This window comes from Notothenia rossii, assembly GCF_949606895.1.
Source record: "Notothenia rossii genome assembly, chromosome: 7".
NCBI lineage: Eukaryota > Metazoa > Chordata > Actinopteri > Perciformes > Nototheniidae > Notothenia > Notothenia rossii.
In genome coordinates, this window is record NC_136905.1 from 34,957,311 (window position 1) to 35,101,489 (window position 144,179).

At 41.7% G+C, this 144,179-nt stretch overlaps 1 protein-coding gene and 2 long non-coding RNA genes across 7 annotated transcripts; 2 read left to right on the forward strand and 1 right to left on the reverse strand.

Moving 5' to 3' along the window:
* Nucleotides 1–42,627: 42,627 nt before the first annotated feature.
* Nucleotides 42,628–44,683, forward strand: LOC307013346 (uncharacterized protein). Of its 2 annotated transcripts, XM_079640711.1 has the most exons (5): nt 42,628–43,102; nt 43,227–43,401; nt 43,532–43,682; nt 44,185–44,374; nt 44,552–44,683. In XM_079640711.1, exons 1-4 carry the CDS (start codon nt 42,948–42,950, stop codon nt 44,370–44,372), a joined length of 669 nt encoding a protein of 222 aa, XP_079496837.1. In that variant the 5' UTR covers nt 42,628–42,947; the 3' UTR covers nt 44,373–44,374; nt 44,552–44,683. The 2 variants fall into 2 exon arrangements, with proteins under 2 accessions (XP_079496837.1, XP_079496836.1); XM_079640710.1 differs by lacking the exon at nt 44,552–44,683 and having other exon boundaries at nt 44,185–44,520.
* LOC307013347 lies at nt 43,748–85,782 on the reverse strand. 4 transcript variants are annotated; one of them, XR_013800950.1, is made up of 6 exons: nt 47,052–47,278; nt 46,641–46,872; nt 45,585–46,461; nt 45,247–45,428; nt 44,531–44,745; nt 43,748–44,258 (listed from the first exon to the last, which is right to left on the reverse strand). It is a non-coding gene; the product is annotated as an uncharacterized lncRNA (long non-coding RNA). The 4 variants fall into 4 exon arrangements; XR_013800951.1 differs by having other exon boundaries at nt 45,602–46,461; nt 47,052–47,277; XR_013800948.1 differs by lacking the exon at nt 47,052–47,278 and adding an exon at nt 85,711–85,782 and having other exon boundaries at nt 45,247–46,461.
* Nucleotides 85,783–121,377: 35,595 nt separating this feature from the next.
* On the forward strand, nt 121,378–122,379 carry LOC307013143. Its single transcript, XR_013800870.1, has 2 exons — nt 121,378–121,542; nt 122,074–122,379. It is a non-coding gene; the product is annotated as an uncharacterized lncRNA (long non-coding RNA).
* The last annotated feature ends 21,800 nt before the right edge of the window (nt 122,380–144,179 follow it).

The following is a 144,179-nucleotide window of genomic DNA, read 5'->3' on the forward strand; positions in this document are numbered from 1 at the left end:
TAAAAATTATTATGAATACAAATAAAATAAAAGAAGCCTCCCGTGAGTTACTACAAGCTATAAAGTAGATTTTAAAAACGTTTTATAGAATAAAAAGCTCACTGCAGTACGTTTAGAAATGTGTGTGTGCACTACGACAAAGGAGCCTCATTGACTTTACATTGGGGCTGTTTGCGTGGTGCCGACACGCAAATATAAAAGATTCCGTGACTCCACCACGCAATGCTGTGTTAATGAGTCGCGGAGGAGTCACGCATTCTGGTGAGATCAGGTTGAACGAAACCATGGCAGACTATTCAAAACTGGACTCGAACGACCCCCAAGAACTACACATGCTGGCTATTGTGTTTCGCAACATGTTCTACTATGGCACGTCTCTACTGGGAATTGTAGTTTTAAAATATGTTTTTGTTGTTCCCAAAATTAGAAGTTGACAGTATTAAACTGTGTACAACCCTGGAGGTTTAGGCTGTAGGAAACAAATTGGTGTGTACACATTTAAAACATTATAATAATTACTAAATGGGTGAAAATCGCTTTTAACCATAATGGGCAGCATTAACATGACAGCTCATTGTTACTTTGTAATTCTCCACTTCAATTCAGAGGTTAACCTGGTATTTTTACTCCACTACATTTATTTTAGTTACTTTGCAGATTCTGATTTATGATGTGAAATATAAACAACCCTTAAAGCAGACTTTAGTTACACCTAATTCAGGGAAAGGGGATTGTCAAGTGCCAACAATCAGGAGAGATATTTAGTTGTTGGTGCTTGAGAAGACTAAACATTTATCTGCAGATCTTTATAAAGTATATTCATTACTCGTTATTCTCTACTAATAGTTAATTAAAGACTGTATAATGGCTATTTTGCACATCCCTTTCAAGATTTCAAGGTTTTCAAAGGTTTATTGACATATCATATACAAAACTATGGTGTATGCAATGAATGAAAATCTTGGGTCAGAGGTTCCTCAACAGTGCATTACAAGACATCTATCAATGTGTGTGTGCACCTCCACCATTAAACTGTCATATTCTGCACATTTCTTATACTATCTACATACATAAGAGTATAATTCATATGTATAATATCAGTTAAAATAAGTGCTTCAACATAGTTAACATTTCAGGAAAGCAATATATTAGACATTAAGTACTTTGTCAGGCTTAATATACTGTATCTATCTGTAGATAGATACCTCCAAAGCTTTTTTCTTATTTAAAAGAAGACCTTAACCTAAAGTATTCTTTAATGTGTTAATAAAGGTTAATTAGATTGTCTGTTTTGCACATCCTCATATTAATATCTTTGTACATCAGACACTAAACTGTTTTATTGTAGAGATCACTTACAGTATCTTCTTGATTTTTTATATTCTATATTTCTTTCATTGACCTTCTACTTTCCCCCATGAAAGTATGTACTCTTAATATTTTTTTCATCAAATAACATTATTCAACAAAAATACCATTATTCAACAAAAATAATTCAATAACGTGCTTTAACCACTAGGCGGTGCACACAAAGTACACACAGCATACTAATAATAACTTTGTATTATTGGTGTAAGACACTATACACTATGTATATGTATGTGTATTTTATTCATGTTTTTACATAATTTTACAGGATATTGCTATTCTATTTCTCATGTTTTACTTCTAACATTAATATCTGATTTGTAAAACATCACAGACAGAAAGGTATATCCGTCATTTAATGGTAAGCTATTTCAATTGTGATTCCATAGATGTGTCTCCCATCACCCAAAACCCCTGACTATTCTTTCAACTCAGTATTTACATTCTTATATTCAAAGAAAATCAGCAATATCTTTAAAAACTACAAGTCCTTTTCTATCAGCTGTGCACCGTTATGTTGTAAATATAACATACATCTACCAATTGGATCAAATATAAAAATCAGCCGAATTAAGGTTGATACTGCAAGGAGACGTATTGTGTGAAAAGAAATGGAAGATGTTGTTTAATTGCTGATATATTTATGATCCAAGTCACATTTTCAGTTTTGGCGGCAGTTCTTCCTGTTCTCATCAGGGCTCTATAAATAGAACTACGGCAGATATGTAATATGTAATGCAGCCGAACCGTGTATTACAATGCCGTTATGTGATGACTTCCAAAGAGAAAAGCAAGCACACACGGAATAAAGTATTATTTTCTTTTTTTAAATGTTTTTCGGATTTCATATTGCATTAACACCATATCCCAACATGCATTGTTGGGATATACACAAACCCACTGAACTGATAGCTTCTAGCTGAGCTATCAGTTCAGTGGGTTTGTGTTGTGTTTCGCGATGATGCTCGAAATGTCCCTTATAGGCCTACGTCTGTTTCCGGTGACTTTATTTTGAAATTCAGTTCCTGAGAAATGGCTAAAAAGCGTTATGATTTCTGATAATCCCAACCCACTCTCTTCAGTCTGCGTACAAATGACACGACTTTACACATTGGAAATGCGTGCAATAGATACGCAGAAGTCCGATTTTGCGTGCATATGATACGCTAACCATTCCCATTGAGATCTGATGCCGAGTTTTGCGTGCATATGATACGCCACGTTTTGTCCGTCGGGTCTTGGTAGACCGGAAGCTGTGTGGTTCATAAAAACATGTTCTTGGTTCTTACTCAATATCAAGCCACAATTATTGTTTTTATTTTAAATTGTATGATGTCGGACTTTTTTTGCCGTCTGTGAGTAAAATAAAAGGGGCTCGGAGCCTCAGAATAATGAAATCTGGATTATTTTTAAATATCTTTTTTCTTCTAATTTGTTATTCTTTTCTGAATAACACACTGTTATTTACTCAACAATAACACACAATTATCCTTGTTTTTATTTATTAGTTTAATTCTATAATCTTGGGCTTTTTAGCCCTAAATAAAGTCACCGGAAACAGACGTAGACGGTAAAGTGATTACCCAAGATCCTCAGCTTGAAGTTTGGGATGTTTTAGCCGCAATGCACGTTGGGATATCCGAAAAAAAATCTGAGTTTAGGATGGCCGAAGACATTACACTACCCATAATCCCCAGCTATCGTTTGGGACTTTAGGCGATAGGAAACAAATTAGTGTGTACACATTTAAAACATGTAATTACTAAATGGGTGAAAATCTTTTTTATCCATAATAGAGAACCACAGTGACGCGTCCTAAAACCCGGAAGTAAGTTAGCATTTTTAGCACTTCCGGTTCCTTCCTCAAAAAGCAATGCATTTTCTCCATAGGGTTTTGGAAAATAGCTCGAAATAAGGTCTGTGGTTGACACAAATTTAAGAGATAAATCACGTTTTGTTCTACGACATTAAATACATCAGCAGTGACCCAACTGTTGATTTTGAAGAGTTTACATGTCTGAAAAACGATGGTTGTTACCGAGTGGCTGAATAGGACTACAGAATTTGTTGAGGCCGTTGTACGTCAGTCCAGTAATATCTTAATACAGTAATATCTTATCTTAATTAATTAAGAAATGTAACTATTATAATTAGTGTAGCAGCTGACACCTATTTTCAAAATGGATTAATCTACCATTTATTTCTTTAGTTCAATTTTGATTTATAAAAATGTCAAAATAGTGAAAAAGTTCACAAGACTTATCAAAGTGCAAGGTTAAATCTTTAGATGTTTTGTTTTAGCCTATGTACTGTATGTCTCAATGCTCTTATATGTGACGGTGTGACTTCCATGAAACTAATATTTTATATCTTCCCAACAGACGAGCTGACAGGAAACCTAACACTCTAACAACCACAACATTGCAAAGGCGAGTAAATGTAAATTAAAAACGATTCACAATTTCTTTATTTCTTCTTCTTTCTTGCAGTGCCTTGCACTTGGTGTCAGTAAGGATGTTCCTCACGCAAGCTGAATGTTTCTCCTTCCTTACTGACACAGAAGCCCTTGATTTGCAATGCTTCACTAATTGTCATTTCCCTGGCTCCGTAGGGACACTTTACCTCCAGCACAGCGGAAGACCCTACCAGACCATCTGGAGATGCCCCCAACAATCCTGATAGGGAGAGCCACAAACCTGAGTCATGGACCTGCATCTGGGTTGCAGTGGTGAATGCCCTGACGCCCTCACATTCATTCATAGTCCCCCACTGTACAGACAAAACACCATCAAGGGCATATTGTTGCCCTAGCACCCTGGCAATAAAGGAAGCAGTCACACACTTTGACCTCAGGACAGCTCCAAAGTTGCGGGGTGCAACAACTAATTGACTTAATCGATTACAATCGATGACTAAATTAGTTGCCAACTAATTCAGTCGTCGATTCGTTGGTGACGTCATCACGTGTGTTTTACGCGCCGTTAAGCTCCAACGTTATCGGTCTTTTTATCGGCAGCCTACTGGAGACATTTAAAAAATATATGTCATCTATATTATTGCTACATAAACATTATATCACAGTCTTAGTGTCGCCGACTTGTTTCTAATATGCAAAAAGACAAACAAAAATGCGTCTATGATGTATTTTCGACCTTTCCAATCCAGACGAGATCTCTCTCTCTCCGGTCTGTGTGCGAGGGGGCGGGGCAGTTTACACACACACGGTTGCTACATGCATGCAACACACGGCGGGGATGGTGGAGAGAAGCGCTCCAAGGTGTGGTTAAATGTTACCCGTTCTTGAGGTGGACAATGCTCGTTGCCAATAGTGTTTAGCATGTAAGGGCGGTAACACGAGCAATTTGTCTAAACATTTAGCAAAAGTGCACCACATTCAGACGGAGAAATTGAAGTATTATTTGAATTATTTGAAGTATTAAAGTAACGTATTATGGCAGAGAGTTTGATACAGCGTATTTCTGGTATATTCATTTTAATGTCACCTTATATATTCATGTGTGTTAAATTTGAAGGGACAAAGTACATTTTTACTCTTAAATATAGAGGTTTTTTCATATATTCCTGAAAACGATGTTCCATTTTTCGTAATAATAGATTAGCGCAATAGTCTTTTCTTCCACTTTTATGTGTAATCAAAAGGATGGTTTTTTTTGGCTATTTGTGGGTAGGTATAATACAAATGACCTGTGACTTCTGCCTTGCAGTTCCCAGACATATGTAGAGGCCCTGAGTCTCTGGCTTCCCCTGTTAATTGCAAAAAACATTATTGATTAACCCAAAGGGAGATTTGCCTAAGATATAATGCAGTTAAAGTCTTGTTAAATTAATGATTCATTTCCTGTAGACCCCAAAAGAGGCCTTGAGAATTGGGTCACACAGTAAACGAGACAAAGGTCCTTTTGAGCTTATCAATAAATGTGTTCATTCCAGAAGGCTGACTTTTAGGTGAGAAGAAGGTCAGAGATGGGAAACAGTTGGTCTCTGTTAGTTAACAGTTGGTCTCTGTTAGTTAACTAAATCCCATGACCGTCATGGTACGATGACGTTTGGATATTTACAAATATGGCTTTCATAGAGAAAAACATGTGACTGTTGTGTGATAAGCTAAATGATAAGATGTGTGTTCATTTCTGTTAAAGAGTCCTCTGTCTGTAAAATTCTACTAATCCAAAGCATGACCGTGGGATCTGCCTGAGGGCGCACACACACACACACACACACACACACACACACACACACACACACACACACACACACACACACACACACACACACACACACACACACACTGTAAAGAGCAATCAATGGAACCAACAACTGCTGACTCATTGTGAAACCGACCAATGGAACACTGCCAACTCACTGGCTAGCTCGCTCACAAGTGAACTCGCCAATAACAAATAGCTAGGGAGGAGCGAGCGATAAAACTCCTCCCCACCTGTGTATAAATGTTGTTTATTTTTGATGTTCGGGGCTCTTGTTTTGACTGGCCATTCCTGAGAAGTGTCTCACGCGGTGGTAGAACCTGAGCCCGGAGTACTCTGCATTTTGAAGCTGCTGTTGCAGTGCTTCGTGATTAGGTGATTAGGTGTTGTATATTTTACCATTAAAAGAAAATATTATTGTTTAACCCTTATCCTGGTGTTTTGAGTTTTCCTTCTTTTAAAACAAACTCATATAGGAACGGCGCGGAGCAGAGGTTCTGCTCCAACAAAATGCACCGGGTTCGACTGTCTTTATAGTAGCTCTCTATCCCCATCCGCGAATAACTTTTCCACGTCAGCAACACACGCAGTTAACAAAATTATAAAAACATGGGTTAATGATTAGAGGTAACTGAGTTATTTATTTTGTTAAAGTTTAAGCTATTCTGTTTACAATTCTGTTATTATATGATTTAATACGATTTGTTAAAAATATTGTTGTTTCTTTTGATGTGAAATATGATTTATTTAATTTAAATAAAAAGCAATGTTAATTTTGTTCACAATTTGTTTAGTTAATTTAATAATATATATATTTTTGAATCAAGTATTCATCTTTATTGTCTTCATTGTTAGTTTCCACATGCCTAAAACAACCTCAAGCTAAATCTAAAAGTTGATGGCTAAATAAGAGCGTTTGAGAAATTGTGCAAGGCATAATACTCCGAATAGTCGATTAATCGTTTCATTAATCGATAGACTAATCGATTATCAAATTAGTCGTTTGTTGCAGCCCTAGCTGGCAGTCAACCTTCCTTTCCTGAACAAATGCCAGTTTGGGTTGGTTTGCTGACCAGTGTAGCCACCTGAATTGCTCACTGTTGCTCCTCAGACAATGCCATGCTTGCCACAATTGCCTCAGGTCCCTGATGCCCAACAGATTTGATAATTTCAGGAACAGTAAGTGTTTCCAAGCTGTAGTGTTCCTCTTCTGGCTCGGTGGAGAGAAGCCAAGAAATTCCTGAGAACCTGCCCCCGAGTCTGTCCCTCAGCCAGTCACGATCTTCGGAGGTTTGCTCTCTTGTCAGCGGGTTAAATTAGTTATTGGTTGGAGTAAATAGCTCCTCCACTGAATGCGTACGTGTATCTGCCTTTGGCTTCTCCCACTGACAGGGGGTGTCAGTGCAGCTGAAATTGTGGATGGCAAAGATGGATAATGCAGCCCTATGACTGCATTTCCTTTCTCCACATGGGCATTCACATTTTGTGGAGATAATTCCCTCTTCTCCTGTATACCTGTGGTGGTGGGAGTGTTTTATTATTTAAAATATATTTACATTTGTAATACCTTCCCAATCCTCCCTTTAATTGTTCATAGCCTACTGTATGTTTATTTTATGGATATTTCTGTGTTTTCTGTTGTGTAATATTTGTAATAAAGATTTCATGTGACACATAAAATGGATTTGTTGATGGGAATGTCACTAATGTGAATAAATTAACTCTAGGTTAACGGTACTCTTGCTATCACTACTGAAGTATTATTTGAGTTATTTGAAGTATTAAAGTAACGTGTTATGGCAGGAAAGTTCAATCTGGTATATTCATTTTAATGTCAACTTATATAGAATATGTGTCAAACTTGTGATTTCTGCATTGAGTGACTTCTGCCTAGCAGATACCAAGAAGAGGCCCCTAGGGTCTCTCTGTTAATTATCAATAGTCCTTGCAATTAACAGGGGAAGTCCCAGATACATTTTCAGATAATGTAGTTAAAGTCTTGTAGAATTAATGTTTATCTCCTACACATCCTGCAGGCCTTGAGACTTGGGTCACCCAGCAGTAACCAAGATAAACGTCCTTTTGAGCTTATCAATAAAATGTATTAATTCCTAGTAAGCTGACTTTGGGGTGAAGGGAAGTTCAGGGAAGCCATTAAGCCACAAGAACAATTGAACTTCTGTTAATCAACCAAAACTCATGACTTTCAGGGGACAGGACATTCGGACCTATAACAAGGGTCACTTCATAGAGAATATGTGTGTGTATTCCTTACTGTATAATCATTTATCAACTATTCCTGTATTGGTGTTTTATTTTGATTCCTCTGCTTTTATTCTTTCATATGTGGGTACTGGAGGGCAACAAACATTGTGGAGAAATTAGCTTAAACATGTTTTATTACTCTATTTGAAATGGAAGCAGCTTTTATGACAGGGACGAGAGAGCTGGGGGAGGGGACATTCTTACTGAGATTTGCAGGATGTCAAATAATCAGGGAAATCTACTTGTTTTAAATATATGTGTGTGGTTGATTACTTTGTATTAATAATAACAGTATGTGTAAAGGAAGCTGGAAATATGCAATGTGAAACCTTTTATTTGAAATAAAGATTCTGCAGGGAATATTCTTAAAGAACAATAGCTCTAGTGTCTGGAAGAGTTGCAGGCTAAATGAGTGTGCGGTACTTTTTAACTGCTTAAGATCAGAGCTGATGTTTTCCTCTTGTTATTATTGTTTGAGGTTAAGGTAACTCACATGTGTTATTTGTATAATCCAACTATAACAAACTATATCTTAAAACTATCTTTATAAAATGCCAAAAGTATGTGAAACTTGCAAGGAGGGGTTTGTTATCTCGAATGTAAGGGTCGCCTCTGGCTCGCGCTGATTGGCTGTCTTTTCTAAGTGGAGGACCCCTCGGGGGGGGGGGGGGGGGGGGCAGCCGCATAGCTCCTCCTGGGGTTTTGGATATAAGCCTATGTTTTCTTTAGACCAGTCTCTTCTTTTCTTCAAACTGACCAGATCCGTGAGATTGGAGGAAGAGCAGGAAGTACTTCCTTTGTATTTGTATTTGTATTTGTATTTGTATTTGTATTGTTACTTTTTATCATTAAAACAAGATTATTGTTTAACTTGCATTCTGGTATTTCTTAATCCCTTCCTTTTTACGAATTTACCCAGCTTACCAAACGACACGCGGAGACGAGGTTGGTTTTAAACATCCTCCAATCTCCAACAAATGGTGACCCGACGTGTCTGAGTGGGGTGTTTTCGGGGAGGAGACCACCAGCAGCAAGCGGACGGAATAGTCCAGGGCTAAACATCTCGGCCTCTTCTGACAACTAAAAACAGAGCTCTGTACAATACCAGGTGAGCAGATACCAGTTTAATTAGAAATCTGTGATTTGACCATATTCCAAATGTTAGGGTTGTCAGACAAAGTTTACAGTGTTTTTATAGTAACAGTACAGATACATATTTTAGATAGGTAGGAAAGTTATATAACATAAAAGTGAATCAACGAGGTATGTAAGACGAAGGTGAAAGGCCCCGTACTTTTTTCAGAAAGGAGACGGCTGAAGACTCGTTGGGGGAGGTCCAGTGACCGTTTTCAGACGGCATCCAGGGGACGAATCAGAATAACAATTCTTAGGTTCATAGGAATCGAAGTTGAGTTATAAGTACATCCAAAGGAGAGAAACGCAACCTTCAAAAACCAATTTTGAAGTGACCGGATCTCATTAATCCTTTGTTCTGTGGGGTTGAATCTATAAAGCCAAACGTCACGATAAAGAGTTCTGTAAGCCTGGGTTACGACTCCATGTCAGCGTCACATCGTTGAAAGACGGTGTTGAAGCGCGCTGAGAGGCTTGCTAAACTTGTTGGAATAAACATCGGACAATAAAAGCTGAATAGACTGTACGGGGACATTTTTTTTTCTGTGAATATTTACTAGTAACAAAGAGAGAAAACCAGATAAAGAAGCAAAGTTTAAGCCTGCTGCTTCCAAAATCATTTCTCCCCTCAGTGAGGTGGAGCTCATTCCTGGTCGGGTGCCGCCATCTGGTGGCCAACAGGGTGTGGCACAGAAAAAACAGACTAGCGGTTCAAGTATTGCTTAATAGTAGAGTTTGTTGGCTCCACCTGCTGGACGTATTTTGTAGTATTTCTTGCAATATTGCGTTACATTTGGAGGACGCTTTAATCCAAAACAACTCACAATAACTGCGTTTCACCAGGGACATACAATCAAAGAAGACAGGATCATTAAACTATAATCAGGTTTTATAAGTACCAAAACATTTCAAGTGCTACTCAACTGGCTTTCAATAAGCCAGTCCGCTGTTCCTATATAGGTGCTTTATTGGTACTTTTCTGTTATTAAATTTATCACTCAAGGTGGAGTTCGAATACATGTGTTTATACACTCAAACTATTTACACGTCTAGACAAAGGCAGGGCAGTTAAATAGATACAATATCTACATTAGGAGTGACGACGAGCATTGTCCAGTATATCACAAATGACTAGTGAACACATATTAACCTAGTCAGATAAATACACGCGAAGTCAATATGGAAGGGCAGTTCAAAAAAAGTGATTTAGACGTCGCAATTCCCGGAAGTTTCCAAGAACAATGGGGACAGATTGAGGGATTGATTCTAAGTGGGACAAAACAGGGGGACAAGAAGAAGGCTTGTTCCGACCTTAGGTTCCTCCATGATAAAATGATAAAAGAAGATAGAGTGGGAGGGGATGACACTCTAGGAAATTTAGGCTCAGCTCTGAATCAGTATGAGCGACAGCTGGTAAAGAAACTGGGTAACCTAAACGAGCAGAAGCCCGGATTTTTTGCCCGTCAGACCCTAAAGGAAGAGAAAGAGGCGGTTGATAAATTGAGGAGGATTTGCCACAACGCAGCACTTGTCAGGAAGGGGATGATTGTGGTTCTCCCCCCAGTCAACAATCCCCCAGTCATGGTAGCAGCCCAAACACAGGGGGGGGGGGGAGTTTCCACGCTCTAGTGACGTTGGCACTCTCCTGTTCCCCCAGGACATTAGGGAAACGTGCGTGCTGACACCACTACCCACAGATGACGACATACATCAATATGTTGCAGAACGTATCAGATTTTATAGGGATATGACTCAAAAGGACACCTCTGCCTCAGACAGGAGGAGACGAAATCTCAGCAGTGCTGTAAATGACGTGTGCACTGCAAGAACGGCTAGTTCAGGAGAGGGATCTCAGACAGGAAATGTAGGGGATCAGTATGTCTCAATTCATTCCCCCCTGATTTATCCGGATTTATTCAGTGTATCTACACAACCGCCTCCTTACTCTTCCCCTGTCCCGAACGCACCCCCCAGGTATAGTCTACAGATGCCACTGAACCCGGTGGGCTCTGGGTCAGCCCAAGAAAAAGCAAGTGTAAGGGGGGGTAACTTTAAAATAGTGGGTAATGTTTCGCTAACTCCTTTAAGGAAGACCTCCATTAAAAAGGGCAACAGCAGCCCCACACCGGAAGAATTGATCGCCATTGTAGAACAATGTGACGAGAGGGAGAGACAGGAGAAAGCACGGGCCGACGATTACAGACAGCAACTGGAAGAGAGAGCAAATGATGAGAAAAGCAGAGATGATGGTAGTAAGGACAGTCAGGATAGTAAGGGGAACTATCACCAGGAAGCGGAAGAATTACTGAGACGGGAGAAGGAAGAAATAGAACGAGAAAGTCAGACCAGAATGAATAGAGGGCAAAATGGCGGAAGCCAACAACAAACAGGGGAATGGTACAGATGGAGCGATTCATTTCGGACAGTTTGAAACGCGAGGGCCGTGATTGGTACGTGATCTGCCCTCGCTCAAGGGAAAACCTCCAGCTTGACTTGAGACCGCCCCCGTGATAGATAAATGTATTTATAATGAAGCCAGCTGCAATGGATCATTGATCCACCAGGAGGTGCAGTGGGGTTCCACACTGGAGCTCATGTGAAATAAAGTCAGATACAGTACGCTGGATGTACAGCGGAACTTTGTTAAGATCCATATGTCGTGGATATCATACTCTGTGCTAAATAAGAGACATGTAATCATTTACAAAACATCAACATGTTGTTATTTAACAAAATAATTTTGTTATTCGAAAAAAACGAACGGGAGGAAATGCAGCCCGGCTCTCGATTTTTAATCCTAATTTAATCATCATCTTCACCACGATCATTTATGTTTATGTTCGCCGAATTGACATGAAATCACTGACACGTATGAATATACTGTATTCAACTTCATTAAAACGTTATTAACGTGCCTAAACTCAGTAATTCACCAAAAATATGTATATTTTAATGGAGTTTCGTCGGTCGATCAGGATCCCAAAGTGTAGCGGAGGGATCCTCATCTGGATGAAGGGTGTTATTTTCCCCATAAAGAACAAGTCGCTGCAAATTATCCCGCTTATTACACGGCCACATTCTCAACAAAGTAACAACATGACTCCCAATATTAATTGAAATGCTTTTATGGATTTAGAAAATGTTTTTATTGATTTAAAAAATAGTTGTATGTATTGATTTAAATTCACATGCATCCGTTAAGAAAAATAGTCCGTTGTTACAGTTTTTTAAACAGTCTGAATGAAACGGCAGCTCTCAGCTGTGTATTTACACAACTAATGGCCCATCAACCACAGCTCTCTCCCCCCCTCCCCCCTTGATCTTTCTTCTCCAGCAGCTAAATTAACGGTAGGTTACTCTGAGTGACAAGTTTACAGTTAGACACAACACTGTCATTGCAAGTGACCCTCAGTTAGTTTACTTTTATGTTCAACTGCTAAATTCTTTACTGATAAAAAAAAGGGCTTCTACTGTACCTAATTACCTTAACACTAGAACCGCCAGAGGTTTTTGTATAGGCCTACCTAAACCCGTCAAATCCCACTATTAGAATGCAATTTTTAACAACATAGGGTGCTACATAACACACTTTCAGGAAAAGTCAGGGACTGGGAGACTTTAATATTTTATTGAAAAAAAGTTACATTGCACACACACAACAACACATCACACAAATTGACCCGATTGGCGGTTCTAGTATTAAATAAACTCACTAATTTATGAAACCAGTTCAATACGCATTATTCTTATTCTTATCATTCTTTATGAGCGCAGAAATAGTCTTAAAATCAGATCTGTTTTTTAAATGAAATCTGACGGCAGGCAGTTAGCTCTGATCACCTATGACAAATGCGCCGCACCTAATCGCTGGCCATTCAGCCACAGACACTGTTCGAAATGGGGGGGAGCTAGGAGGAGCTTGGCTCCCCCGAAGAGGGAGGGAGCTCCCCTGAAGGCTGACTTTGAGATAAATAGGGGGAGTGAATATGTCTGGGTGTTGCCATCTGTATGTGGCGGCGCTGCATTCTTACTTACGTTGCTATGATTATGGCGGTGATGCCGGCGCGGTATTTGAAATGTTCATATTGATATTTTTTTAACTCTGGCTGTGTAATAAAAAAATATGGCAAAACGAAAACAGCCAAGCGTCACAGCTTTTGGATTCACAAGCAAAGAAGCGAAGGAGTCTAAAAATGACAACGTGAACGGAAAACAACTTTTAGTTGGCCGGCTGTAAGCGGCGTTAGGGTCGAGTTTGACAGCTCCACACCGAGGGAGAGTCCTGCCGATGCGGAGCCTGAAGAGGCTTCAACAACGGCCACATCCGCCGGCATAGTGACACCGTCTGTATTAGTAGAAGAGTGTTTTTATAGCAATTGATCGCATCCGCGCTGCTGCGCCAGTCAACAGAGCGTGCGTGTGACATATTTAGTAGCAGGATGTGCTCTGAAAAATAGGGCTCCCCGAAAGCAAATGGGTAATTCGAAAACTGACAGAGCTCCCGCTATACAAATCAAACTGTAGAAGGTGTGAAAGCACCTATTGTTTTAAATAATGGTCGGAATGTGACCTGTGAGCCTTCTGAATTACCGTGGGACAGCACATTCTAAACTAAAATGTTCAATCAATAAAGTAACATCTTATCTTATCTTAATAATATCTTCATATTAATAATAATAATAAATCATACAGTATGTGTCCGAAAGGGAGCAGGAGGAAGCAAACACAAAAATATACTGCATATTAAAGCAAATGATTGTAAAGGTTAAAGTATGAGCATAACAAATAAAGAAGTGTAATGTAAACATTTACATTATAATTATGATTATTTAATATATAAAGACTATATATTATTGAATTACAAGATTAGATATACTTTAGTTGATCTAAAATATTGATGTGTTAAAATGCTCTTCAAAACACAACTGAAAGTCCATGAAACTTGTCTTTCTGTATTTGTGAATGAAGCGCCATCTCCTGGTTAAAACCTGAAATTGAAAATCTGGCAACGCCCTCTTGGAAAATAGTGGGAGGGCTTAACATTCCTCTATACTGGTCTTTGGCTGGTGGTAGGCAGGAAGCTGTAAGCTGGAGTCCGAAATTCAGTGCTCCATCTGTATAGTGACAGTTCTCCCAATAATGAGGGCGGTTTGTGTGACGTGCCGTTCCAAGAGCGGCAGGCACAAACAGGCCGTTTCTCCACCAGAAGGGGAGGGGCATCGGGGGATGATAGTGGTGAGTGTTCCTCTGGAGCAAAACAGGGAGATGTCAACGGCAGGATGTGCAAGAGCAAGGTTAAGCACATAAATATGACAGGAACAATCACTGAACTGACTGCTACACAGGTTCTTGCACTTCCCCGTATGAGTTTGAGATCCCGACACAACTCAGAAAACCCCACACCTCTTGCCTTTATGGCTCCAGTATTACAAGCTCCTTTGGTGGCACTCCCCAATGGGAATACCGCTTACCACCCTTTCTCACTAGGAGATGTGCATGCACTGGTTGACAAAATGCCGCTACCTACTGAGGGAGGGAGACATTGGATGAGAAAGTTTGCTGATATGTCAGTAGGACAAACAATCTGCCTTGGAGATTTCAGGAGGATATTAGCACAACAGACTTCCAGCCATGACGTAAAGAAAGTTGAGGAAAGATCAGGAACAGTAAGAATGAACGATAACCAGCCTATCTCTTCCAACAACATACACAGCTTGCTGAGCTTGGCAATGAGAGAACATTTCCTACAGACGGGAGGAGGTTACGGCTCACTGTCTTTCACGTTCACACCTGGAGAGGCCGCAGCAACCATGTTGCTAAGGTCACGCCAACAATACATAGTAGCTATTGACTGTAGTCCAGAAAATAGTGACCAACATATGCAGATGTTCCGTAAAGCAATATTAGCAGCAGTACCTTCCGAGATTAAAGATCTTATGAAGGACAACCCAGAAGTGGATCTACTAAACACGCAGACATGGGAGCGTCATCTGGGCCATCATTTAGGCAAATTTAACAAACAACTCACAAAGAATAAAACTGAGGAAGAAGAGTTGAGAGTGCAACTACTCCGTACTCAGCTAGAAATAACCCGTAAAACAATTCAAAATGAGAAGAAAAGTGCCAAACAGCTGATTGTTCATCCTGTGGCGCCAGCAGAGCAGGCACCGGGGCCGCAAAACCCAAAAGGGGGTTTTCCCAACCAAGGTCCATTCTATAACCAGCCCCAATACGGCTACAATAATGGTTTTCAGCAACGGAGGGGCGGGTTCAGAGGCACGGCTAAAGGTTTGGGAGGGGTTGGAACAGCTCCTGGAGGGATCCAATATCAGCAGAACGGGTGCTACATCTGTGGACAGACCACCCACTGGTACAGGCGATGCCCAAAGAGAGGGCGGGGACAGAGAGGGCAGGGACAAGGGAACAGAGCGGACATACAGTATGTCCAGAAACCCCATGAGGCAGCCCCACAGGCCCAACACCAAGACCAGGGTCACGTTGCACCAAATGTGATGGCTAATCCCTATGGCCAGTTTGTCCAGTACGAACAAGACTGTTACCCACCACAATGAGGTCGCCCAGGGAACCCTGAATGTACGAGCCTGGCGGACCCTTACATGGACATGACTGTAAAAAACGCGAAATTACCATTCCTTGTTGATTCAGGAGCTAGATATTCAACTATCAACTCCCCCGTTTTCAACACATCCAAGTCCAGTAATACAGTCTCAGTCATAGGGTTTTCGGGAGAAATAGAGCAGGTGCCGCTCACTACGCCATTAACCACCAGAATAGCGGGCCGGCTATTTCTTCATCAGTACATTCTGGCACCCCAAAGTCCGGCTAACCTCATGGGGCGGGATGTTCTTATCAAAGCTAACGCCTCCATCCTCTGTTCCCCCGACGGACTAATAATATCATTCCCAAATGGCACTCGCCTCAATTGTTCACTATCAACCATAAAGTCAGCTTCTCAAATGATGTTGGCCCAATCCACTGCAGCAGAAGCAACTCAGCAGGCCACTATATACTGGGGGTTGCTGGACCGGCCCCAAGACAAGACACCAGGACTATTTTCCATTTTTCAACAATGGAAGCCGTGGATTAACCTCCTCAGGCCTTATGGTTCCCCTCCAGATCCTCCCCATCTGACGCTGAATTATGATAGAATGGACGACCAAAGTTATGCATATGCGTATGACGCAGAGGTGGCTATGTCCATTTGGGACGTAGCCACAACCAATTTATTTGTGGGACAAGCAGGGGTGGCTGCATCTGTTGAACTCACTGATGAACAACTCTATTGGTACCGTATGTCAGCTGAAGCCACACCACACATTTCATTAGCTATCGGGAAGGGCTATGAAGCTAGGGAACTTGGTCCTATGGTAAAGACACTGTTAGAAGTCGAGGATTGGGAACCAACACAAATAGCAGCACTCACATACTCTCCCTCACACAAGGCTTATGCTCTGAAGATCTGCACACAAGAATGCATCTTCATGGAGAGACACGAAGTGGAGAGACATCACGGTAGAGAAAAAACTGACCATTCATTTACTGAAGACATGTTGCGTGACCTCCCACCTGACCTGTGGGCATCTGACTCTCATGACGTAGGTTTCTGCTCAAAGGCTGCACCAATAACATTTGAGGTGAGCAGCACTATGCCTGTAAATTTATCACAGTACCCTGTTAAACCACAGGCCAAAGGGGGTATCAGCAAGGCAGTTGAGGGTCTTTAGAGAGCAGGGGTGTTGGAACCCTCACAAAGCGAGTGGAACACTCCAATACTCCCGGTATCAAAACCTAGCGGGGAGTACAGAATGGCTCATGATTTAAGGACCATTAATGCTATTACAACTACAGCTCTGGTACCAGTTCCTAACCCATACACGGCTATTTGTAATATCACACCTGAACATACCTGGTTCACCTGTATTGACCTGGCCAACGCTTTCTTCTGCATACCTCTGGCGGAGGAAATGAGGCCTATTTTTTCATATACAAATGGGAGGGGAAAAACTACAGTACACAAGACTGCCCCAAGGCTTCAGTCTGTCTCCAGGGATATTTAACCAAATACTCAGGGAACAGCTAGATGGCGTTTCATTGCCAGAGGGGGTGGTATTGATCCAGTATGTAGATGACCTTCTCATTGCAGCACCCTCCGCAGCCTCTCGTTTAGAGGCCACCAGGAACCTACTGGTTCGCCTCCATGCAACAGGGTTCAAGGTCTCCAAGAAAAAGCTACAATGCACCCGTAAAGAGGTGACATTTTTGGGCAGAGTTATCTCTCCAGCAGGTACAGGCATGTCAGTAACACATCAGGAGGTTATATTGCATCACCCAAAACCCAGGACAGTCAAAGACATGTTATCTTTTCTGGGTCTCACAGGCTACAGCAGACACTACATCCCAGAGTATAACCCAAGAACAGCTGTACTGAGAACACTGATCAATGAGAAAGGCATGCGCAATCTCACTGCCACACTGGCCTGGACACAAGCTGCAGAAGCTGCGTTCATTTCTCTCAAACAATCCATGTCTCAGGTCACCTCTCTCGCCTCTGCATCCTATGCATTGCCATTTTTCCTTGATGTTTCTGAAAATGAGAACACAGTAAATGGTGTTCTATTTCAGAAAAAGGGGGGATGTAGGTCAATACTGATGTACATTAGTATTACACTGGACAGAGTGGAGAACAGGGAACCTCCATGTACAAGACATGCAGCAGGTACAGCACGTATCTTAAACAAAATTTCACACATTGTGATTAGACACCCTTTGACAGTACTGACAACACATAGCATTGTCTCTTTTGTGAACTCAAGTGCATTCACAATGACCTCCACAAGACAGACCAGGTTAGAGAAAACTCTGACGCAAGCACACATCACCTACACACATGAAGGAGTTAACAGCGCAGACACCATTGGCAGCGGAGAACCCCATAGGTGTGAGGAAAGAATCATCCAGGATGTGAAGCTAAGAATAGATCTCAGAGACGAGCCTATGCCACATGCAGAAAACCTGTTCACAGAAGGCTGTTGTTTTAGACACCCCACCAAAGGGCTCCAGGCGGCCTACGCAGTCGTTAGTCAAACAGCTGAGGGAGAGTTTGAGGAAAGATCAACAGGAGAAGTAACAGGGAAAGTCTCAGCACAGTTGGCAGAAGTAATGGGAGTCATTGCAGCATTAGAGCTATCAAAGGGAGAAGATGTAAACATCTATACAGATTCAGCATATGTTCATGGTGTTATACATGTGGAAATGCGCCAATGGATGCGAGCAGGATTTGTAACATCCACCAATACGCCCATCAAACACGAAAAACAGATCAAAAGGCTTGCAGAAGCAGTAATGTTACCCAACAAACTAGCTTTACTTAAATTTAAAGGTCACAGCACGGTAGACGACTATTTGGCTTGGGGTAACAATGCAGCAGACAAGGCAGCCAAAGCCAAAGCAGGGTATATGCCCCAGTTTCAAATGCTGGTCTCAAAATCTGCTGACTTACTGCCCGCAGTAACAGACGGTACTCTTAAAGAAGCTCAAGCAACAGGGTCTCCTCAAGACAAGACAGTATGGTTAGACAGAGGAGCTACCAACAAAGACGGGATATGGTACTCCCCAGATGGGAGACCAGTGATACCCCCCGGGTGGGTAAGATCAATGCTTAAAGAAGCACACGGCCCAACACATTGCGGCAAAACTCAAATGGGAAGACACCTGAGTCACTGGTGGCACCCCTTCCTACCCGACATGATAGCTAATTACCTAGAGGAATGTGTAATTTGCTTTACCCATAACATCAGAGCCACTGTAAAACCACACCAGGGAAAGTTCCCTTTACCTAAAATGGCAGGAGAAGAAATCATAATTGACTACACTGACATGATTGACAAAGTAAGAGGGTTGAGATACTTACTAGTTGTAGTCGATGCATACACAGGTTGGCCAGAAGCTATGCCATGCAGGAGAGAGGATGCAGACTCAGTGATCAAGTTCTTAGTCACTCATTACATTCCACTACATGGGTTTCCTAGGAAAGTGAGGTCAGACAATGGCAGCCATTTCAAGAACCACGACCTACGCACAGTAGAACAGTCTTTAGGACTAAGACAAAGTTTTGGAGCTGTCTATCACCCCCAATCTCAGGGAAGGGTAGAAAGGATGAACCAGAACATCAAACAGAAACTCAGCAAAGCATGTGAGGAGACAGGCATGAAATGGTTAGAGGCCTTGCCTCTGGCTCTCATGTCAATTAGGAGCTCTATAAACAAAGGGACAGGCTTCTCCCCATTTGAGCTGACACATGGCCATCAGTTTCCTGGCCCAGGAGCCTTGAGTGTAGGAAAGGAAGTAGAGGTCCTGAGTCTGAAACCTTATTTCCAGCAGCTTAAGGGATTGGTGTCAGGATTTTCCACACAGGTTGCTGATGCCAAAGGGGGACCCGAAAAACACGAGGCCAACACAGCGGAGTTCGTCTGGCTGAAGGTCATCCGGCCCAAGTGGCTCAACCCCAGGTTCACCGGCCCCTACAGAGTGACCCAGCGGACATCCCATGCTGTCCGCCTAGAAGGAAAGGGGGACATCTGGTACCACTGGAGCCAGTGTGCAGCGGGGAAATCACCTGGAAGGACCCTCAACGACATCCGGACGGACCTGGCGATCATCAACGCGGACATCCCTACAGCAGACGACTTGGAAGCAGGCATCAGCGGACTGGAGGAGAAGGACCTCGCGGACATCCCTACAGCAGACGACTTGGAAGCAGGCATCAGCGGACTGGAGGAGAAGGACAACGAGGACATCCCTACAACAGACGGCCCAGAAGTCGCTGTCAGCAGGCCGGAGCACGAAGACACAGGACTTCACGGGAAGACAGAGGAACCTACTCCCCTCTGATCAGGTTGCTATAAGCTACACATAGCACCTCATTTACTAACCCATTTTTTGAGGGAAGTGGTATCTTAACCCACAGTTTAAAGTTCTTTTAATAACCCATTTTTTGAGGGAAGTGGTATCTTAATCCACAGGTTAAAGTAATTTATTTACCTATAAGAAGACCCCATTTATAAACCCAAATTTAGGGAGTTGTTTCCTCAAAAACCCATATTTAAGGGATTTGGGAATTTTCTTTCTTTTTATCTCATGTAGTACTGACAACAGGGACCAAAACATTTCAGAGAAGAATAGAAAATGTCTGAAGGAGCCCTGAATTTCCTGATAACCTGTTGGTCGCTACTAGTGTTAGGAGTAATAATCTACTTGTTCGCCCTACTGTATGTACATTGTAACATTTAAAATCATGGTTGAGTGACCCAGTGGTCCACAGCATTTTTAATAACTTGGGTTTTAACAACAGACGTTAGCATAGACGTATACTGACACTAGAAGGGTTGGAGCTAACAGTATAACTATGTATGGTAACTGGAAATGTTTAGCAGGATTAGCCCTGGTTTCTACTGTGATTGTGGCCATTATTTTAATCTTATGTGATTCCATTGACCACCCAGACTCCACTCCCCCGCCAAAGGAATCCGTAACTAGAGTCAAACGGGGCCATTATGAGACAGTAGTTACCCCAATGTCTCCTAGACAAACCTTCACTCTCCATGCAGGTAGTGATGGAATAATACAACTCGACCTGTGTAAAATTGCCCCCTGCAGAAGCCTCGACAGGACCTATTCCTACCTAGCCAAATATGTCTGCTTAGCCCCTGCGGTATGTAACAGAATCACCACAGATACGGTAAAAGGTGCTCCTTACATTTACAGAGGCAGTACATACAAGACCAAAGGCGACCCTTATGTGTCCGTCACATACACATACGGGTGCACCTGCGAGTCCTGGTCCGGTGTCCTAGCAAATTCGGGTCCTGATGACTGGGGATACACGCCACCTTACCGATCGGCGGAAATTGTTAGATCCCTCAAACATAGAATGAAAGTGATTAGGAGAAACCCAAACGTCCCGTGCCTTGTCAGGTTTTGTAATCCAGTACGCATAACGCTAAAAAATGTAGTGCTCTCCGACGCTGGACTTTATGTCCTCGCGGTACATGCAGGGGGGGGTTTGCCACAAGGCCTCTTCGAAATTAAAGTTAAACCAAAGGTAGAACGAAACCTTCCTCATGCAGCATCTAATATTAAATACCTGTCTAAAATCACATGTACGGATAAATGCACGGGGGATTATAGCCAACTTCAACCTCTAGACGTCATTCAAATGGCCACAGGATACACAGATGACAATCTATGGTTAAAATGGGTTGCCCGAACAGCCCAAGAACAAATGGCAGGGGATTGCCTAGCCTGTGCTACGGCCTGCCCGCAATTAGTCACTGACCCTGCGCCCCTGTTTCCCACAGATACCTGGGGGTACAACTGTATGTTACAACTGACTAGGATGGCCAGCCCTCCTAACTGTGCCACCCTAGCCAAACTTTTCCCTCCAATTGATAATGACACTAGGACAGGCCCATTTACGCCTGACAAAGGCGCCGGTGGGTACACATGTTTTTCCATGGTTCAAAAGTCCCCACGTTTTGACCTAGGAAATGTCTCTACGGATTGGTGTAACCTCACCATGTCTAGCACTAATATAGGACATTGGGCCAGAGCTGGGCTCTACTATTATTGTGGGGGCCACCGCCTGTTCACCCGTATTCCCGAACTATCTGTAGGATTGTGTGCTATGGTGCGCCTCCAGGCACCCCTAATGTTATTAGGCAAAAAACTGGGGCCCACGGACCCTAAAGCCACCCTTAACACCAACCTAATCACTTGACGTAGGAGACACGCGCTGTCCAAACGCCACGCCCCGGGCTCCTTCGATTTGTCTGTCGACTCTCCCACCTACATCGATTCCACCGGAATCCCACGAGGGGTCCCTAACGAATACAAACTAGCTGGTCAAATAGCTGCAGGGTTTGAAAGTTTGCCAATTATCTCTGCCTTCTTCCCTGTGACCCCTATCAAAAATGTAGAAAGGATCAACTATGTACATTACAACATACTCCGATTGGACAATCTCACTAAGGACGCGGTAGAAGGCCTGGCTGAACAATTGGGTCCAACGTCCCTTATGGCGGTGCAGAATAGGATGGCGTTGGATATGCTTCTTGCAGAGAAGGGTGGAGTTTGTGCAATGTTTGGGGAGATGTGCTGCACATTTATTCCCAACAACACGGCTCCGGACGGTTCCGTCACAAGGGCTTTAGAAGGCCTTCGCACCCTATCTAAAACTATGCATGAACAATCGGGGGTACACAATTTCTTAGAGGAGTGGTTTGCTAACATGTTTGGTCAATGGAAAGGTTTAATAATGTCTCTTTGTATTTCTGTAGCTACTTTTATGGCCATTTTAATAACATGTGGTTGTTGTTGTGTGCCTTGCATCCGCTCCTTGTGTGTCAAACTAATCAGTTCCACCATTCAAGGAAAAGCTGCTCCTCCCCCACTGTACCAAATGCCCTTGTTGGCTTGGGCAGAGGGTGAGGATGAGTATGATGAAGCGGCAGACAAGGACGCAGTTTGTTAGCGTATTTTGATCTTCCTCCCCTGACACGAGAAACTGTTATGAGGAGCTGTTCCCAAATGTTTGGAGTGCTCTAAATCCCAGCTTCTAATGGATGTGTATGCTGTTGGGGAGCAGACACAGTGGCAAGGAATGACATTACTTGTGTTTCAAATGTCTTATGTTAGTTGGTCTCGTGGGGGTGAGACCAAAAGGGAGATTGAAGTATTATTTGAGTTATTTGAAGTATTAAAGTAAAGTGTTATGGCAGGAAAGTTCAATCTGGTATATTCATTTTAATGTCACCTTATATAGAATGTGTGTTAAACTTGTGATTTCTGCATTGAGTGACTTCTGCCTAGCAGATACCAAGAAGAGGCCCCTAGGGTCTCTCTGTTAATTATCAATAGTCCTTGCAATTAACAGGGGAAGTCCCAGATACATTTTCAGATAATGTAGTTAAAGTCTTGTAGAATTAATGTTTATCTCCTACACATCCTGCAGGCCTTGAGACTTGGGTCACCCAGCAGTAACCAAGATAAACGCCCTTTTGAGCTTATCAATAAAATGTATTCATTCCTAGTAAGCTGACTTTGGGGTGAAGGGAAGTTCAGGGAAGCCATTAAGCCACAAGAACAATTGAACTTCTGTTAATCAACCAAAACTCATGACTTTCAGGGGACAGGAAATTCGGACCTATAACAAGGGTCACTTCATAGAGAATATGTGTGTGTATTCCTTACTGTATAATCATTTATCAACTATTCCTGTATTGGTGTTTTATTTTGATTCCTCTGCTTTTATTCTTTCATATGTGGGTACTGGAGGGCTAAAAACATTGTGGAGAAATTAGCTTAAACATGTTTTATTACTCTATATGAAATGGAAGCAGCTTTTATGACAGGGACGAGAGAGCTGGGGGAGGGGACATTCTTACTGAGATTTGCAGGATGTCAAATAATCAGGGAAATCTACTTGTTTTAAATATATGTGTGTGGTTGATTACTTTGTATTAATAACAACAGTATGTGTAAAGGAAGCTGGAAATATGCAATGTGAAACCTTTTATTTGAAATAAAGATTCTGCAGGGAATATTCTTAAAGAACAATAGTTCAAGTGTCTGGAAGAGTTGCAGGCTAAATGAGTGTGCGGTACTTTTTAACTGCTTAAGATCAGAGCTGATGTTTTCCTCTTGTTATTATTGTTTGAGGTTAAGGTAACTCACATGTGTTATTTGTATAATCCAACTATAAAAAAATATATCTTAAAACTATCTTTATAAAATGCCAAAAGTATGTGAAACTTGCAAGGAGGGGTTTGTTATCTCGAATGTAAGGGTCGCCTCTGGCTCGCGCTGATTGGCTGTCTTTTCTAAGTGGAGGACCCCTCGGGGGGGGGGGGGGGGGGGGGGCAGCCGCATAGCTCCTCCTGGGGTTTTGGATATAAGCCTATGTTTTCTTTAGACCAGTCTCTTCTTTTCTTCAAACTGACCAGATCCGTGAGATTGGAGGAAGAGCAGGAAGTACTTCCTTTGTATTTGTATTTGTATTTGTATTTGTATTGTTACTTTTTATCATTAAAACAAGATTATTGTTTAACTTGCATTCTGGTATTTCTTAATCCCTTCCTTTTTACGAATTTACCCAGCTTACCAAACGACACGCAGAGACGAGGTTGGTTTTAAACATCCTCCAATCTCCAACACTACTCACCGACACTATAAACCTTGTCCCTCATGCTAGCCCTGACAACACCTTCATCGAGGCTGCACTGTTTTACGTGTCCTGACTTATAGTGGTTCTCTCCTCTATCTACACTCTTCTTGTCATCTTTTTAAAACAATATCAGACTGGTAATTCACACAGCCATGACTTCTTGTTAAATTCAGTGTGGCTAAAATATGCAAGCGTGCGAAAGTCAAATTCAGCTTTATTGTAAAAAATTCGACATGTGTTATACATCCAGAAATATCGAAATATCGTTTCCCACAGTGTGACATGTATACATAAAACAAAACAAAAAGGGCCTAGATAAACGTGTTATACATAAAAAAAAAGGGCCTAGATAACCGGAGTATACAGTTTAAAATGTTAATAATATAAAGTGTTCAAAGTGCAGTTTCATTGCAAGTCAGTTGAAACGATCTTAAGTTGGCGTGACGTTGAAGTCGTGCGACCCTGCTGCTGTACTAGCTTGTAGTTAGTTTATAGCATAACGTTAGCATTTTGCTTCTGGCGATTAGATTTATGATTAAAAAATTATAAAAGTAGGGTAGACATGTGGAGATTATCCGGCTGAACAAAACGTGATCCCTCTCTTAAATGTGTGTCAACCGCAGACCTTATTTCGAGCTATTTTCAAAAATCCTATGGAGAAATTGCATTCGTTTTCGACGAAGGAACCGGAATAACTTTTCTTCCGGGTTTTAGGACGCGTCACTGCGGTTCTCTATGGGCAGCCTTAATATATACCCACATGACAGCTCATTGTTACTTTGTAATTCTAGAGGTTAACCTGGTATTTTTACTCCACTACATTTATTTGAGTTACTTTGCAGATTCTGATTTATGACGTGAAATATAAACAACCCTTAAAGCAGACTTTAGTTACACCTGAGTAAAATTCAGGGAAAGGTGATTGTCAAGCCAACAATCAGGAGAGATATTTGATAGTTGGTGCTTGAGAAGACTAAACATTTATCTGCAGATCTCTATAAAGTATATTCATTACTCGTTATTCTCTACTAATAGTTAATTAACACTAGCACCGCTAGAGGTCGCTGTATACCTAAAACCGCCAACGGGTAAAATGTACCCGCTATTGATTTGCAAGGTACAATGTTATTTTATTTATCATACAGAACAATGAGTTTTGATCGCACAGGGATGACATTTATACCAATAGAATCTGTGGACTCTCAGCTTTGCAGATGGCATAGTTTGTGCAGATAGCATGAAGTATAAAATATTGCTACAAGTGCTGATTTAAACGCTTGGTGTTAGACTTGTGTTTTGTTTAGGTACAAATCTCTCAATCTCTCTCTATCTATCTATAACTATCTATCGATCCATCTGTAATGTTCTGTTCTATGGACATATAATTGTCTACATAAACAGACTACGCGGACTACTTCTCTCATTCCGAGTGTCCATCTTTATTCAACTGGCACGTAACCTGCACACATGCATTACGTCCTCAACGTGAGCTCAGTCATCCAAGATCTTGTATTCTCCAAGATGTTACACTATCTATAACTATATATCTATCTCTCTCTTTCTCTATCTATCAATATATCTATCTATTTCTCTCTATCTATCTCTCTATCTATAAGGAACCGCAGTAGACAAAAGGCATTGCTATAGCAACACGTCATGTTTACGCTGCATTTTCTATGAGGTAAACATTACCCGCTGGCGGATATAGGTATAAATGGCAATTTATTTGGCGATTTTTTCAATCTGACTTCCTATTGACAATTTTTAACAACGGAGGGTGCTATATAACACACTTTCAGGAAAAGTCACGGACTGTGAGACTTTAATATGTTATGGGAAAAAAGTTACATACAATAAAAAAACAGCAGCGGGTAAAATGTACCCATTGGCGGTTCTAGTGTTAAAGACTGTATAATGGCTATTTTGCACATCCCTTTCAAGATTTCAAGATTCTCAAAGGTTTATTGACATATCATTATACACAACTACGGTGTAGTTATGCAATCATAAGGTGGAGTGTTTTTGCTAAACCTCTCTAAAAAGGTCAAATGTCACTTGTTTTGCATCAATCTCGATATAGGGTACTTATTATATGTTGTACTTTGGATTCCTAAAGCTTTTAGTCTACTATCCCATCATCCAAGGTTAGTTTTCACTATAAGTAAAAAATAATTTTTGGACGGACACTATAATTTAAAGTTTTTTACTATGTTCAATCTGAATCTTCTTTAAAATATAAAACATCTATATTGATTCTGACTTTTCTACATCCAACTCACAGGTTTATCATTACTTTGAGAAAAAAGATTATTAATTTAACCCTTTTAGAGGTGTAGTTATGGTCATTTGTTCTGGTCGAGCCTGATACCTGAAAAACAGGCTCAGGGCTTAACAGGTTAAAGACAGCGCGTTCAAGTGTTTTAGACAGGAACGGGAGGAGAGAGAAAGGCCTGTAGTTTATAACATCAGACGGGTTGAGAGTGGGTTTCTTTAGGAGAGGGTTTACTCTTGCCTCCTTGAGACTGTTTGAAAATGACCAGAAGTTAGAGAAGTATTGATGAAATGGGTGAGAAACGGTAGAATATCAGGAGCGATAGTCTGAAGGAGGTTTGAGGGGATAGGGTCCAGAGGACAGGTGGTAGGGCGGGCAGAGGTAATGAGGGTAAGAACCTCACTTGAAGAGAGAGGGGAAAAGGAGGTTAGTGTGTGGGTGAAGGGAGGGTCTGGTGACCCAGCGGTGAGTAAAGGTGAGTCAGAAAAAGAAGAACGAATGTCATCAACCTTTTTTTCAAAGTAGTTAACAAAGTCGCTTGACAGAAGGGAGGAGGGGGAAGGGGCTTTGGGGGGTCCGAAGAGGGTGGAAAAGATGGAAAATAGTTATTGGGGATTGGAATAGGAAGATTGGATTCTCGCTTTAAAGAAAGTGCTTTTTGCCTGAGAGATCGAAGCAGAGAAAGAGGAGAGCCTGATAGGTTAGGAGGTCGTCATGGTGTTTGGATTTCCATCATTTCCGCTCTGCTGCCCGAAGGATGGTTCCATTAGCACGCAATGCGTCATTTAGCCAGGGAGCAGTTGGGGACTGACGAGCATGCCGAGATGTGAGAGGACAGAGAGAGTCCAGAGAGGATGAAAGAGTAGAGAGGAGAGTTTCTGCAGCAGAGTTTGGAGGCAGAGGTTGGAACGAGTTAGACGAAGGAAGGGCTGAGAGCACCGATGAGGTCAGAGTAGAGGAGCAGAGGGAACGAAGGTTATGACAGACAGGTGCAGAATTATAAGAGATTAGTTTGTTATGTTTGGAAAGGGGTAGAGAGAATGAAATGAAAAAGTGATTGAATGTGTGAAGCGGGTTTACAGAGAGGTTAGAAGTAGTGAAGTTCCTTGAGAATATGAGATCAAGGACATTGCCAGCTTTATGAGTTGGTGGGGATGGAGACAGTGAGAAAGCAAAGGCAGTTAAAAGAGATGTTAGTACAGATATCTTCCCTGTCTGGAGGTTGAAGTCTCCGAGAAGTATAGCGGGAGGGCCAGTTTCAGAGATGTGTGAGAGGAGATTATCTAATTCCTCCAAGAAGTCTCCCAAGGCGCATGGTGGACGGTAGAGAACAACAATGGTTAATTGTATAGGATGGGTTACTGTGACGGAATGGAATTCAAAGGTGGAAGGAGTGAAGTTAGGTAGCTTGAAGAGGGAAAAGCTCCATTTGGGAGAGAGCAGGAGACCAGTGCCACCTCCTCTGCCAGTGGGTCTGGGTGTATGGGAGAAGGAATATGCTGTGGAGAGAGCTGCTGGGGTGGATGTGTTGGATGGAGTAATCCAGGTCTCAGTGAGAGCAAGGAAATCCAGAGACTGCAGGGAAGAGTAGCCAGAGATGAAGTCAGCCTTAGGAACAGCTGACTGTCAAGTTCCACAGGCCACCTGTAACTAGCTGTTGGATGACGAGAGCAGGCCGGTTATATCGATTAGGAGATACACAGGGCCAGTGATAATTGCGAGAAGACACGTGAACAGGAATGGAGAAAATACACATGGTTATAGCATGAGGGGCTAAAAAACAAAACAAAACACCAGCGATACTTAGCTCAATCAAAGTAGGATTTGCCTCCTCTTTGCTTCCCTCGTGACTCCAACGTGACTCTATTTGTCTTTGTCAGTCTAACGCTGACGCTCCTGGAAAGTGCTACCTAAAATGGACACCTGATTGCTGAGTTGTCACAGCTGTGGGGCCACGCCCCTTTAATTAGTTAACTCTCTGCAGCTCATGGGCCTCAATAGGAAATTGAAACTGGCTCACTCCTGAGTTGTGAAATAATGAAACTTTTTAGTGGCACAATAGTTTACAATTACATTAAACCCTAAGTTATAAAGTTATGAGTTTAACCCTTAATGAACCTCATATTTGTGACAAGATGTGCGTGACCGGAACTCTCGTCTATTTAGGGTAAACGTTAAACTTTTAATACAAAAGTTGCCGACTTCTCATCCACGATTACGTCACTTCCACCGCCTAAAACCCAGGAGGTATACGATCTAGCAATGAACACACACAGAGACACACACACACACTTTTTGTCTAACACGCTAACACAGTTCTGTGTACTGTTATGCAGTTATGTTCAGTCATCGTTTTTATTTTGAACATGAATACATTTCATGTACGTATTTCCTCTTTCATAGCAATCTAAATGCAGCTTTATAAATAATAAAAACAAAATTCCTATGATCGTGGCGGAGTAAACAGTAAGAAAACACAACATTTGTTCTGGCGTTTTTGATAAATTCAGCCATTATCACACAAAATTAAGGTAAAATTTGGACTTCAAATTAACCAGACTTGAACTTGAGGTTCCCCTGAATCAAATGAGGTAAGGCACTTGATGCTGACTGCGAGAAAAGGTTAGGAGAAACAAATAAATACAGGAGAGTCAGGCAGGCGAAAATTCCGTCTAGGTCTTTAAAGAGCAATTTGCAGGTTGGAGACACCAGTGAATAAATGTGTAGAAAAATGATGAATACACTAGATTTTCAAAAAAATATACAGAAATATACACTACAGTGACATCTGGCGTCGTTTTAGTAAGACATTTTTACTTCCGCATAAAAAAGCCTCCGCACGTGACCTCCCGAATATGACGTAACATGGGGGAGAGCGGCCGGTCTAACGTATGAATAAAAATGGATCACAATGCTAGTTTTGACACAGAAGAGGTTGAAAATATATATTCGAACGCATATGATAATAATAATTATGAGCCTGCTATGCTTCCAAGAGACCAGGAGCAGCCAAGGATTAGAAGAAATAACGGCCATCGGCGAGAAATGGAGCTGTGCTGTGAGGAGAACCAGTGGAGAACAGGGCAGCTGTCTTGGTGAGTGACCGGCGTTAGCCACAGTTAATGTTAGCTAACGTCAGTCACATCACAACATTGTAAAATGTAGCTATCATATATCAGGCTATAACTAAAGTAGCATTGATAATATAGTAACATTACTGGCAGGACTGTTAATACTGATCCATAACAGAAACTAATGCGCAAGTATCAGCCGTATCTCGCGTTACCGAATGCAACTCCACACTACGGTGCTGTGTACCGGAGGGGAGACGCGAGATACGGCTGATACTTGACGGTCTGGCGGAGAAAGGTTGTGGAGCCTCCGTTGATATGCCGTTGTAAATGGCTTGATGGAAAGCAGGTGTGTCGTCGGGGAGGGTGCACAGCTGATTGCAGCAGGTGAGTGGAGGTTGAGCCGGGAGCCAGGAGTGACAGCCACCACACACACACAAACAACACAGACAGGGGGTAACAAACAAACACAAAGGAGACGGCTGGAGCAGTACAGCCACCACAGCGTTACCTAATGCAACTCCACACTACTTCTTACGGTGCTGTGTACCGGAGGGGAGAGAGAGAGAGCAGCGAAGGGGGGAGAGAGATGTAATACGGTTTCCTGATAAAGCTGTGGAGAGTATGTGCTGCAGGGAGGTGGATGCACCTCGCACAACGCACCCAGGAACGAAAGCTAGCTCCGGTCCTTTTCCCGTGAGGGAAACTGTGGACTCGATGTCCTGACAGGCTGGAATTTGTGCAACCTGCAACCTGCACAAACTCCAGCTCACCATGATTAAAAATTGTGAAATGCAATGTAAAATTACTGAAAAAATATCAGCTCACTAAATCACAACCGCTCAAACCAACTACAAACTACTACCGTGGATTGGGCAGAGAAGGAGTCCGAGAAAGTTGCTCCCCCATGTGGCGCAATATGACACGTTTGACGTTAAAAAAAAAAGCAGTTTTTAGTAGCAGAGCTCAAAACGGCTCCTTTCCCTCTGAATTCCTGCCCTTTTGTCTTGTAAAACATATCAAATCCTGCATTAACTTTTTTAACTGTAATTTTCAGGCAAGGTTAAGCATAAATGTAGTAAAAAAAAAAAAACCTGCAAATTGCTCTTTAAGGGTTAATTTGTAAATAGGCTTCCTGGACTCTTTTCAGCTAATCCTGGGCTCAGAGCTAAAAAAAAAAAAAAAATACAAGCCTCTGGCGGAGCAAATGCCTTCTCTAAAGCACCGGACGTCAGCTGTCCGGTAGAGTATGACATGAAAGCTGCCACGCCAAACAATTCACGTCACCACGCCAGCCACCACAGGAGAAGCGGAAATGGGAGGGACCCACTTTGACACATCAGTTTATATACTCAGTGTGCATAATCAGTGTGCATAATTAGTGCGCTGGCACCGTGCCATGCAGCGGCACAGAGGGAGAAAGCCTCCCGTCACACACTCATATCCATTGACCCATTGACCCATTGTGCTGTCAGTTGACAATCATTGATAGTCACCTGTCGTTCTCCTGTCATTTCTGAAATTCATAAAGATTACATTAGTCATTAACACTTAGGTCCTCAATTACCATGGGATTACTGAAACCACCATTAATTAAAGAAAAGGGTAGAAAATTAATCTAATCTGAATTTTGAAATATTCCTTCCCATCCCCTCCCTCTAAATATATCAATAAACATTAGGATGTGATGCTATTGACTACCATACCAACACACTCTCACTCCATAATCGTCCAGGAGCGACGTTTGGTCAGGGTCCCGTGGCGTGCAGTTGTGCCGCTCCTAGGCTCCTTCAGCTTCATAAAGGGACGCAAATAGCTTTCAACTGATTGCAATGTATTCCCATCTGCGGCGGGATTTGACGCTCATGGAAGCACGGCATTCGTTTGTGTCGGCTGCCCTTAAAGGCAATGTGAGCGTCCATTCCCATTGGATAACGGAGAATTGTAAGCCCGGAAGTAAGTATTCCCCTTACTGTCGATTGATTTTACAGTGATATCTGCACTACTCATCGACTGAAAAACACCAGATTATCCTTGTTAATTACACAACATTGATTGGTTTAAAATTGTGTGCAATGCTTTTGTATTTTTCCCCTTCGATTCGGAGAAACAAATATTTTTTCGGAGTAAAGGATTGCAGAAGACACTACACTATCCAGAATCCCCAGCTATCGTTTAGGACTACACCATGTGCTTTGTTTGACAAACCCCGTGATTAGTTCTCAAGCTCTGTGATTGGTTGACCTCCAACTGCATTCCATATGAAAAAAAAACGTTTCGTAAAAGATTAAATCATACTTTATTCAGCAGTGCTTGCTTTACTCTTTGAAAGTCATCACATGAATGCATTGTAATAAATGGTTCGACTGCATTAAATATATTACACATCTGTCGTAGTTCTTTATTTTTATTTATCTACAGAGATCGGGCTCAGAATAGACCGGAAACTATTCTTTTACCTTTCAGTTTGAATTTCACAATAAAGTTAGAAGTAATATTTTGTTTTGATATTATTGTTTTTTATTAACTACTAGACCGCTGGGTCATGTTAAGACCATCTTTTCTGTGTTGCTGTGGGTTTTTTCAATCGCTTTTGTGTTACAAATATCAAAACAATAACTAAATATATCCGTCGTAAACTAAACCAGAAACAGCAGTATATTTTATTTTGTTAATACTGTAAACTTGACAGCTTTTTAACCCAAACCACCTACTGGTTAAAGCACGTTATTACACGTTTAGAGTAATGCAATGCAGGTAGATTGTGTTGCTTTTTAATGACTGTTTAAAATGCCTTTTTCTTAATGTCTTTTAATATTATTAACTACTTGTTACTTGTTGCTTGGGACGCTGCTATCGATATTGTGTTTCGCAACATGTTCTCTATCTATGGCACGTCTCTACTGGGAGTTGTAGTTTTAAAAGAAGTTTTCGTATTTCCCATAATAAGAAGTTGCCAGTATACTGTGTACATCCTTGGAGGTTTAGGGGATAGGAAACACTCAAATTTAAAACATATAATTAATAAATGGGTGAAAATTGCTTGTGCCCATAATGGGCAGCATTAATATACCCACATGCCAGCTAAGGTCAGAAGAGCTTTATTTAACAGCTGGTCTTATGTTTGTGACCCCTCCTGTTGTTAATTGATAACATTACATTACATTAATTGATAAGCCTAAAACATGCACTTGTCAAGGTTCAGAGGCAATCTTTGCAAATATGGCAGTAGCCAACGATCATCTTAAGATAAGATATACTTTATTGATCCCAAGTTGGAAACATTTGCGTTACATCAGCATGTGTAACAGTTGTAAATATGCAGTGGTGTTTATTTGTAAATCATTTAGTATAATCACACAAATTCTGTGTTTTATATTTAATAATTCTGTGTTCTTTATTTATTGATTGTTCAATACCTGACAAGGCCGGAGATGAAATATCAATATACATCCTATAAGAGTATAATATAATAGATGTCTTGTAATGCACTATTGAGGAACCTCCTACCCAAGTTTTTCATTCATTACATAACTACACCGTTTGTGAATATGATATGTCAATAAACCTTAGAAAATCTTGAAATCTTGAAAGGGATGTGCAAAATAGTCATTATATACAGTCTTTAATTAACTATTAGTAGAGAATAACGAGTAATGAATATACTTTATAGGGATCCTATTAATATCTAGTAATAAAAATAATGAAATTCAATAGCATGCTTTATATCAGCTTTATGGTGTAAATACAGCCTATCTACCAATTGGATCAAATATAAAAGTCAGCCGAATTAGTGTTGATCCTGCAAAGAGACTTATTGTGTGAAAAGAAATGTAAGAAGTTATTTAATTGCTGATATATTTAGGATCCACTTCACGTTTTCAGTGTTGGCGGCAGTTCCTCATGTTTGTCTAGAAGTCTTCTCATCAGGGCTCTATAAATAGAGAACTATGGCAGATATGTAATATTTAATGCAGCCAAACCGTGTATTACAATGGCGTTATGTGAGGACTTTCAAAGAGAAAAGCAAGCACACTCGGAATAAAGTATTATTTTATTTTTTTTAATATTTTTTTCGGTCTATTTGTTAATGACGATGTGATGTGAGATGTGAGACTGGAATTGCACAGGGGAAAATAACGTATCTTTAGATGTGGATTTTGTTAAACTAATACATTTGCGCTGTGGACCAACACTATACATTGACGGGGAAGGGGGTAGCAATAAAGATAACACCATTAAACAGTTACACAACATAACAGAAATAATATCGATAGCAGCGTCCCTAGCAACCACCTTGGTAACAATGAAAACGTTCTATGGACGCAAAAAGTAATCTTCGTAATAACTAGCAAACTAAAGATCATGTACATCCAATGCACACATAATCTGAAATAACAACTCATATTTCTCGCATCAAATGACATCAAAACGCATTTTAAAGGCCAAACTAACTTTAAAATAGGCATTTTCCACCGAGAATAAAACGAAGTTCGGCCATGTTTTTTTTTTCTGCAGGGAGAAATTTTAAGCCATTGGAATGAATGGAATGTAGTTGGAGGTCAACCAAGCACAGAGCTTGAGAACTAATCACGGGGCTTGTCAAACAGAGCACATGGTGTAGCCCTAAAAGATAGCTGGGGATTCTGGGTAGTGTAGTGTAGTTTAATAAAATCCGCATCTAAAATTGTGGCATAGATACGTTATTTTCCCCTGCAATTCCAGTCTCACATCTCACATCACATCGTCATTAACAAATACCGGAAACAGACCGAAAGCATTTTTAAAAAATCAAATAATACTTTATTCCGAGTGTGCTTGCTTTTCTCTTTGAAAGTCATCACATAACGGCATTGTAATACACGGTTCGGCTGCATTAAATATTACATATCTGCCATCAAAGCCGTGGGAACATGTTTCAAATGGGGGGTGCTGTGGGGATGACACCAGGGCCAGATAACTTAGACTAAAGTGAACTATCTAAACCCTCAGAGTCCTTTACCTCACTGAGCCTCTCAGTCTGACAGGACAGAACTCTCCCTCCACATTATTGTAGAAACAGCTTCTTATATCCGTTAGCGCAGCAGAAGCTAACAACAATCCCCGCCGGTACCGGTGCACCCCCCCTCTCTATCTATCTATCTATCTATCTATCTATCTATCTATCTATCTATCTATCTATCTATCTATCTATCTATCTCTCTATCTATCTATCTCTCTATCTATCTATCTATCTCTCTCACTTTGGCTGTGAGCTGCGGGCGCCCGATAAGCCAACATTCCCCACTTTCATCACTTACAGCACCCATCGTACAGGGCAATTGGAAAATGTAACCGGGGTGAAAAGGGTGTTATCTTTACTTAATTATGAATGTTGTTACATCAAGGTGGAAAATTCGTTTTTTTTTGTATTATATTTGCATTTAATCTTGTGGAAGTGCAGATCCCCTGTCCTCCACCAGGGGGTGCTGCAGCACCCTCAGCACCCCTACTTCCCACGGCCCTGTCTGCCATAGTTCTCTATTTATAGAGCCCTGATGAGAAGACTTCTAGACAAACATAAGGAACTGCCACCAACACTGAAAACGCGACGTGGATCATAAATATATCAGCAATTAAACAACATCTTACATTTCATTTCACATAATAAGTCTCTTTGCAGTATCAACACTAATTCGGCTGACTTTTATATTTGATCCAATTGGTAGATAAGCTGTATTTACATCATAAAGGTGCACAGCTGATATAAAGGGACACCTAGTGGTTAAAGCATGTTATTGAATTTCATTATTTTTATTATTAGATATTAATAGGATCCCTATAAAGTATATTCATTACTCGTTATTCTCTACTAAAAGTTCATTAAAGACTGTATTTAATGACTATTTTGCACATCCCTTTCAAGATTTCAAGATTTTCTAAGGTTTATTGACATATCATATTCACAAACGGTGTAGTTATGCAATGAATGAAAAACTTGGGTCGCAGGTTCCTCAATAGTGCATTACAAGACATCTATCAATATTTGTGCATACCTCCAGCAATGTTAACTACGTTGAAGCACTTATTTTAACTGATATTATACATTATGTATTATACTCTTATAAGATGTATGTAGATATTTAATCTCCGGCCTTGTCAGGTGTTGAACAATCACTAAATAAAGAACACAGAATTATTAAATATAAAACACAGAATTTGTGTGATTATACTAAATGATTTACAAATAAACACCACTGCATATTTACAACTGTTACACATGCTGATGTAACGCAAATGTTTCCAACTTGGGATCAATAAAGTATATCTTATCTTAAGATGATCGATGGCTACTGCCATATTTGCAAAATTTGCCTCTGAAACTTGACAAGTGCATGTTTCAGGCTTATCAATTAACAACAGGAGGGGTCACAGACATAAGACCAGCTGTTAAATAAAGCTCTTCTGACCTTAACTGGCACCTTAACTACTTAAAAGTAGTTAAAACCTTAACTACTTTTATTGTAAAAACAGTCAGCTGATCGAATGCACCTATTTCCACATCTACACTCCATCAGCTAATTATTTCTATTTGCCTCGCTTTATGAGCTTCACATCACTTGTGCCTTGTACCGCAGAGTTTGCAACGTCACAAATAAATGGGGCCAATCTTCAGTCAGATGTGAATGTGTAATCTAACATTTCCAGTAAGAATAATGGACAAAAGGAGTGCAAATACAAATACAATTTATTGAAAGGTCAACCAAAACTTAATCAAACATGTTTTAAATAAAAAGCACATATGGACAGAAGTTGTAAAACTATTAAATGTACAAGTAAACACATTTAGTCAAATAAAGTGACAGACTAGGCATGTGCAGTTGGTATCAGCTTTGCCCAGCATGGGCTCCTCCATCAGGCCTGGTCCCCCTCCCTGAGGAAAGACCCTCAGTCCTCTCCGGGCCAAACAAACAGACAGGACGTCCATCACACGGAGGTTTCTCCCTGAAGTCTCTGCAGTTTTCTGGACACCACGCTGTCTCAATCCGTCCACACTGAATATGAGAGGGGGAAAATGAAAATAACAAATGCTTTAGAAACATAAAATTGACTGTTGAGTTGCTCAATTTTTTTAGATTGTCAATACTATTACTGTATAACTAATATATCAGGTTAAGAGGCACATTCAAATAAAGATTGGTCTTTAAATACATGTTGTCTTTTGAATTGTTTGTCTAAAGTCAAGGATCTAGAACTGGTACTTAGTTTTAATTATACATTCTGGTTATTATCCTGTTTCGAGGAGGCCTCACAGGTAAGAGCACTAACTAGCTACCATCACATGTACCTTAGCTTGACTTAAATGTATTAAATGTATAATTAAGTGATATCAAAATATAAATAACTAATTTCATGCAAACATATTAATATTTGCTTGATTCCAATGTTGAATTTAGCACAATTGCATACAAACGTTAAGGGATTTTAAGATTCTGAAGTATTATGCTAAAAACTCAATAACTTAGATTATTATTTATAGTTCTGCTGAATAGTTTCATGTCCGCTTACCTTAGAAACGTAAAATGCCACGGCAGTGTGCAGATGAGGAGCATGTTAGCTTAGCTTGGTAGCTTCAGCTAGCTCTGGAACTTTCAGCTCGGTGGCAGCAGGTCCCGCCTCGGCTCCGCCTATTTGCCCTTATAGAGAGGCGAAGTCCCTCCCCTTCCGGGAGCCTCCATGGGACCCCGGAAGCGGAAAATTATACATTGAAGTCAATGGAGAGAGAAAAGTTATCTTTTGATCCCGTTTGAATTGTGCCACGAATGACACATATGATGTTTGTCAATCTTAAACAATAATTTCCGTGTAAAAAAAGTCACAGTTTGTCGTAAAACTGTTGAAATATAAGACTATGAAAGAAACGCAACTAGACAGACTACAAATCCCAAATCGCACTCTGGGTAAGTGATGTCATGGGCGATAATGCTCCAAGACTGGTTGGACTCGCAATTAAAGCAAAGAAGAAGTAACTGATAATAACTCATAACTCATAACTGATTTATTCCCTCCAATAAATATAAGAGATTGGTCCAATAAATTTACTTTTACAAGATGCCTGTGTGCTTTGTACCAGGTTGTAATCACAAAAGTGATCATACCACTTGCTCGTTCTATCGCTTCCCGTCTGGTGAAAGGACAAGGACCAAACATATCAGGTAATATACATGTTTTGCATGGAACATAGCAGGGTTGCCAACACTCACGCATTGAGCGTGAGCGTCACGCAATTAACCCATATCTCACGCACTCACGCCACACTTGCCTTTCCTCACGCTAAGTTTTTGTCCAAAATAAATGTATATAAATATAAAAATAAAGTGAAGGAGCAGCAAACCGAGCGGTCTACGAAATGAGACGGTCTTCGGGCTTAGTTCAGTAAAGTTGGAACGATATTGGGAGATTCTGATTTCACGGATCAATAACTCATTAACAAAACGTTATTCAGACACAAATGACGTCTCCTAAGTACCGTGGTAAGGTTGACAACAAACTACAGTCACATTTTGATATAAAAAAAAGCCAATACGCGCCGTCCTCCGAGCTGGACACATTACATTGGTCTATATCTGCAGCCGGAGAAGAAACGAGTGCTCAGGGACCGTCTGCAAAGTGCAACCCCCAAAAATGAGAATACAATAATATTCAATCACTATTATACAGTTTATTACTATCAAACTCACCACACACATCAATAGTCTCCTGGTGGTCATACTACAGCAGAGAGTTTGGAAGAATATGCGTTTAAATAATTTTGGGGAATATTTTTAATGTAAAATCTTCAATAAATATAGTATGATCTTAAATAACTTTACTATTATACAGTATATTTCTACCAAACTCACCATTTGCATTGTTGTTGTTAGCATCTGGTTAGCTTATCGGATAGAAGCTGTTTCTCAAACAATGAGAGGGAGAGCTCTCTCTTGTCAGACTGAGAGATAACTACAGCTCAGTGATGTAAGGGACTCTGAGTGTTTAGATAGTTAAGTTCAGTCTAGTTATCTCAGTGGGTCTCAAACGTTTTGGTCACCATTTATGAGAATAAATGAAAAACAGTTATGAAATAATATTACAGTAAAACAAGAATACAGTTTAAAAGGTGAGTGATTTGTAAAATATCCATAAAGAAAAAGAAAATCTGTTTACAGTTCTGTTTCATATGGATGTTGAGAGATGCATCCATAAATTCATTTTGCTCTCAAAATGCACCAGGTTGATGCATTTAACTTCAATATTTAAAAAAAAAAATCTTCCCGGGGGACCATGCCCCCGGACCCCCCTAGAGGAGGTGAGGACCCCCCCACTTGTAAAACAGCACTTTACCTCTGCTTACACCTATATGCCATTTTATATGCTGTGAGCTGATTATCGAGCCTTCATTGTAAGAGTCGCGGGTACACTGTGTATGTGCGCATTCCACTGTAGTGTCCGGTACATTAATGATAAACCCTAGTTTGTACATGTTCAATACATTTGTAACACTGTACACATGAACGCTTCTTTTTTCGGTTCACCAAAAAAGAAATCTCACTCCAAGCTGAATTCAAATGTTGGCAGCCCTGAACATAGTCAAGTTAGCTACCTAGCTAGTAGCGAGCACGTTAGTTAGCATTACATTACATTACTTAGCCTTGTCATTTGTATTAGCCATAACATGAAGTAAACCAACATGTTAAACAGTAATTCATTCACACTACAGCGCGGAGCTCGCTTTAAGCGTGCCGAGCCGTGTGGGGCCTGTTTTTGGTTGCGCTTACACTTGGCCTAGTTCCGGCCCGGGGCTACTTTTTCACCTTTTTTCTGGCTTGACTAAATCGTGGCTCTATCGAGGCCAACAAACAGGGCTGAGTCGGGCTGAGTTTGCTAAACAAGAGAGAGAATCGCTGTCAAGGGGGCTACAACTACAACAAGATGAACATATTTTACCGGGATTTAATTGTAATACACGTTTCAAAATGATGCCGAAGTAACAACATACTGATACCGGTTTGTAAAAACCATGAATTAATGCTTTGACAAGTCTGCAGACAGACGGCAGGCGAAAAACCTTTTAAAATGCGTGTTTTCTAAATGGAGCTTGGCTAAGCTAACGTTATATATGCTCCGACCATCCACACTCACAACAACGGCCTATACAGACATAAATAAACCAGCGACTGTATTCGCCATGACACAGGCAGTCTGTGGTTTGTACTTGTTTAACTTTTGTCTAGTTTCTGAACAGATATGAAGAACTGTGAGCTCTGAGTGCTAAGAGCTAACGGCTGTGTTGTTTTTCTGGGGCGCTCATTGAAGATGAAGTCACGGCTCCGCCTACACTGCGTTACTATAGATACTACCCCAGTTCCTAAACTGTAATGTGAGCGCAGCATTAAAGTGAGCCGGGCCTAATAAGGCCTGACCAAACCGAGCGAGGCCGAGCGAGGCCTGCAGTGTAAATGCGCCATTAGAGTAGTCATGATGGTAAGTATTTTCTGAAACATTTGAAGAGTAGCCTATCGCCCCCTCCACCAGGTGCTAAGGGGGCAGGAGGTAGGCTAACGCCACATTAGCATTGGGGATATTTTCTACTTCATGCTATCTGCAAAAATGGTTAACATTGAACATTAAAATATCAGGCAGTTCAGGGAGAGTCGAAGGAAGGAAGGCAGGCAGGAAGCTTTGCATGACATTCTTCTGGACGTGTTTCATTGTGTAAAAGAGATAATTATTCAGTGTTGTTACTTTAAAAAGTATTGTTACTAACCTTTTTCTCTTTTATTTTTCTTTACCTCACCTGTAACTGCTGAGACCCTGAGGAACATGCACACTGACCTGCTCTGGCAACCTGATTTCCACTGTACGTAATAGTATTTGGTTATGGTATATTATTTATATACATCAAAGGCACAATGCACTCCCCAGAGACACACATGTATTGAATGTGTCATGTGAAATCATCTTTACATACTAGAAAACTGTAGGAGCGGCTACTTGTTTTGAAATTGAATTTTTAATATCCGATAATAAAGTTGATCTGTTTTCTTTATTCTTCTCTCTTCCCAGCTCCATCCATCACCGTTCTCTGTTCCTGCAGGTCCTGCTTGCTAATCAATGCTCATATATTTTTACACAATTACAAATAAAGTAAATGTATTGTATGACATGAAGTTGTGCTTCATTCTGAGTCAATAATAAATTCATTCTGCCTTCAACTGCAAAATTATTGTGGACTGCACCGACATCCATGTAGCTGCCCCCTAGTAAGATGAACCAAGTAAAGTTGACACTCAACATACAGCTGTGCTCTTAAGTTTACATGAAGAATTTGTGAAATATTGGTAATAACAGGTTTAAAGGATTATTAGTAATTAATTATATAATTTTCTCATTGTAGACGAGCAGACAGGGAGCCAGATTTGAAAACCAGAATATGCAGCTGCCATTTTCCACATGGAAAAGAGAAAGGGCCAAGTGTATTTGAGTGGACAAAAGAGAAATCCCAAATACGTAAAATAAAATTATACAATTTACAGATATGTATACAAATATATATATATATATATATCCTATATACACCATCATGTATAATGATGGTGTATGATGTAGAAGGAAGTGTGGTAGATAACAAGTAAATATAGAGTTACATACAGATCCATGTTACAGCAAAAGATGGAATAACTAAGAAGCACGTAGTATTAGGCCTGTCACGATAAATAATTTTGTTGGACGATAAATGTTCCTGGAAATTATTGCGATAAACGATAATATTGTCGGCACCATTGTAAGACCATTTTTAGACCAATGACATAATGATAATATATCATAATGATTCTAGTACATCCTTTCAAACAGAACTTTTTATTGAACATTCAACATTGCAAATGAAATGTGAAATAATATTAAAATATATAAATGATATATAATAAATAAAAAGAAAATCACACACAACCAAAACAATAAATTAAATAGACTCAGGCTGGAAAACAGAGCTCTCAATCCATCTATCTACCCATCTCTATATAGACAGATAGATAAATATATATATATATATATATATATATATATATAAATATAAATATAAATAAATCAATATGAGCACACATTGTCTCACAATCAAAAAAAATCTCCTGAAAACAACAGTCATGTGTACAGTCCACTGTCAAAGACCCATATGTCTCAACAGGCCATATCCAAATCTGTTTTTCTAAGTTTTCGAGCAAGGAACACCAACATGTTTGCATTGTCGGGCAAATGCATCTTTGATTGTAAACTGTCGGGAAGGTGGGGGCTCTCCATCTCCAGCTGCCGTGTTTGCTCCCAGCTGGGAAAACGGAATGGGGTGGTTGTGTTTTAGGTGTAGTTTAAAATGCGTGGTATTGCCTGCTTTTGTCGCTACCTTTTTTAAACCAATGCGACACACCGCCCGGCTCATTCAAGTCCGTAGGTTCGCCTCGTTGATTTGGTTTGAATCCAAAATACTTCCACACCGGAGAATCGAGATGTGTAGTTAGGTTTTGTAACCAATTCCATTTCACTTTAACTTCCCCGCGAGTAAGTCACACGTTGTCTCCCGCTTGTCGCTATATTATTAATTTGGATGCTACGCTGCTGTACGTGCACACAGAGTGTCCTGACCTGGCTGTGTGTCAACCCCGCCCCTCACAGCGCGCATGGCCGGCAGCCACAGCTCGTCTGGCAGCCACAGCGCTCCTAGCTAAAATGCTGGTCACATCCTTATGTAAACAAACACGCATGTAAACGGCAATTTATCGAGCTCAGAAAAGTCCATTTTTATTTATCGTACGATAAGTCAATTTATCGATTATCGCGACAGGCCTACGCAGTATAATAATAATTACATGCGACAATTAAATAACTGCTCAGCATCTCCACCACAATCCCAATCTGCTGTGTCCTATTTTCCTCCCCTCTGCATAACACCCCATCACACATACGAAACACAACGCAGAGTCCAAGGGTGTTAAGAGTATGTTTATTTAAATGTCCTCCTCTCTACTGGCCAACACAGGGAGCATATGCTGGGTGTAGAATTGTTCCAGGAGGAGGAGATTCCCATGCCATGCAGGGTCTTTGGGGATGGGGAAGATAATCGCCTCCTTCGTGGTCCACAGTAGCAGAGACTCCGGTCTGTGAAGTGCAGCTGTTATATAATATACAATACCTTTTTGAAAAACATTTGATCAACAAAACAGGATTTGGTCAGGATCTAGAGTTAGTGTGTAGTTTATTAATTTAGTGGGAATGCTGTTAACAGCATTCCATTTACTTTTTTCTTTGACCTGGCACATAGCACTTTCCTGGATGTATTCTCCCGATGGTTGGATTTGATGCACGCCAACATTTCTTTTTTGATTAAATGGCCTGATAGAGAGTGTATCAGAAGCACAGTACCAGCAGAGGTTCTCTTCCAGTACCTTACAGTGACTGCAATTGTCGACTGCTTTGAGATCAGAATTGAACACTCAAAGAAGCTAAAAACAAGGTGAGATATTTTTCTTTTTGATAGCATGCATAAAGTGTCGGGTTTTTGTAATACTTACCTGGCTGTCTGTGTATATGTACACAATTTATAGATAAGTATTACTAACGACTGTCTCTTCTCACAGAGCTATCACCTACTCAAAATACAAAAACTGGACAACAGTGAAGTATTTCATTGCATGTCACCCATCTGGCTCAATCACATATCTCTCCAAAGGCTGGGGAGGGAGGGCTTCCGATGTATATATTGTAAGGGACTCAGACTTCTTATCTCAGAAGTTCCACCATGCAGGAGATCAGGTAACAATTGAACTTTTTTTTTTTCTAATTTAAGTCTTATTTGTGAATTTATTATTTACCCATAGTTACCATTTTTGAGTTGCTGTTGAAGTAAAGTAGTGCTTTTAAGTATTTGTTATGTTTATTTCAGATTTTAGCCGACAGGGGCTTCACTTTGAAGGATGACTTTGCTGTTCTGGGTGCACAGCTCATCACACCGTCTTTCACGAGGGGCCGAAAACAACTGTCAGCCGAAGATGTTGCAAATTCTCGTGTGACTTCGAACATCAGAATTCACATTGGTAAGTATAGAGTCAGCAGTCAGATTCATACAGTATGTACATTTTAATGTTTTTGGTATTCAGGGTGTGCTGCATCATCAAATCACTTTTGCTACTTGCCGCTAACGTGGTTCACATTTCCCTAACTAAATTAATTACTGTCACAGTACAGATCCGGGTTAACAAGTGCTGAGACGTTATTCAATTAATCACATCAATGAGTACATGTGTAATCCCTACTTTGTAGGGTGTCTTAAGATAACATTTTATCTTAAAAATATGTTATTCTATATTTAAATACATTGAACTGTTGTTCACATTTAGTGCAATATCAAGAGAACAGGATAACAGGAAGTTAACAGAAATCTTTCTTCACTTTAACATGAAAAAGAAACACTAATTATAGGAAACAATGCACTGACGATATGATATAACGGTCAACTGTGCTACTCCTGTGAAACTCAAACATAACAATGTAGATAAACAGCATTTTAACAACAAATATGTGATATGTGGTCTGCAGAGAGAATAATTGGTGCCCTGAAGAGCCGGTACCACATTCTGGATGGCCCACTTCCTCTGCGCCTGGTGAAGAGACTGCAGGATGAAAGACAGAAGAGAGAAGAGGCCATGATTGATAGGATTGTGCATGTCTGTGCAGCACTAATGAACTTGTCTGGCAGTGTCATGTACAACCGTTACAGAATCTGAGGGTAAGAACAAAATCAATGTGCAGTAATTTAATAATGAGCATCAGAGAACAATATTTTATGCAACTTTTTTATACAACAAAGAAGTCATTATTGTTCCAATTGTGCGATTTAACAGGTTTCAGTTGAGACATAATGGATCTTTCTAATCAAAACCACCTGTTGTTTGTCTTTCCGCAGGTCCCTGAACTTATCTCAGTGCTGCTCTGCTGCTGCACACCCTGTTACCCTGCCTCTGGTGCCTGTCACCCTGCCTCTGATGCCTGACGCTCTGCCTCTGTTGCCTGATGTTCTGCTGCCACAAGTGTTGCCTGATAGGTCACTCCCTGTGCTGCTACAGCACATACAGTGCTTATCATAAATGAGTACACCCCCTTTGAAAAGAACACAAGAACAATTTGATCAACATCACAATATCAGCAATTATTATCTGATTATTATCAATGTCACAAGTATAGACAAACACAATTTGCTTATCTTACTAAAGTAAATCAGGGCCATACAATACAGTATATTTCATACCATGCAGGCCTGGGTTGTAAATAAAAACTGCCCCTAACTAGTATAAAATGCTGTGTTTTTTTTCATATCACAGCGATGTTACAGAGATGAATTACATTGCAACATCAGTTTCCTCCAATATTGTACAGCCCATTATTCATTCTATTTGTAGCCTATGTATGTTTTCATGTTTTAAATAAATGTATAGGCTTTGTGATATTTGATTTTGTACATAGAGTCTAGTAGTCTATGTTGATACTGAATGAAATAGCTATAATATGCTTCAAAATGAATTGGTATAAATAAATATGTAACTCTGTCACAGTGACTTATTTGTTGCCATTTTTAAACTGATAGGAAATTCAACCACCTACCTGTGCATCTTTCAGCTCCCGAAGTTCGTGTAGTATGTGTTGTGACCAAAAAGTTTGCATCACATTAATGGCACCACTGATGAAGTCCTCATCTCTTTGTACTCGGAATATCAGGCAGGTCTGAGGAGTCCAAGTGATGAAGTCTGCATACATCCGTTTGGTAATAAACATCTGCATTGGACCTGTCAAATGCAATCAAATGCAATGCAATCATCATAACACTAATATTTACATTATAGACAGTATGCCATCTGTGGATAATTATCTTGGATAATTGCACAACATGCTGTAGACTTATTAGAGGTGTTCAGGTATATGCAGTTGAAATATTGAAATACCTGAGTGAAATATATACTTCTCTTTAAGCTTGTCAGACTTGCCAGATGTCCTCTTTTGTCCTCAAGCCACTGTTGGTACCCAGTAGAACCGTACCTCTATAACACCCTCACCACAGCAGTCACAGGAAACATAGCCATCACATGAAACCCCCAGGTATGGCATAGTTTGGCAGATGCAGAAGCCAGCCTTTCTGATGACCAGGTTCTGATGTGGTGCATCTACTTGGTCACAGATGTAAATGGTGGAAGACAGGTTGGCTGTGGGGCTCCCAGCTCCAAGAGCATATTGATAAGTGTCAATGGCATCTTGCTCATGGTGTCTCCCCCACTGAATCCAGGGCTTCATTATTGGCCTGTGCCTTTGTTCACATATGGTGTTGATCAGTGACTTGCTAGGATGTTCTGTAGCTGTTAAGACACGGTGGGCTATGGAGCCTGTAATGCGACCAACCTGCTCTTGATGCCATTGCACACAGGATGCCTGACGGATGGTTGCTCTCTCCACATTTTCGATCTCCTCCTCAGTCACCTCATGCTGGCTGAAACACCATGGCTTCTTAAAAGGCCTGGAAAAACCCATGAAACTATTTAATACCACAGAGTCAGGTGATCTGTCAGCCAGCATAGTGAGGAACTGCTGCTGCTGTGATAAAGAGGCTTTTGGGGTAGGGGCTTTCCTTTTCCTTTTTTTTGACGTCTTGTCCTCTGTGTAAAAAGTTGTCTCTGCAACAACAGCAGGCTCAATCTTTTTAACACACGTCTTGTTCCACTCACAGGCTTTGCTTGTGCATGGCACTTTGTTGATCCCCATGGCATGCGGACACAAGCCTCTAATTTAAAAAGAACAGCAGCCACATGGGAACAACTTTCACCAAGACTGAAAAGGAAGGAGAAAAATATCCATTAGCTCTAGATCACTAAAGATATTGGGCCTAAGATTTTACATAATACTGCCCTGTCTGGTGACATTTCTTTTGGAACATTTTGATATATTTGGACGTATTTATGGCACCCATGCACGCACACACAAACAAATGAATGCTTTCACAAACGTACCCTGCCATGCAGTTACAGTGGGCAGCGACGATGGTACCCTCTCCCTTAACTGCTACCCACGTCTGGTGCGGCTTCTCTGTCACCCTCCAGGATGGCTTTACATCACATCGGAACAGGTAGGTATCCGATGAAGGTAGTTTATGATGGAGCACAACTCCAACAAAGCCACTTGTAAAAAAGTTGTTTGCCTCCAGGGACCGATAGTTCTTTAGGCTGCTGTGTGTGTAAATCCCTGCGTGATATAACGTACCGAGTCGTCAATAACCAATATGTATATGCAGCTCATGATGGCTATTGTGCAATAACAACCATTGTCTGATGAACAAATTCACTAAAACGTGCTAATTTCCTTGTCAGACATAGAAATTATGTGAGGTTTAATTCATCAGTTAACGTGATTTTGCCTCTTACCGGGTGATTCAACCAGGTAGAGAAAATATCAGGGAATGAAACTTCAGGCCATTCAGTCGGATCATTCCTCCACTCTTTAATGAGATATGGACAAGAATCCGATCCTATTAAATTCATTTTTTTAAGGTATATATCCCTGTCAATGGGCTGCAATGAATCAATGTATAACATGTTTGTTTAACATTTAAAATCCGCGCGCTTACAGTGCTCCGGGCGGCGTCTATCGTTATTCCAACCCAGTTTAGATTTAACCACGCCCACTTCCGCATTACGCAAGGATCGACGTAGCTCTACGCGATAGCATCATAGACATGGCACACCCGCGAAATCTGAATCTGACAAGCAAAATACCGTCCTTATAAAAACTGCATAATATACAATATAATAGTGCTTCTTTGTCAATATGACTGACGACCACAGTGCTGAGGTAATGTTAATTCATCATTTAATATTAATTCCTGATGGATATAAGAGGGATACATTAGCAAACATCTGTATATATAGCCTATATATAATGTTTCTTTTTTTTTGTTTGTCATGTAACATGTTAACGTTTATTTAATATTTTATAGACATTTATAATATGTTATAAATGTCTATTTTAACATTAATAACATTAACGTTTTGCCATGTAAAAATGAAATGTTGGGACATTTATAATATTTTATAAATTTCTATTTTAACATTAATAACATATTAACGTTTTGCCATGTAAAAATTAAATGTTGGGACATTTATAAAAATGTATTCCTTTACATAAAAGTGCTTTCCAGAGGTGTAAGAAGTGATAAGATCTTGTACTTGAGTAAAGGTACAAGTACCAGAGTGTAGACATACTCAAGTATAAGTACTAAAGTATTAGCATCAGAATAGTACCTGAATAACTATAGGCTCTTTTTTTTTTTGCTTTCATTTCAGACCTCGTGTTTTAGTGTGCTCTGGAGGCACACAGAACAATATAGAGGAGTACCCGCAGTTGAAGGTATCGGATAAGACCTATCTCTCAATACTATTATGAACATCAAATTACATTGGATGTGTTTGCTCATATTAATGCCTCACCTACACATCATCATCATCATCATCATCATCATGGTCATCATCATCATCATCATCATCATCTAAACTATACCACTTAATAACAGACTTATTGTCCAGATAAAAGACAAGGCATTACAAAGAATAACATGCAAGCACATGAAGTACATTTAAAGAGAATATAAACATTTTAGCATAACTATACCAATGTTTTAGGATTTTATATATATATGTTTATAAATGAATAAATGTGTGTGTATATATATATATATAAAACAGTATCATTAAATAATGCTGTGTGTGTATAAATGAATGAATACATCTGTGTGTATAAATTAATAAATACATGTGTGAGTACATATAAGTGTGTGTTTATATATATATATGTTTATAAATGAATAAATGTGTGTGTATATATATATATATAAAATAGTATCATTAAATAATGCTGTCAGATAAATTAAGTACACAGTAATAGTCAAGGTTATATTCAATATTCTGCACTTACACCAGCTGAGATGATAAAACACCCGTTATACAATCTCGGGACTCTTCGATATGACAAAAAAACACTATTCAATATCCTGCTTTACTGCGACCGCTATAACTGCCGAAGATGAAGTCTATGACGCTAAAGCTACGTTCTTGCTTAATGCGGAAGTGGGCGTGTTTAAATCTAAACTGGGTTGGAATAACGATAGACGCCTCCGGGCGAGGGGGAAAGGATTGTTTTTCCCCCTCGAAATGCCCCGCCCCCAACTGTGACGCGACGCCGACTGTATGTTGGCGGGACTTGAACTCTGACGTCACTGTCGAGCCGTTAGTGGCCAACTCCGCCCTCTAAGGGCTTCTCGGCAACTCTGCAGAATCCTATGGGTGACGTCACGGAACCTACGTCCATTTATATATACAGTCTATGGCTCACATGAAAGGGGTGGTATTTGGAGCATTCGACCAATCACAAACATGGAGAAGCGTACTGACAGCGCAGCGCGTCATACTTCCTGAATGAAAAGTCAACTATAATATTTGACAAATATGAAGACGTTAAACTTTAAACATCCATGACTTAAACAATTTATCCAGAATAAAAGCCACATAGTTGCAAGGTGAATACAGCTGGTAAAAGAAAACACACACTACACCACTACTACTGTAGTGCAGCTCTGCATGTGCTCTGGGTCTATCACTACAAACATTGTAAGGCCCTACAACAAGTGAGTCTTGCAGGAGAAATGGCACCCAAGAAAAGTGCAAACCTCCCTGACGAGGTGGAGGAGATTAAGAAATCTCTCGACTTCTTGTCAGCCGAAATCAAAACAGTCGCGGCCCAGCAAAATAAAATCATGGCGCTGATGGGAGAAATACAATCTCTGAAATTACAAAACATTGAAAAGGACAAAAATATCACTTTTCTGGAGAATCGAGTGGCCGACCTCGAACAATACACCAGGATGAACGATCTGATTATCAGTGGCCTGAAGACCAAACACCGGAGCTATGCCAGGGCGGCAGCGGCCTCAGAGGACACCGCTGCCGGGAGAGGGGGAGCCGAAGCTCCGGAGGTGGACCGTGAGTCACTGGAGCAACAGGTGCTTTGGTTTTTGGACAGCAAGGGCATATCTGTTGACAGCTGAGATATTGAGGCCTGTCATGCCCTGCGGAGCAAGAACACAACAGCCACACCAGCAGTAATAATCCGGTTCATCAACAGGAGAAAGAAATATGCACTCCTCAGACAAGGAAGGAAACTAAAAGGGACCAATGTTTACATTAATGAACACCTTAGGAAGAAGAACGCGGACATCACAAGGAGAGCACGTATACTCAGGAAACAAAACAAGATTCAAGCAACATGGTCGACAAATTGTAACATTTGTATCAAACTAAATGGATCAACAGCAGAGATGGCGAAAGTGCTCATTAATGTTGAATATTAATGGAAATCACCGAGCTGGATCAGTTTGAGGAATGAAACATCAAAATCAACATAAGGTAACTGAATAGCTACAAACTGAAATGAACACACTAAGAACACCCATGATAAGCTTGGACAAAAACCACTCACCTGCTGAATATGAAAAACTGGACTTGAAATGTTTCAAATACACGGAACATAAATTCCAAGACATTGAAAAGGATATTGACCCTGAAAATTATTTCTACAATAACATCCATAACCAATGTGAATACTACACAGAAGATAAACTCAAAATAAATGGAATAATGGATGGATCAATATTAATATTACATTTTAATAGCAGAAGCCTCATTTCAAATGTATCAAAGATCAAACACTGTTTAAGGCAACTGGAGAAAGAAGTTACAGCCCTAGCAATATCAGAGACCTGGCTTAGTGAGGAGCAAGCTGACATGGTTGAAATTGAGGGATACAACATGTTTTTTACTAATAGGACACATTCTAAAGGTGGGGGGACTGCACTTTATATTAACAAAAGTTACAAAAGTAGATCTGTCAGTAATATGTCTTTCGCTATAGACAACATTATGGAATGCATAACAGTAGAAATTGAAATTAAAACATCTAAAAACCTTCTGATAAGCTGTGTGTATAGAAAACCAGGATCATGTATTGACACATTTGAGAAAAAGCTAGCTGAACTTTATAACTACACAAGCAGCAAGAAAATGCTCTTTGTCTGTGGAGATTTTAACATTGATTTGCTGAACCCACAAGAACACAATGCAACTACAGAATTGATTAATTCTATGTTTAGCAACAGTTTATATCCTACAATCACACGACCAACCAGAATAACATCACACAGTGCTACACTCATTGACAACATATTCACAAATGTTATGGATAGGAAAGTAATAAGTGGAATATTAATCAATGACACAAGTGATCACCTGCCAGTCTTTGCAACAATACAGAACTGTACTAGGATAAAAAAAAGACACCAGAAAAGTCACAATTACAAGACACAAAACATCAGAGTCTGTTCATTCTTTTAAAGAAGAATTATCTAAACAAGACTGGAACAAAGTGTATGTACCAGATGCAAATGAAGCCTATGAATCATTTCTAAAAATTCTATCAGGGCTGTATATAAAACATTGTCCTCGTGTAAAGAAAATAGTGAAACAAAAATATGCTGAAAAACCATGGATCACTAAGGGAATATTAAATGCATGTAAAACGAAAAATGAATGATATAAAGACTTCTTAAAGAATGGATCAGTAGAGGCTGAACAAAAATACAAGACATACAAAAACAAACTAACAAAGATAATACGATGTAGCAAAATGGATCATTGCAACAAATTATTGGAGGATAACAAAAATAACATTAAAAACACATGGAATGTATTAAATACCATTATTAAAAAAGGAAATGGAAAGGCACAATACCCAAACAGTTTTCTGTCAAAAAACGATACAGTAATTTATGACATGACCTCAGTTGCTGAAGATTTCAATAAGTACTTTGTCAATGTTGGTCCTTGTCTAGCTGGGGAAATTCCAAATACTGGTTGTACTGTACTGATGGTGTTGAAAGTAAAGATATACTGTATATGTGAAGGAAACTATATTCTTAAGAGGGACTGATGAAAATGAAATTATTGACACAGTTAAAAAACTTAAGAGTAAAAGGTCTACAGACTGTCATGATATTGACATGTATACAGTTAAACACATTATTGAATGTATAGCCAAACCACTAACTCACATCTGTAATCAGTCAATACAAACCGGTGTATTTCCAAATAAAATGAAAACTGCTAAAGTCATACCAATACATAAATCTGGAGATAAACATGTACTGTCAAACTATAGACCAATTTCATTGCTCTCACAGTTTTCTAAAATACTGGAAAAAATCTACTATACAAGACTAAATGACTTCATCACCAAACATAACATACTCTATAAACAACAATATGGTTTCAGAGCAAACAGAACTACATCATTTGCAGTTATAGAGTTTATGGAACACATTTCTAAGGCAATAGAAAAGAAAGAATATGCAATAGGGATATTTCTGGACCTTAAAAAAGCATTTGACACGGTTGACCATGAATTATTAATTAAAAAACTACAGAGATATGGCATTAGAGGTGTTGCACTATCATGGCTATCCAGCTACCTACATAACAGGGAACAGTACGTTGAACTACAAAGCCATAAATCACAACTACTGTAGGTTACATGTGGGGTGCCTCAGGGCTCAGTCTTGGGGCCATTACTATTTATTCTGTATATTAAAAATACATGTGAAGTATCAAAAACTATTAAAACCATTCTTTTTGCAGACGACACAAGTCTACTCTGCTGTGGGGACGATTTAGAACAGCTATTGGTCACAATGGAGAAGGAACTGAGCAGGATGAAGATCTGGTCTGACCAAAATAAATTAACATTGAACGCAAGCAAAACCAAACTCATAATATTTGGGAATCTATCGACCAATATAGAGAAGAAACTCACTATAAATGGCGTCCAATTAGAAAGAGTATCGGAAATAAAATTCCTTGGAGTAATCATAGACAATAAGTTAAGTTGGAAACCACATATAAGCTATATCAAAGCCAAAATATCCAAATCAATAGCAATTCTGAATAAAGCCAAATACCTAATTAATCAAGCTTCCTTGTTTATGCTGTACTGCTCCTTCATAGTTTCATACATGATGTATTGTGTGGAAGTTTGGGGGAACACATATAAAACAAATACACATCCTATCTTCATCCTGCAAAAAAGAGCCATACGAGTTATACTTAAAACTACGTATAGAGAACCAACAAATAAATTGTTCATCAAACTAAAAACACTAAAACTACAAGACCTGGTTGACTATAAAACTATTCAAATTATGTTCAAAGCCGCAAATCAACAATTACCTCATAATATCCAGGGACTTTTCACACGGAGAGAAAGCATGCACATGTTGAGAGGAAACTGCATTTTCAAAAAACCACCCGTACAAACAAATGCCAAACTTCATTGCATCTCATCAAAAAGTGTTTGTCTGTGGAATAACTGTAATGATGCACTGAAATATTGTACAAGTCTATCTAAACTGAAAGTATTATTTAGGAGCCAAATCATTAATGGTTATGAACAGGACCTGTAAAATCCCATTTGTTGTTATTTCTTGTAATTGTAAAAGTAATTTCTTTCTGATTGTTTTGTCAAAAAGCAAACAAATTAACAAGACAAACATGTCGCTGATGACGGTGACCTAATATTTTATTTATAAGAAAAATATATGCTAGAGGGGGTAGAACCAGAAACGTTTTTTAAGCTTCTTCTTGCCCCTGTTGAACATGACAGAGACTATTTGAGAATAATCCTTTTTTTTTTTTTTTTTTTTTTTTGTACTTTGTTATAATTATTAATTTGAGTGAGAAAGAAAAAGGGAAAAAAAAGAGAATATATATATATATATATATATATATATATATATATATATATATTCTTGTTGTATGTTTTTGTTTCTGACATGCATGTTCAATAAACTGACTAAACTAAAATATAGTAAGTGCTCTGTATGAAGGCAGTAAGCCTTACTACAAACAAACTGGGGAGGCTGTGGCTCAGTGGATGGAGTGCTGGACTTCGAATTAGGGGGTAGCAAGTTCGAGTCCCACTGCAGTCAGCATGTCGTTGTGTCCCTGGGCAAGACACTTCACCCCAAATTGCTCCTGTGGGGATTTATTTATTCAATCTTTATTTCAGACTCAAGGTCCATAATCACATACAAAAAGACAATCTAGGCACAGAGACAAAGACACATCTATAAATAAGATAAATAGCTAAAAACAAAACAGATAAAAACAAACAGATAAAAACATAAAATCAGTCCAATCACAGCTAGCCACACATGCTCACTGTCTGTATAGGCTATTGCGCTAATGTCTCCAAATAATGGAAGAGAACCGAACACAGGGTTAACTCAAATCGAGATAACATGATTGTCCGAGTCTTCTAGGCGACACATGAATTTGTACATTAACTTTCTTAAAAGGGCTTGACAAGTAGGTACCCCCAAGTTAACAAACAGCTGGCTGGCACTGTGCCATCTTGGTACCCTCAGCAGCAACCGTAAAGCATCATTGTATGCAACTTTTAGTTTTTGTATGCTTCTAGCCTTGTAGTTACTCAACAGGTGAGCCGTGTACAATGGTGTACAGAAAGCTTTAAAAGGTAATACCTTGACATCTACAGAGCACTTGTGAAATTTTCGCATGACTTTGTTTGCCTGGCCATACAGTTTGCAGCGTTTTCTATGGATGTCATTGTCATCTGTGAGATCATCAGAAATATAATGACCAAGGTACTTAATCTCACTGCACACAAGTAGAATGTTGCTACTGAGAATACAATTAGGAAATACAGCCTTTTTATCCTCTTTACTTCGCACAATCATGATGCTACTCTTCTTGGCGTTATACTTAATATTAAAATCAATGCCATACTGGGAATAAGTCCTCAGAAGCTGTTGTAAGCCAGCACTGCATGGGGAGAAGATGATTAAATCATCTGCATACATAAGGTGGTTGACAACAGTAGCACCGATGACACAGCCAGTTTTACACAAGTTCACTTTCCTAGACAGATCATCCATGTACAGATTAAACAACAAAGGAGATAATATCCCACCTTACTTGACCTCATTACCAACAAAAAAATGTTCAGACACAGTATTGCCCCACTTCACCTGCATAGTCTGATGTGCATACCAGAAGGCTAAGATCCTTATTATGTACTTGGGTACCCCTCTCTGGCACATTTTGTCAAATAATTTGAAATGATTCAGTCTATCAAATGCCTTGGAAGCATCAATAAAACACAGAAACATGGTGGAATTATGGCTTCTATATTTTGCTATAATGTCTTTTAAAGCAAAAATACACATATCTGTGCCATGTTTTCTTTTAAAACTGAACTGGTTGTCAGCTGTGGTAATATACCTTTCCAGCCTAACCAACAGAATTTTCTCCAACACGGAGAGAGAATGCTAGCTAAAGCAATGGGTCTGTAATTATCAATGCCATTAATCTTCCCAGCATTATCCTTGATGACTGGCACAAGTAGCACAGATAACATGGAATCTGGTAAGACACCATGATTAAGGAAACCAGTAAGACACAGAGCAAGAAGAGGAGCAAGCTTAAGGCTGGCATGTTTTAAGTGTTCAGCTGAGATGAGATCCGGGCCACAAGCTTTGTTATTTTCTAGATTCATTATAGTGTTGTAGACTTCCTCTGATCTGACTGTCACGTTTTCAGTGGAGTCAACCTTTTCAACCACAAATGCATCACTCTTAACACAGTTGAACAACTCATAATAGTGTTGTCGCCACAGTTCTGCGATGCTGCCTGACCCACACACTCCTTCAATGGAAGACGGTAAGGGAGTCTTACAGCTGTTTATGACTTTGACCTCTTTCCAGAAATCATAGCAACTATTGTTGCGCAGCTTTCAGGCAAGTGAGTCAGCCCTCATTGTGTCCTCATTTTTTTTAATGAAGCGGACAGCATACTTATATTTGGCATTAGTGGACTGTTTATGTTCAAACAAAGACCCCTGTCTCGGCCTTCCTGATTCAGCCCACAATTTAAAAGTATCTCTAGCAGCAGTGCGTAGCTCAGTCACATGTTCATTCCATCCAGGTTTTATACTATGCTCCTTTTTCTTACTGTTGTAAAAACCCTTACTTGAGGCATTTAACACATCAATAATAAGATCATATGTAAAACATAGATCACTACCATGCTGCGCATTTTTACAGTTGGTGTCACTGTACAGCATTGCTTCTCTAGGAATTACAACCAAGTCTAATGATTTGTCATAGAATGAGGTATAGTGATTAATATCCTTCTCACTTAACTTTGACCAATCCAGCCTCCCTGTGTACGTTTTATTGTCATCAACAGATAGCACCGGAATATTTTCAACATTTAGGGTCAATACAAAAGGAATATGATCTGTAGTGGCCAACTCATAACAAATGTCAATGTTGTCCAGAGAAGCGTGTGCATCAGCTGTGCATATACAGTGATCTAGCCATGACATAGTATGCCATGCTTCACTAATATATGTAAAGCTTTTCTCAGGTAGAAGAGATTTACTTGACAGTATGAGATTATTATCATTACAAAAATGCAGTAAACATTTGCCAAACAGAGATTTATCATCCGAGATGTCAGCATTCAAGTCCCCCACTACATACACACAGGTTGTGGCATTATCCTTAATGAATGCGTTAACAAATGCCATTCTATTGACACTATGACACTTTATGACACAATGGCTGCCCTGAACGATAAGTTTGGCCAACCACATCAGATGGCGCTGAAGCGTATTTCTGCTGTGATGGACTCACCGGACATTAAGCGGGGAGATGTTGCTGCCTTCGAGAAGTTTGCTCTTCAGATCCAGTCATTAATGGGAATGCTGAGAACCATAGGGTCTGAGGGAGAAGTGGAGCAACAGTGTGGTTCACATGTTGCTCGTCTGCTGAGTAAGCTGCCGCCTGAACAGAGAGCAGATTTCCGCCGCTGCATGTTCCGTCAGGGCTCAAGAACTCACAACCTTATAGATCTCGCAGAGTGGCTGAAATATGAGTCCTGGTGCCAGGACCCCGAAGGACAGTTAGCTGTGAAGGGATCGTGGGAGTCATCATCCAGACCTGAGGGACGTCAGGGCAAGCACCACACCACTGTGCTCCATGGTGCCAAGGACACTTGGAAGAAACCAGACTCTCAAGTTCCAGGTAACTCCTTCAAAGGGAACAAGAGTAAGCCATACTGTCGGTACTGTAATAATGAGGACCACTACCTCAGTCAGTGTACAGCAGTAACCAATCTGAACAAAGAACAGCTGACAGCATGGATAAGAACCAATAAGAGGACTTCCGGTTGAGCGGCCATGCTGGTAGCAGACTAACTTAACAGCTCCCCCCCAATTAATATCTATCTATCTGAACAAAGAACAGCTGACAGCATGGATAAGAACCAATAAGAGGACTTCCGGTTGAGCGGCCATGCTGGTTGCAGACTAACTTAACAGCTCCCCCCCAATTAATATCTAAAGCCCCTGTAACTTGGCTCTTACGTATTTTCAGTTTATTCAAATCATAGTGGGGGAACATAAGATGCCTAAAGGACAGCTGCAGAAACCAAACCACGATAAAGTTCCCGGTAAGCAGGCCGTGAAATACAAGGCCCTCGTCGAAGAGAGCGGCGCTAGCGAGAGAGCTAGCTCTAGCCAGCGAGACACCGAAGGGCAACGTGAGGAAAGAAACATGGCGAACCTGGACGTGATCCTTCGAGAATTGAGAGAGTTTCGACAAGAAAACGGCGAGCGGCTGCGGGACATCAGGGAAGATATAAATAAGACAAACAATAGAATTGATGAGGCTGAAGAGAGAATTGCAGAAGCAGAAGAGAGATTAGAAAGCGTGGAGGGCGCGGTGTCGGAGTTGCTGAAGCTACAGACACACATGGAAGCCAGGCTAACGGAACAGGGCCGATCCAGAAGAGAAAATATTAGGATACACGGTGTCTGTGAAGGGGCTGAAGACAACTCACCCTCAGTGATTTCCTTTGTTGAGACGTTACTGAAAGAGAATCTGGAGCTTCCGCCCTCCTCGGAACTGAAGATAGAAAGAGCCCACCGGGCTTTGGGGACCAAACCGCCAGCAGACGCGCCACCGAGATCGATAGTGGTCAAATATGCGAGCCACCGAACCAAGGAGGAGATCATGAAAACGGCATGGCAGAAACGGGGTTTTGTCTACAAAGAGAAACCTAAAAGTTAACCTGGATCATGACTATTCCCCAGAGGTGCTAAAAAAACGCAAAGAATATATGGAGGCAAAACGGGTGCTGCGGGAAGAAAAAATACGATTTCAGACCCCATTCCCAGCCAAGCTGAGAGTCTTTTTCCAAGACGGGACCCGAATCTACGGCTCGGCGGAGGAGGCAACCAAGGATATGGCTGCAAAGGGCTTTCGGGTAAAGGTGTTCAAGCCCCCTGCCAGAGAGATGGAGACACCCGCTGCGCGCACAGGATTCAAGGAGAAGCTGGAGATTTTTAGGAGATCTGAAAGACTTTAATCGAACATTAGGCACAGATTGTGAGTTATATTACCTCACGGAATGGCATGGGCACTGAATGTCATATTGGTGAGTTTAAATGTAAGTCGTTTTTCAATATCTCCTAAAATAACGGACTTGCTAAATACGAAGGAATCGACCAGCATCTTTTTTTCTTTATCTCTCCTTTTATACTCTGTATTCTAGAGTGGCATTTAAGTTGTTTTGTTAAGCTTGTGATATTGGGGGGTGTAACTGCAATGCATTGCCACTTACATCCACATACAGAGGGCCCTCTACCCCTAGTGGGAGAGGAAGTTTATCCCTCTGAGCCGTCGAAACACCACGGCTCCAACAGGGTCACAGATAGGACCCCAGTTCAGGGAGTCAGCTTTGTGTCATTGTTTTCAATGTTGTGTTCTACTGTATGTGTAACAGTGTAAATAATGAATGTTTGTTTTATTAAATCCTGTTAAACTGGGACTACAGCCATAGTTTTGTCATTTTGTTTTATTTTGAAAAGCCACAGCCGGAAGCTAGTGCTGCGCTGAATGTGGTGCATTTTGGGAATCCGTCAGTGTTAGAGGATTCTTAGCTTTGGGTGAGTTGTTGCTCTGTTCACTCAGTTGTAAATATAATAATAATTGTGATCTACGTGTACTATTCTGTGTATAATCTATCTGCATTTATTGGTTATATTTTATGTTTAGCTAAATGTCTTTAGCTAACTAGTTAGCCGCTAACGTCATGGAGTACATGTGGCATTTACGTCACTGATGTGAAACTTTCCTTTGTAGAGCAAAATCTCACTGTACTGTGGCTAAACTGTGGATCTGTGTTTCTATTCCATGGTTTGCAGGTATGTTTATTTTTGAGCTGTTAAATGTTTTTATTGAATACTGTTCATCTAAGTAATTTGATTATTCTTTATTGTCACAATTACAAACTAAATTGTTTTATGTTTGTAATAAATGTTATTGGGTTTCTTTATGTTTTTATTTAGAATCCTTTTTCTCTAAACAAATGATACCACTATACGATCACTGTAAGAGTGTTAGAGGATTCTTAGCTTTGGAGCAACATCTCACTGTACTGTGGCTAAACTGTGGATCTGTGTGTCTATTCCATGGTTTGCAGAATAAAAGCTGATTGATATCTCAAACTGACTCTGGTGAAGTACAAGAAAGCAACAGCAAAGCAGGACCCAAGTGTCACATTGGTGCCGTGACCCGTCGACTCTCCGGCTGGATAGTGATTTCTTCAGCCCGGGCCGGGGACTGTTTCTGCTGTTGCTGCTCCTCCGTGTTGTCAGGTGGACACAGTACTTTGGCTCTATATATATAGCTCATGTGTTGTTTGTTTTATTTTATTTTTTCTGCTACTGATCTGTGCTTGACATTTGTATTTTGAATATCTTCTTCTTTTTTTTTCCGTGATGACTTTTAATCTGGGGGTAACTAGTTTTGGCAGGGGGAGGGGAATGTTGGGTTCTCCTATGTTTGAGACCCCTGTTTGTGGGCGTGGTATTGTAATGGGGGATAGTCAGGGTACGCCAGGGTTCACTTTGGCCAGTAGGGATGTAGCCCCTTCTTTTAGACCCTCTGTAGGCATTTTACATGAGCCTCGTTATGCAAGCACTGCTATTCCTAGCCCTGATGCCCTTGCTACTGAGATTGCTAATCAGATGGGAGATGTACTTCAGCAGGTTAGTCAGAAAGTAGTACAGAACATTATGACTAAACTAAGCCCATCTCTTAGTGCCCCTCTGACCAATACTGCCACCTCACCAGTAAATGTTGACATGTCGACTTCAAACGTGCTTGCCTCTCACGTGCAGCTTGTATCCCACATTAAGCTAAAAGATCCCCCATGCTTTAAAGGAGAAAGCTCTGATTTCACTTCGGTCAGAGAGTGGGAGGAACTCATGAGGGATTTCATTAGGAAAAACAACCTGAGACCTGAGGAACAGGCTGAGGAGATCCTTACCCATCTAAGAGGCAAAGCAAAAGACGTGGTTAGGTTTGGTACCAGAAACAGTGACATAGACATCACACGTGAACCTGAAGCTATCTATGGTCTCCTAAGAAAGCACTTTGACTCTGCACCATGCTCACAGCTCCCTTTAGAAGACTTTTACACCACACTGCCTGGGAAAGGTGAGGATGCATTTGACTACTGGCTCAGGCTGCACCGTGCTGTGGACCTTGCCATTGAGCATCTTAGAGAGCAGGGCAAGACGCTCGATAGTCCTGGCACAGAAGTAACTTGAATGTTCATAAGGAACTATCCCTCCCCTGAGCTTTCTATGACCTTTCGGTCCAAGACGATGGACAAATGAACTGCTCATGAAGTTCAGGACATCTTAGATGAGTATCACTCAGTGAAGCCATCCAGGATGAGTAAGGTAACTGAAGAGAAGGTAAGGGTGAACACACAGCACACTACCCCTATGCTACACATGCCACCTACCGGGGAACAGGGTGCACCACAAGCACATTTCACAGACTCTGCTACCCTGGAATGCCTTATTGGCATGCTGGAGAAGGTGCTTCTGCAGAGGCCTGTTCAGTCGAGTCCAGCCAGACAGTCTGGCCCAAGACGTCCCAGGATTGAAGGGCTGCATGACACGCCTTGCTCTGTTTGTCATGACGTTGCTCACTCTACTTTCAACCACTGTCGTGACCATAGACTCTGTTTTCAGTGCCACTCACCAAACCATTCTAGGCTTACTTGTCCTGGTCCTACGCCTCCAGCGGCTCCCCCACAGTCGGAAGACTAATGGGTCCGCACTTCAGGGAGGACAGTGTGGATCATGATAGTGACCCTCCCAGCTGTGACAGTGATGACTTGGAGTCTTTGTATGAATCTCTTTGTTCCTTTGCACCGTCTGGAAAGACTGTCATTTTCCAAATGACGCAGAAACTTCAGAAATCCGACAGCTTGTTCTACACAAATGTTAGTGCTGCAAGTGGAGTTCCACTGAAAGTCATGATTGATAGTGGCTCTATGTCATGCTCTCTGAGCGAAGCTGCAGCTGCACGCCTCTTGCAGCAATGCCCTGATTTGAAGAGAAGTCCTGCTGATGACATTGTTGTTGTTGGTGCTGGTGGTCACCATATCTACCCGACAGCAGTCTATGATTTGGACGTGACAATCTATGGGTTCAAGTTGCTCATCCCAACATAAGTCATCCCTGGACAAACAGACGACATGATTGTTGGTAGTAATGCTATCAAGATTCTCATACATCTGATGAAAAAGTCTGATGATTATTGGAGACTTCTGGCTACACCAGTTGACATTGCAGAAGATGATTGTTGCCAATTTTTGTCCCTGCTCTCCAACTCTGAGAAATGGCGTGGGGGACCCCTGCCTGACAAGATCGGCACAGTGAAGTTGAGGCAGAGTGTTACTCTTGAACCACTGTGTGAACACCTTGTCTGGGGAAAATTGCCCGCATCAGCACCTTTGTCAGTGGGGAGCACAGTGGTTGTTGAACCGACTAACTCAAGATCAAGGCCCAGAAATGTGTTGGTTGGCCGTGTAGTCACACTTCTGTGGGGTGACAGGTGGGTTCCCCTCAAACTGATTAACCCAAGCAGTGAGCCAGTGACTCTGAGGAGAAACTGTAAGATTGCAGATGTCTTCCCATGTGTTGCAGTTGAAGAGCTGCCCCCAGCTGAAAAGGTTTCAGTAAATAGCCATAGTGTCTCAAGATTGTAAAAGACGCACACCCATTGCCTCATCAAGCCGATGCTCTTGCTGCACTGGGAGGAAATGTCTTCTTCTCTACCATGGACTTGACTTCTGGGTTCTACAACGTGCCACTTCATGAGGAGCACAAAAAGTACACAGCCTTTTCGTCACCCTTCGGCCTCCATGAGTATAATAGGATGCCTCAAGGCGTGTTCAACAGTCCCGCAACCTTCATGCGGATGATGTTGTCAATATTCAGAGATGAAAACTTCAGCAGCTTACTCTGTTACCTTGACGACGTGATGGTTTTTGCCCCTAATGAACAGCTGGCTCTTGAACGTCTGGAAATGGTGTTCTCCCGTCTGAAAAATCACAACCTCAAGCTGGCCCCTAAGAAATGTCATCTCTTGAAGAGTTCAGTTAAGTTTCTGGGTCATATTGTTTGTCCAGATGGGGTGAGAACAGACCCTGACAAAGTGAAGGCCATTGCTGATGTGGGGGAAGCAGAGTTGATGGAGAGCACGGCCTCCATCAAAATTGAAACTAGATTGTTTTATGTTTGTAATCAATGTTATTGGGTTTCTTTATGTTTGTATTTAGAATCTGTTTCTCTTAACAAATGATACCACTATACGATCACTGTAAGAGTGTTAGAGGATTCTTAGCTTTGGAGCAACATCTCACTGTACTGTGGCTAAACTGTGGATCTGTGTGTCTATTCCATCGTTTGCAGAATAAAAGCTGATTGATATCTCAAACTGACTCTGGTGAAGTACAAGAAAGCAACAGCAAAGCAGGACCCAAGTGTCACATATGTATCAAAGTGTGTGTTCAGTTAAGGCAGGGGTCGGCAACCCGCGGCCCTCGGGCCGCATGCGGCCCTTTAAGCCCTCTGCTCTGGCTCCCTTGAGCTTAGACCATAGGCTTAGACAAAAATAAGAAGGAAATAAAATAAAAGTATTTGTAGGACTATTTATATTTTGTTGCATGGTTGAAAATGTTTCGTATCTTGTATTTTGAGGTGATACTGTGACACATAAATAAAAAACAAAACGGTTTTAATTAGGTCAACTAAAATATGCGTCACATCCTGCTACGGTCCCGCGCCAGCGCCTTTTCCTGTGGGTGAATAACCTGACCCCCGGCTCGATGAGCGAACTATGGTTAAATCAAAGAAAAGTACCGGAGGAACACAGGATTTAATTCTGCCTGGACAGAGTTATATGCTTTCTCAGCAAACGATGCTGGTTTACCGGTATGTTTGATATGTAGAGAGAAGTTGTCAACGGTGCTGCAGCCTTTACGTATCGCGAGGAACAACAAGGGAGAGGAAGACAGCTGACGATCTTCAGTCATAATTCAATGGGGTATGTAATTTATTTCAGAAAACACTTTTTGTTATATTCCATGGAATGCTCTTAACGTCCCGATAGCAATGAATATATTAAATGCTTTGACAATAAATACATACAAAAATTAATCTCTGGAAGCCGTAGCGCTGTAAAAAGCACGCCGGCCCGGCTAAAATAACTGGATGGCCTACCTGCCTGTCAGCCTTCCATCTGTGCACAAACTTATCTCGTGGGCTCATTGATGATGCGCGTTCGTGTGTGTTGGAGGTCCCTCTCTGTGAGAAAGTCTGAAGGAAGAGTCATATGTTTTCCGGTTGCGTATTTTCAAATTCTAGCGCACTCGAGCTGGTTTCTCCATTCTTACCTACCCTACCTTTAACTCTTTTTAGGGTGCAGCGATATGTTTTATTTATTTCAAAGTGGGCCCATTTTAATAATATTTTTTTTTCCTTCAAATGTGCAGAGGACTCCCCAAGTGCTGTGTTTAATTTATTTTAAAGTAGGCCTGTGTATTATTTTTAATTCTCCTTATCAGAATCAGAATCCCTTTATTAGTCCCACAGAAGGGAAATTTGCAGCGTTACAGCAGGAAAGAGCCACCGACAGCTTAGTGTTGCATATTTGAAATGCGTTAAAAAAGTACTAAGTTATAATATAATAAACAATAAACAATATGCTAAAAAAGTACTAAGTTATAATATAATAAACAATAAACAATATGCCAAAAACAAATCAAATCTACAAATCAAATCCTGTAGCAGTCCTTATAGGAGTTCTTTGTTTCTTATTAGAGGTTAAAAGTTGTATATAATGTAATAAATAGCCTAATAAATGCAAAAGAACTGTAGTTTTTGTCTGATATAACAATAAATGCAACTTTATTAGCTATCAACCTATGAAATATGTTTTGCGGCCCTAGACAAAAAAATGTTTGGGAAAAAGGAGCAAAATGGCTCTTTTGGTCAAAAAGGTTGCAGACCCCTGAGTTAAGGGATTCTTTATGTGTGTGTGTAGCAATAGGGGTAGGGTAACCTTTGAGATGTCAGAAGTATTGCAACAATGCCAGGTCTGATTAAAGTAGTATCATACAATGTTAATGGCCTTCTCAATCCGATCAAAAGGAGTAAAAGCTTGGGTAAAATTAAAAGGGAGAATGTGGGTGTTGTTTGTCTTCAAGAAACACACCTGTCAGAACCAGACCATGCTAAACTTAAGAGAAGGGGTTTTAATCAGGTCTTCTCAGCCTCATATAAATCTGGACCTAGAAGGGGGGTGTCGGTAATGATAGCAGATAAGTTTAATTTTGAAGTGCAGTTTGAAATAAAAGATAAGGAGGGGAGGTACATTATGGTGGGGGGAAGATAGAAGGGGATCGAAGTCACCTTTCTGAATGTGTACGCTCCACCTGGAGCAAACTGGTCCTTCTTTAGGCAAATGTTTGATCTTATGTGAAGTAAAGCCCAGGGCCTCATGATCTGTGGAGGAGATTTTAATGTGTGACTGAACCCCAAGTTGGACTCTTCCCATGGTTCCAGTTCCCAAAGTAGCTCACTATGCAGAAAAATCTACAGTTTAATGGAGGATGCAGGTATAATAGAGGTGTGGAGAGAGTTCCACCCCTCAGTTAAAGATTTTACCTATTTCTCGTCTCCCCACTCTGCATACTCTCGCATTGACTATTTTCTAATGTTTTACAAAGATGTGCATGTGGTTAAATCATGCAGTATAGGAGTAATGGACATGTCAGATCACTGTCCGGTTCAAATGGAAATAGAATTCAATTTTAAAAGGCGAGTTACATCATGGAGATTAAACACATTCATACTGAACGGGAAGATGAAGCAAGAGATGAAAGAGGAAATAGGAAAATATTTGGAAGATAACGATCATGGGGAGGTCTCTCCCATATTCCTTTGGGATGCATGCAAAGCGGTGCTACGAGGGAAATTAATATAGTTAATATAATTAATAGGAACTAATTAATTTAGAAATAAAATTGAATAGGCTACAAACGGAGCACAAAGCAACATTGGACCCAAATCTTAACCTGTTAAGCCCCAAGGTTCCCCTCGGCGGGTCCTTTATTATTTTGTCACGACACTGTCTCAGAGGAACTTAATATTTAAGAACCTATTAATGTGTTGTACCAGATTAACGGGAATAATCTCAGCTAACTGACGATACACACCATTTTTACCAAAACAAAACACAAGTCTCATAACAAGCATCTAAATGGCCCCTGAGCGAAAAACGCTAACGCACTCTGGCACAGAACTCAAGATAAAAGATACCCTTAATACTTATCGTAGCTGCACATACAAGATATCCGATTAAAGCTGAGGTTCCACAGATTATTTAGGTATATATATCATCACTGAGTGATCCGAACTCGCGACAGGGGAAGCAAACACAGACATCACAACACGTACCTTTACGTAGCTTTTACGGGAGATCAATAGCTGTCAATCGGATCAAAAGACTTGTTCAATGGCATTAAAATGAGAAAAAACGCGGCTGAATCGGTTAATCCATAGGTTGATAATGTTTCTGTGGCATATTATTTTTAATTTATAATCCATCATTTCATTTTTATGTAAAAATCGGAGAGTAAAAGCTAGCTGCTAATGGTAGCCACCAGAGTTATCGCAGCTTCCGGTTTTGGCTATGCGTCTGTCTCACACACACACATTACCAAATAAGGAGTATGTGGGAGTTCCCCTCGATTCCATTGGCTCTGACGGTTAGAAAGAGATGTCAATCAGCAACATCGAGCAAGGGGGGCCAGAGATAGGTCAAATCTACGGAGCCCCCTAGGGGACATGGAGAAGAAAAAAATATATATTTGAAAAAAATAAAAATAATAGTAGTATTATTCATCCCGCTTCCATCACATTAGTATGCATAAAAAAGTGACAGGTCACACCTCCCCCCATTATGCAAATGAGCTAAGTCCCGCCTCCCTTTTGTTCGAGGTGTGAGATCTCAAGTAGGTGTGATATCCCAAGTAGGTGTGAGATCCGTCGATAGGAGGGGGGTGATGTGTATTCACAGGTGTGAAAAGCCCCCACTGTTGCGCCTTATGGGGTATAATAAAAAATCTTTCAATCACATTAGTATGCATAAAAAGTGACAGGTGGGCCCGCCCCCAAGTGTGTGTGTGTGTGTGTGTGTGTGTGTGTGTGTGTGTGTGTGTGTGTGTGTGTGTGTGTGTGTGTGTGTGTGTGTGTGAATCAGTCACGGATGTCTTCACATGGAGATGAAGACTCCTGTCTCTTAACACCCAAGGTCCTGCAGTCGGCTGAGGCTGTAAAAGTATAGAAAAAGCAGGTAGGAGGGGGTTGAGAGGAGACTCTGGGGTGTCAATATATCCAGACCAAAATATGCGGATTCAGAGCTGATCAGAACACAGAAAGGCTGGGAAATTATTTTTAGTTTTTGTCTACGATCTACATGTTTGTAATGTGTATGTACATATTTTCAATGCCATCTCTCTCTGTTTCTGCTAATGTGTAAAATATACAAAATAACGTTTTATATACTTACTCTCTTGTTAAAAGGTGATGAAGTTTGCAGCGTAAGCCAGCCATCAGTGTTTTAGTTTTAAGATGTTGCATACCTCAAAGTGTGTCTAAAAGTATCTTGGCAAGAGAAAAAGAGCCAAAATCCGCCTAGGTCATTAAAAAGAAACCGAATTCCACGTTTTACAAATGAACAGACACAAATGCAGACTTGACTACTTGGCAGTTGATTAAAGCAGATGTGTCCTTTTTCATCTCTCAAAGGTTTGGGTCCTGTTCAACACTGGGTACAGAAATATATTCAATATACAGTCATTTGTACGTAAAGATTTTTTAAGTTGTAAGCACTTAGAAATATACATTTGATTGCATTTAAAGTGGCTGTAGACAACTTATCATAATGAAGTAGTTGATTGCACACATTTGTAATGGATGTAAAATAAAGACGACATTAGCATTTAAATTGGCTCCCTATAAGACTTGCTTTCTCTATGAAATTATGTCTGGCTCTGAGTAGTGGTCTCCCTTTCACAATAAAAAGTGCAAACACAATACTTTCTGAATCACTGCAGGAAGTAATGTGCTAAAATGCAAATACAAATAGCTTACAGTAGCTCCCAATTAGTTGAACAATTGGAAAACCGCAAGGACTGTGGAAACACCTACTGGCAAAGGATTGTGGATGCAAATTATGCAAAGAGGAAGAAAAAACATTCTATCTAAAGCTATATAACACAACCTACGTATTGACAGTATGAGTACAACAAAAACAGTATGCATGTTGATGCAAACGACGATGTTCAGTAAACGATCAATCAAAATCGAAGGATCCAATGTATTTTTAAATGGAGCAGAAATAGAACTAGTCTCCCAGTGCAAGTATCTTGAACAGGGAGTGTCATATTGGACTCGCACTTGACTTTTTAAGAAACATATCCAGAAAGTATCCAATACCATTAAATCCAACTTGCAACATTTTAAACAAATTAGACCTTTTTCTTAACTGTCAATGCTGCAAAGTCATACCTCCACTGTATGATTCTATCCCACATTGAATACTGTTTTACAAACTGGTCGTTTGCTTGTGCCACACACCTGAAACCCATAGAACAGCTGTTCAAGAGAGCTATCCAGGTGTTTGACAGAAAGCCACAGTCATACCACCACTGTACCATCCTCGAAAATCACAATTCTTGAGTTTTTGACAATTTTATGTCTTTTAAAAGTATGTGTTTTTTAAATAATATTTACATGGGCTGGCCCCCCTCGCCTTGGGGGAATTCATCCACAGAAAACACACTGGACGCAGCACTAGGTCAGAAACCAGAGGAGACTGTGAAGTCCACCACAGACGGACCACCTTTGGACAAAATGTCCTCTCCATTAAAGGCAGCTCATTGTGGAATAGCCCCCCACTCTCAATAGTTTTAAAGGTCAACTTAAAGAATGGTTGAGCAACAAACAGACGTGTAATCACCGCTAAATAAATGCACTTTAACACAGGGGTATCTCCTCTTGCACTTTTATGTAGCGCTTTTATCTTATCTTGCACTTTATATATCATAGCTGCTACATTGTACTGCCATGTGGTAAATGCTTGTATGCTGCTCATGCTCTTTCTGCATATCATGTATTTATTTTTGCTGTATATATATATATAAATGTCATGTTCTTATATGCTGTATGTGACGGGACTATAGATGGAAATGAGCTCAGAGCTAAAATCCGGCTCATTTACACTTGTAGGCATTATTTTTGTTTTAAAGTGTTCATCAATGTGCACTACGGTAGCCCTGATGAAAATGAAACATTAAAATATGTTATCGATGTCCCCATTCCCAGTTTGTTTTGGGAATAATTGCGATCTTTACTATGTTGTGGTAGCTCTTAACAAAACAGAATTTTTGTAAAAGACTGCGATTCTAAAAGGCAAGTTTGTGATTTTAACACTGTTTTGATGAAACAATACATTATACAATATTACGACTTTTTGCCATATTTTTAACACAATCTTTTTTTTTTGGTTGTAGGGCTTCAAGATATTTTGCATGTCATGCATAAACATGGTGTCATCTTTTCCTTGAAACTGACGTGCTGCCCGTTTTACAAAACAAGTTATTTTTCTGCTTCTTCATCCTCTGAAATTTCCTCCCCCGTCCCTCTTCCTTCAGCCAGCACAACAAGAATCAAGGTGGATCTTTGAAATGAAACACCTCTTCCCAAAGCGTGACTTCCCTATTGAGAGCATGCGTCTAGGGCAGTGGGGTCTAAACCGATTGGCCAGATATACTAACATGCAGAACGTACGGTATGTTTGAAGACTAAACATTTATCCAGTTCAAGCTGTCTTTAAGATGTGACATTGTGCTCTGACTATTCCCCGTAAAATCTTGACAAACTATTACTTATTCTTAAATTTGACCTCTTGCTGCTTGGTTGAAAATGATAAATATAAAAATAACTTTAAAAAAAAAAAAAGACTCAAACAGCGAGGGACATTATACTGGTGAAAAAACTCTCAATTCTACAGATGACTCCCCCCATTCAACGCAATAAGTCCCTCCCTCCACTCAGCAAAGCATCTAAAACTAAGGACCCCACTAAGACGACAGTTTGAAAACTAGCTATGGATCTGAGAAAAACTGAGGTTACCTACTGTAACCCCAGCTTCTATGAGTAAATGGCGCAGCCCTCTAAGGCTATCGCTATTGGGTAATACCCCTGCGCCCCGCGCAGCACTGAAACACTTGTAGTCCACGCCCACCCGCAAGGTGGGCCCCACCCTCGGGCCTCCTTCCGGTATAAATAGGAAGGTGGCCCGGCAATCTGCTCCCATACAACATAACTTTTCTTCAGCTATTCGTAGAGCCAGTGGGGCCCCGCACTTAGAGGGCTGCGCCATTTACTCATAGAAGCTGGGGTTACAGTAGGTAAGCTCAGTTCTATTTCGTATATGGCTTCGCCCTCTAAGGCTATCGCTATTGGGTTAAGGGCAAAGCATGATGTAGTCTGCGCCCCACTGGGTCCGCCCGGCACTAGAAGCACAGACATACCTGCTCAATAACACCCCCCTGCCTGATGTGCCATGCGTAATGGCTCATCACCGTACCTGGAACATAGCAAAACATGCCTATCTTCCCGACGGGGTGAAGGCTGGGAACAATACATACCGGCCGCTGTGAGAAAGTAGAGACGAAAGTCCCACCTCGTCCTGCGATCGTAGTGGGGGACCAGCAGCTCTCTGCGTGCAGACAGGCAGGAGAGCGCACAGCTGGATCCCTGACGTCACTCACTCTGACCAGGCACTCCGTACAAAGTGTGTTAGAGGAAAAAGGAACATACCTCCTATAAGAGGGGAAATGGGCCGCTCTCCGCGTGCCAAAAGGCAGGAGAGAGGCGCACAGCTGGCTCCTTGACGTCACTCACCCCGACAGGACACCCAGTACAGGGTGTGTCAGAGAGGAATGGGAGACATCCCTCAAATGAAAATGAATAAATGAACAGGAGGAAGACCAAGATGCAGCCGTGCAAATATCTTCCACTGACATCCTCCGTGCAAAGCCGTGGAGGAGGAAATTCCTCTGGTGGAGTGCGCCTTGATGTTCTCCGGGGGCTCCACCCCAGAGGAGACATATGCCTGTGACACAGCCTCACACAGCCAGTGTGACAGCCATTGTGCAGACAGAGGTTGCCCGATTGAGCTCTCTCTATAGTGCACGAACAGGCGCTGAGAACGGCGCCAGGCCGCCCTGCGCGCCACATAGCAGGACAGCGCGCGCACCGGACAGAGGAGATTTAGAAAAATAGCGGGGGTAAAAACCGCGCAAGACACTGTTCCTGGGATGACAGGAGTGTTTCTTGTATCCCATGGAACTGCTGGGGGGAGAGGCTACTCTGTGAAGTGCCGTAATGGTCTTTATGGTGACGAGCCACGCCATCGCCGCCGCTGCCCGTGAGGCAAAAGGGCTGCGAGGGAGTTTCCACACGCTGCCTTTCACTCCGTCTCTCCTCATGAGGCGCGTACATGCCCAGGGGATGAGAGGTGTGTGCATGCTGTCCACACGAGGCGTTATAACGGTGCTCGTGGTTATTAGGACCGTGTGTAGGAGGCATATCTGGGACAGAGGAATGCCGGAAGTTCTGCAGTTTATAAACCAATAGGTTAAAACAGCAGGCTTCTGCAGCGAATGAACCACCTATGGAGTGTCCCCCTGTTGGAAGAGACTCAGGGGGATCATCACGTGACCAGCTGACGCCAACGCCGAGCAGCTGCGTCACGGAGAGGGCTTTGTGGGTTGTGACACGCCGGAGGAGAGCTGTCAGTTCTTCCCCTCGCTGCCGCGAGAGTCGCGCTCTCATGCTGGCTGAGTTTAACTCCACTCCCAGATAAACGATTGTCTGAGAGGGAAGAGGACAGCTCTTCTTCCAATTTATTATGAAACCCAGGCTTTGACAGATGCGATACGAGATGTACCGTCTGTAAAGCGACTTCCTCCCTGGGGCGAGCCAGCAAATAGTAGGTCGTCCAGAGGAAAAGCACACTCTGATCCCTCCTCTGTGTAGTGGCTCCAGCCTTCTCTACACAAATGCGAGGAGCCAGGAAATATCCGAACGGCAGACGATTGTCTGGTCTGATATTCCCTGAATGGAAAACGCAGCAATTTCCTGTGTTTCGGGATGATGGGTACGTGGAAGTATGCATCCTTCAGGTGGAAGTGAACCAGTCGTCCTGGTGAAAACATTCCAGCACCTGTTTGATCGTCAGCATGTGGAATACTGACAGATCCAGGATGTCTCATTCCCCCAGTCTTTTTCGGGATTAGAAAAATAACGGGAGTGAAAACCCCTGATTTTCCTCCCTTTGAGGAACCCTGGAAATATCCTCTTTCAACAGGAGTTCCAGCAGCTCGGATTGGAGCGCAAGACATAGCTTCTGGGAGGACAGGAGTGTTTCCTGTATCCCATTGAACTGTGGGGGTGGGGGAGAGGCGAACTGCAGGACATATCCTCTGCTGATCAGCCTGCTCATCCATCTGTCCATCAGACACACGCGCTGCCACTCTGAGAAACACTCTAAGAGCGGACGCACATGCTCGAGATGTTCTGTGGTCGTCATGGCAACGAGCCACGCCAGGGAGTCTCCACACGCTGCGTTTCACTCCGGCTCTCATCATGAGGCGTGTACACGCTCAGGGGATGAATGGAGGTGTGTGCAGTGCTGTCCACACGAGGCGTTATTACAGCGCTCATGGGTTTATTATGACCGTGTGTAGGAGGCGTATCTCGGACAGAGGAATGCCGCGAGCTCCGCAGGTTATTAACCGAGGTTAAAACCGGCAGGCTTCTGCAGCGAGCCCTGCTGTCTACTTAATCAACAGATTAGTGGCAGCCGGCTTAATTAGCGAGCTCTGCAGGTTATTAACCGATAGGTTAAAACCAGCAGGCTTCTTGCAGCGAGCCCTGGCGCTGTGGCGCTGCGGGCGCTACCACTGGGGGCACTCAGCCTGGAATACTGCTCATTCCCCCGTTCTGGCTTCTCTGTGATGCCATTGCCCTCGCCGCCACTGTGAGGCGAAAGGGCTGCGAGGGAGCCTCCACACGCTGCGTTTCACTCCGACTCTCATCATGAGGCGCGTACACGCTCAGGGGATGGATGGAGGTGTGTGCAGTGCTGCCCACATGAGGCGTTATAACGGCGCTCATGGGTTTATTAAGGCCGTGTGTACGAGGCGTATTTCGGACAGAGGAATGCCGCGAGCTCTGCAGGTTATTAACCGAGGTTAAAACGGGCAGGCTTCTGCAGTGAGCCCTGCTGGTAATCAACAGATTAGTGGCAGCCGGCTTAATTAGCGGGCTCTGCAGTTAAATAACCGATAGGTTAAAACCAGCAGGCTTCTGTAGCGAGCCCTGGCGCCGTGGCGCTGCGGGCACTTCCGCTCGGGGCACTCAGCCTGGAATACTGCTCATTCCCCCATTCTGGCTTCTCTGTGAGGTGCTATAATGGTCGTCATGGTGACGAGCCACACCATTGCCCTCGCCGCCGCTGCCCATGAGGCGAAAGGGCTGCGAGGAAACCTCCACACGCTGCGTTTCACTCCGGCTGTCATCATGAGGCGTGTACACGCTCAGGGGATGAGTGGAGGTGTGTGCAGTGCTGTCCACATGAGGCGTTATACCGGCGCTCATGGGTTATGACCGTGTGTAGGAGGCGTATCTCGGACAGAGGAATGCCGCGAGCTCTGCAGGTTTATTAACCGATAGGTTAAAACCAGCAGGCTTCTGCAGGGAGCCCTGCTGCCTACTTAATCAACGGATTAGTGGCAGGGAGCGGGGGAGCCTCACTCCCATTTGACTCGCCGCCGGGAGACCCTGTCTTCGGGGTGGCGGGGGAGCGGAGACGTGGGACGGAGCCCCTGCAGCCGCCGGGGCGGTTGCTGTGGGCGTCTCTCCGCTTGTGGCCTCCTGTGGCCGGCGTGGACGCCGCGGCAGCTGCAGGCGTTGGTGCCGCTGTGGCAGCTCAGCCGACTGGAGCCAGCTGTACATGCTGGCGAATGCCGTCCACCTGTTCTGCGGCCGTCTTCATGAACTGGGGTCCGAACAGCCCGTCCGGGCTGATTGGAGCGTCCAGTAGCACTTTTCTGGCCATGTCCGTAACAGACGCCGCCGCGCTGTGGTGACGGAGAGGGGGAAAGCATGTTCGGCCGCCAAGCTGGCACCCTGCTCCGACTCTGTCTCCCCCGTCCGGGGGAGAGGAGGGAGGGGAGAACCGAACGGTGAACCGTGGAAGGAGGTGGGGCAGGATTTGCTTCGGACTCCTGCCCGGCACTCTGCCCCAGGGACACGAGGCCCCGTCCGCGGGCTCGTAAGCCTGGACGGGCCAATCGTCCTCCTCGGCCACAGCAGCAAGAGTGTCCGCTCTCCGCTTCCTGTCACCCGAGGGGAGACGAGCGCAGTGCATGCTACCTGCTGGTTTAGAGCCGCGTACGCATGCTCTGACCCCCGGCAGGATTCGCATACTGCTTTTATCTCTGCAGGTCATAACTCATTATGAACCCAGAGCCACATGAGGGACAACCACGGATGCAGTTGTTGCTCATGATGATTCTCAATTGCTGTGCTTCAGTAACTGTGCTGGTTTGCTGAAAAAAAGAGGGAGCAGATTGCCGGGCCACCTTCCTATTTATACCGGAAGGAGGCCCGAGGGCGGGGCCCACCTTGCGGGTGGGCGTGGACTACAACTGTTTCAGTGCTGCGCGGGGGCGCAGGGGGATTACCCAATAGCGATAGCCTTAGAGGGCGAAGCCATATACGAAATAGAACCAAGTCTCCCCCCGCGAGTTGCAGCCAGGAACAAACTCCTGGACTACCATCATCACCACCATTCTGGACACCCGAATCTTGCAGTACTACTGCTGCTTATTTTGCTCCTTGGGCCAAGACGTCTCTGTTTATGGACACAGTGAAATCAGTGTTGGTTGATATTGTGGAGAGGTTGATACATCGGTACAGAGAAGAAATATGCAACGGATGCCGAGTCAGTCACCCCGGCCAGAGGCAACACGATTGACTGAATGACATGCCCGATTTTTTCTTCAGAAACAATTACAACGCGTTAATGAAAAGACTCTGGCTCACTGACTTCATTACTGAGATCGACCAGACTCTTATTGATAAAGACATTTTCACGGATGATTGGAGGATCCAAGGCGCTTAGGAGGCTTTTCTGCACAATCTCAAAAATTGTAGACGCCTCAAGGAGAGACTTGAAAAGATCCATGCCGAGTTGGATGGAGAAGAAGAAGACTAATAACCTGCGGTTGGTTGAAGCCAGGGATATTTTCTTTTTCGATACATTGACTTTTTCTTTAAAGTAAAATAAAAATGGGGAACTACTATGCAAAACGCTCTGTATATATTGATCAGAATGTAGTCAATACCCTTTTAATAAGTGTGGTGATGAGGACGATTGAAAACAGAGTGAATAGTGATCCCCGTGTAAACAGAATGGCTGAAGTTTGTAAACTAGAAGACATTTTGGATATCGTTCGTTCTGGCAGTACTATTCCTGGTCATTGGGAAACGATTGTAAACGAAACATTTAAAGTGGTCCTGGAATCTTCATTTTCCGAAACATTCTGTAACATTACCGAATAAATTAAACAAACATCAAAAGTGTATCATGTGCTCTCATTGTATGCTCTATTTGTAGATGTAATGCATCTTTGTGTCAAAAACAGCATACACATGAATATTTTGACTGAAGTGAAAAAAAAACTCCATGATATTTCCAGTAATCTGGGGAATTCTAAGCTCTAGACGGTCCTGGGGATGTTACAATCAGTATAACTATTGATTTTGTGTGTGAAATTTTTCAAATGTAAATAGGACATTTTAAAAAAAAGAAAAAAAAGTGTTTTTTAAATTTTAAAAACTGTTGTCTTCATTATAGCAAGGGGAGCGTGTCTGATACATGTGTATTACAGTCCTTCACATGCACTGTTGTCTTCATTATAACAAGGGGAGGGTAACAGTGAAGATGTATGATACATGTGTATTGAAACGTGCGTATTATACCGCCACAGAAACACAGAAACATGGAAACACAGAAACACAGCAAACACTGAAACCACTGAAACACTGAAAAAACACTGAAACACCGACACACAGAAACACCGAAACACAGAGACACAGAACCACAGAAACACCGAAACACCGAGACACAGAACCACAGAGACACAGAAACACAAAAACACAGAAACACAGAAACACAAAAACACAAAAACACTGAAACACCGACACACCGAGACACAGAACCACAGAAACACAGATACACAGAAACACAGAAACACAAAAACACAGAGAAACACAAAAACACTGAAACACCGACACACCGAGACACAGAACCACAGAAACACAAAAACACAGAAACACAGAAACACAGAAACACAAAAACACAGAAACAAAGAAAACACAGAAACACAAAAATACAGAAACACCGACACACAGAAACACAGGAAACACAGAAACACAGAACCACAGAAACAAAGAAAACACAGAAAACACAGAAACACAAAAACACAAAAACACTGAAACACCGACACACAGAAACACCGAAAACACTGAAAACACAAAAAACAGGCTTGTGTGCTAGTATGTTTTTTGAATAAACACATCAGTATTTTAAAAAGTCGATGGGAGGCTGATACTATTTTTTTTTTTAAATATGTTCCAACATTTTTTTTTTCTTCTCCATGTCCCCTAGGGGGCTCCCTACAAATCCACCCAAATGACCCCAGAAGTGGTTTTTTTGTGCTAAATCTCTCTAAAAAGGTCACATTTCAATTGTTTTTGCATCAATCTTGATACAGGGTACTTATGTTGTAGTTTGGATTTGGATATGGATTTAGTTTACCATCCCATCATTCAAGGGTAGTTTTCACTATAAGTAATTTTTTTTTTTTTGACGGACACAATCTTTAAAAATGTTTTACTGTGTTCAATCTGAATTTACTTTAAAATAAAAACATCTATATTGATTTTGACACTTCTACATCCAACTCACAGGTATAACCTTGCTTTGAGATAAAAGATTATTAATTTAACCCTTTTAAAAATGTCATTTTCGAGCCTGAGACCTGAAAAACAGGCTCGGGTTCACACCAATCATACAACAGCAATGATGAAAGATTGTAGCCAAGGCAGCAGAGCTCTGAATATAGCTGTTGACACGCACGCACGCACGCACACATGCACACGCACACAAGGGCTGCCCGATTATAGCAAAAATCATAATCACGATTATTTTTGGTCAATAATTGATATCATGAATATTAAATACGATTATTCATTGACTTTGAAAACATCCATGTATTGAACTTTAAAACAAATAAAAATTTGAACAGTATATTTTTAACTGTTGACTACCCTGAACGTATAATTCAACTGAAAAACCAATACAAAAATAAATGATATATTTAAATACATAATATCAAAATAATAAATACCAATAAACAAAATCAACAAATATGTTGGAGCGCACTTCCACAAGCTACTAAAGATATATAAATAAAAATAAATTAGACTAAAATTAATAAGATCAAATATGTTGTTGTGCACTGTCACAACCGAGCAAAGCTAAATAATCAACCCACTCTCTTCAGTCTGCGTGCAAATGACACGACTTTACACATTGGAAATGCGTGCAATAGATACGCAGAAGTCCGATTTTGCGTGCATATGATACACTAACCATTCCCATTGAGATCTGAGGCCGAGTTTTGCATGCCTATGATACTCCCACGTTACGTTTGTTATGAACGTATCTCAATTACGTTTATTTTCGACATACCTTCTAGAAACATATTTTCTCCCACGTTACGTTTGTTATGAACGTATCTTAAATACGTTTATTTTCTACATATCTTTGCCATTTATTGTCTTGCTTATAATAATGATAATATTTATCATTTATAAATATCATTTTAGAGCACACATTTTAAATCGAGAATCGGGCTCGATATATGGTTAAATAAAAATCAGTAGGCGAGGCTGTAATTTCGCCATGAGCGAGGCAGAAAATTATGAGCATTATGCTGGATTCTCTACAACACCTGCAAGCACCCCTTGATGTCCATCTTTTAACCATTTCCTAGTTGTTAACTTCCCAGATAAAACTTTTCAACAGCGAGGCCTACCTCTTTCAGAACAGGAACTGGAAGCCCTTCCACATGTCTAGAATTATCGGTATCATTGTCGATAGTGTGCTGATGCAAGCTTCACTCCCACCAGCAACCCGGTATCACGGCAAGACGTGAACATGTGACGATTTACCATGCTGGGAGACGAAAAGATGTCCCAATTTCGTCCCTTCAAACGTGACAGTCACACGGTATTGTTAACCCATGTCAACCAGTGGAGAAATAACCGGAAATACCAAGCAAATGCTTCCCGACGTAATGATTTATTTTTGAATAGTCACACTCGATTACGCCGATTTTCTTGTTTCCCCAGCTGGTCGACATCTCTTTTAGCAGAAACAAAGGCTGCATTAATGTATTAAATCGATGTTAATCCATGCGTGTGGATTTGGAATTAACGGACGGGACGTTGTGCGATTGAGTTGCCAGGCAACAGCTTCGGTTCATGTTAATTTACAAACTCTTCAACTACAACCGTAGTTACGTTTAAAAACATGTTAGAAGGCCTCACAAAATACTTTAATGCAAATTAAATTGTAACTGTGAAGGAATGTGTGTATAACAAAATACATTGGTCATAAACTAAACCGGAAACAGACGTAGGCAAGATCCTCAGCTCGAAAAAAAAAAGAAAAGTTCAAACGCTGAGGCCATAAGCGGGAGGGGGTACCTGTTGTTAATGGTTATGTCGGTTAGGGGGTTGTAGTCGATGCAGGGTCTCAGGGATCCATCCTTCTTCTCGACGAAGAAAAAAACAGCTCCGGCGGGAGATGACGAGGGATGGATGAGGCCCGTTTTGAGAGAGCTGTCTATGTACTCCCTCATAGATTCTCTCTCTGGAGCTGAGAGGGAGTACAGTCTTCCCTTGGGCAAGGGGGACCCAGGCAGGAGATCGATGGCGCAGTCATAGGTGCGGTGAGGAGGAAGAGATGTTGCTTTAGTCTTATTGAACACCTCCTTGAGATCTCGGTAGCAGCTGGGCATGTTCGAAAGGTCGGGGAAGTCTGAGTCTTGGTTCTTTTCATCTTCCCTGTCAGTGTCTATAATGGGCTCTCTAATAGTTTCAGCAGTTTTACCCCTGAAACACGAATGAGAGCAGTCACTTCCCCACCCCAAAACTTTGCCAGTCCGCCAATCAATGTGAGGGTTATGTTTACACATCCAGGGATAGCCCAGAATTACTGCATGTTGTGCAGAATCAAACCGACGGAAAGTCATATGCTCTGTGTGTTCGTGATCAATAGTTATTTTAAGAGGCATGGTTCTATGAGTCACTTTGCACATGAGAGTACCGTCAAGAGCGCTAGCCTCAAGTGACTGAGTCAATGGCACGGAGGCAATTTTCAAACGTTTAGCTAACCCCCAGTCCATTAGATTATAGTCAGCCCCTGAATCTACAAGTACTTTCAAATCTATGCTGTGCTCATTATTACTAACCTCAACTTGGGTCATGGAACGTGAAGGAAAATCTGTGGTTGTCAGTCGGCTCACCAGCACCCTCCGTCTTACTGGTGAGCCCCGTCTTTTAACGGACAGGCTCCCAGGAAATGTCCCTGCTTCCACAAGTAGATACATAAACGCTCCCGGAGACGCCGCTGCTTTTCCTTGGGAGACAGCCTGGCCCTTCCGAGCTGCATGGGTTCCTCTTCTGTGTTCCACGAAGCAGGTTTCACGGTAGAGGAGGGAAAGTGGGTACGAAATCCGGGTCGTCGTTGAGATCGTGCAGGAGGTGAGCTTCCTCGTTTAGTTAGCGGAGGTGGCGCTTTCCGGGCTTTCTCCCTCCGTCGCTCTTGCAGCCGAGTGTCTGTGCGTATAGCCAAGGCAATCATACTGTCCAAATCCGGCGGAAGATCAAGAGGAACAAGAAGATCCCGCACACAGTCACTGAGTCGGCTGAAAAACATATCATAAAGTGCGTCTTCATTCCAACCACTGTCCGTGGCCAAAGTGCGAAAATCAATGGCATAGTCAGCCACACTCTGATTCTGCTGGGAGATCTGTGTTAGGGCTCTGGCAGCTTCTCTCCCCGGTGTGGTTCGGTCAAAAAAAATGTTGTATTGTCTCAGTGAATAGTTGTAGTGATTTACACACCGGAGACTTCCATGCCCAGTCCGCCGTAGCCCAGGCTTCCGCTCTTCCCGTGAGGTCGGACACAATGAACACCACCTTGGCTAGATCGCTGGGGAAAGCAGCAGGCTGGCAGGTAAAATGCAGGTCACACTGCGTTAGGAAAGGACTGCAATTGCCAGACTCGCCTGAAAACTTCGCAGGAGGAGCAAGACGAATCATGGAAGCTGGCATGGGAAATTCAGCTGTAGTCTCTGGGGCTGGGGCAGCCACGGTGGAAGGAGCGGCGGGCACACTATCCAAACGTGTAAGTACATTATGGACCCGTTCAGCCAGGTGATTGATTGGCATCGTAACTCCGCCAGGAAACTCACTCTGGCTGTTAGTCAGGGACATCACTCCCTGGTTTAAGGCCTTCATGTCCTCCTCCTGTTGCTGCAGGCGTTGAGCCTGAGAGCAGAGCGCTATTCTCAGGGTTTGAGAGCCTACTCGCCAAACTCAACTATATGCTGCTTCTAATAAACATGTTAAAGAAACACGTGAGTTGTCTGACTGAAATATATATAATCATGCTAAGATGGTACTAGTTAAACATCAGCATGTTAAAGGGCCCATGTCATGCTTTTTCGATTATTACCCGTCCCTTTGTGTATTATGAAGGTTTGTATGCATGTAAACGGTCTGCAGAGTAAAAAACCCTCAAATTACACCTTGTAGCGAGTAAAACTCTAATACAGAAAATACCTGTCTATGCTGCCCAGAGGTTGCGTTAACCGAATATTTTCTATGACGGATTGTTTTTTTAAATGACGGAAAAATCTGAAAGCAGTCCGTCATTTTGACGGATTAGAACAAACTCGCAACAGCGCCAAAGTTTCCCCGCAGCGAGGCTCCGGTGTTAAGCATGCCTGCCAAAAAGGAAATGATACCGTGAGTTTTGGCTTTACGCTGTGCGCACTCCCGCGAGGTGCAGTGGGCATGCATAACACGGCGCTAACAGTTCACAAGCGTGCGCCCCGCCCCCCCATTGACAGTTCACGACTGTGCTCTCCCCCCTCCCCCCCCCTCCAGAGTGTAAAGGCCGACGGGTAATACTGAATTTTGACGGAAATTGTACGATCCTGTCCGTCAAAATGACGGGCAGTGAAAAAGTCTAGCGCAACCTATGATGCTGCCCCAAAACAAACATTTCTCATTTTCCATTGTTTTTTTCCTGGGTTCTGTGACGTGCGAACACCCAAATCAGCAACAAATGACCGGATTGGCCCAAATGGACCAATCAGTGTGAGGTGTGGAGCACCTCACACACCAGGACCCCTTGGCTAACTAAGGCCCCGGCCCCACAAGGACGATAACGGTCGTTTGCGTTACTGTTTAGTGTCATATAGACCGTTCTGCCACACTAGGACGACCGAATATCACAGTAAACAACTGCGGTAACGATAACGGGTCCCAAGGTGGATAGCACGGCATACGCAACGCTCTCGGGGGTCCAACGGCTCCGTGTGTAGGACCTATAAGATCATTTTGTGATAATGATGAGGCAATAGCCCCGCCTCTCCCCACCTCTGCTGCTCACCCCCGCATCAAAGTAAACTGCACACTGAATTCAGATTATTTATCTTTCTCTCGATATGGACATAAACGCGAGTGAAGTCTAATCTGACAGGACGGAGACACGCAGCTCTGCTCACCTGCAGCTCCTCCCGCGGTGATGCATCGGTGAACGGAGCAAAACACACACTTCAAGTCAGATCATCACCCTGAGCTATTTTAATTACCTCTCAAACTACCTAAACTAGTTATAAATATGTTTATTTTTACTGTCGGCCAGGTCACTCATTACTGGATCAGCTACTGCATGAGACAGACACTGACGCTGTCAGAAGAGAGGGAGGAAAAAGAGAGGCTCTGTGTATTTTATTATATTATATAGAGTCGTTATTCATTTGTTTTAAAGCTCAATAAATAACAAAGAAGACCTTTGACCGGCACTTTTATAATTTTGTCCGGAAGATTTAAACTTTAATACACGTTGACTGGCGAAACACTCTGCCCGGTTCCCTCGGCCCCCACAGCGGAGAATAAACAGAAGGGTAGACATGACAACCATGCTTCTTCGCTGCTTTTGTGGAGGAAGTTACAGCGCCACGTACAAGCTCGGCATATGTACTGCTGCTTTTTCCAGCGGTTGGAGCTCAACGGAGCTGTCTCGTGTGGACAGAAACTATCCGGTGAATATTGCGAGTGGACGGAAGCTTTTTTGCGATTGCGTTAATCCTATGCGTTTTGCCGTATGCGTCCTCGTGGGGCAGGGGCCTAACAGGGAGTCCCCATTGACTTGCATAGAGCTCCCTGAACGCTGGAAATAGACGAGTTAGGATCGCGGAGAAATGTTCTCTGCAGATCCATTCTCACAGCGTTATAAACCTTTTTCTTACTCAATATCAAGCCACACTTATTGTTTTTACTTCGGCTGTGAGTGTTTGTGTGTGCTCAGGATGAAGTTCGCTTGTTCTCGCTGTATCGCAGACCCGGAAACCTATCCGCTCCTCGCAGCAGCGGCGAGCAGCAACGAGCCTCGCAACGAGCCTCGCAACGAGCCTCGCAACGTCCCGACCAATCAGAGCACACTGGGCTCACAGGGAGGGGGGGGGCAGGAGCTCCAACAAGCCGTTTAAGACAGAGAGTAAATACCTGGTGAATACACATACTACACAGAGATGCTGTATGAGAAACCAATGTGATTTTGGAAAATTGCACAATTGAAATCTATTCTAGTAGACCTCAACAATGGAAATATGATCAGTAGAAATAGCCATGACATGGGCCCTTTGACACTTTCATTTTGAGCATGCAAGCACATTGCCATTTAATTTCTCAGAGAGCTGCTAACATGGCAGATCCATATATTTTCCCTACCGCAGGGGTCGGCAACCCCTGGCACGCGTGCCAGCATTGGTTACCTCTCATTTATCATATGAAGAATTCATTTTCAAACATTGTTTAAAGCCAATCTTAAAATGATTTAACAAACGCCTGTTTGAGACTCCTCAGTGCACACAAAAACATAACTTGGAGAAATAAATAAATACGGATATGTTATTTAAAACAACCTCGAATATGTTGTGTTAATGTTATGAAATGTTTTCTCATAAATTATGCGGTAAGCAGGAGGACATAATTACGTCTAAACTGACGCCGTTTTGCATTTCTATAGGTTGTAGATACGAGCATGGTTTTATATATGTTTAATACATGTTTAATCGTGTTTTATGCCGTTTGCCAAGACTTGATAAGTCGCTCGTAAAACACAGGAGGTATGGAAACTAAGAGCACCATATGTGGTAAATTGTGCAGGGAATATAACACAACACATTAGTTGTATTTCCTTTAACTGGTGGATATAGAGTTGCTGCGGGGGGGGTTGAGATGCACAGGCTGCAGTGGAGACGCTGAGCACAGCTGATCGACAGCTGGGACACAAATCACCAAATACAAAAACATAATTCAGATCCAGTCGTCATGACTCCACTCCGGAGGGATTCCCCGATCATTTCTTACAGTTTCTCATGCAGGGGGGGGGTCTCCTGTCCCCGGTACAAACACACTGTTGAGGAAGGCTATGTGTATTTTTGTTGTCATTAACCTTTTACGGACCACTTATTTATTTAATTTGGTGACGATCCGACCTCCATGCTGCTACTCTGGCTAAGACTGCATCCACCAAACAATATGATTTATCTCGGGCTCCCCAAAATAACCAAAATCTGACACGGTGTGAGATGTTTTTTGTAGCTGTTCTGTCATCATTTCCTGCGATCTGCATGCAGTCAGTCAAAAATAAATGAATGAATGAAAGGGCGTTTCTTTGACTATTTATAGGCAAATATGGGCGTTACGTGAAGCCCGCAAAAGCTGCAGCGCATTTCGAGTCGGTTGTGATTTATAAAGGAAAACCGGCGTAGGAAGTGCCATACGCACTTTCCTCGCCGGTACGCAATGTTTGGTGAATCGGAAAGTGGCGGAAAATGTATGGACCTATTTTTCGGATTTCTACTACGTAAGCCTTCCCACGTCAATCCTACGCACGGCGTTATACATGAGGCCCCAGGTGACTTTCTGCCGCTTTCCTCCGTGGTGCAGTGCGGATTGTTTCACCACAGAGGAAAGCACTTCACAAATTGCAGTAGGCCCATAAGGAGCTGTACAAATGCCGCAGTTTTTGCGTGGCTGTGTCTTTAGTTGAAAGCCCAGTGGCGATCTGCTCATCGAAATAATATGCTACAAAGGGGCGGACTGGCCATCTGTGTGTTGAACTTTCCTGTCGGCTCCCAGACCGTAGTGGAGGAGGGCAGCAGCAACAAGCTTCAGGTTCAATAACCCACTTTAGCTTAAATGACTGGAGAGAGGCGAGCTCTTCTTGGGAGGCCGTTGCATTTATTCAGCTGTTCTTCTGTTTCACAAAATACATCACAGACCTCTGTTTCTCTGCTTCCTCGTTTCTCTTCCAGAAACATACACACGTTCCCTCACTGTCGCTCTACCATCCACAAACACACATGCACAAGCCACACCCCTCTCTCTCTCTCTCTTAAAGGGACAGCGATCTCATCTCACTCTGCATGACCCTAATATCATAACATGTGTGTTCTGGAGAATCACAGAACGGACGATCGTCCTGATTAATATGCCGTTTAAACCAATTATTTAAATGAGGTAAATGTGTAAGTTTCGTTGACACACTGCTTCCCCGCAGCGTGGCTCCCGCCCTCCGGCTGATAGTTCACGAGTGTCAAGCTCGTTAAGCTCCTCAACCCCCCCCCCCCCTTGATAATTCTCGATCGTCGGCACGCTGATAACAATTTTTTTTTTAAATGGCACTTCATATCAAAAAGGTTGCCGACCCCTGCCCTACCGTAATCTCATTGTTGTATCACCCTGCGCTTTGTACGGCTACCTGAAACACCTCCCCTTCGACTTTAAACTTAACTGGAACCAAATAGTCCGGTTACGTCAAATAGGCTACAGTTGAATCACAATACACCCAAAACGTACTTGATCAAACTAGTAATTGAACTAGTATACAACAATTTAATTATTTAGATCTGTAACTTCCTTATAAAAGATGCAACATTGGGTACAGACACTCACAGTCAACTGGCACATCAGGCCCCTGTCGCTGAAAGGTCAACTTCATACACTTTAATTGAATGACCCAATTCCAGGAAACAAAAAATGAGACCAGTGGAAAAACAGTTAGATCAATGTTTGACAGATTCATCAACTAGACTGTATAGCAAATGAAATGCTATGTTCATTAAAAAAGAATATGGTTGGGGCAAAAATCCCTCAGCATGATGAGACAAGTGTCACAGGAAACCAGTTAATCCAACCGTAACACATAGTGGGCCATGACAGCATTTGCAAAATTTATTTTTTGTCCTTTGCCTTTCTCCTGGACAGACCTGTTGGTATGAGGTCGTTAGTCACGCTCCATGTGGAAAAAATACTTTTTCCAACCTGAAAATAGTCCATGAGGAGCAACACAGGGGCAGTCGGTTTACTGAGCGTTCTAAGGACCTCAAAATGCTCCCATAATGCTGAGCAAACACATTCTGAATGCTTGTAATTGCATGTAAAAAAGCTTGTTACAGAAAAAGTAATGTGACACGGCCCACATTTATCTGACCAAACATCCCGGGCAGGTTGCTGAGGTTGGCATGCAACGTGGATAACAATGTGCACATCTTCCAGCCCACGGACCTATTATTACAGTTCCCTTCAGAGCTAACAGGCATTTTCCCTTAAATCCATGCTTTCACTTATCTTGTTAAATATGCCGCCTACGCAAATACACATCCACAGATTTAGATTTCACTACATAGTTGGCATTATTGCCACAGGTTTTAATTTAGCCTTAGCCACAGGGACCTGCTGAGCTGTGACTTTGTGACTGTGGCGTGGCAACACATTTATGACTTTTACAGACCTCTGTTTACCAGGGAATCACTGCAACATCCACACTTCTCTGGTATAGCTCAAACAGGTTAAAATGGACACATGCAGGGCAAGCTTTATTTAGAAAGCACATTAGAAAACTAAATGTGCTTTAATTAAAGATAAAAAAGATACAACATATATAATAGTAATAATATATAATAACTGAATAGTGATGCTGATAATGCTTGAAAATGTTGAATTTGAAAAGTGTGACTCTTACCATGCTTGTCTCCCTATACGCAGACCTGCGCAGTGCGTAGGGCCTCATCTTGCGCAGGGGGGGGGGGGGGGGGGGGTCATCTGCGACTGCGAGCTGGGGACTTGAGATGGGCTGCAGTCGAATAGTCAGTTTAGCTTAGGAACCTTCCTAACGGAGTGAAATGACCCGGAAGTTAGGGGTGGGCGATACCACAAAATCTGGATTCGATCCGATACCAAGTATTTCAGGGCCAGTAGGCTATACTTTTTTAAATGAAAAGCGTCATATGTACTTTCATGTAGGGGAGAGCTGCATGATTTTTGAGCTGAATGCATCATAAATAGACTAAATCTGAATTCATTTTCATGATTGAAGACAGGACAGTTTTTATAGACAAATAAACGTTTTACTTTTGCAAATTTAAAGTGCAAAAATAACAATAAAAAGTGGCCACAGTAGCGAACTGCCCTCTTGCACACATCACAGTTCGCTAAGTTTTAATTGACAGTTGTGAAATAGCTCCACACAACGCTCCTCTTTCTCTCAGCCATCATGCACGTGTGTGTGTGTGTGTGTGTGTGTGTGTGTGTGTGTGTGTGTGTGTGTGTGTGTGTGTGTGTGTGTGTGTGTGTGTGTGTGTGTGTGTGTGTGTGTGTGTGTGTGTGTGTGTGTGTGTGTGTGTGTGTGTGTGTGTGTGTGTGTGTGTGTGTGTGTGTGTGTGTGTGTGTGTGTTTCGGGCATTAGCCAGCGTCCAGCCACAATAGCGTTTGTGTTGAACTTAATCACTTTCCAGGCACAGCCAGTTGGAGGTCCTTAATGGGTTTCAGCTCCTCCTTCAACAAATAAAAATAAGTTTGATGTTGGTATGAAATTACCTCCAAGGCATAACTGGAAAAGACAGACAAGTCAAAACATGTATCGGCAGAATGTTAGATTGAAAAGTCTAAATGGCTATAATGTGAGTGTTGGCCATACCGACAGTGGTTGTCGGCGGGGCAGCCTAAGAAGAGGCTGGATTTTTCTTGCTAAAATTGCCTCCACCATCCAAAACGCAAAGCGCTTTCCATGCCTTTGAAATAATCAAGTATGATACTTTCAACATAGTGTCATCATGAAGAAGAACAACTATTTCCCTGTTTAAAAGATATCCTACCCTTCAATGCAGAACCTCTCCATTAGCTGCAAACACCAAGCCTTGCGGATGGATGGCACTTCACTCTATAATACACATGTAATGTTAGTGAATTTTAATCCAACTTCTGTGTTTCTACCAAAGTTACATGAATTACAACTTACTTCCAAGAAGTCAAATGGAGCGCCAGTGCAGATGCAGAGTGCGTACTGTGAAATACAGAGGAAGGGTTTGATGACAGTGACTTTAAACTACGGGAAAAATATTGTGTAGAAATTGCGGACATTTACCATCAGCATGAGGACACCACAGTGGTTTCCAGTAGTTTGTTGTGGGAAGCCCTGAAAAACACAAAACTGATTGTCATATGTTGTATAAGTGTGTTAGAAATACAAATAAAAGTAACATGTTCATGTGGTGGTCTATAAATGTGACTGACAGAGTGATCATTATGAAAACTGCAAGCATGTACATTAGTATGACACTCAGTCGACATAACACTTAAAACAATTACGTCAAAGTCACTGCCAGTTTTCTCGGTCCAAGTTCCTTTATCAAGACCATGTGCAATTTGTCTGAAAAGCAAATGAATGCACATACAGTAGTTACATATCTGCTGTGATAACCCTAGCTTAAACTAGGCCAAACCTTAACTGGGCTTATATCAAAACATGTAGCCATAGAACAAGGCTTATATAGAAATCTGAAGCCATAGAACAACGCTTATATAGAAACGTGAAGCCATAGAACAAGGCTCCTCATGAAACATGCCACTATTAAACTTGAACAGTCAAACCAACTTGATTCATTGTTAGGCCACAGAACAGGGCAACATGTTAATCTTAATTATGGACCTAAATATGGTTCTGTATGCCTCATCTCCAAAACCACCAGGAAGAATAGAGTAAAAAAAAAGGATTTCCCTTTCTGCTATCAATAACACCTGGAACAAAAACAAGTCTAAATGATCTCACTGCAAACACATTGGGAACATAACTTTGATATAGCGGAAATTCTATGTATCTCAATTTATCAATTTGTACTCAACACATAGCAGGTAGTGATCAGCGTGATCAGGTTGTCTGCTCCATGTAGGAAACAAAATGGCATCCTTAGAGCCAATGTTGTCCTGGTAGCATTGCAACTCACCAGCAGGCTAACCAGGGGGTCCACATTGGTGGTTTTCCAGGATTTTCACAGCAAACATGTCCACAATGTGAACATCTTTTCCCTGTTCAGAGTATTGATCATTATCTCAAATCAATCAACACAGAACGTGTAGCCTACCTCAAAAGTGTAAGTTTATGAGACTATATAGAAATTACATGTCTCTGGGCAGCCTCCCCCACAATCTTCAGACAGGCATTTCCAATCTAAAAGTAATTAAATGAAAAAAGTCACATGAGAAACTGAACTTCAATGTCATTTTCCTTTGACTTTCAATCTAAGAGTGCGAAATTACAGCAACATGTGTGTACTCATATTGGCATCCATGCACCGAGCTAAACCCAAAGTCAGAAAGTCCTCACGGGTGACACAGACATCTCCATCTCTGACTATTAATTCTCCTGCAGGTTGACTGCTGTCAAGGACGTATTTCAGCTAAAAAGCAATTCAATATACAGTTATCCAACAGTTGAGTAACCCACTATCATCCTCATTGCACTGCGTGTTGGCATAAGCCATCCGTCAATATGATGTTGAATGGATTTGTCAATTACCAGTTTGTGCTGAAGAGGACCCAAGTCCTTCCTCCATTTCTCTCCTCTGCAAGCATATGAATGTTGCATTCCTTCATTTGTTTTCAGATACTGGTGGTCATGGAGAAAAGTCATTTCAATTGTCAGTCCTCCTGGACTGGGCCGGTTCAGGTTCCTGTATTTCTTATTCTATTTAAGAAAAAACAATCTTCGGATCTTAATTGCACCACAGCGGGTTTGATCAAGTAACAGGATTAAGAGGTTAAATTGAGACTCTTACTTTCCAATCTGTAATACGGCCTTAGCCGTGACACATTCAGCTGCATCTTGGTTCCGTTGTCTTTCACTACAGCGGCCACACCTTTGGAAGTGACGTGGGCTACCGCAAATGGTCCTTGGTGATGGCTAGCCAGAACTTCATTACGGGACCGTTTCATGGGGTTTTCGGAGATGAGCACCTCATCACCACTGTTGATGGAGCAAACGCATACGTTTTGCTTACGTTTTCCATAAGACTTTTGCTGTCTTGCTTGGGAATTTTCTATGTTGTTAAGAACCTATAAAATCAGAGTGAATTGAAGTTAACATTCTCTCATATTAGCCTTCCAATGTCGGTTGGATTTGAAAGGGCACTGACCTTTTTATTCAACTCCTTCATTTGGCTCACCACAGTGTCGATGTCCTCCTCCGGATCTCCTATGTCAAATGTGTCTCCCATGGGACAGGCATTCATCACCTCAGGTAAGCGTGGATGCCGGTTGAACATTAAATACAAAGGATTATGGTTTGTGGAAGCCTGGATACAAATAAGATGAGCATTTACCAAGGTAAAGGTCACTATTACCATCAGGTAAAGGTAACAAAAAACATTTAATGAACAACCAGGAGGAAAACATCATGAAACACTTACTTGCAAAGCTGTGTTTATGCCATACACAACTGCAGGCAGGTGAATGTCCCAATCATTGTGATTATTGTTGACATATTTTCGAAGAGCCCGTTTTACATTTTGATTTTTTCGTTCATCCTAAACATTGAAAAATTGTTCAGAATAATATTTAATGATATTTTTCTTACAAAGGTCTGAAGACATATACGAATTAAATTTAAAAAATAATGAATTAATTACCTGGCCGTTTGTCTGTGGGTGATACGCACTGGACACAGAATGTTGGATCCCAAGAACCTCAAATATGTTCTCATTTAACTGTGGATAGTTCAAAAACAGGAATAGTTAGAGAGGTTCTGACATTGATAGCTGTTATATGTGGACAAAATAAAATTAACAGGAGCAACGTTTTTACACTAGTCAGCTCATGCCTGTAGCACGCATCAGATAGGTTTCTCAAGATGTAGCCCGTCAGTGAATTATTGGGAAGCCTCTACACGATTAAGTATTGCTTAGATAATTAAGCCAGAAGCAGGTACCTGATTGACAAACTCCTTGCCTTGGTCAGTGAAGATTTTTCTGACCATGCCGAAAGTGTACATCTTTTTCACTACAGCTGCAGACACTTCAGCTGCAGTCTTTGATTTGAGCGGCCCAGCTGCAACCCACTTGGTGTACAAGTCCGTCATGGTCATCGCATATTTGTTGTCATTGGCCGTTTCACGAAGCGGGCCAATAAGGTCCAAACCGACTACCTCCCAAACAGCTTTAACCTGATAAAATATTTCCTGTTAACTTCATTAATTAAATGCATTAGCCTTCCTTCAAATCCAAGCATGAACTACTGTACCTTTATAGAATGCAGAACTGGTGGCTGGGTTTTCATAGGGTCATCTAACTGGCAGCGATGACAACATCTCACCTGACAAAAGAGTTAATAACACAATAACACTATATATCAAATGCTTCAGGACCATTTAAATGTATATATATAACATGCTTCAGGACAAAGTACAACCATAACTTACCCAGTTAGTAACGTCAGTTTTAAGAGTTGACCAGTAGTAGCCAGCAATGACTCTTTCTAGTGCCTCTCAAACCATTGTGGTTGCCTGTTCCAGCGTTATCGTGGCACTCTGTGAGGGCAGACAGCTTTTCCTCCTCGGACAAGATTACCAAACGCATGTACTGCTGGTTGGAACCAATATAGAACAATCGGCCATCTACAAAACAAAGAGCTTAGTAACTTAACATTTTTTATTTAACTATTATGTCAAATTCACAATAACAAAGGCACATAAACTTCAATGTTCATCACATCAATTCACAAAACTGAGGGCATTTTTAACAGAAACACAAACACAAAAAACGGGTCATTCAGGAATTAAATTATTATATTATAATTAATATAATAATAATTAAATAATAAATTATATTATAATATGAAATTATTTGTAAAATGATTGGGCTTTTATACTTTAGCATATTTAAATACTTGTTTTGTATAGTATTATTTCATTTAGAAAGCCAATACAAAAGTCGGGACAGAGCTAAGTAACTGATGACATTAAAAGTAACTGCCCAGTAGTCCTAACACAAAATAACGGGAGAATGAGAATGAATTAACTTTTACTGTAAAGTTCGATGACACACGGCGCATTTGATGTCGCTCATTTATAGAGTGGTCTGTGTGAAATTCACCTTCAGACATGTATTTTCTCAATTTTTTGTAAAATACAAAAGCCTTCATTCTGTCAGTCAGATGCAATGCAAATCGCAATTCGTCACATGTAAAAACTTGCGCATGCGCAATGCATATTGGCCAGCCGTCTCTAGACGGTCTAGACGCCAAATGTCCTATTTGGGTTGCCGTCCGCAGTTGTCCAATATGGCGGACCATCTCGCACATGCGCAGTACCGATCGGGCAGGGGGACGGATCGGGTAGTGACAATGTCAAACTCAAGGCCCGCGGGCCGGAATCTAATGTCATATTCATCATATAACAACTGGCCCGCGGCGCGCAAACCGCTGATACTGATGTCACAGGCGCGGGAGATTCACCCTCCCTTTCTATTGTACTCATCATAGGTCAGAAGTAATCTACGCTCGTCACTTCTAGTTCAGTTCAAAAAACTTCTCGTCACATTTTAATTAGCCTCTCAAAATAAATGGCCAAACGACAAGTGGAATCTGAAAACAGGGGCTTTCAAGACAGGTGGGATTCAGAAAGACTTAAAGGCGTCAAAGCAGACTTTGTTCACAAAGGCCAAATCAAAAAGTGAGGCTGCCGTGAAAGCAAGTTTCATTGTGGCCAAAGAAATAGCTAAATCGACCCGGCCGTTTACAGAGGGAGAGTTTGTTAAGCGGTGCATGTTAAAAGTGTGCAAAGTCATGTGTCCAGACAAAAAGCAACCATTTTTAAATGTAAGCTTGAGCAGAAATACTGTTGCTGATCGTGTGTGTGAGCTGGCCAACAATTTAAAAACACAGTTAATGAACAAGGGGAAAGACTTCATTGCCTATTCCCTTGCCGTGGATGAGAGCGCTGATGTTACAGATACAGCACAGCTGTCAATCTTCATCCGTGGAGTAGACTCCAGTTTAGGTGTTACAGAGGAACTTTTGGGGATCACATCTATGCATGGTACAACCACGGGGAAAGACATCTTTGAGGAAGTATCCAAATGTGTCAATGAACTGAAACTGTCCTGGGACAAACTGACGGGACTTACGACAGTTTTACGACTTATGACCTGCGATGCGCGGTGAAAAGAACGGATTGGTGGGGAGGATGCGGGAGAAGATGCAGCGGGAGAACTGTGCAGGTGATCTGAAAGTGTATCACTGCATCATACACCAGGAAGCCCTGTGTGGTAGAACATGGTGCCCTCTATGTGCGATGACTAAGTCGAGGAATAGTTCTGAAAATATTTTTTGAGCTACGTGAGGAAATCTGCAAATTTCTTTTCATGTATGACACAGTGAGAGTAGAGATGGCAAAGGGTTTCCACAGCAGAGAACCTAGCCCCAGACATTAACGAACTGGCAGCCAATAAAAGATTCTAAATATCTGGCTCATGTGCATAAGCTTTGGCATTTACATTTACCAACTGCTTTTCTATAGTGCACCTCTAATCTACAACTGTTACTGTTAAAAATAATTCAGCACTGTGCTGTATCCAGAGCTTTACTGTATAATTCTGTAAACTGTTTATTATACCTTTATGCTGTTATTTAAGTGTTCCTACCCTAATCTCAAAAACATATTACTGTAAAAATGAATTAAAAGTCAAATGTACTTTAAAGCAAATGTACATTAACTGAAAAAATTGCAAGCAGGGTTAGACCATAATTTTTGCAAAGAAACTGACAAACAATGTAAATTCAGAACAAAGCTGTGTTAAACTGACTTTGATCAAATTGGTATGACCTTGGATAAGAGCAAGATGGATCCTGATTTTTGAGAAAGAAAGCGGCAAGTGGTTGTTAGAATGATGACTTCAATGTAGTGGCATAGTTGTGTCCAAGCTGTGAATCCACCTATTCAAATCTTCCTCTTCTTATTATTCTTTGTTCTACTTTGAGAAAAAACCGCAACCTACTATATGTTATGCCTTTTGAGAATTTCCTTTATGTTTAATATGAGCAAAATAAAATGAGCATCTTGATCCACCAGGATTCTTTTCAAATTAATTAAGGATGGAGCCACAGAAAAAATACTGTATTGTACCGTTATTTTGCATAGTAGCTTGCTGTTTGGTTTGTTCCTGAAGTCATGAACATTTACAGTTTTCAGTAATTACATTTAGGTTACTGTACCAAACTCAATCTATTTTTACAGTGTATCTTAAACAAATCAATAAAAACAAGGATAATTGTGTATTATTGTTGAGTACATAACAGTGTGTTATTTAGAAAAGAATAACAAATTAGAATTTCAGATTTCAGTATTCTGAGGCTCTGAGCCCCATTTCTTTTCCTCACAGACGACAAAAATGTCAGAAATTATACGATTTAAAATAAAAACAATAATCGTGGCTTGATATTGAATAAAAACATGTTTTTATGAACCCCACAGCTTCAGGTCTTCCAAGAGCCGACCAGACAAAAAGACGTGCTGCAGGCACGAAACATACTACCAATAGAAATACTTTGCTTTTAAAATCGTTCTGTGTGACACGAAAAAAAGGGGGACATTGTGTTGGTGAACACGAATCAATAGATTGAATGTCGTGACTATAATTTACTTTGGTAATTTGCTCTCAATCCCCAAGGCCAAACTCCGGAGCTTCGGGGACAGAGCCTTCTCTGTGGCAGCCCCGAAGCTCTGGAACTCCCTCCCCCAAGACCTCCGTGAGTCTGATTCCCTCACCCTGTTCCAGTCCCGTCTCAAAACCCACCTCTTCAACTCTGCTTATCCTTAAACCCGCCCCTCCCCCCTCTGAACCAACATCCTCCTGACTGCTTTTCTGTTTTTGTTTTGTTTTGGTTTTTGTTTGTGTTTTTGTTCTTGTTTTGTTTGACGACCTGACTCATAATGTAAAGCGTCTTTCGGTCTAGAAAAGCGCTATATAAATCCCATTTATTATTATTATTATTATAACACGAAATGCCGTAAGACTGGGTTGGTATGGGAGAGCTCGTTAAGACTCAAGAGTGGGTGACACCATGGCTAGAGGGGAGAGGATCTGTCAAATCTGAAGAGGTTTTTTTTCAACTATTGCTCTGCTGGCCACAATGTTCACTCTTCATACATAATCTGGTGATCATGATGTAGGGAAATGTGTCACGGTCGCACCAATATGCTCATTTAATCACAGTTGTTTTACTTGGAAGCAATAATGCAGCACAATATTGTCAATACATTCTCTGACAGGCTGTCTCGTTCACTGGCAGGGCATTGCCGTGGAAACCCTTTGATCTTGGAACACACCTGTCAGTCTAAATCCCATGGTAATCTAAAGATGTTCAGAAACAATGCAGGAATGTGGTACAAGAATCCAAAAATGTAATAGATAAATAGTTAAAATAGTGAGCTAAAAGTGAGCTAAAATGAATGGATGTTCTTTGTTGTACCTTAATAAGGGTATATGTAGGAATCCTGAAGTCAAATTTAATACCTTTTAAGACCTTTTTTAAGACCCTTTCCATACATTTTAAGACCTCATCGCAACTTCGAGTTCTCACCAGTTACATTGGCAACACACTTTACCTCAAATTTACTATATTGATTGTAAGATAGCACAACTAGTGCAGTGCAGACCGACTACTGAGGCCTCCTTTCCACATGAACTTCAACCTCTCTGTGAAGGTCAGGTTTAATGCAGTATGCTGCTTTTTTGCTTCTGTAGACTCTGTGCTCTTTCATTCCAGTAAAACTCCTCAGAAACCATTAGAAACCAGTATTTGACCAATAAACAAAACAATTGAAAAAACTTTGAACTATGAAATATATTAAACTCTGGTGAGCCTCAGCGAGGTAATGCCATATAGGAGCTCTCTCACAAATACCCAGGGGTTAAATTGGGCTGGGGCTGTCCGGGGCTAAGCCCTGGCACATAGGACGATGCTCTGACGTCATCACCCTCACACATTTTTCATATGTTTACAAAAAAGGATATATATGTTAAGACTTTTCTCGTTCTTAATATAGACTATATTTAGGGTTGATATGTGTTGACTTTACTTTAAAATAGCAGATCTCTGTGACCGGAGATAGTTTGGCTTAGACCCCGGCCCCACGAGGACGCATGCGGTAAAACGCATACGCAAACGCAAAAAAGTCTTCCGTTCACACGCATTCGATTCATTAACGTGCCCGTTCACACTAGACCGCTGGAAATGGTGGAAACGCTGTAGTTCATATGCCAGGCCTGTAAGTGGCGCTGCTGACGCCACAAAATACACCAAAAGCAGCGAAGAAGACCCCGGAGCATGGTTGCCATGGTTGCCCTTCTGTTTATTCTCCGCGGTGGACGGCGTGTTCTCCTGCTGTATATCTCTCAGGTAGTCCACTAGCAGATGAAAAACACCCACCTCTCCGCCTCTTCCAAGGAACGAGGGGACCTTACGGCAGAGTTTCCGTTAAAAAAAAGTTTCCGCCGGTCAACATGTCCGTTAAAGTTTAAATCTTCCGTACAAAATTAGAAAAGTGCCGGTCAGAGGTCTTCTTTGTTATTTATTGAGCTTTAAAACAAATTGATAATGACTCTGTTCTCTGTATAATAATATAATAATATTTAATAAACAGTGCCTGCCTCTCTTTTCCTCCCCCTCTTCTGACAGCCCAGCAGCAGACAGGAGACGTGGGGAGAGGGAGGCGGGGCTATTTAATCGTTATCAGAAAATGATCATATAGGGCTTACACACGGAGCCGTTGGACCCCCCAGAGCGTTGCGTATGCCGGTCTACCCACCTTGGGACCCGTTATCGTTACCGTAGTCGTTTAGTGCCCCCCCACAGAGCGGAGCAAAGCAACGAAACTTAAAATAAGCCTTGGGGGGTTTCCCGACATGTCTTTTCAGTAAATTAAAGGGTGTTACATGTTGTCGTTGCTGTGGACCTTCTTAATACCTTGGAAAATGCCGTTTAATACTTTTTAATACTTTTTAATAGCCTTAATTTTCTCTAAATTGATTTATCAACTTTTAATACTTTTTAAGACCCCGCGGACACCCTGTTATTACGCTCACCCCTACTTTAGTGGGAACAATGAGTCTGCGCCTTTGATGCACACAGGAATAAACGCAGATCATACTCTGGCTGCAGCCTTTACCGGTACTTGCTTTTGATCAAAGTCAATGCGGACAACCTGCACTCACACAGGTAGGTGAAGGGAATGAGCACTTTTACAGCCTTTTTGGCGAGGTGGGGGAACTCGGTCTCCACAGACAGCCACAAGTGGGCAAGTGTCACTTTACTCGTCTTTTTCTCGTTCTTTTGTGTCTCACGCTGCGCCTCCCCTGAAGCTCTCTGGCGCCCCCCAGGGGAGGCGCGCCTCACACTTTGAAAACCGCTGCACTAGGGAATAGCTGTTGCAAAACTGACTTCTTTTTACAAGAAGAATGGTATTTTCCTTCTTAAAATGGGAAGAAAATTACACTATGGTTAAACAACACTGCACATAACCGCCAAAACACATTTGCAAAGAGGAATATTTCAAAAACCGCCATAACACATTTGCCAGCAGAAGTACATTAAAAATCAGCCAAAACACTTTTGCCAGCAGAAATACTTCAAAACTCAGTTTGGAGTTTTTTTCGAAAATACAACAATCCTTCCCTTTAATATCCAAAACCTGATTCAGCCTTCTAGTTCCAACTGTGACAAGAAGTATGATTCGTTCTTCACAAGATGGAGGTCAGGAAAATGCCTCGTTAGAGTGAAACCAGCTGCATAAGAACAAACAAAGGAGTGCTTTGAATTTGCATTTCACGAAATGGCGATTGCCCTGTGTCTGTTTGTCAATATGTGGTGAAAACAAAATGGCAACTGATTTTCCAACTCACCACGTGGCTCTCACAGGGGAGTTTTGAATAATGGCGGGGTGATATTTACTGTAGCATAAGGAGTCACTGGTGAGATATGTTGTAATCTAGAGCGTACAACCCAACACTGTTAGTTTAAAATTATAACACTTCTTTGTATTTTACAATTAAAAATGAGCCTTAAACCCTTTACGTTATAGGCCTTAAACCGAATTACGTAATATTTGACTTAGAGTCACTATGTTTTATCCGTTTCTATGAAGACACGCTATAATGGGACAAAGTAAGACGCTAATCAAACACAATCAGGAGAATATCGTCTATCTAACGCACGAATGTCGCATTTCTCGTCGTAATACACTCGCAATGTCTGGTTGTAAATAGAACAGAATAAACACTGCTAAAGCCTTAAACTTTACTCAGGCCTATTACAAGGACTTTTTTAGAACAACCTTAAACTGTTGCTAGACAAACACTCACTTCAATTTCCTCAGCCTTAAACTGACTCGCGATGTCTCCTTTATTCTAACCGATTTAAGGTCATTAAACAGTTTAAGGAACTGTTTAATGACCTTAAATCATTTATGTTATAGGCCTTAAAACCTAAAAACGTAAGAAGAGACACGTCCTTGAAGTATGAGAAGTATGATCAGCCTTAAACTGAGTACACACACCTTAATACAAAACACACACAAATTAATAACATGCAGAGTTAATAGAACAAAAGAAATTAAACTCACCTGCTTGTGACAAAACAGCGCCACGTGGTATAGAATTGTTATTGTTATACATTTGGTTGTTTTAAGATTAAATGCACAGCTGTTTTCAGGATTCGCTGGCCGCCGTCAAACACACAGAACTAACATTGTCCTGCATAAACTATAGAGCTCCTGCGGTCACGTGACTTTTGGTTATCAGCCACCATTTTGGCAGTAAACATGACGACCGGCGCCAGCGTTTTCCTACCGTGCGAGTATACATCTCATTTTAATTCAAGTGAAATTCGGCTTTATAGTACAAAATTAGAAAGATTAAATATAAGCAACCCATATAATGCACCCGGTGTGCTTTTCAAGAGCATAACCTCCTGCTCTGAAGACGATGTACCCGACTTGCGCTACGCGGACATCCACAGCTATCTTGTAAGCTTTCCATCAGTGTACTCAGGAGACTCCCTCAGAGCTTACAAAAGCTTGGAGGCTTACAAATGGTGTCAGTCCGGCTTCGTAAACAACATTCAACTGTGGAGTCTTACATCCAAAAACTTCGGCATCATCACTGCAAGGGTAAGTATTAAATTATTCCAGTTTGATAGGCAGTGTCACGTTAGCATTGTTTGTTTATTAGCTTGTCTAGCTACGGCAGTGTCACGTTAGCATGTTTGTTTATTAGCTTGGATAGCTACTGCAGTGCGTCTGAAACTAGTTTGTATTTTTGAACGTACTCAACCAAAGTGGCTGGCGTTTTTAACCTTTATTTATCTATTTTTGAATTTCATATATAGGTTAATCACTCCCAAAGGCTTAATGAAAGTCAACTAAAGCCATGGGTGGTGGTCAGGAACGACGGTGTTGTGCTGGGAGCCCACTGCAACTGCACAGCGGGACTCGGGGAGAGCTGCTCTCCCCGAGTCCCGAGGAATATTTTCAACACGGGTTTGTTTACCACTAGCTTGCTACAAGCTAACTGGCTAGGCTGCACCAGAGCCACACTTGTTGAGTTAAAAAGGGACATCACAGAGTCCGTTAGCTATAATAACTGGGTGCTAGATTCTACTTCGGTAAAAATTAAACTGACCAGAAACTTTTTGTAGCATTGTACTGTATTCCTTCACCCACCTGATATGAAGTGATCACTGCATAAGCGAAAGCAAACGGCCGGGGGTTCCCATCTTTCAGTCTTGTTCAGACGGCTCCTGGCTCTTTTAATCGCTGCGATCCACTTTTCCCTCCTCTCCGCGTCTTTTGGAATGCGATAATAAGATACACCTTTCTTCTTCCCACGCCTATTTGTGCAACCTGGTGCACAGCAGTTATCCACCATCCTCGACAGTCTGCCAGTGCCTGCCAATGAATTTACTGACGCGATTACTGCCAAAATGGCTGCCCCCTTCGTTTCTCGTCACGTGACCAGCATATGTGACATCATCCGCAGGAGCTCTATAGAAGAATTCCATATAACTGGTTTCTTCTTACCAAATTGATACGAGCTCTCTGTGTGTCGAACGGATGCCAGCGGCTCCGGCCAATAGCCGGCTGTAGTCTCTCCCGGTTCAACGGAGATCACGTCAATAGGGTCACCAGATTGTAAACTGTGATCGTTATTCTCGCGTCCAGGAGAGAAGCTTTAAAAATGAGACTAAATGGAGTCTCTGAGAAGATTCAATTGGGTACTTTAATTAAAGCAAAAAGGCGCGGTAGTGTTACAAGCAGGATATTGTTCAGGTGAGGAGAGAGAGCTGCAGCTCCCTCTCGCAATGGCGGCCGTGAAGAAGAGAGCACACAAGTATTGGTCCTTCCCGCTTGCTGGCTGTTCGCTCCTCCTCTCTGGGAGCTGTAGTGACGTAGGGGACTCCCCCCTCGTTCTTCTGAGTCCGATATTGCGTTATACGGAGGATTCCGACATTTTACATTCATTGCTTACTTCCACATGCCTTTTCTCCTCCTTATCACTTTCATAACTTTATATGTAATACATGTTAATGGCGTCAATAGCCACTTTAATGATACTAATGGACGGTAGTCCCGGATGTTGTCATGAAGGATTTTCAGAATAAAAGATTGGTATTGGGAACTTCCGTTTTTTTCCAGAATAAAATAGCATTTAAATGACGGTATGTTCTAACTAAATTATGCCATCAAAACATGGATTTTAATTTCTAACAGACCCCACTGGTGATTTTTGAAGAGTTTACGTGTCTGAAAAACGAAGGTTGCTACCGAGTGGCTGAATAGGACAACAGAAATTGTCGAGTCCGTTGTACGTCATTACGCCGAATACGTAAATACTCCCGCTAAGTTTGTTTTCCCCTGTGTTCTGCTTGAAAGCAAGTACCTGCCTATCTTTACTATCTGTATATCTATATCTGACCATTAGAATCCGTATTTTTGAAATTGTCGTTTTTAACACCGTAGTTTAACAAATTATAGAATAATTAATTTCCAGTGTTTTCCAATTTTACTCGGCAGTTCGTTTCGTTAGCTAACGTTAGCTAACGTTAACTAAAGCTAGCGCTACTAGTTAGCTACGCAATGGTTTGTTGCTTTGCTCCGGGTTGCAGCCACAGGTCTTCGCATGAAACGTGCTCGTTCTATCTTTTCCCGGCCAATGTTTTCCAAAGGAGAGTCTGGATTCGTGCCATGAGGTAAGCTGACGTTACATTTTTGTCCATGTCACGGTGAAATTTAAATAATGGGTAGTGACTGTATCGCCGTTTTAGAGATGGCGCTGCTGAAAAGACCGCAACATAAGTAAAGATAATGAATACATCCTATTAAAACCTGTGTGGCTTATATGATAAGTCTAATTAGTACAAGCAGCATAACGTTTCACCATGTAACTAAAGATTGTAGTCAGGGAAATCAGTTTGACATATTGAACTAATAACAAATCACCTCTGGCTGGCAGAGAACTCTCTGCTCCTTAGCTTCTCTTGGACGTAAAATCATGAGTACATTTTACATTTATATTTGATTTAATATTCCATCCCTCACATACTTTTGTATATATAATAACTTATATTTTCTTTTTCTTTTCGTGTTGCTGCAACAAAAACATTTCCAAAATATGGGATCAATAAAGTAATATCTTAATCTTAATTAAGAAATATAACTATTATAATTAGTTTAGCAGCTGACACCTATTTTCAATATGGATTAATCTACCATTTATTTCTTTAGTTCAATTTTGATCTATAAAAATGTCAAAATAGTGAAAATGTTCAGGAGACTTATCAAAGTGCAAGGTTATATCTTTAGATGTTTTGCTTTAGCCTATGTACTGTATGTCTTAATCCTCTTATATGTGACGGTGTGACTTCCATGAAACTAATATTTTATATTTTCCCAACAGACGAGCTGACAGGAAGCCCAATGCCTGTTCCCGCATCTGCAGCTGTCATTTTCCTTTAAGAAAGAGAAAAAGGCCCGTTTCATTTGAAGCACAGAATGTAGAAGAGCATTCCTACTGTCTGAGAGGGATAATTGATGGAATGGAGGAAGAAGCTACGTGTCTAATGACTGAGGAGGAAGCGAATCCATTAACACAGGCGGCTGCTAATGAAGATCCTCAACCACTATCTGAGAATGCCGAGGAGCAAGCGACCACGGTAGAAGAAAAACTTAAATCTCAGCAAGACACATAATCCAGCTAGAGATCCAGCTAGAGGAGTCCAAGGCAAAGCAGAGTTACTGCCGGTGACAAGTATTCTGCCTCTCAGCTGAGTGAACAGGTTCTTCGGATGGAGACAGGATTGCCAGATAGACACATTCAGTGCTGTGTGTGAGTATGTTGCTCGTTTTGAGGGTTCCATTACATACCCAGAAGGTTGGCTTCACAAAGCACTGAGTCTTGAAGACCAAGTTTCCATGACCCTCATGAAACTGCGTCATAACTACACACACCTTCATCTGGCTGCACTCTTTCACTGTGGTGAAAGCACTGTCAGAAATGTGATTGTAACATTTATAGAAGTTCTCCACAAATTACTTTTTAAGGACATAATGAGTACTGTTCCCAGCCGGGAGAAAAATAAAACCAGCTTGCCTTCTTCATTTCGGCACATCCAAAACTGCAGAATGATAGTGGATTGTACGAACATTAAAATTGCGATCCCCAAGCAAATGGATATCCAGAAAGAAACCTACTCTGCTTACCGTGGCATGCACTCCTTCAAACTACTGCTCGGGGTAGCACCAAATGCTGTGATCAAATACTGCAGCAAACTATACCCAGGATCAACAAGTGACAAAGAGATAGTACGGGATTCTGGTGTTCTTCAGCATTTCAAACCTGGAGATCTGATATTGGCTGACAAGGGATTCTTAATCCAGAACATTCTTCCTGAAGGAGTCACTGTCAACATTCCCCCATTCCTCTGTCACGGCCAACTGACACGCAGCGAAGCGCAGGCTACAAAGCTTATCGCACAAAATAGGATTCACGTAGAGAGAGCAAATGCTTGTTTGAAAGAATTTAGGATCCTAAAGTTCATTCCATCTCACCTGTGGCACTTCGCAGATAAACTGGTGCAGGTATGTTGCGCACTAGTGAACTTCCAACGTCCTCTCATAAAAGAGTTGGCAGAAAAATAGTGTCTTTTCACATGTAAATACATATGTTTCATACACATCTTTTCAAATCTGTCTACCCATAAGCCCCCCTCCCCCCCTCTCAATCAACTTCCTCTTGACTGCGTTTTCTGTTTATTTTACTATATTTATGTGTTTGCCTGTCCTTGTTTGTCTACCCTCCCTCATGCTGTAAAGCGTCTTTGAGTTGTAGAAAAGCGCTATATAAATCAAATCTATTATTATTATACTTTGTTTTACATTTTGAGTTCATCATTAAACTCCAACAATGTCTTTAAACTGGGTGCATTTTATTTCTTTTATTTAGGTTCTGTTTACAGATGTAGCGATTCATTTCAGACAGTTTGAAACACGAGGGCCGTGATTGGTACGTGATCTGCCCTCCCTCAAGGGAAAACCTCCAGCTTGACTTGAGACCGCCCCCGTGATAGATAAATTAAATTATAATGAAGCCAGCTGCAATGGATCATTGATCCACCAGGGGGTGCAGTGGGGTTCCACACTGGAGCTCATGTGAAATAAAATCAGATACAGTACGCTGGATGTACAGCGGAACTTTGTTAAGATCCATATGTCACAGATATCATACTCTGTGCTAAATAAGAGACATGTAATCATTTACAAAACATCAACATGTTGTTATTTAACAAAATAATGTTGTTTAGTCGGAAAAAACGAACAGGAGGAAATGCAGCCCGGCTCTCGATTTTTAATCCTAATTTAATCATCATCTTCACCACGATCATTTATGTTTATGTTCGCCGAATTGACATGAAATCACTGACACATATTAATATACTGTATTCAACTTCATTAAAATGTTATTAACGTGCCTAAACTAAGTAATTCACTAAAAATATTTATATTTTAATGGAGCCTCGTCGGCAGATCAGGATCCCAAAGTGTAGCGGAGGGATCCTTATCTGCATGACGGGTGCTATTTTCCCCATAAGGAACATGTCGCTGCAAATTATCCCGCTTATTACATGGCCACATTCTCAACGAAGTAACGACATGACTCCCAGTATTAATTGAAATGCTTTTATGGATTTAGAAAATGTTTTTATTGATTTAAAAAATAGTTGTATTGATTTAATTTGACATGCATCCGCTAAGAAAAATAGTCCGTTGTTGCCGTTTTTTAAACAGTTTGAATGAAACGGCAGCTCTCAGCTGTGTATTTACACAACTAATGGCCCATCAACCACAGCTCTCTCCCCCCCCTACCCCCCTGATCTTTCTTCTCCAGCAGCTAAATTTACAGTAGGTTACTCTGAGTGACCATAGACTGTATGTGACAAGCGTACAGTTAGTGACGTAACAACACCATAAAAGCTGGTGGGTTGAAAGCAATACGGGAGGTAAAAATAACTAGAATAATTGTGATTTATTTATTGTGGCTTTTGTGTTTTTAGGTATAACATTTTATGGAATTCAGGCTTATAGTTCACCCTTCTCTAAAAGCCTTCAACAATGACAATATTCATAGTAATTTAATAAATCCTTCCAACACACATTGTAAAAAATAGCCCACTGTAAGTTAAGAAATCATTCCAATATGTATATCTTCTGATGTAACAACAATAACATTATAAATAGTAACATAGCTGAACATGGTATTGCACATTTAGCTTTGAGTGTTACTGACCTGAGATGTTTTTATTACATGAATTAAGGTGACTGAGGCTTTTTAACATACAGGGATGCAAACTCATCAGGTATGAAAAAGGTGACAAGGATCCGAGCCCCCGGCTCCCCCACCCCACGGAATAACAGAGGATTTTAGCAGTCAGAACAACTAAAGCAGCAGTGTTAATCATAACAGAAATGCCAAAGAGTCACATCTAATATAAATATATAAAAGCATTTATTTTAAATTGTGTAGCAGTCAGTTTATAATTTTGGCAGCACTGTTGAGCATTTTGAAAATGTATTTTCATGCCTCTGTGCAAGGCTTAAGTCTTTTTATCTTTATAGCCACATGGTGTAAAGTAACTAAGTTCATAAACTCAACAAGTACTATACTTGGGCACAATTTTGAGATACTTGTACTTTATTTAAGTATTTCAATGTTTTGCTACTTTGTTCTTCTACTCCACTACAGTTCAGAGGTACATGGTGTACTTCTACTCCCCTACATGTATTTAATACCTTTAGTTACTTTACAGATGTGGACGAATGATGTGAAATATAATTAAGTGTTAAATCAGACTTTAGTTCCACCTGGAGTAAATCCACAAGCTACCCTGCAGTATACAAAGTAATTCAAACTAGCTGCACCTTTACCAGCTTTGAGAACACTTTCATGATCAATCATTATAAAACATATCATATCTATTATTCTGAAATGGACCAATCTGCACAATGACTATTTTTTAATGTCGCTCCTTTAGCTATATTTTGATGATAATACTTTTCTACTTTTACTTGAGGAACATTTTGAATGCAGGACTTTTACTGTAACAGAGTATTCCTACACTCTGGTACTATTACTTTTACTCAAGTACAAGATCTGAGTACTTCTACTTTTACTCTAGTACAAGATCTGTGTGCTTCTACTTTTACTCAATTACAAGATCTGAATACTTCTACTTTTACTCAAGTACAAGACCTGAGTACTTCTACTTTTACTCTAGTACAAGATCTATGTGCTTCTACTTTTACTCAATTACAAGATCTGAGTACTTCTACTTTTACTCAAGTACAAGATCTGAGTACTTCTACTTTTATTCTAGTACAAGATCTGAGTACTTCTACTTTTACTCAAGTACAATATATATATACTTATACCACCTCTGTTTATAGCCTATGAAAAAAACTATTAGAAATAGAAGGCTAAAGCTAACGTTAGCAGATAGTGACAATGTATGCTAGCTAGCTAGCTCAACGATTCCTTAAATAATATTGCCAAAGAAAAACTTTTCAGTTCACATCACGCTCTGCCGCTCCGACAGGGAGCTCTGCTCTGAACACCTGAACGGCCCGTTCTAACAGCTGTTCACCAAAGGTCCAGTCTGTGCCACAGTGACTCCGGACGCACAGTTAATATTAACGAACGCACCCGTAGGTAATGTAGCTGCTGAAGCTAGACCATCATCTCGGAGCAGCAGAGCCTTATTATACATCCATGAGCAGAGCCAACAGGCAGGAAGACTCGAGCAGACAGCTCGTACTTCATTATAATATATAAAAAAAGAACACCATGCGTGTCATGATGGCACATAACAGCTCACGGCCGCAGATTACTCCGGGACCCAGACCCCCCCCATTCCCCAAAAATATTTTTATTGCAGATCTACATGAATCACACAAACGACTTATTTTGGATTCAAAACGGCGAATTTCGCCGAAAAGTGATAAGATTGCATCACTGAACATAGAAAGAGCACAACTGAAACATAACATCTGAGATGTAACAACATAATACACTTGTGGGGATGCTTAGGATGTGAGGAGTGAGGGACACGGCTTAGAACGGGCGTGTCGCCTGGCAGGACGGCAGAGTGTGTGCACCAGTCTGCCTTGATCTATGAATTCATGTCCGTGACACTCACTGCTGCCCACAGCTGTTTTATAGAAGGAAATTCCTTCACTTCATGAAAGTGTTTTAACCACACACACCTCTACACACACATGACGGGTGTTATTTTCCCCATAAGGAACAAGTCGCTGCAAATTATCCCGCTTATTACACGGCCACATTCTCAACAAAGTAACAACATGACTCCCAATATTAATTTAAATGCTTTTGTGGATTTAGAAAATGTTTTTATTGATTTAAAAAATTGTTGTATGTATTGATTTTAATTGACATGCATCCGCTAAGAAAAATAGTCCGTCGTTACCGTTTTTTATACAGTCTGAATGAAACGGCAGCTCTCAGCTGTGTATTTACACAACTAATGGCCCATCAACCACAGCTCTCTCCCCCTCTCCCCCCTGATCTTTCTTCTCCAGCAGCTAAATTAACTGTAGGTTACTCTGAGTGACAAGCTTACAGTTATACACAACACTGTCATTGCAAGTGACCCTCAGTTAGTTGACTTTTATGTTCAACTGCTAAATTTGTTACTGATAAAAAATGGCTTCTGCTGGACCTAATTACCTTAACACTAACCGCCAGAGGTTTTTGTACAGGTGTAACCGGCTGTGTCTGACTCTGCGTTGTGTTGTGTAGAAAGACGACGACCCAGATGTGTAGCTTCATTCAGGATGTACATTTATTTTCACTCCTGACGAAACAGCGACAGAAAGAAAACATTTCTCCAGTCAGTACTCTCTTTAACGTGCCCCTCTCCCACAGAGATCAGTATCAAAAGGGCATAACGTAAAAAGTAACACAACATACCTGACGAAACAGCGACAGAAAGAAAACATTTCTCCAGTCAGTACTCTCTTTAACGTGCCCCTATACAAATTAAACAACACAGAAATACATTGTGAACACCCGTGAGACACTACAACAAAAATAAGTAATAAAAAGTAACTTAAAGTGTATAAAGTCGACACTAAAACACGGAAATTGCTTCTGGCTGAAGAGCCGCCTACCTCTCCCACAGAGATCAGTATCAAAAGGGGAGAACGATGCATGAACCCCGCGAAAAAAAAGGGAACAGTGTCACATACATAAGGAACGTAGGGGTACACGCTAAAATTATAGTTCCACATACTGATGTGAGTCCTACTGCGTCAGGTATTAACACAAGATGAAACAAGAATAAACACAGATTTTGTGTAATTATATAGACATATTTACATAATATATTATATACAAATGAGACATAACTGTCCCTGTTACACTCACCCCGCTAGAATTATGCAAAATTCTGGGTCGCAAAACAATCCACATATAAACACACTGGCCATTACAACAAGCAACAAAACCATATGAAACAGCAATAAGAGCTTCCTACCTAAAGGATAAGAGAATGAGGGACTCGCTTGGGCCCAGCAAGAACCCACAGTACTCTACAGACAAGGTGAGGTGCAGTTTACACCCCACACCCTGGCCAAACGATGTGGATGAGCGAAAAATAAAATAAAAAAAGGCTCAATACAGCAGTATATCACCAGAGCACAAATAATGGCTAACACGCCACATTTCACACATTAATAACAGCACGCGGCCTTATCTCAACCCTCAAGAAGGGACTCAAGTTGTGCCATGGACTCAATGAAGCGGCGCACAGGTCTAATGACTCTGCCGAATCGTGAGGTAACCTGGCCATCTACATGTGATGCTTGACGCTTATTGGCAGGGGGCCGTTGTGGCAGAGGAGCTGGGAAAGCCATTGGGGTCTCTACAGCAGTTGCAGGGTCACTAGAAACGGGGGTGACCAACACAGAAGGAGGTGGTGGGTGGTCTGGATGAACAGAGTCATCAACAGGGGACTGCTCAAGGACCCATGAGGCGGTGCGGCCATCCTCCCCGTCAACATCCGAGAGGGAACCAGCTAGGGATGGCCCAGCTGTTGCAGCTGCTGTGTCTAACTCGGACACCTCTGTCCCATGCCAATCAGATGCCGGAGCGGTATCGGTCATGCTAGGGGTAGGTGCGGGCACAGGAGCATCATCTTCACCATCCGAGGCCTCCTCCAGCGGAAGGAAGTTGACTTGCAGCAGCAGGTTTCGGTGAACAACACGCTCATGTCCCTCTGGATCCCTGATCCGGTAGATATGGAGGGCTGGTTTTGAGGCCACCACAGTGTGCACAACAGGCATCCACTTGTCAGAAAGCTTGCATTTTCCCTTGGCGCCTTTGTTCGCCAGCAGCACCTGGTCACCGACAGACAGAGGTTGGCCCCTGACCCGTTTGTTATACTGGTCACTCTGATGTCTCTGCTCCGCTGTGCAGTTTTTCTGGGCCAGTGCCATGGCACAGTGCAGGTCTTCCAAGAGGGATTTCACATAGGCATTGTAGTCACACACAGTCACATCATGAAGTACATTCCTGAACAGAAGGTCCACTGGCAGCCTTGGGATTCTCCCGAACATCAAATAGAAGGGTGCGAACCCAGTGGTCTCATGGACAGTGCAATTGTACACGAAAGTCATTGTCTGTATCATCTGCGGCCACTTCTGTTTGGAGCGAAGTGGTAGAGACCTCAACATGTTGCCCAGGGTGCGGTTGAACCTCTCTGTGCCGCCGTTCCCCATAGGGTGGTAAGGTGTGGTGTGGGACTTGTCAACCCCTGACAACTGCAAGAGCTCAGCAATCAGCTCACTTTCAAAGTTTGCTCCCTGGTCAGAATGAAGGCGCTGAGGGAAGCCATAAACACAGAAAAAGTTGTCCCACAGCTTCTTGGCTACTCTCTTAGCTGTCTGATCCTGGCAGGGGAAAGCATGTGCCAACTTTGTATAGTGATCGGTGATCACAAGAACATCCACAGACTTGTTGTGACGGTCTTCAGCTGACCAGAAGTCGATGCACACAAGCTCCAGAGGGGCAGAGGTCTTAATGCTCTCCAGTGGGGCTCTTGCGGAAGGTTCAGGAGTCTTGCTGAGAACACATCTGTGGCAGTGCTTCACATGATTGCGGACATCCTTCTCCATGTCGTACCAGAAGAAACGCTGGCGGGCCAGAGACAGTGTGCGGGGCTGACCTTGATGGCCAGCATGGTCGTGAACACCAGATAATGCATCTGCCTTTAGCGACTCCGGCACCACGAACTGGGACCTCTTCTGTCTAGTCAAGGGATCTTTCGTGACCCTGTAGAGGACGCCATTCAGAAGAGTCAGTTTATCCCACTGCTTCAAGACTCTCAGAGTCGGCTGACTCTCATTGTAGCGTTCCCGTCTGGAAGGCCCGCGCTTCCTGTCGACATAGAGAGCGACCCTAGAAATTACTGGGTCCTGTTGCTGGTGTGACTGCAGCTCAGAAAGAGATAGGGAATGCAACGTGTCCTGGCCAGGTGGTTCAAAGGTGGTGAGGTGATCAACCAGGGAGGCTGCACGCTGCCTAGGAGCAGAGTCCCACTCGTCCAAGGAGGAAAGAAGAGAAGAGACCTCATCCTCAGACATTGAACCTTCAATGGCATCAGAGTGAGATGGACCCTCCAGTGACTGTGGTTGGCAGGTGAGGCGGAAGGCATCTTGCACAGACCCATCACTGACGTCACAGACCTGGTCCAGTAGCTCCAAGTAGGGTTCACGCGGCAACCGTTCCCTCAAAGGTTTCACGAAAGGGTCTCTGCTGAGGGCATCCGCCACCACGTTCAACCTGCCGGGAATATGTTTGATTTCGAAGGAATACGGAGCCAACTTAGCAACCCACCGCTGCTCACAGGCGTCAAGTTTCGGCTTGGTCATGATATATGTGAGAGGATTGTTATCTGACCAGACGGTGAATCTGTGACCCTTGAGCCAGTGGCTAAACTTCTCACAAACCGCCCACTTTAGAGCCAAGAACTCCAGTCTGTGTGCAGGATAATTGAGCTGGCTGCGACTGAGATTTTTGCTTGCAAAGGCGATGGGTCTTGCCTTCTCCTCACCAGCAGAAATTTGGGACAGTACAGCACCCAGACCATCAAGGCAAGCATCGGTGGAGAGGATGAAAGGCCTATCAAAGTCTGGGTGTGCCAGCACCACGCTGTTGAGGAGTGCGTGTCTCAGATCATCAAATGCCTTCTCACAGGCAGGGGTCCAATCCTGAGGAGTCAGTTCTCGAAAGGTGCCAGCTCTTCTCCGACCGAAAGAGCCCTTGGCTTTCCTCTTCTGCCCTGCAGTTAAGGCGTAGAGTGGCTTTGCGATGGAAGAACAGCCAGGAATGAAGTGTTGATAATACAGCACCATCCCGAGGAAAGACCTGACCTTCCGCTGAGATGGGGTGCAACCGTCGTCGTTCATGAGATCCTCCTTCCCGAAAGCTGAGATGACCCTCACCTTCTCTTGGTCGACTGAGACGCCACTGCTGTCTATCAAGTGACCCAGAAACCCCACAGTCCTGCGAAGGAAGTAGCACTTCTTCTGAGACAGCTTCAGGTTGTTGGCTCTGAGCCGCGAGAAGACAGTCTCCAGCCGTTTCAGGGCTTCCTCCTCGGATGGAGCAAAGACAAGCAGGTCGTCCAAATAACAGAGGAGGCTGGAGAAGTTCAAATCACCAAACACACTCATCATCATCCGCATAAAGGACGCGGGACTGTTGCAAAGACCTTGGGGAAGTCTGTTGTACTCATACAGGCCTAAGGGTGTTGTGAATGCCGAGTACTTCCTGTCAGACTCATGGAGGGGGATGTTGTAGAACCCCGATGTGAGATCCATGGTGCTGAAAAAGGCGTTTCCACCAAGGGCAGCAAGACAGTCGGCCTGGTGAGGCAGCGGGTGGGCGTCCTTGACGGTCTTGGCATTAAGCCAGCGAAAGTCAGTGCAGATCCTTAACTCTCCTGACTTCTTCCAGACAAGGACCAGCGGCGATGCATACTCACTGACTGATTTACTGATGATGCCTTTCAACTCCATCTCAGACAGCACCTCTCTCAGTTTGTGATAGTGTGCTGGAGGGACACGGCGATAGGGTAGCCTGAAGGGGTGATCATCAGTGAGATGAATCCGGTGGACGAACTCTTTCGCTTCCCCACAGTCCAGCTTGTCTTTGGAGAAGACATCCTGGTAAGTGAGCAACAGTTCAGAGAGTCTCTTTTTCCATTCATCTGACACCGCACAGCCTTCGAGGTCGATGTCTGCCAATCCACAGTCTTTAAGCTGCTGAGTGTGGGTAGAGCTGGCATCTGAGTTGGGAGGAGGGTCAGCTGCCTGACTGGTCTGTGGCCTATTCACACCCTGAGAGAGGGGAAGTTCTTCCATCGCGACACAAGTAAACACATCGGCCACTTTAGCATTGCGGCGTAGTGTCACGGGACTCTTGGTTGGGTTAAGGACCTTCATAGGGACCCAACGATCTCCCCACATGGGTGCCACAACCCGTCCCACAATAATGTCTTTGGGGGCTGAACGGGAGGAGGTGGGCTCCACAATGACAGTGCTCCCAGGGGACACAGGAACACTGCCAGGTAGCTTTCCCCACACCAGATACTCCTTCTGTGGTGCTAGAGTGATAGCTTGCCGTAGCTTGACCGTGCCAACCTTGTCAGGCAGTTCAGGACCAGACCAACGAGTGATGCAGCTGAGCAACTGAAGAAACTGCTCACAGTCGGGGTCTGAGGTGTTGGACTGGATGAGCTCCCAGTACTTCTCATCAGACTTCATCCTCTGTAATATGGGCCTGATGACGTTGCTACCAATAATGAGTTCGTCTCTCTGCCCTGGGACAAGGAAAGTTGGCACAATGAATTTAGAACCGTAAACCTCAATCTCCAGGTCATAGATACATCTGGGTTGTGTCATAAGGCCACCACAGCCAACTAGGACCACCTTCTCTGGCACAGGCTGAGGACAAGGGAGGACACCAGCAGCTCTAAGATTGGACTCTGCCTCTTCGCTGAGTGTGCATGACATGCTCCCTGAATCAAGCATCCCCCTTAAAGTTGACTGACCCCCTACTAACACTGGGGTATAAAACAAGTCATTGGCTCCTTCAACTCTATGTGAACCCACAGCAATCACAGTTTTGTCATCAGGAAGATTACTACAGCAGTTCACATATGTTGATCTTAAGTCATTTTCCTCACTGAGGGTGTCACTAGTGCCGCCCATGCTATCCCTCTCACTGCACGGGCGGGCTAGTTTAAACCAGCATTGGAGGGAGAAGGTGGCATGGCTGAGGAAGGAGAGGCCTGTGGGCACTGATTTCTTATGTGACCAGGACTGAAGCAGTTAAGGCATAATCTGTAAAGCCTGCAGTGTGCATGGGTTGAATGGTCCCTGGAGCCACAAACCTTGCATGGAAAGGACTCAGATGCCTGCTGGTAACGGGGTCGACCATTCTGACGGTGGACTTGTTGGTGGTTGCCTGGCTGACCATTCTGACGGTGGGCTTGTTGGTGGTTACCTGGCTGATGGTAGTCTGGCCTTTGACTGGTTGTAAGGGAAGCGTTGCACATAGCCAGAACTCTGTCAAACATTGCAACTACCTGTTGAACACCAGCGTCGGTAGTAGGTGGGTTGACGGTGGTAGGGGCTGGGTCAGAGACAGCAGAGAGAGGCAGGGATAAGGGGGACACTTGGGGACTCACCCTAGCATGGTCTGGCTGAGGCTGACTGTAAGCAAGGGCAGTGGCCGGTAGAGAGTTGGGAGGGGGGTCTGGTTGGTGCGCTAATGAGGCCTGAGACATCCCCAGATTGACAGGGCGAAAAGAATCAGTCACAGGGCTCTGACTATAAACTGACAGACCCACCACATTATGAGACTGCGCTGCTGTTTTTCTCACATTTCTCATATGGGCGTCCAGACGCTCCTGAACCTCAGCCATGGTCCACCGCTCAGGTGCCTTCAGTTGGAATGATATGGCGAGACTGGGGTCAGGACAGTGATTAATGAACATCAAGACCACTTCTGCACTGGGGTCATCTACACATTTACCTCGCCTCCGGAGGCACTCGTCCGCAGCATCTATTGACTTGTTAAGGCGTATCCAATAGTCCATAGCACTTTCACCAGCACGTGGAACAGTGCCGTAAAAATCTTTCATGGGCAAGTTAGAGTATGACAGCTCACTAAAGTTACCCTTTAATATGTCAAACACAGCTGTGGGCAGGTCGGTCGCACTCAAGTCAGGTCGGCTGCGGATTGACACTTTCACCACATCCCTGGCTTTACCTGTTAGTCTTGACATAATCAGATCAAACCTTTCTACGTGAGTGTCACATTTCACTCTATTCAGGTAACATCTCATCATGTCCTCCCATTCATGAATAGAAAATACATCAGCACGATCACCCCTGAAGTAAGGCGGAGCCTTGGTGTCTGACTGCACCACAACCTTCAATTGAGACAAATCAGCCTGGTGGGACGGGTGTGGATTGGTGGGAGACTGAGGCTGGGCAGCACTGGGCTGGTGCATGGTGCTTGATATGTTCTCACCTATCTGTTTAGCCAAACTTGTTATCATTTCCCCAAAAGCTTCAACAGATACTACTTGTGTAAGTTTACGGTCTGGCTGCATAATAGGTGTGGAGCTTGCAGCAGGTGTTAATGTCGGGTTGAAATCACTAGCGAACCCAAATCTTTCACTACCTTTAAGTCGCTGGCCCCTCCCCAACCCAAATGTGACATCATGCCCACTAACATCCATATTGTTAATGACAACAACAAAAAAATCCCACAAAGCAATCAAAACACAGTTTAAAGCCACCCACAAGAGATAAAACACTAAAATAAAATAAAATGATAAAACAAAGATAGACAGATATACTCAGTGATAAGTGTCCTCTCAGACTCAGTGCATCTCTCAATTTGAATATGTACACTGTCCCTTTAACGCACCTGCCGTCGCAGCAAGAGAGGGGGAAAAAAAAAAAAAAAAGAGGAAAAAAAAAAACACACACTCCAGTCTTTCCTTCTTCCCGCCGGTGGGCAGCAGCTTTACCCCGGGGACCAGCCGGCGCTGGTCGCGGATACAACGGGTCGTCACGGCACCAAGTGTAACCGGCTGTGTCTGACTCTGCGTTGTGTTGTGTAGAAAGACGACGACCCAGACATGTAGCTTCATTCAGGATGTACATTTATTTTCACTCCTTACGAAACAGCGACAGAAAGAAAACATTTCTCCAGTCAGTACTCTCTTTAACGTGCCCCTCTCCCACAGAGATCAGTATCAAAAGGGCATAACGTAAAAAGTAACACAACATACCTGACGAAACAGCGACAGAAAGAAAACATTTCTCCAGTCAGTACTCTCTTTAACGTGCCCCTATACAAATTAAACAACACAGAAATACATTGTGAACACCCGTGAGACACTACAACAAAAATAAGTAATAAAAAGTAACTTAAAGTGCATAAAGTCGACACTAAAACACGGAAATTGCTTCTGGCTGAAGAGCCGCCTACCTCTCCCACAGAGATCAGTATCAAAAGGGGAGAACGATGCATGAACCCCGCGAAAAAAAAGGGAACAGTGTCACATACATAAGGAACGTAGGGGTACACGCTAAAATTATAGTTCCACATACTGATGTGAGTCCTACTGCGTCAGGTATTAACACAAGATGAAACAAGAATAAACACAGATTTTGTGTAATTATATAGACATATTTACATAATATATTATATACAAATGAGACATAACTGTCCCTGTTACATAGGCCTACCTAAACCCGTCAAATCCCGCTATTAGAATGCAATTTTTAACTACATAGGGTGCTACATAACACACTTTCAGGAAAAGTCACGGACTGGGAGACTTTAATATTTTATTGAAAAAAAGTTACATTGCACACACACAACACACATCACACAAATTGACCCGATTGGCAGTTCTAGTGTTAAATAAACTCACTAATTAATTAAACCAGTTCAATACGCATTATTCTTATTATCATTCTTTATGAGCGCAGAAATAGTCTTAAAATCAGATCTGTTTTTTAAATGAAATCTGACGGCAGGCAGTTAGCTCTGATCACCTATGATAAATGCGCCGCACCTAATCGCTGGCCATTCAGCCACAGACACTGTTCAAAATGGGGGGGAGCCAGGGGGAGCTTGGCTCCCCCGAAGAGGGAGGGAGCTCCCCTGAAGGCTGACTTTGAGATAAATAGGGGGAGCCCAAAACAATCATGCATATTTGTGTCACACAGATTAGAAATGTTGAGTTTCTGTAAATAACAATTCTTGAAATAAATAATAGTTATTGTTCGTTACAGTTTCTGAATATTTATTTATATTTGTCTGGGTGTTGCCATCTGTACGTGGCGGCTCTGCATTCTTACTTACGTTGCTTTGGTTACGGCGGTGATGCCGGCGCGGTATTTGAAATGTTCATATGGATATTTTGTTAACTCTGGCTTTGTAATAAAAAATATGGCAAAACGAAAACAGCCAAGCGTCACAGCTTTTGGATTCACAAGCAAAGAAGCGAAGGAGTCTAAAAATGACAATGTGAACGGAAAACAACTTTTAGTTGGCCGGGTGTAAGTGGCGTTAGGGTCGAGCTTGACAGCTCCACACCGAGGGAGAGGCCTGCCGATGCGGAGCCTGAAGAGGCTTCAACAACGGCCACAGCCGCCGGCATAGTGACACCGTCTGTAGTAGTAGCAGAGTGATTGTATAGCAATTGGTCGAATCCGCGCTGCTGCGAGTTGAGTAAAGTTAGAACGATATTGGCAGATTCGGATTTCACGGATCAATAACTGATGAACAAAACGTTTTTCAGACACAAATGACGTCTCCTAAGTACTGTGGTAAGGTTGACAACTACAATCACATGTTGATAAAAAAAGGCAATATGCGCCGTCCTCCGAGCTGGACACATTAAATTGGTCTCTTTCCGCAGCTGGAGAAGAAACGAGTGCTCAGGGACTGTCTGCAAAGTGCAACACCGAAAAAAGAGAATACAATAATATTCAATCACTTCACTATTATAAAGTATTACTACCAAACTCACTACACACATCAATAGTCTCCTGATGCTCATACTTCAGCAGAGAGTTTGGAAGAATGTGCTTTTGAGTAATGTTGGGGAATATTTATAGTGTAACATCTTCAATAAATATGGCTTCATCTTCAATCACTTCACTATTATACAGTATATTTCTACCAAACTCACTACACACATCAATAGTCTCCTGTTGGTCAGACTACAGCAGAGAGTTTGAAAGAATGTGCTTTTGAATAATTTTGGGGAAGATTTATAATGTAAAATCTTCAATAAATATGGCATCATCTTCAATAACGTTACTATTATACAGTATATTTCTACCTCACTCACTACACACATCAATAGAGAGGCGAAGTCACGCCCATCTACTTCCGGACCATGGGACCCCGGAAGCAAAAAATTATACATTGAATTTAATGGAGAGAGAAAACGTATCTTTTGATCCCGTTTGAATTGTGCCACGAACTACACATATGATGTTTGTCAATCTTAAACAATCATTTCCATGTCAAAAAAGTCACATTTTGTCGTAAAACTGTTGAAATATAAGAGTATGAAAAATACGCGACTACAAAGACTACAAATCCCATTCTGGGTCGCGTATGTGATGTCACAGACGATAATGCTCCAAGTGGTTGAGACTCGTAATTAAAGCGAAGAAGAAGATTTCATAACTGATTTATTCCCTTCAATAAATACAAGAGATTGCTCCAATAAATTCACTTTTACAAGATGCCTGTGTACTTTGTACCATGTTGTAATCACAAAAGTGATCATACCACTTGCTCGTTCTATCGCTTCCCGTCTGATGAAAGGACCAGGAGTCGCTGGATCAGACATATCAGGTAATATCATAGGTAATATACATGTTGTGCATGGAACATAGTCAAGTTAGCTACCTAGCTAGTAGCGACGAGTAGTGAGCACGTTAGTTAGCATTACATTATTTAGCCTTGTCATTTTTAGTAGCCTTACCATGAAGTTATTATTTTATTACATGAAGTACACCAACATGTTAAACAGTAAGAGTAGTCATCATGGTAAGTATTTTGTGAAACATTTGAAGAGTAGCCTACTGCGCCTTCCACCGGGGGCTAAGGAAGCAATTCAGGGAGAGTCGAAGGAAGGCAGGCAGGCAGGCAGGGAGCTTTGCATGACATTCTTCTGGACATGTGTCATTGTGATGACAGTGAGGGTGAGTCAATCTGTTTGTTGGAAAGACAGTAGTTGAATGATTACTGAGAGAAAATTATTAAAAGAGATAATTATTCAGTGTTGTTACTTTAAAGTGTTGTTACTGACCTTTTTCTCTTTTATTTTCTTTACCTCACCTGTAACTGCTGAGACCCTGAGGAACATGCACACTGACCTGCTCTGGCAACCTGATTTCCACTGTACGTAATAGTATTTGGTTATGGTATATTATTTATATACATCAAAGGCACAATGCACCCCCCAGAGACAAACATGTATTGAGTGTGATATTTTGCATAGGTCATGTGAAATCATCTTTACATACTAGAAAACTGTAGGAGCGGCAACTTGTTTTGAAATTGAATTTTTAATATCCGATAATAAAGTTGATCTGTTTTCTTTATTCTTCTCTCTTCCCAGCTCCATCCATCACCGTTCTCTGTTCCTGCAGGTCCTGCTTGCTAATCAATGCTTTATTTTTTTTACACAATTAAAAATAAAGTCAATGTATTGTATGACATGAAGTTGTGCTTCATTCTGAGTCAATAATAAATTCATTCTGCCTTCAACTGCAAAATTATTGTGGACTGCACCAACATCCATGTAGCTGCCCCCAGTAAGATGAACCAAGCAAAGCTGACACTCAACATACAGCTGTGCTCTTAAGTTGACATGAAGAATTTGTGAAATATTGGTAATTATTTGGAAAAAATGACTGACGATGCAGAAAACTTTTTTTATATAGGAAAAGTGGTCAAGTTAAGCATTTATCACTACATATGTGTCACACTTAAAAGGCCAAACACACTGGCCAAACACACCTCGTTTACAACTCCCCAGTTGACAGCCATGACTCCGTCTAAATTGTACCCCCCAAGCACCCTCTTCATGAGGGACGCGCATGGAGTGGATGAAAGTCCCGACCTCAGCACAGCACCAAAATTGCTGGCTGTCAACCTGAGGATTTGTCCGCTGTCCTACGGTGGCTGTCTGGATGGCAGCTTGCTGGTCTCTGCTCAGTCGCATTGAGGCAAGAATTACCTCAAGCCCCCGACCCCCATGCTCCTTCACCAGCTCCGGCACGTTGAAAATGGCCTGATGTTGAGGCTGCAGCTCTGGCTCAGGTGACAAAAGCCATGCCATGCCACGCTGCGCCCCTCAGTGCAGACCTGAACCAGTCTACTTCCTCAGTGGCGATGTCTCTGGCCAGTGGGTTGTATGTCTCCTCTTGCTGTTGGTAGAGTTGAGACACCGGCTGGACTACTTTTGAAGTACCAGGCTTCCTCCACTGGCACTCAACTTCTGTGGAGCTGATCTGCCACATGGCAAATATTGCCAATGCTGCAGCGTGGCTGCATTTGTACATCCCCCGTGCACAACCACAGACAGCGCTCTGCATCGCGCCATCCTCTCCCATGTAGATCTGTACAAATAAAGTAAGTACCATATTTGTTAACATGCTATAATAGATTGAATGAGCAATACAAGGATGGTCCGGATCTGGGGGTGGGAGGGTTTATTTTTCCATAGTTTTTTCCTCTTGTCTGATTGTTGTTATTGTTTGTTTTTTCTGTATTTTTTGTAATTTGTGTTGTATTGGTTCTGATTGTACATTGTATTTTTTTAAATGTGTATTACATTTTTGAAAAACATTTGATCAAATAAAAAGGATTTGGTCAGGATCTAGACTCAGTGTGTAGTTTATGAATTAATCAATGCTCTCTACATGAGGAAAACACATACCAGTGTACCAGAGGGAGTCACACACAGCTGTGCCTAGATAACCAAACAAATTGACAAGATAACCAAAATCCTTGAATCTACACACAGCAAATAAACTCAAATGACACAACGAGATGTAAAAAGGAGATCACACATATAGTCGATATAAAACTGGCCGCTTCAATCTGAAGAGCAACTAAAACAAAACACGGGAGTGTACCTTGTTCTTGTGAACACTAATGTTATCCATAGCATACACACCCGTTCTAGGTTCTGATTGGCTCTCTAGGTTGGCATTCTAGCTTCTGACTGGCTGTCCAGGTTGTCAATCATAGCCGTGGGCATATTATACTAGTCGACTCGTAACATCGCTAAACTTTTTTTCTTGACGGTTTTCTCAGTCAACTAATGCTATTGATAACAGTAACATAAATTAACACAGCCCTGCACACTGCAGTCATTATATGCCTGGTCTGTGGTTCATCATCTTCTTTTTCATTCTCCTCCTTATTGACTGACATTAACGTTAAACATTGCACTCATGTTACTCACCGAAACCTTTTAAAGCCGGTCCCGCATGCTGGCTCTTACAGAACCGACTAACTCCCCTTTCGTGTATGTACAGCTCTCAACATGCCCAGACTTGTAGTGATTTTCACCTCGTGTTATACTTTTATTCTCATTCTGAAAGAATGAGGTGAAATGTGCCAACGTGACGGCCATCTTTGTGTTGGTGACGCGTATTGTGCGGGACCAGAGACATGTAGTTCACTGAGCGGATTAACACAAAAAAAATGTGTTACTTCACAGTTTTACGACACATTTTTATTTTTTTGACTTGCAAAATGTTCTTTTAAATTGACAAACATCATATGTGTAGTTCGTGGCACAATTCAAACGGGATCAAAAGATACGTTTTCTCTCTCCATTGAATTCAATGTATAATTTTCCGCTTCCGGGGTCCCATGAGCTCCCCCGGAAAGGGAGGGACTTCACCTCTCTATAGTCTTCGGTTGGTCAGACTACAGCAGAGAAGAACATTTGTAAGAATATGGTTTGGTTTTGATTTCTTATATTGACAAATCCAATGGCTCCATCATATAGATCAAATGTGACCTGAAAAACCTAGGGAATATGTAAACATAAGTGTTATTTTCTATAATATACAGGTGCTAAACAATAATTTCATTTACACAGTATTAACTTTTTATTTTTCTCAACAGGAACAAGAAAAAAAGGGAAGCTTATATTCTAAATGTATTGGTTAAAAACAACACAAATGTCTCCAAAAACTGCATGATTATAATAACGCTGGAAGTTGCCTGTAGACACAGTTCAGTCTCCTTTCTCAAGCCTACAGTACGAAAGGGATGCAAATACTTTGAATGATCAGTTTCACTCACCTTTTTTAGCTCTTGCCCGGCCATCTGCTCTTGTGTGCCGTCTAGGATTACACCCATGATCCAGGAGGTATAGACGGTTATTGAAAATGATGCCATGATTTTACATTATAAATATTCACCAAAATTATTCAAAACCATATTCTTCCAAACTCTCTGCTGTAGTCTGACCACCAGGAGATTATTGATGTGTGTAGTGAGTTTCGTATAAATATACTGTATATTAGTAACATTATTGAAGATGATGCCATATTTATTGAAGATTTTACATTATAAATATTCACCAAAATTATTCAAAAGCACATTCTTCCAAACTCTCTGCTGTAGTCTGACCAACAGGAGACTATTGATGTGTGTGGTGAGTTTGGTAGTAATAAGCTGTATAATAGGGATTGAATATTATTGTATTCTCTTTTTTCGGAGTTGCACTTTGCAGACGGTCCCTGAGCACTCATTTCTTCTCCGGTTGCGGATAGAGACCAATGTAATGTTTCCAGTTTGGAGGACAGCACGTATTGGCTTTTTTTGATAAAAATGTAGTTCGTTGTCAACCTTACCACGGTACTTAGGAGATGTCATTTGTGTCTGAATAACGTTTTGTTCATGAGTTATTGATCCGTGAAATCAGAATCTCCCAATATCGTTCCAACTTTACTGAACTAAGCCAGAAGACCGTCTCATTTCGTAGACCGCTCGGTTTGCTGTTCCTTCACTTTATTTTTATATTTATATACATTTATTTTGGACAAAAACTTAGCGTGAGGAAAGGCAAGTGTGGCGTGAGTGCGTGAGATATGGGTTAATTGCGTGACTCTCACGCTCAATGCGTGAGTGTTGGCAACCCTGCTATGTTCCATTCAAAACATGTATATTACCTGATATGTTTGGTCCTTGTCCTTTCACCAGACGGGAAGCGATAGAACGAGCAAGTGGTATGATCACTTTTGTGATTACAACCTGGTACAAAGCACACAGGCATCTTGTAAATGTTAATTTATGGAGCAATCTCTTATATTTATTGGAGGGAATAAATCAGTTATGAGTTATGAGTTATTATCAGTTACTTCTTCTTTGCTTTAATTGCGAGTCCAACCAGTCTTGGAGCATTATCGCCCATGACATCACTTACGCAACCCAGAATGCGATTTGGGATTTGTAGTCTTTCTAGTTGCGTATTTTTCATAGTCTTATATTTCAACAGTTTTACGACAAACTGTGACTTTTTTTACACGGAAATGATTGTTTAAGATTGACAAACATCATATGTGTCATTCTTGGCACAATTCAAACGGGATCAAAAGATAACTTTTCTCTCTCCATTGACTTCAATGTATAATTTTCCGCTTCCGGGGTCCCATGGAGGCTCCCGGAAGGGGAGGGACTTCGCCTCTCTATAAGGGCAAATAGGCGGAGCCGAGGCGGGACCTGCTGCCACCGAGCTGAAAGTTCCAGAGCTAGCTGAAGCTACCAAGCTAAGCTAACATGCTCCTCATCTGCACACTGCCGTGGCATTTTACGTTTCTAAGGTAAGCGGACATGAAACTATTCAGCAAAACTATAAATAATAATCTAAGTTATTGAGTTTTTAGCATAATACTTCAGAATCTTAAAATCCCTTAACGTTTGTATGCAATTGTGCTAAATTCAACATTGGAATCAAGCAAATATTAATATGTTTGCATGACATTAGTTATTTATATTTTGATATCACTTAATTATACATTTAATACATTTAAGTCAAGCTAAGGTACATGTGATGGTAGCTATAGTGCTCTTACCTGTGAGGCCTCCTCCAAACAGGATAATAACCAGAATGTATCATTAAAACTAAGTACCAGTTCTAGATCCTTGACTTTAGACAAACAATTCAAAAGACAACATGTATTTAAAGACCAATCTTTATTTGAATGTGCCTCTTAACCTGATATATTAGTTATACAGTAATAGTATTGACAATCTAAAAAAATTTAGCAACTCAACAGTCAACTTTATGTTTCTAAAGCATTTGTTATTTTCATTTTCCCCCTCTCATATTCAATGTGAACGGATTGAGACAGCGTGGTGTCCAGAAAACTGCAGAGACTTCAGGGAGAAACCTCCGTGTGATAGACGTCCTGTCTGTTTGTTTGGCCCGGAGAGGACTGAGGGTCTTTCCTCAGGGAGGGGGACCAGGCCTGATGGAGGAGCCCGTGCTGGGCAAAGCTGATACCAACTGCACATGCCTAGTCTGTCACTTTATTTGACTAAATGTGTTTACTTGTACATTTAATAGTTTTACACCTTCTGTCCATATGTGCTTTTTATTTAAAACATGTTTGATTAAGTTTTGGTTGACATTTCAATAAATTGTATTTGTATTTGCACTCCTTTTGTCCATTATTCTTACTGGAAATGTTAGATTACACATTCACATCTGACTGAAGATTGGCCCCATTTATTTGTGACGATGCAAACTCTGCGGTACAAGGCACAAGTGATGTGAAGCTCATAAAGCGAGGCAAATAGAAATAATTAGCTGATGGAGTGTAAATGTGGAAATAGGTGCATTCGATCAGCTGACTGTTTTTACAATAAAAGTAGTTTCTTAGTGTACTGGTCTTAAAATCTCATAGCATAAGCTTTTAATTTTCCTCTTGGATGTTCTTCTTGACCCTCAGAGAAGGAGAACATTTCGCTTCTTTCAGGCATGTCCTTTCCTAACAAAAATTACAGGAAACATAAAACATATCGCAGAACAAGTGTGTTATTTATGAAAGCGGTGTGTTTGTGTGTTTAGGGGCTGTAGATATAATTATTTTGTAATTGTAATGTTTTTGTTTTATTTCAACAGTGAGCTACAAAGACAATCCGATTATGAATGAACAGTATGAAGTTCATCAACATTGAAATATATGTTATTATCAAAATAATATTTAACTGTTATCAAAACGTAGTGCAACTGTAGAAGCTTGCTCTGTTGTCTCACTGAAAGAATAACTTTTACCACGTTTTTTTGAACAATATTGAGAGATAAATAGTAGCAGTTCTCACTATGTGTTAAATATCTTTGCCTTTAATACATTAAATTAGAAAGCTGACAAAATCATATTGCTTGTTAACATCTAAATGTAACTTTTTGCACAGAAAAAACCCTCAACTTAACTGCTGTGTAGGTGATCTAGTATTTAGTGTTGTTTAATGGAATGTATATCAGTGTATTAAAGTCAATACTTCATTCATTTAAAACAATATCTTTCTTGATTATTTGTACAGTATGAAAAAAAGAGCCTTTGTACCTGAGCTGAAGTTCACTGCTGTGAGGAATCCAGTTGTGTCTCTCACTCTCTGGTCCAGCCTGTCTGCGTAACCTGGACACCTTAAACAAACAGATATATATGTAAAGTACCATGTGTACAAACAATATAACTGATTCTCTTCTGTTGAACATGTTGGATTGTGTATTGTCCGAGTCAGGGTCCTTTTTATTTTACTGTAACTTTGGAAGTTGTGTTACCAATGCTTACTGTTTATTTGATACCCATTTGGTAATGCAATTAATAAAAACAACAAGGTTTGGGTTCGTTCTTCAGATGACTGTGACGTTAACGTGTAAGCTCAATAATGAACTCCAGCTCAACCAACCATATTCTAATATCTAAGTAATCATCTTGAAATATGACATTAATAATTGTAATATATACACATCTTATTGTGAGGTTGATTTCACATACACTACTTCAACATTAGCTTGTCTACATACTTGAGCATAGCCAATTTAAATTAACCTTAGTGATCCATACAGTTCCTAGCTACATAATAAAATATCTCTCTAAGTTACAAGGATGACCTTATTTTATCAACCTCAAACAGAAGCTGTTTGTTCAACAGTATTATCCCGCTTAACGCTTGTCTATTTCGTTTTAACCTTTATATACAGTCTATGATTTTAACTTGGAGACTACAATTAGCATTGTTAGCACCGATGTAGCTACCACTCGCTTACACGCTAACCCAAGCCTTAACATTCATTACGTTGATTAAAATCATTAACACATAAATAAAGCACTCGAATTTCACTTACCGCAAAACCGCATTAATGCACCGTCTGTTTTAACCGCAGAGCGAGTCACAATAGCCCGATATATAAGCATGAAGAACAAACAACCACGGCCGGCTTCAAGTTGTGTTTCCTGGAGGAACTGACCAGGCAGAGTCCCTGTAGCTAGCTTCACGGAACAGCTAGCAGAGAGACAAGAAGCTAGCAGTAGCAGTCACTTGACAGAGCGGTCACTCAATGTGAACACGCCCTAATTTATGCAAAAACGTTAAGACCTAATATAAATAAAATGGTCGTGTTAGAAAACAATTCACTCACAGTTCCATAATCAAGAAGGTGGAATCTAACTATATCGATAATAAAATGTATGGAGCCAGGGGTAGAAACATGTTTTTTTCTGCTGTAAAAATGGGCATTTTAACATGGGGGTCTATGGAAATTGCTCCTTTCTGCAGTCATCGCCTATCGGCCAATATATGAACTGCAGTATGTAGCACTTCCGTATTGGCGTCCCGGCTCATCCCCAGAGTTTGCCGCTTGATGTGAACGCGCACCTAACTAGATAGGACATGGCTGGCTTGAGCGATCAACTTGATAACCTGCGTACATAACCTGAATACAGAAATTAATGAAAGCAAGCCTATTGATCCTCATTCTGATGACATTCATAGGGTGTATTGTATACACATTTAGAATAATAAATTTGTTGTCATTAGGCGCTTTCACACCAAGTACTTTTCCCAGGAATAGTTCCCGGAACTTAGTTCCCCGGAAATCTTTAGTTCCGGAACTATCTAGTAGATCGCGTTCACACCGGAATAAGTCCCTGAGGGAGGATTATGCAAATGAAGCCGCTGACGTCACTTCTTCTTCTTCTGTTTTGGGTTTTCTGGCAGGCCGCAAACAACTTCACGGCGTATACTGCCACCCGAAGTCCCCGGCCGGAAGTACCCGGAGTTGGGGACTGGCTTCAGTAGAAGCCTTCCGAGTAAATCGCCAGAAGCGCTGACACCTCCTCTTCACTCCACCGCTCACATGTTTTCTTTTGTGTTGCCATAACTTAGTCTCTCTCCATTGGTGCGCTGGGCTAATGCTAATAATGCTAATGCGAGCAAATAAAATGGCGGCTTCACAAAACATTTCAGAATTTAGCGGGGCGTGGTTTGCAATTCGCCCAGCCAATCAGAAATTGGAGCCTTTTCCTCCCCAGAAAAGTACCACCTCTCCAGCACGGACTGAAAAGGGGTGAAAGGTTCCCGAAAGAAAGTTCTAGTTCCAGATATTTTTGGTGTGAACACAATGTAGGCTACAACGAGTGGGATTTATCTTTTATTACTATACTGTAGCACAGGGGTGGCCAACCCGCGGCTCTCGAGCCGCATGTGGCTCTTTGCCTAGTTTCATGCGGCTCTTCAGTTCCTATCGAGTTGTATATGTGTGAGTTTGGGGGAGAGACACTGACTCCTGACGAGTGTTGCACGGTGTACCGATACTTGAAAGGTATACCGCGAAACCCTGCCGTTAAAAACGTTACGATTCCTCCGTTTCATTAGTATCGGTACTTTAAGAATGACGGGGGAAAGTACTCCGGTTAGAATGCGCCGTTTTAATAAGAGCCATGTGTGTTTAGCGCTCTGCTTCCAATCCCTGCACTGCAGCCGTGCCTGCAGTCCCGCCCCTCTCAAGCACGCTCAAGGCGCCTCCCCTTGCTCGTGCACGCGCTAGCTGCCAGAGCATATGAGAAAACGAGAAGCATGGCGTCAAGTGGGAGTGCAACTGCCGCTGCGCCTCGGCTTGTTGACAAAAAAAACGCCAGAAGCGAAATGTTGATGTATTTTAGCTATATCTCTGACAGTGAGGGCAAGCCTATACGGACTCCACGAGGCCTGTCTGTAAGAAATGTATTAATTGTATTTAATACGAATTCTTGTCATTTATTTTATTTATTGTTCTCATTGTTATGTTTATGGTTCTGGTGTGAAATAAAGCACACTAATTACATTTAGGACTGTTTCCCTTTTTTTAAGAAAAGTATTGAAAAATAATCGGAATCGTAATTCTTGACTTGGTATCGGTATCGAAACCAAATTGTTGGTATCGTGACAACACTACTCCTGACAGTTAAACCTGATATTTAGTAGGTCTGTTAAGTATTGAATGCTGACCATTCTGACGTAATTTGGCCGGTCAAAGTTGTTTGGGCTCGGATAAAATCGCTCCGTTACTTTCGTCCCGTGTTACTTTCATCCCGGCTCTCCCTACGTGTGTATGTGTGGTGTCAGGTGTCAGTATGAGAGGATGACAGGGCGTCTAATTTTGATGTGGCCCAAGAGCCAATCACAATAATGCCTGGATGCAGAGAACCAATCACCTTTGAGGGGGCAAAACTTATCGTTGATTAAACACTATCCAGTGTTTCCCCTACCATTGTCTTGGAGGGGCGCCAACAGAGCCTCTCGCCCCCCCTGAAATTCAAGGTGTTTAAAAAATATATATATATAATATATATATATTCTTTTAATATATATATAGCACCAAATTGCAAATAATCTATAACTACTGGCACTTTTCACATTGAACATGTGCTCTTTTATTAAATAAACTAAGCGCTTTCATTTTAAGTTGTGAGTTTAGTGTTTTTGACCCTAAGAAACACCGATGCATTAATCAATAACAATAATCCACAGCTCCTCTATCTGCTCCAGAGGATTTAAAAAATATATATCCCAATGCCACAAAAATGCAGCAGTGACGTGTTTGAAATCTTTTCTCCAGAAAACAAAAAACTGAAACAAGTGGTATCAGTGACTGTGTGTTTGATGTGGCTCTTTGCAGTAACATAGAAAAACTGTGGCTCTTAACCTCTGACTGGTTGGCCACCCCTGCTGTAGCATATCGTTTTTTTATTCCCACTGTCACGGATATAATCATATTCTGCATTGACAAGAATATTTACTATAATATTATACTATTGTTAATAGTTTACTGTATTATTACTGCTATAACAATCACACATTGAGTTCATTGTTGTGCAATGATAAAATTAGACGGTTGTTTTTTTAAATAGGTCTCAGGTGATCAGCTGATCAGCGGGGGCTGTAAAATGAATCATTATGTTATTAGTATTAAATACATAAGTATTTTTACAACTTGTATTTAGAAATACTCCGTTGTAATTATTGATGCATAAATGCGAGCGTCGAACAGCACTTGAACCACGGCAGACTGTCCAAAACTGGATTTCAACGGGTCCACTGCGTCCTTCCCCTCCCCCACCCGTCCCCAGAACTACACATGCTGGCTATTGTGTTTCGCAACATGTTCTCTATCTATGGCAAGTCTCTACTGGGAGTTGTAGTTTTAAAAGACGTTTTCGTATTTCCCATAATAAGAAGTTGCCAGTATTAAACTGTGTACATCCCTGGAGGTTAAGGGGATAGGAAACACTCAAATTTAAAACATATAATTAATAAATGGGTGAAAATTGCTCGTGCCCATAATGGGCAGCATTAACATATACCCGCATGCCAGCTAAGGTCAGAAAAGCTTTATTTAACAGCTGGTCTTATGTCTGTGACCCCTCCTGTTGTTAATTGATAAGCCTGAAACATGCACTTGTCAAGTTTCAGAGGCAAATTTTGCAAATATGGCAGTAGCCATCGATCATCTTAAGATAAGATGTACTTTATTGATCCCAAGTTGGAAACATTTGCGTTACATCCCCATGTGTAACAGTTGTAAATATGCAGTGGTGTTTATTTGTAAATCATTTAGTATAATCACACAAATTCTGTGTTTTATATTTAATAATTCTGTGTTCTTTATTTATTGATTGTTCAATACCTGATAAGGCCGGAGATGAAATATCTACATACATCTTATAAGAGTATAATACATAATGTATAATATCAGTTAAAATAAGTGCTTCAACGTAGTTAACATTGCTGGAGGTATGCACACATATTGATAGATGTCTTGTAATGCACTATTGAGGAACCTGCGACCCAAGTTTTTCATTCATTGCATAACTATACCGTTTGTGAATATGATATGTCAATAAACCTTAGAAAATCTTGAAATCTTGAAAGGGATGTGCAAAATAGTCATTAAATACAGTCTTTAATGAACTTTTAGTAGAGAATAACGAGTAATGAATATACTTTATAGGGATCCTATTAATATCTAATAATAAAAATAATGAAATTCAATAACATGATTTAACCACTAGGTGTCCCTTTATATCAGCTGTGCACCTTTATGGTGTAAATACAGCCTATCTACCAATTGGATCAAATATAAAAGTCAGCCGAATTAGTGTTGATACTGCAAAGAGACTTATTGTATGAAATGAAATGTAAGATGTTGTTTAATTGCTGATATATTTATGATCCACTTCGCGTTTTCAGTGTTGGTGGCAGTTCCTTATGTTTGTCTAGAAGTCTTCTCATCAGGGCTCTATAAATAGAGAACTATGGCAGATGTGTAATATTTAATGCAGCCGAACCGTGTATTACAATGCCGTTATGTGATGACTTTCAAAGAGAAAAGCAAGCACACTCGGAATAAAGTATTTATTTATTTTTTAAATGTTTTCGGTCTGTTTCCGGTATTTGTTAATGACGATGTGATGTGAGATGTGAGACTGGAATTGCAGGGGAAAATAACGTATCTATGCTACAACTTTAGAGGCGGATTTTGTTAAACTACACTACACTACCCAGAATCCCCAGCTATCTTTTAGGGCTACACCATGTGCTTTGTTTGACAAGCCCCGTGATTAGTTCTCAAGCTCTGTGATTGGTTGACCTCCAACTGCATTCCATTCATTCCAATGGCTTCAAATTTCTCCCTGCAGAAAAAAAAAACATGGCCGAACTTCGTTTTATTCTCGGTGGAAAATGCCTATTTTAAAGTTAGTTTGGCCATTAAAATGCGTTTTGATGTCATTTGATGCGAGAAATATGACTTGTTATTTCAGATTATCAGTGCAGTGGATGTACATGATCTTTAGTTTGCTAGTTATTACGAAGATTACTTCAGGAAATTGCGTCCATAGAACGTTTTCATTGTTACCAAGGTGGTTGCTAGGGACGCTGCTATCGATATTATTTCTGTTATGTTGTGTAACTGTTTAATGGTGTTATCTTTATTGCTACCCCCTTCCTCTTCAATGTATAGTGTTGGTCCACAGCGCAAATGTATTAGTTTAACAAAATCCGCATCTAAAGATATGTTATTTTCCCCTGTGCAATTCCAGTCTCACATCTCACATCACATCGTCATTAACAAATAGACCGAAAAAAAACAAAAAAACAATAATAATACTTTATTCCGAGTGTGCTTGCTTTTCTCTTTTAAAGTCATCACATAACGGCATTGTAATACACGGTTCGGCTGCATTAAATATTACATATCTGCCGTAGTTCTCTATTTATAGAGCCCTGATGAGAAGACTTCTAGACAAACATGAGGAACTGCCGCCAACACTGAAAACGTGACGTGGATCATAAATATATCAGCAATTAAACAACTTCTTACATTTCTTTTCACACATTAAGTCTCTTTTCAGGATCAACACTAATTCGGCTGACTTTTATATTTGATCCAATTGGTAGATAGGCTGTATTTACACCATAAAGGTACACAGCTGATAGAAAGGGACACCTGGTGGTTAAAGCATGTTATTGAATTTCATTATTTTTATTATTAGATATTAATAGGATCCCTATAAAGTATATTCATTACTCGTTTTTCTCTACTAATAGATAATTAAAGACTGTATATAATGACTATTTTGCACATCCCTTTCAAGATTTCAAGATTTTCTAAGGTTTATTGACATATCATATTCACAAACGGTGTAGTTATGTAATGAATGAAAAACTTGGGTAGGAGGTTCCTCAATAGTGCATTACAAGACATCTATTATATTATACTCTTATAGGATGTATATTGATATTTCATCTCCGGCCTTGTCAGGTATTGAACAATCAATAAATAAAGAACACAGAATTATTAAATATAAAACACAGAATTTGTGTGATTATACTAAATGAATACTAATAAACACCACTGCATATTTACATGCTGATGTATCGCAAATGTTTCCAACTTGGGATCAATAAAGTATATCTTATCTTAAGATGATCGTTGGCTACTGCCATATTTGCAAGATTTGCCTCTGAACCTTGACAAGTGCATGTTTTAGGCTTATCAATTAATGTAATGTAATGTAATGTAATGTTATCAATTAACAACAGGAGGGGTCACACACAAAAGACCAGCTGTTAAATAAAGCTCTTCTGACCTAGCTGGCATGTGGGTATATTAATGCTGCCCATTATGGGCACAAGCAATTTTCACCCATTTATTAATTATATGTTTTACATTTGAGTGTTTCCTATCCCCTAAACCTCCGGGGATGTACACAGTACTGGCAACTTCTTATTATGGGAAATACGAAAACGTCTTTTAAAACTACAACTCCCAGTAGAGACGTGAAATAGATAGAGAACATGTTGCGAAACACAATATCGATAGAAGCGTCCCTAGCAACAAGTAACAAGTAGTTAATAATAATAAAAGACATTAAGAAAAAGGCATTTTAAACAGTCATTAAAAAGCAACACAATCTACCTGCATTGCATTACTCTAAACGTGTAATAACGTGCTTTAACCAGTAGGTGGTTTGGGTTAAAAAGCTGTCAAGTTTACAATGTTAACAAAATAAAATATACTGCTGTTTCTGGTTTAGATTACGACGGATATATTTAGTTATTGTTTTGATATTTGTAACACAAAAGCGATGGAAAAAACCCACAGCAACACAGAAAAGATGGTCTTAACATGACCCAGCGGTCTAGTAGTTAATAAAAAACAATAATATCAAAACAAAATATTACTACTAACTTTATTGTGAAATTCAAACTGAACGGTAAAAGAATAGTTTCCAGCCTATTCTGAGCCCGATCTCTGTAGATAAATAAAAATAAAGAACTACGACAGATGTTTAATATATTTAATGCAGTCGAACCATTTATTACAATGCATTCATGTGATGACTTTCAAAGAGTAAAGCAAGCACTGCTGAATAAAGTATGATTTTATCTTTTACGAAACGTTTTTTTTTCATATGGAATGAAGTTGGAGGTCAACCAATCACAGAGCTTGAGAACTAATGAGTTCATGAGTTATTGATCCATGAAATCTGAATCTGCCAATATCGTTCCAACTTTACTCAACTGCTGCTGCGCCAGTCAACAGAGCGTGCGTGTGATATATTTAGTAGCAGGATGTGCACTGAATAATAGGGCTCCCCCGAAAGCAAATGGGTAATTCGAACACTGGCCACAGAGCTCCCTCCATACAAATCAAACTGTAGACGGTGTGAAAGCACCTATTGTTTTAAATAATGGTCGGAATGTGAGCTGTGAGCCTTCTGAATTACCGTGGGACAGCACATTCTAAACTAAAATGTTCAATCAATAAAGTAAAATCTTATCTTATCTTAATAATATCTTCATATTAATAAGAATAATAAATCATACAGTATGTGTCCGAAAGGGAGCAGGAGGAAGCAAACATGAAAATATACAAAAAATATACTGCATATTAAAGCAAACGATTGGAAAGGTAAAAGTATGAGCATAACAAATAAAGAAGTGTAATGTAAACATTTACATTATTATTATGATTATTTAATATATAAAGACTATATATTATTGAATTACAAGATTAGATATACTTTAGTTGATCTAAAATATCGATGTGTTCAAATGCTCTTCAAAACACAACTGAAAGTCCATGAAACTTGTCTTTCTGTATTTGTGAATGAAGCGCCATCTCCTGGTTAAAACCTGAAATTGAAAATCTGGCAACACCCTCTTGGAAAATAGTGGGAGGGCTTAACATTCCTCTATACTGGTCTTTGGCAGGTCGTAGGCAGGAAGCTGTAAGCTGGAGTCTGAAATGAAGTGCTACATCTGTAATACACATGTTAATTTGAGTCAGACGTGCTGATAATATCCGCAAATATACATCTTTAAACTGTATTTTTACCTTTAAAAGTCTGGTCTCTCGGGTAGTCTCATGTTTGTTTTCTGTCTTTCTCTATCAAAAACTTTACTACAAAGAATGGTTTGGGATTCAGAGGCAGGCTTGAATCAAGAAACCACAATAGTTTTCTGCATGGACTGCCTTTTTTAACAAATATTATTTTGTAAATATGTTATTCTCTGTAGTCAGAAACCTAACACACTAACAACCACAACATTGCAAAGGTGAGAACATTTAAATTAAAAATGATTCACAATTTCTTAAAAGTACTAGATTTGAAAATGATAGATTTATGATCTTTTTCCTCGAACATATGAACGACTCAAACAAGGATCGCAGCAGCTACAAGAAAGATCTTCAAAGGGGAACCATAACATCCTGAAGCTAAGTTTTCTCTAAAAGATTTTAACAGCAGTGCTCTCTGAACTCAGAACAAATAAATTAATATGCCTTTTTGTTTTTCTGTCTTTTTCAGAAAATAACCACAACAGTGACAAAGGTGATTATTTAGGCAGTGCCAGCTTTGGAAGCATGTGGGCCTTGAAAAAGTCCTCAAGAGCCAATAGGTTAGGCTGCCAATTGTCATCTCGGGAATGATGACACTGTCTTTCGAAGTCCAGACCACAAAGTAGCAAGTCTCTCTTGCAGTGAGGTGAAGCTGACCTTGCACTTGGTGCCAGTAAGGATGTTCCTCACGCAGGCTGAATGTTTCTCCTTCCTTACTGACACAGAAGCCCTTGATTTGCAATGCTTCACTAATTGTCATTTCCCTGGCTCCGTAGGGACACTTTACCTCCAGCACAGCGGAAGACCCTACAAGACCATCTGGAGCTGCCCCCAAAAATCCTGATTGGGAGAGCCACAAACCTGACTCAAGGACCTGCATCTGGGTTGCAGTGTTGAATGCCCTGACGCCCTCACATTCATTCATAGTCCCCCACTGTACAGACAAAACACCATCAAGGGCCTGTTGTTGCCCTAGCACCCTGGCAATAAGGGAAGCAGTCACACGCTTTGACCTCAGGACAGCTCCAAAGTTGTTGGCAGTCAACCTTCCTTTCCTTAACAAATGCCAGTTTGGGTTGGTTCGCTGACCAGTGGTAGCCACCTGAATTGCCCTCTGTTGCTCCTCAGACAATGCCATGCTTGCCACAATTGCCTCAGGTCCCTGATGCCCAACAGATTTGATCATTTCAGGAACAGTAAGCGTTTCCAAGCTGTAGTGTTCCTCTTCTGGCTCGGGGGAGAGAAGCCAAGAAATTCCTGAGAACCTGCCCCCGAGTCTGTCCCTCAGCCAGTCACGATCTTCGGAGGTGGGCTCTCTTGTCAGCGGGTTAAATTAGTTATTGGTTGGAGGAAATAGCTCCTCCACTGAATGCGTACGTTTAGCTGCCTTTGGCTTCTTCCACTGACAGGGGGTGTCAGTGCAGCTGAAATTGTGGATGGCAAAGATGGCTAATGCAGCCGCATGACTGCATTTCCATTCTCCACGTAGGCATTCACATTTTGTGGAGAGAATTCCCTCTTCTCCTGTAGATACCTGTGGTGGTGGGATTGTTTTATTATTTAAAATATATTTACATTTGTAATTCCTTCCCAATCATCCCTTTAATTGTTCATAGCCTACTGTATGTTTATTTCATGGATATTTCTGTGTTTTCTGGTGTGTAATATTTGTAATAAAGATTTCATGTGACACATAAAATGGATTTGTTGATGGGAATTAATTTCACTAATGTGAATAAATTAACTCTAGGTTAACGGTACTCTTGCTATCCCTACTCACCGACACTATAAACCTTGTCCCTCATGCTAGCCCTGACAACACCGGTAAGCACACCTTCATCTAGGCTGCACTGTTTTACGTGTCCTTGACTTGTAGTGGTTCTCTCCTCTATCTACACTCTTCTTGTCATCTTTGAAAAATGATATCAGACTGGTAATTGACACAGCCATGACTTCTAGTGAAATTTAGTGTGGCTAAAATGAAAAGCTTTATTAAGAAATGCAAGCGCGCGTAAATCAGTTGAAACGATCTTAAGTTGGCGTGACGTTGAGTCGTGCAACCCTGCTGTTCTCGCTTGTAGTTCGCTTATAGCATAACGTTAGCATTTTGCTTCTGGCAACTAGATTTATGAATCGAAAATTATAAAAGTAGGGTAGACATGTGGAGATTATCCGGCTGAACAAAACGTGATCCCTCTCTCAAATGTGTGTCAACCACAGACCTTATTTTGAGCTATTTTCCAAAATCCTATGGAGAAATTGCATTGGTTCTTGACGAAAGAACCGGAAGAAGTTTACTTCCGGGTTTTAGGAGGCGTCACTGCGGTTCTCTATTATACATCCATGTTCTTAAGCCAGCCAGCCCACCCATTTGGCAATACAAAGTAGACTAAATAAACACTTATTCTTAATGAAATGTATTCATTTGTTTTTTTCTGTAGCTGGCACTTCTCGATACATAGGATTCATGATTACAGTAGTTTCCTTTTTTTAAGTATTTAAATATTACATAATAAAAACTACAAATTAAATGAACTTAAAATAAATCTGTATTTGTATTATTTGTTTAATAGTCACCATTTCATTTATATTATATTACAAGTCAATGGATGTTAAAGGAACTTATAAACAACAGGATTTATGAGTGATAAGCTGAGTAGCCAATCGGTAGCCCACACAGGAAGGCTGTCCCTTTTTATCCTTAAATCAATTATTGTATTGTATTTGTAGAGAAGCAACACCAATTTATTTTGTTAACACTTAACGGCAACCTCCTTAGCTGAGCAGTGAATCCCATGCGGAGTTGCCAAACAATTTGACTGTAGAATGTCTTCAGAACCCTATGGTCGAAGTTACAATATCTACGTCCATTATGATTCAAATGAATGGGACACGCTAAAGTAGGCCTACTGTACTTTGATCTTTTACTTTATTCATTTTCTTTCTCTTTATACCATTGTATGGCATCTGTAGGACCCATATACAGTATAACAAACAAATATTAGCCCACCTGCTCATCTGGTCCAGTCCAACAGATGGCGACACAGTGATGCCAACCTCAGCCCTACAAACAGTGCTTAAGTACGTCAAAGGGCTTTTTGTCAACAACACCACACAAAAAAAAACTAATCTAAAATGGAATCAAATCCATGATGAATGGAAATTATCCATCATTCAGTCCATAATACACAGATTTCCACCAAGCTTAAACTCCATACTCCTTGTGGTGCCCTCTGCAATGGAAAAAATGTACAGTGTGTGATGATGGGATACTGCTGGAATGTCAGTGTAGTGACAACCCTTTCAGGCCCCCTCCTGAGTTTATTTGCAGACGTCAGAGATGTTTTCCATGGTCAGCTGGCCGGCAACCTTAAAGAGCGTGTGATTCAACACAGCACTGAAAATATGACCTGGCCCTCAATCCACAAACATCCCCAGGAGGTCAGTCAAGGGTGGACAGCACTGCCACTTATGATATTATATATTTTCTTAATATTGTACGATAAGTTGGTAAGGCACAAGCGTACCTGTTTTTTTCCGTTTAAATATCTACAAATGCATGTATTAAAAAAAATCGACTAAATATAATGTTTAATGGTAAACAAATACACAGATTTTGTGAATCAACCGGGCGTGTCTCAGTAAACCTGAAATGAAATTGAAAGAACTTAAATTAAAATGCTGACAAATAAAAGTGAAAGTATATTGGAATTCAGGTCCAAACTTGTTATTTACATTCACATTTTATGTTGCACTGTGACTTACCAACTTTCTGTATAATGACACATTCCAGGGTCCATACGTGTGGTGCAAAGTTGGACTAAAATCATCACATAAATCCAGTTTCTGCTATATGTTTTAGTTGCTCTTACATAATTGCTTTCACAATTATCATGAAAGTATTATGCATGGTAATTCCCATCCATGTCTACAAACTTCGTCCCTACACCCCGAATCACGGGGTGTAGGAACGGGGTGTAGGAACTTACTTCTTGTCAGTTAGACATTTGAGTAGATTGTTGAACTGTTCTTGTTTATGTTGACAACATATGGAAGTGTTTACGTCTTATAAAATACGGCGCATGCACTTTGAGGTACAGGATTTGTATAATGTTCCCTGTGCACCAGTCCAAACACATTCCTATTCAACACACGGTATTCACTACATTTCTGAATGCACAGCATAACTTGTGTTAGGTTGTTACATAACACTGGCTATATTACCCCATTTAATCTAAGCTGCTACATGCACGAGGGTTTGAAGGCCTCTGTCTCTTTAAACAGAAAACCTTAGCTGTACAGCAAACCTGTCAGCCATTTATGTAAATTAAGATGTTTACACGGTCTACCCTTTGATAATAGCACATGACATGAATCACTTTAAAACTATACTACAGAGGAACATGCAGAAGCGCTAAAAAACAATGAACATGTAGGGGTGAGTTCTTCATAGGTGGTTATTGAAATGTGACCTATGAAATAGCTCTAATATCATGACCGCCCCCCCTGCATGAAACGCCTCCATTGGACTCATTTGTTTACTTCTGTAACGTAATGACATCACTTTGTAACACTTGCGCTTCTATTGGCTTAGCTCTCCAACACATTGTACGTAACAGGCTAAGGGGCGGGATATCTCTATCTAAGCGGTTGACTAATCACAAAAAATCTAACCAATCAGAGCAGAATGGGCTCTGGTTTCAGACAGAGGGTGAAAAAAGGTGTGCAGCACAGGCAGTATGAGAACAATAAAAAGCTTTTTGAGCATTAAAGCATGTAAACATGACACAGTAGAGGCAGGAAATACAAATATGAACCTAAATATATCCTCTTTGAGTTATCTCTGTAAAGGTGGACAGAAGACATCTCCCAGTGGCCAACAGTCAAAGCCTAGTCTCTTCCACAGGGATAGCTTTGAATTGTATTTTTATAAATGTAAAGCGGGGTGTAGCTGCGTCCACAGTTGAAATAATTATATAATGATTGATCCCTGCCTGTCCCCATTTTGAACCGGCTCTGGTCACCGGACCAGTCAGGAGGGACTGTGTGCCCCCCGCTGAGTCTGGGGGGGCAGGAACTGTCAGGTGGTGCGAGGGCTGCTTCTTGGCTGCTCCAGGTGAAGACATTTTGCAGGCTAAATTAAGCCATGAGGTTAAACATAGACACCTCCTCCTCCTCCTCAGGCCATGCTGATAGAGTGTCAGTGGGTGCAAAGCCCCCTCATGCTGTTAACTCTCATCACAAATCCACCGACACACACACACATGCATACATTGACATAATGCCTTCGCCAGTCCGTAACCTCAACCCTGACAACCTAATGCCTGACTCTAACCCAATCATAGTACTGAATTCAAACTTAAAACCAAGTGTTAGCCTTTAGCGGTGACATATGCCTGAAGTGTCCTCATGATGCAATGTCACCTTAAAGTTGACATACGCACGCACTGTCTCAATGTATGTGGGTGGGGCGGGGGGGGGGGGGGGAACTGAGTCAGTTGTATTCCTCACAGGTCAGACTGCCTTACTGGGAGTTCTGGGAGGTCGTCTCTTCTCCAGCTGGCCCTGACATCATGAACACCGTCCACAAGCAACCAGCAGCACACACACACACACACACACACACACACACACGCACGCACACACACACACACACACACACACACACACACACACACACACACACACACACACACACACACACACACACACACACACGCACACACACACAAACTGCTCCACTGAGAGGGATACCAGGTTTTTGGTTCTCATGGGCAACATGTGTTAGTGCACAGTGCAGAATATGGGCAGCTGGTTTCCTGCTTACAGTTTTAATGTGCCCAATCTTCAAACAATCTTCCAATAAAACTCAACAAGACCAAATATTTATCAGAAAGTAAAAGCCCAGTACAACCATTGTCAGTCCTTTTTATACTTGTCAATACTATTGAGTTGAAACTTCTGCCTGACCAGCACGGAGCGCTAGGACCCAACGGCGTCCTAGCACGAAGTGCGAGGAATCTATTGTTATTATTTTTATTGCACGCCATATTTCCTGTTTTTGAGGGCTTTAGGACGCTCAAAAAGTTGTATAATTGTGTACGGACGCCAGGACCGGTAAAAATTGCAACATTCTGGAGTCAATGAGTTCAAATTGTCCAAAATACTCACTAGCGCCACCTATGGCCATTCCCATTTTGTGAAAGATTCACAAAGTCGCACCGTAAGTCCAAATGACCTGACATTTTGCACGCTTATCCGGGTGGACCTGCTCTACAAATAATCCTATTGGACACCTAAGCCCCGCCTACTTTTTATTTATTTAATTAGCATAATGTTCAAAACAATGAAATATTCACTTACATTTTAATTTTTCTAAACCAAACTTCGTATACAGCATCGTTGGACGGGCAGACACATTACCGTAGAAAATGAGCATGTTCAGACGATAAATATTGCCATGAATCAAAACGTACTCGTAATACGAAATAAATGCTCATAACTCATCAACAATGTATTCAAACAAACAAATGTTGGTGGATAGGTTCAGTCTGTCTTTTGGAATTGGCACAAAGAAGCATGTTCATTTTGGACAATAGGGGGCGCTACCAAAACACTACCAATTTATAACTCAAGAACGGATGAACGATTTTCTATTTACACATACTCTGGGGGTGACTACAAACTGAGATTTAAAGTGTCGCAACAAATGCAGAATGTGGGCGTGGCCTATAACACATTTTTTTATTTCGATAGCATAAAATGAGCTTCGGACGCAAAACTTGGGACACACGTCACAGCCCACGACCTTATCGAGAATGTAAAAAACCCCCCGTAATTCTTCAAAAAAATTGCTCACTAGCCGATTGTGTGGTAGTCATATATAGTTTCTCAGAACTTCACAAATTTTGGCACGGACATTCCTCATGGAATTGCGGACATATTTCTAATTAGCTTCCATTAGCCCCGCACCCGACAAAGTCGGCCATTTTAAGCACATTCTTGCGAATTATACACACTGTTCTGCTTTCTGCACTGACCTCTTCCCCCAGTTCAGTTCGGCCGTTCCCGGCGACCCGAGGGAGCGATGGCTACGGGTTCGCCCCCCAACAGGAGGACTAGAAACAGGCTGTCCTCTAAGGTGGATCGGTTAGCCGCTACCTTGGACATGATGAAGTCCCTCCTCTTAGCCCTTCATCCAGGGGCCGGTATAGGGGCCCGTCCTCCTTCAGCGGAGTACCTGAGGGAGCTCCATACATGCTGGAGAGACACCAAGGTCCTCTCCCTGCTTTAGCTCTGATGCCTGGACCCTGGCATTAAATATAATGTATGTCTTTGAATCTTTGACATTGGCGCTACTATGCAGCCAACGGACGGCGTGTAGTTGCACGCGCAGGCATCTTTGTCTCAAGCGGGCTTCGCTGTCGGATCGTGATGTGATCAGCCAACCCCTCTGTGACCAATCACATCACGATCCGACAGCGAAGCCCGCTAATTTCAAATGGAAAATTAGCTACTGTATAGTATAGTGTACATTGGGGGTCGAAAATTGATATACAGACTTTTTTCAAGGCAAACATTAAAACTAATCCCGATGCCACAACGAACACCTGCCAAGATAAGGTTACAACGAAGCCGGGCAGTGCCTGGGGCCAGCCGGGAATCGAGCCGGGAGCGGCGGGATGCGAGCCGGGAGGCGAGCCGGGAGTGGCGGGAGGCAAGCCGGGAGCCGAGCCGGGAGTGGCGGGACGCGAGCCAGGAGTGGCGGGACGCGAGCCAGGAGGGGCGGGAGCCGAGACGGGAGGCAAGCCGCGAGCCGAGCCGGGAGCGGCGGGAGGGAAGCCGGGAGCGGCGGGACGCGAGCCTGGTGCCGAGCCGGGAGAGATGGGAGCAGCCCATCCAGTCAGTGCTCTGCCTCTGAGTCTGACCTACGTTAGTCCTACTGCCGCCGCTACTGACTTGGGAGACAGAGAAAGCGGCCCATCTCAGCCCATCCTGCCGGGCTACCGAAAAGTGGTTTGCGCAGACACTGTGTTCTGTTTTCCATGCAGGCAATTCCAGTGCAGCAGCGGCGACAGAGATCAGTGTTTCCCCTATATACAAATAGTGGCGGCTTAGCGCCGCTGCTGAAATATGCGCGCCGCTGCTAGGGGGCGCCAGCCAGGTACCCAAAAAAAAAAAATGTTTTTACTTTTTTTTTTTTTTTAAAGTAAAATAATAATAAGTGGCGACCCTTTTTCATTTTTGATTGTTTTTCATGTGGATTTGAAGTATTTGTGTTACTGTATGTTCAATAAAGGTGTATTTTAGCTAAATCTTGAGACATTGCCACTGTATGTACTAGGCAGGGCTGATTTTTGGCATAGGTCGCCAGATCTGGGGGGCGCTGCGCTGGTAGCTCTGGGAGGGGAAACAACCTTTTTGACCGTTGGTGCTCATCCTAATTTTCGGCCTTGATGTAACAACATTCATAATTAAGTAAATGTAACACCCTTTTCACCCCGGTTACACTTTTCATTTGCCCTGTACGATGGGCACTGCAAGTGATGAAAGTGGGGGACGTACTTGTGAAGCTTTTCCAGAAGGCAGTTAGATCACTGGACGACAGAGTCGGTCTCCGTGTGCACAGACAGGGCTGCTGTTAACGTCGGTCTGTACAACGGAATTGTGCCAAAACTACGCCAACCGGCTGCGGAGGGAGACTCCTCCCCCCTTCACTGGAGAACTGCGCTAAAACAGCTGATCACAACGTTCACGCTCTGTGGTCAAGAAGTACTCCACTAGCTCCCCCCGTCGACTTTCCTGAAGTACTCCACTAGCACAACCGCCCCCCCCCCCCCCTCCCCTCCCCCCTTACCCCCGGTCGCTCTTAGAGGATGTGACGTCCACCCCCCAATTCAAACATGTTCATACAATACTGAATACATTTGAAGCCATTTTGACGTATATTACCTATGTCAATACGTTTCTGTTTTTGTAGTGTATTTATTCTTTATATATAAAATCTCGCCTAAAATCTCGCATAAAATCTCGCCTAGGGCAGCAAATTGTCTAGAACCGGCCCTGGTACTAGGCCTCAAGAGCCTTTCTTGTGCTGGCAGACACATAGAAACAAATTGGCGGGGCGCACTTCGCACGTGCACACTAAAAAATGTGCACGTGCACACTAAAAAATTCCACGCGCTCCACGCTCACATTATGCTTGGCCCACGTGCCTTAGCACCGCTGCTATGACTCCATCCTAGGGGAGACTACACTGGAGATTCTGCCTTTTTAAATAACGGTGTGCGGGATTGGAAGAATGTCTTGCTAAAATTACAACGACATGCGGAATGTGGATCACATCGGCAGTGCATGGAGCTGTGGCAAGGCTATGTAGCATCTAAAACCACTGGTTATGTCGCTGCCCAGTTGAGTGGCTCTCACAGAGCAATTGTTAAGTGTAACAGGGAATATGCAGCCGATATTGTGGATATGGTGCTTTATCTAGGCAAACAGGCTTCCTCTACGAGGGCATGATGAACGAGAGAGCTCTTCGAATCGAGGACACTTTTTGGAGCTATGCAAATTCTCTCTCCAGACCCATTCTCAAAGCGTTTATAAACCTATAAACCTTTTTCTTAATCAATATCGAGCCACACTTATTGTTTTTATTTCGGCTGTGACTTTGTGTGTGTTCAGGTTGAGTTTGGCTGTGTATAGCTAAACAAGGAAATCACACCTCCACGGAGCTCAGCGCGATTCGTACCGACCAATCAGAGCACACTGGGCTCACAGGGCGTTAGGGGGGGCGGGAGCTGCAGCGAGTCGTTTAGTGGAGAAAGTGAATACTGCTGAATACACATACTTTACAGAGATGCTGTATGCGAAACCAATGTGAGTTTGGAAAATTGCACATTATTTTTCTATTTTAGTATACCTCAACAATGAAATTATGATATGTGGAAATGGCTATGACATGGGTCCTTTAATGGTGTTCAAACAAAACTACGCCAGGATCACCCGTCGGCTATTTACATCCATTGCATGGCCCACAAATTGAACCTTGTTTTGGTGGATGCGTGTAAATCTAATCGCATAGCCAGGGCTCGAAATTATAAATGGCCCGCTGGCCCGGAAGCACTATTTAGACACCCCGGGCCAGCATAACGTACTTTCCACTTGCCCGCTCGCGCCTCTAAAAATATTGCTTTAAAAAAAAAGATTGTCCTGTGGTATTGGTATTTTGACTAGCAATTTAGTTAAATTGTTTCGTTTATTAACGCTACAATATAGCGTTTCGTGAGGCGGTTGTCTTTGTTCGGTGAAAAGCAAACAGCTGTTTGCTGCGGAGTGCAGCGCGAGCAGGCTCCCGTGAGCGGCAGCGCGCTCCTTCTTCACTACAGACTATCGCGCCACCTAACCATTCGCCTAAATATTTTTAATACCAATACCAATAACAATCTTCAAATAAAAGAAAGTCACCGGAGGAGTTAAAGGAGAGTGACAGGGAGTGTGAGAAGAAGAGGGAGAGAAGGTTTCAGCCACACTGTAACGCGTCCCAAAACCCTTTTATAATCTATCGATTAGATTTATGATTCGAAAATTATAAAAGTAGGGTAACAAAACGTGGAGATTATCCGGCTGAACAAAACGTGCATTTATCAAACAGGTTTGTTTCCCACAGACCTTATTTCCAGCTATTTTCCAAAACCCTGTGGAGAAATCCCATTACATTCCCAGCAGCTTACTTCCTGGTTTTATGACGCGTCACTGCACCTCTCCATATAATGCCAATATAAACAAGGTCTTCTGTCGGCTCTGTACATCAATGCCGACCTATGGTGACAAGTAAGTGAAGAGTAGAACATATAAAGGTATTGGCTATAGGGAAATGTCCCAGCAGTTTAGGATAATGAAGGTTGTAATCTAATCTATTACATAGCCATTACATTTCTAACTCTTAATGACAGGAAGGCAGAAAGCGCATTATACAAATAATAATACTCATAATAATAGCAGACATTTTTTAACAATGACCACAATATCATCATTTTAATAAACCAAATGTGAACAATTGAGGAAAATGAGGAAGAACTGATGATTCAAATGTTGTAGTACAAGTAGTAATGTAGTTAGTGCATAAATTACTATTGCAACAAATGTGTTAATTATTTTCACTATAAGCAAATTTCTTTTAGACGAATGCTCCGGGCCAGTGGTTAAAATGGTGGGGCCATTGATAATACAATTCCACCGGCCCGGAGGGCCAGTGGCATTTTACCCTTAATGTCTACCCCTGCGCATAGCAATGGGGTTTTTTCTAACCCTTGAGAGTCTATACACCTTCTTCGCCCAACCATGAACTTACTGTATCATGCATACAAACAGCGTCAAAATGAGCTGGGTGTTAAAGCGAAGCTTACAGCACTGAGCGACACAAGATGGGCTTAAAAACGTGTCTGCTGTAAAAGACTCTATGAAGGCCCTGATCTCCACCTTGTCCGAACTGTCGGTGCCACCTTATCGCAGATTTGTTGAGGCGTCTGGTCTGTTAAATGCTGTGAGAAGTGCAGATTGCTGCGTGAGTATGATTATTTTCCATCAGTTACACAGCATGGTGCATGTCGCACACAAGGCACTTCAAGGGAAAGAGAAAACCCTGTCTAAGGCTGCAAGTGTCATTGAGTCCGTGATGAAATGCTTTGAAAACATGAGGGCAACAAGTCAAAAGTGGGAGGACATCTGGATCGAAATCTAAGCATTCTGTCAGTCAGTTGGCGTATGCATCGAAGAGAACGACGAGAGACCGCGCAAGAGGCCGGTTAAACAACCGTCTGCTCTCGACTGTGCATTTGTCACCAGCACCCTTGGCCAAAGAGAGTACCAAACAAGCACAGACAAAAACCGCTTGAAAAAGAAATGAGCAATTCAGCTCTACTATCCTGTGCTGGATACACTTCTAGGTGAGTGTTCAACACGGTTTTCAACGCAGTCAATGGTCATTGCAGAAAGTGTGGATGCAGTGTTTAAATGTGACTTAAGAGGAGCAGAGAGCCTTCTCAGCCAATACGGAAGCCTCCTCTC

Excerpts from the sequence above, each read along its gene's own strand:
- LOC307013346 (XM_079640711.1), top strand. The coding sequence starts at position 42,948 with ATGCACGCCAACATTTCTTTTTTGATTAAATGGCCTGATAGAGAGTGT. Across the intron at positions 43,103-43,226 it reads TCAAAGAAGCTAAAAACAAG|AGCTATCACCTACTCAAAAT; the intron begins GTGAGATATTTT and ends CTCTTCTCACAG. Across the intron at positions 43,683-44,184 it reads GAACATCAGAATTCACATTG|AGAGAATAATTGGTGCCCTG; the intron begins GTAAGTATAGAG and ends TGTGGTCTGCAG.